Raw genomic sequence first — 140558 nt, 5'->3', positions numbered from 1 at the left:
GGAGGTGAGTACGGTGACGCCGTGGCCGGTCCCGGGCTTCAGGGCGGGGTAGAGTCGCAGATGCTGAGGTACGGAGAGGGGCTTAAGCTCGGGCGCCGCAGGCGGCGCTGTTCTGCCGGCCTGGGGGCCACTCCGTGCGCGGCGAAAATAACTTCCTGGGTCGCTCTTTCGGAAGTTACTTGGGAGGGGAGTTTGAGTCCCAGGGGGGCGGAGAGCCTGTCTTGCTGTCCCTCAGTGCTTTAGTTCTGAGCAGGGCCAGAACCCGGTGCTCCTCACAGTTGTGACTTGGCCTTTCTTCCCACTGACGGAGCTTTAGGAGGAGCCAGAATCTTGGAGTCAGTCTGGCTGGGGTTTGACCCCTGAGTGTACCCCTATTGCTATGTAACCGTGGGCGAGCTCTGGTTGCCTGTCTGGTACTCAGTTTCCTCCTCTGTAAAATGGGCGCATATGGTTAATCTGAGGATTAAATGAGTTGGTGAATGCAAGGCGCTTAGTAAATGCACAGTGCGTGTTCGCTGATTTATTGCTTTTTAAGGGAAGTGGGAAATGAGTATGTGAAACCTCACTTTTTAAGTGGTGGCAACAAATTCGGATTTAATAATTACATTTTGTAGGACATCTGCCCACCAGCTTCAGCCTACTGGCTGCCAGTTTTGACTGCTCTAGGAGATGGCTTGTCTTTTCATAGGACAAAATTCTAACCCAGTTTTGAGCAGTTTTGGGGAATTTGTTGTAATGGGGCGGGTCTGGGTATACAGCCCATGGCTGTAAGGCAGTAATTCCTGACACTGATTTTCTGTACCCCAGTCTGTTTCCTTTGAATTCTCAGGACAGAATTTTCTTTTTTTTTTTGTGGTACGCGGGCCTCTTACTATTGTGGCCTCTCCTGTTGCGGAGCACAGGCTCCGGACGCACAGGCTCAGCGGCCATGGCTCACGGGCCCAGCCGCTCCACGGCATGTGGGATCTTCCTGGACCGGGGCACGAACCCGTGTCCCCTGCATCGGCAGGCGGACTCTCAACCACTGCGCCACCAGGGAAGCCCCAGGACAGAATTTTTGAATCACTTCATTAGAAGCCAGTGATCCCCTACCAACATCCTTGGAATCTGTTTCTTTAAATCTAAGAGAAGACTTAGTTTCTATTTGCTAAGTCTGGACAGCTATACATGTCTCAGGGGTTATTTATTTATTTTGAAATAGTGACTGTTTTTTCTAATAAACTTTTTATTTGAGAACTATTTTATTTATTTATTATTTATTTATTTTTAATTTTTGGGGGGGCTGTGTTGAGGGTACGTGTGGGCTTTCTCTAGTTGCAGCGAGTGGGGGCTACTCTTCTTTGTGGTGCGCGGGCATCTCATTGCGGTGGCTTCTCTTGTTGTGGAGCTCGGGCTCTAGGCCCGCGGGCTTAGTTGCTCCGCGGCATGTGGGATCTTCCCGGACCAGGGCTCGAACCTATGTTCCCTGCGTTGGCAGGCGGATTCTTAACCTCTGTGCCACCAGGGAAGTCCCGAGAACAATTTTAGATTTACAAAATTATTGTGAAGATGCTGCAGTGAGTTCCCATATATCTCCCACACAGTTTTCCCTATTATTAACATTTTACATTAGTATAATACTTTTGTCACAATTAATGAACTGATATCAGTAAATTATTATTAACTAAAGTCAATGGGCTCTTCAGATTTGCTCAGTTTTCTCCTAATGTCCTTTGTCTGTTCCAGGATCCCACATTACATTTAGTCGTGTCTCCTTGGGCTTCTAGGACTGTGATAGTTCCTCAGACTTATCTCGTTTAGATAAACTTGACAGTTTTGAGTATTACTGGTCAGATACCTTGTAAAATGACCCTCAGCTGGGATTTGTTTGGTGTTTTTCTTATGATGAGATTGGAGTTACAGGTTTGGGGGAGGAAGACCACAGAGGTAAAGTGCCATTCTCATCATATCACATCAAGGGTATATACTTTCAATATAAGTTACCACAGTTGATGTTAACCCAGATCACTAGCTTGAGGTAGTCAAGTTCTTCCACTGTAAAGTTACTCCCCTTCCCCCACTTTTCCATATTGTACTCTTGGAAGGAAGTCATTATGCACAGCCCATGCTTAAGGAGTGTGGAATTATACGTCATACTTTAAGACAGATTATCTACATAAATTGTTTGAAATTCTCCATGGGAAATTTGTGTATTTATTAAATCATTTATATCAGTATAGTCTTGGATATTTCTTTTCATACTTTGGGTTATAATCCAGCACTACTTAATTTATTTTGTTGTCCAAATTGTTCTGGCTTTGGCGATTGGGAGCTCTTTGAAGTGGCTTCTATATCCCTTTGACATACCCCGATCAATGTGTTTTGGGTTTTTTTGAACACTTTCTTACTTTCTGTTACAGGTTTATCTTGTGTATTTCCTGCTTCAGTCCTAGAGTTAACCATTTCTCCCAGGAGCCCTGGTTCCTTTTATTGGAGAATGGTATCAGACACCAAGATCTGGGTGCTAGGTGTGCTCATTGCTACTGGTATGCCCTGTTTCTGGGCTCTGTCAGCAAAAGAGCAAGAGATGTATGTGTGTAGACTAATCTCCCTCTTCTTCTCCTCTCCCTCTCTACATACATATATATATATATATATACACACACACACACACACACACACACACACACACACACACTTATATATATAAATATGTAGCCTTCTGTATCTATATTAATCTAAATATGAGTTTATACTGATGTCTGCAACACTCTTCCATTTCACATGGATCATTCTAGCCTCCTTTGTCTTAACTGTAACCTTCTACTCCAACTGTAACAAACCTAGCTCCCACCATCTACCATCCATTTACTTAATTGTTCAATTCCAGTGTACATGTATAGTTGTTTTAGAATTGGTAACCTATATCCCATGTGGGAAACAACTTTATTAACTAGAGTACAGTGACGTATACAGTTCCTTTTGCCTTTAGTCTTACAAACTCCATCCATTTCCAAAGTTACTGAGGTCAGCACCTGATTCCCCCTACCCCTTCAGTGAAATCGCTTCATCCATTTCTAATACATTTAGATTCAGAATGTCACATTCTGCATTCCATCCTGGATACCTAAATGATTTTTTTTTTAATTCATGTACATTAAAGTTTACTCTTTGTGCTGTAAAGTTTGCTGGGTCTTAGTTGCAGCACACAGGCTGTTCGTTGTGGTGTACAGGCTTCTCTAGTTGAGGGCGCAGGCTTCTCTAGTTGTGGCGCGCAGGCTTAGTTGCCCTGCGACATGTGGGATCTTAGTTCCCCGACCAGGGATCGAACCCGCGTCCCCTGCATTGGAAGGCAGATTCTTAACCACTGGACCCCAGGGAAGTCCAGTTCTATGGGTTTTGACAAATGCTTAATGTCTTGTATTCACCATTACAGTAGCATACAGAATAGTTTCACCTTCAGGTCTTATTTTTAATTTCTCTCTTTCAGATTTCATCTCAGAAATCTTGTTGGCCCTCTCTTCAAAATATATCTACAACCTGAGAATTTACCGCCTCTACTGCTACCTGGTGCAAGTGTGTCTTTTTGACTATTATATAGTAGCCTCTTAACTGGTTTCCCTATTTCCACTCTTGCCCCTCTACATTCTGTTCTCAACACAGCAGCCGCAGGGACCATTTAAAAATGAGTCAGATCGTGTCATTTCTTTGCCAGGAACCTTCCAGTGGCTCCCCTTTGACCCAGTGTTCTACTGATCCTACACAGCTGCTCACTCTACTCTCTTCTCCTTGGTCATAAAGTTCATTCCTGCCTCAGGACCTTATCCTTTGCTGTTTCTTCACCTTGGGGTACCTAACAGGAATTGAATTGACTTGTTCTTTCACTTTTTTCTTGCCTCTGCTGAAATGACACCTTCTCAGAGAGGCCTTTCCCTGACTGCCTCATATAAAATAGCACCCCTTATCTCCCTATTTATATTTCTGATAATACTGCTGCCATTACATATCTATATGTGTGTGTTTGAGTGCCTCCGATTGGATGAAAACTCCATGGCAGGACCTAGAATGATGCTCAGTAAATATGTGTCCAGTGAATGAATGCTTCAGACCACTGGTATCTGGCATTCACAGATGAGCCTCAAGGGGTCTGATAACCTTATGAAATTATTTGCCATGTTTGAGAATAAATGGCTCTGTACTTTTTATGAAATTCTGGTGAGGGTATGAGTTTCCCCCCATGTGTAAAAACCTTTGCTCTTAAGCAAGTCTGGAGCATCACAGGGTTAGAGACCTAGCGGGATGTTCAGCGTTGCCCTGACTCACTGGTAGAGCCTAAGCAAGCAGCGTGCCTCTCTGCTCCCCCTCCTCCTTGTTAAATGAGGCTGTTGGTTGGGGCATCTGCTCTTACTTTAAAGGTGGGAAACAACCATAGGTTTCATCAGTTACCAAATATCTGAGTCAGGCCCTGGAAGAAACTCAAGATGGACCCTGGGTCCCTGCTGTCCAGGAGCTTATAGTGGAGCAAGTAAAAACATTAGACTGTGTCGTATTTCTCAAACAATAAGAAATACATTTTGAATTTTGACCCAGAACATCCTTGCTTGGATGTAGATGGATATAACTAGTTAAAAAAAAAAAAGCTTCAGGACACAATACTCACCCTTACTGATATGATATTTTCTATTGTCATTTACTTAATTAATTAAAGTACTGGTTAATAAAATTAAAGAGGAAAAAATGTCAGCTGCAGCCCCCTTAATGGTTTCCATGGCTCACAAATTGGCCACAGCCTGCAGTTTGAAAACCATTGACCACCAGCTAAGTTTCAGTCGTACCCACCAGCCAGTTTGAATCCTAACTTTGCCACTTCTCAGCCAAGTAATCCCAGGGTAGGCCATGTAACCTCTCCCAAGCCTCGGTTTCCTCATCCTCATTAGTAATACCCACCTCCCAGAGTGGTTGTGAAATGAATGAGATGCTGACTGTAAAGTGCCGTGCACATCTGGCAAATGATTTGCTTACCGCTACTGCTGTGACAGTGTCGGGGGTGGGGTGGGAGGAGCAAAGCCTGTCAAGGAGTCTGAGGGATAAGAGCCTCCTTGTTGGGAGCTGAAGGATGAGTAGGACTCTTGTGACTTCAGTATTCAGGAAAGGAAAACCCAGAAATCCTGGCAGGCAGACTGGGAAGTAAAGCATAGGGGTACAGAGAAAATTAGACAGGAGTTCTAAAGCAGACACAAGATGTATAGAGCATTTTATGTTTTCCAGAACTTTATTACAACCACCCTCTGGTTGTACCTGTGCTGTCCAATGTGGGAGTCTTCTAGCCACATGCAACTATTTATAAATAAAGTAAAATGAAAATGAAAAATTCAGTTCCTTAAGCCTCATTTAAGTGCTTAATAGCCACATGGGGCTGGTGGCTACCATATTGGAGAACATTTCCATCATTGCGGAAAGTTCTTTGGGCAGCATTTCATTAGACCCTATAAAAGCCTTGTGAGAGGAGTAGATAGGCATGGATTTTTCTTTTAGATTGTATTCAGTTTTTTCAATGATATTCCCCCCACAATTAAAACTTATGAGCCCTTCACTTTAACAGCAGCTATTTACATTTTCTTATGGCCTCTTCTGATCTTTAGCCAGTGAGATCATAGTTTATACATGGCTGCAAGTCAGTGTTTATGTAATTATTTTCTTTTTTCATTTAATATAATTTTGCAAAGATTTTTCTGCTGACCTGATACACCACATATGTACTTGCCATTTTAGCCAACAGGGAATATCCCGTGATGTATCATAATTGGGTTAACTGCTTCTTTATTGTTGGACACTTTAGTTCCTTCCTGCTTTTCAGTATTATGAATAGCACTGCCATGAACTTTTTTTGTACCTGAAGCCTTTTTCTTCTTTTGAATTGTTTCCTTACTGTAGATTCTAGGAAGTGAGTTATTCAGTCAAAGGATATAATCACTTTTATGGCTCTTGTTATATTGCCTAATTGCCATTAAAAAAAAAAAGCCTAAATGCATTATAGCTTTGAATAGATATTATTGTTGTTGTTTGGCTCCTGAGAACATCAAGTCTGTAGGAGGTCAAGAGATTGGCCCAAAGTGTAGCTAATTGCTGATAGAAGCAGGGTTTGTGCCCCCCCCCCCCACTGTTGGTCCCATGTTTTTATTGTACTACAAATATTCTTAACAATGTTGCTGTGAGTAACACTAATAAATCTAAGTATTGATAAGCCCACTCGGCTTGTTACAGCCTTAAATGTAAAGTTTAGGGCCAAGGGCATTTTAAAAAAGTATGTATTTATGAGGTGCAACTGTGAAGAAATGAGAGAACTCTTTTATACCTTGCTATTCACATGGTGTAAGGATATAGTGTCCTGTCTGGGCTGTACGTTTCCTCCAGTAAAGCTGTTCTTGCAACAGCCTTGGAATTCACTTCAGGGCCAGTTTCTGAGCCACCGCAAACAATCTGCCTAGGGTCTGAGCGTCATAACCTTGTATTTGACCAAAAATGGTATTCCTGGGCTTGAGGCTCCACCTGATTCACCACACTTGGATCCAGATGCTGTTGGGTTCCTTCCAGAAATCACATCCTTCCTGGGAGGATGAAGATCTGCCAGCTCTGAGGATTTTGGGGGGGGGGGGGGGAAAGTGAGCCTCAGGCTTTGAAAGCCATTCACAAAGGAGACAGAAGTGGTGGGAAACAGTGGCCACCTTGTCAGCTCGGGCACATCACCTTCCTAAGTGACTAGGTTGAAAGGTAGACAAATGCGCATTTGCACAAACCCCAGTCTGTTCACTTGGAAGGTTGTTTCTGTCATCCTTTAGTCACTCCTCTGTCATGTTGGGAAAATGTTGCAAAGCAGTGAAGCCGCAGAGCCAAAGTGAAGGAAGGTTTTAGGATAGTCTCTTAACCCAGAGCCATCCATAGGAATATAACGCAGGCCGTGTGTGTAATTTAAAACTTTCTAGTAGCCACATTTAGAAAGTAAAAAGAAACAGGTACAATTTGTGTGTGTGCGTGGTAAAATATCCATAACATAAAATTTACCATTTTAACCATTTTTAAGTGTACAGTGTGTGTAACCATCACCACTGTTTCCAGAACTTTTTCATTATTCCAGACTGAAACTCTGTACTCATTAAACAATGACTCCCTATTGCCCCTCCTCCATCCCCTGTAACCTATATTCTAGTTTCTGTCTCTACGAATTTACCAATTCTAGGTACCTAATGAGTGGGATCATACAATACTTGTCCTTTTCTGTCAGGCTTATTTCATTTAGCATGTTTTCAAGGTTCATCCATATAGCATGTATCAGAATTTCATTCATTTTAGTAGCTGAATGTCCTTTGTCCTTTGTCTATACCACATTTTGTTTATCCATTCATCTGTTGATAGACTCTTGGTTGTTTCCATCTTCTGGCTATTGTGAATAGTGTAGCTGTGAACATTGGTGTACAAGTATATGAGTCCATGCTTTCAGTTCTGTTGGGTATATACCTAGGGGTGGAATTGCTGGATCATATGGTAATTCTACGTTTAACTTTTTTAGAAATTGCCAAACTGTTTTCCAGTATGTCTTTTCACTCTCTTGATAGTGCCCTTTGATGCACAAAAGTTTTTAATTCTGACGAAGTCCAATTTATTTTTTCTTTTGTTGCCTGTGGTTTGGTGTCACATCTAAGAAGTCATTGCCAAATTCAATGTCGTGAAGACTTCTCCTATATTTTCTTCTATAAGTTTAATAGTTTTAGCTCTTTAGTTCTTTGATCCATTTTGAGTTAATTTTTGTATACGGTGTAAGATAAGGGTTCAGTTCATTCTTTTGCATGTGGATATCCAATTTTCCCAGCACTATTTCTTGACAAGACTATCCTTCCCCATTGGATGGTCTTGGCACCCTTGTTCAGAAATCAGTTGACTATATATGTGGGGATTTACTTCTGGGCTCTTCATTCCGTTCCATTGGCCTAGATCCTTATGCCAGTATCACACTGTTTTGATTATTGTAGCTTTATACTAAGTTTTGAAATCAGAAAATGAATCCTCCAGCTTAGTTCTTTTTCAGCATCAGATGAAATTAATAATTTATTTAACCCAGTATATTATTTCAACATGCAGTTAGTATAAAACACTGTTAATGAGATATTTTATTGATATGTTCTTTTTTAAAAAATTAATTTATTTTTATTTTTATTTATTTTTGGCTGCATTGGGTCTTTGTTGCCATGCACGGGCTTTCTGTATTTGCGGCGAGCAGGGGCTACTCTTCATTGCACTGCACAGGCTTCTCATTGCGATGGCTTCTCTTTTTGCAGAGCATGGGCTCTAGGCGTGTGGGCTTCAGTAGTTGTGGCATGCGGCTCTAGAGTGCAGGCTCAGTAGTTGTGGCACACGGGCTTAGTTGCTCCATGGCATGTGGGATCTTCCCGGTCCAGGGCTCGAATCCGTTCCCTTGCATTGTCAGGCGGCTTCTTAACCACTGTGCCACCAGGGAAGCCCTATTGATACATTCTTATGTTTATACTACCTTCTAAATTGAGTGTGGACCTAACTGAGCAGCCATCTCAGTTTGGACTAGCTGTGTTTCAACTCTCCATAGCCACATGGGGCTCAGGGCCACCATACTGGACAGCTCAGATTTAGTGGAAAGTTGCCTTGTGGCACAGATCTCTGAAAACACAAAGGGCTTTGGAGTCAGGTGGGCCTGGTGCCCAAGTAAGTTTTCCCCTTTCTCATTGGGCTGGGCCAAAGGAAGCCACTCGTGGGTGCTGTGGTAGAGGGGGAGCAGTTCAGTCCTACCAGGGTAGGAGGAGGGCAGTAAGAAAGACATGCTGGGGAGCGGGGGCACGAGCTCAGCCTTGGAGGTAGAGTAGGGGCTTCGCCAAGCAGTCGTAATGGGAAAGGGCATTCTTGGCAGAGTGTGCCACTTGGGTAGAGGCCCAGGATTTGAAAGAGCTCAGTGCTCTTGGAGAATTACAGGCAGGCCTTTCAGCTCGACCAGGGTATTAGGAGTGGGAGACTGTGGTGAAGTGAGAGACTAGACAGGTGGGTTGAGACCGGACCTGCTACCACTGCCCCTGTCGTCCATGTCCCGAGCATCTCTTATTTGGGTTACTGGTAGTAGCTCCCTCACTGGTCTCCCTATGTCCACTCTGTACCCCCCCACCCCGTTTAAAATGTAAATCAGGGAATTCCCTGGTGGTCCAGTGGTTAGGACTCTGCTTCCACTGCCAGGGGCCTGGGTTCAGTCCCTGGTCGGGGAACTAAGATCCCACAAGCCATGTGGTGTGGCCAAAAAAAAAAGTGTAAATCAGATTATGTCACTTTTTTGCCCAAAACCCTTCTGTGGCTTTACATTTTGCTCAATCAAATCAGGAGTGTTAGGGTCCTACAAGGTCAGTCGCCCCTCCTTCTGATTTCACCTTCTTCTCTCCCTCCTGTACGCCCCTCTGACCATTTTGGACTCATATCCCTGCCCTGAGGCCTCTACACTTGCTTTTCTCTCTGCCTGGAATATGCTTCCCTGAGATTCTCCACTGGCTCAGTCTCATACTTCCTATCTCTGTCACTTCATTCCTGTCTCTTCTTCAGAGAGGCCCTTCCTGTCACCCTATACAAAGTAAAATGATGCCCTTCTGAAGCTTTTTTCAAAACAGTTATCACTAGATGGCATGTCCTATCTGGATGTGTTCTTTGTCCGCCTCTGCCCCGAGAGAGCAGGGATTTGTCTGTTTTACTCTTCAGTGCTTGGTGTTCAATAAGTATTTGTTGAATGAATGACTGGATGTATAAATGAACAAATAAATAAAACCTGAAACAGAGCAGGCCTTCAGCAAATGTATGTTGATTTGAGATTTTTGTTGAAATGTTTGCATTTATTTATTTATCTCCTGTAACTTCATTTTTGGAAAAATTTCAAACATACAAAAAAGTTGAAAGAATGGTCCAATGACTCTCCATGTTAACATTTCATCGCAGTTGCTTTATATATTCTTGCATGTATGTGGGTGTGTTGGTGGAAGTGAAACCATTTAAACGTCAGTTGTAGAAACATGACATTAACTCTTTGCATTTAGAAGTTGGCTCTGGAGAGCGGTGAATCGGAGGGGACCTCAGGCAGCAGGCAGCTGGGGCCATGGCCTCCGACCTGGACTTCTCCCCTCCCGAGGTGCCTGAACCCACATTCCTGGAGAACCTGCTGCGATATGGACTCTTCCTGGGGGCCATCTTCCAGCTCATCTGTGTACTGGCCATCATTGTACCCATTCCCAAGTCCCACGAGGCGGTGAGTCCTTCCCTGTGAGCCTCCTCTCCTCAGACTGGGTTCTAGGTACTGAAAATAGATATCACAGCAATGAAGGCTAGCAGGGATTATGCGGGGTTTTATTGATTTAGAGTGTCCCTAAATTCCCACCTGGTAGCATTGGGCCATATGGTTCATACCTTATTTGTTCACATGTGCGTTAAGCAGATTTTTATTTAGCACATACTTACTGTGTGTCAGACTCTGCTGAAAGATGTGGTGTGTGCCCTCAAGGAACTTCTAGTCTTTGGGAGAAGGGCAGATATGAAACAAATACACATGTTTCCCTGAGAAGTACAGAGTACTGTGAGGGTGTATAACAAGGGGGGAGGACCTAATCTTACACTGGGGCAGGGGCTGGGTTGTCCGCCCTCCCCCAAGGAGAGGGAACTGCATGTGTAAGGACCCGAGGAGTGAAGGAATGGTCTAGGAACTGAATGCAGGTGACTGTGGCCAGAGCACAGAAAGGACACGATGAGAACAGCCAGAGGAGTGGCGGGTCCCCAGGGGTTTTAAGGAAGAGGGTGACACGATCAGATTGGCTTTCTTCTTGTTTTGACTCTTGTTCTATAGGTCTCTGTATTCTGTAGCTCTGTACCCTCCTTCCACCACCCCACTCCCAATTTTCTCATGACCTTGGTTTGCTGGAGAAAGCAGGTCATTGTCGTGTGCCACATCCACATCCAGGATTTGGCTGATTGCTTCTCTGTGGTGTCATTTGACATGTTCCCTTGTTCCGCATATCTCCTGTCAACAAGAAATTCAGTTTAGAGGCTTGATTCGATTCAGATCAAGTTATTTAGTGAGAGCACCTCATAGCTAGTGCTGTGTACTTCTTATTCCATGTCATCAATCAGCACTTGGTGTCTGGTTGTCACACAGAGATTCTAAGATACCTGGGTTCAGGTGATAATAGCTGATCCCTCTGTTATAAAATCTTCATTTTATAACTCTTTCACCTAAATGGTTTTAGCATCCACTGATCGTTGCTTAGATCCATTATTTCCTTTGGCCTTTATTAGCTGGAATTCTTCAGTGAAGAAGACCTTTTCCTCATCCCTATATGGTTACTCTGAAATGCTGTTCGTAGTAAAAGGCAGGATAAATGCTTGGTTCTTTCCCTTTATTAGTGTTCAGAATAGTGAGTTTGGGCTCTAGCAACCTCCAATCTTGACCAATAAAGCTTTGATTTTCAGTGGGAACCCCATCAAGTTGTATGAAATATTGTCTACCAAGGAAACCCATTAGAGACTCATTGCCTAGGGTTTTATTGGGGACAGGTCACATAAGCACCCTCTGCCTAGCACAAACCAAAACTCAAGACTTCCAGCAAGAAAGCAGGATTTAGCATAAACCATATTGTTTCCACAAACAGGTTAGGCATAGTGAGCCATTCTTTTTTTTTAGATTTTTTTTTTTTGATGTGGACCATTTTTAAAGTCTTTATTGAATTTGTTACAGTTTTGCTTCTGTTTTATGTTTTGGTTTTTTGGCCACAAGGCATGTGGGATCTTAGCTCCCTGACCAGGGATCGAACCCACACCCCCTGCATTGGAAGGGGAAGTCTTAACCACTGGACTGCCGGGGAAGTCCCATAGTGAACCATTCTTATCAGTTCTGGGAATTGTGGGAACCACCCAAAATCCAGTTTCCCAGATGCCAGCCAAAGACCACCCTTGCAAGCTGGCTTTTCTACGGATAGCCGTTTTCTTTTCTTTCTTTCTTTTTTTTTTAATGTAAACTCTATTCTGCACATCTACAGCATACTTATTATAGTTTTCAAATAATTATGTGTTTTTTTCTCTACTAACAATAAGACTCAGAGTGAAATTTATGATTTCTTTGTGGTTCTTTTTGGGCCCCAAAATATGTCCCATAATTCAGGGTACTATGTTTAGTAAAGTCTTTTCTTCACATAAGTATACTCCCACCATCACATACATTAATTTGCCTCAATTTGTTTTTAATTTTTAGAGGTTTTTCTTTTTGATTTAATTTAAAAATTATATAAAACTTTTATATACAACATTTCCCAAAGTTAAAACTACATAACAGGATAGAGTCACAGAGGTTTCCTTTAATCTCAATATCTTCCACCCTTTTCCCTTTCTCCCTTGATAAGCAACCATTTTTATTTTGATTTATCCCTCCTTTGTTTCTTTTTTATTTATTTATTTATTTATTTATTTATTTATTTATTTATGGCTGTGTTGGGTCTTCGTTTCTGTGTGAGGGCTTTCTCTAGTTGAGGCAAGTGGGGGCCACTCCTTATAATGGTGGGCGGGCCTCTCACTATTGCGGCCTCTCTTGTTGAGGAGCACAGGCTCCAGACGCGCAGGCTCAGTAATTGTGGCTCATGGGGCCAGTTGCTCCGCGGCATGTGGGATCCTCCCAGACCAGGGCTCGAACCCGTGTCCCCTGCATTGGCAGGCAGACTCCCAACCACTGCGCCACCAGGGAAGCCCCCTCCTTTGTTTCTTTTTGAAGAAGTATGCAAATGGATATGTGTGCCTGATATTTATTTATTCATTTATTTTCTCCCTTTGATGCACAAAAGATAGCATCCTACTAAACACAGTTTTACATGTTTCTTTTTTTACTTAACAATATACAGTATATTCTAAAGATACCTATCTTGGAGATGACTATGGCCCAGAGATCCTGCTGGTGTAACTGGGAGGAACCCTGGCAAAGGGGCAAGCTTGGGGTGGGGATGGGGAAGGAGCATGCTGGGTTCAGTTTTAAACAGGTGCCTTTAAGATGTCCAGGTGATTCTGTCAAGTAGGTAGTTGCATCTGCCGGTCTGTATCAGGAGGAGGGTCTGTGCTGAGTGTTGATCAACATTTGAGAGTCAATAAGCTGTAATTAAAGCCATGAGAGAGGATGAGGTCTCTTAAAAGGGAATGTGGAATAAGATGGGGAGAGCCTTGAGGAGCTCCAGCATTCAGGGAACCAGCAGGGAGGAACAGCCAGCAAAGGTGGGGAAAACCTTGGTGAACATAGATAGGCACGTGGGCTCTGGATTGTTCTGTTCATCTGCATTTCTTATTTTGGGGTTTTGAGAAGGAGGTCGTGATTGGAGTTTTTCTGCCCACAATTGTATCACACTCTAAAGACGTAATCCTTGTGCCCTGTGGCTCTGTCCTCACAGATGCAGCGTGCTGCTGGGCATTATAAATAACAAACATTTTTATCGTCATTGGCCACTGATGAAGCCTGCCAAGAGTCCCGAGGGAGGGAGGTGGTGAATGTTCTTGTTTTACAGGCAGAGATGTAGTCAGAGGTGTGTGGCCTTACGGAGAGCCACAGCTCACCTCCTGTTGTATTCTTAACCCTTTGAGGCTAGCCATAGAGGCCCAGGTCCACTTATCAAACTTTCAGAAAAAGGGGTGCCCTTTACTGATCTCTGAGGATTTTAGTGACATCTTAGGTCAAGGTCTTTCAAGGCAGGGGGTTGACAAAGGGCTCCACAGTATGCTTCCCCCCCTCCCCCCCCCCCAGCCAACCCTGCCGTTTAGACATTTAGAGGTTAATTTTGGACAACAACCTCATCTTTTATAATTTTTTTATTATTACTTTTTTATTGAAGTATAGTTGATGTACAATATTATATAAGTTACAAGGGTACAACATAGTGATTCACAGTGTTTAGAGGTTATACTCCATTTATAGTTATTATAAAATATTGGCTATATTCCCTGTGTTGTACAATATATCCTTGTAGCTTATTTATTTTATACATAATAGTTTGTACTTCTTAATCCGCTACCCCTAACTTGCCCCTCCCTTCTTCCCTCTTCCTACTGGTAACTGCTAGTTTGTTCTCTATATCTGTGGGTCTGCTTCTTTTCTGTTATATTCACTAGTTTGTTTTATTTTTTAGATTCCATATATAAGTGATATCATATAGTATTTGCCTTTCTCTGTCTGACGTATTTCATTTAGCGAAATACCCTCCAGGTCTGTGCATGTTGTTGTGAATGGCAAAATTTCATTCTTTCTCATGGCTGAGTAGTATTCCATCATATATATTTTATATACCACATCGTTATCCATTCATCTATTGATGGACAGTTAGGTTGCTTCCATATGTTGGCAATTGTAAATAATACTGCTTTGAATACTGGAGTGCATGTATCTTTTCAAATTAATGTTTTTTTGGTTGGTTTTTTTTTGGATATATACCCAGGAGTGGCATTGCTGGGTTGTACGGTAGTACTGTTTTCATTTTCTTGAGAAAACCTCCATACTGTTTTCCACAGTGGCCAATTTACATTTCCATAAAGAGTGTACAAGTGTTCCCATTTTTCCATATCCTTGCCAACATTTGTCATTTGTGTCCTTTTTTTTTCTTCTTTGTGTGTGTGTTCTTTTTGATGATAGCCATTCTGACAGGTGTGAGGTGATATCTCATTGCAGTTTTTTTTTTTTTTTTTGCGGTACGCGGGCCTCTCACTGTTTTTGGCCTCTCCCGTTGCGGAGCACAGGCTCTGGACACGCAGGCTCAGCGGCCATGGCTCATGGGCCCAGCCGCTCCGCGGCATGTGTGATCTTCCCGGACCAGGGCACAAACCCGTATCCCCTGCATCGGCAGGCGGACTCTCAACCACTGCGCCACCAGGAAAGCCCCTCATTGCGGTTTTGATTTGCATTTCTGTGATTAGTGATGTTGAACATCTTTTAATGTGTCTGTTAGCCATCTGCATGTCCTCTTTGGAAAAACGTGCCCATTTTTTAATCGGGTTCTTTATTTTGTTGATGTTGAGTTGTATGAGCTGTTTATATATTTTGGATATTAACCCCTTATTGGTTATATCATTTGCAAATATTTTCTCCCATTCAGTAGGTTGTCTTTTCATTTTGTTGATGGTTTCCTTTGCTGTGCAAAAGCTTTTAAGTTTAATTAGGTCTCATTTGTTTATTTTTGCTTTTATTTCCTTTGCTTTAGGAGACAGATGTAAAAAAATATTGCTATAATTTATGTCAAAGAATGTTCTGTCTGTGTTTTCCTCTAGAAGTTTTACGGTTTCCAATGTTACATTTAGGTCTTTCAGCCATTTTTAGTTTATTTTTGTATATGGAGTTAGAGAATGCTCTAATTTCATTCTTTTACATGTAGCTGCCCAGTTTTCCCAGCAGCATTTATTGAAGAAATTGTCTTGTCTCCTGTATATATTCTTGCCTCCTTTGTCGTAAATTAATTGACCATAAGAGTGTGGGTATATTTCTAGGCTGTCTGTTCTGTTCCATTGATCTATGTGGCTCTTTTTGTGCCATTACCATACTGTGTTTTGTTGGGGTTTTTTTTGCGGTATGTGGGCCTCTCACTGTTGTGGCCTCTCCCATTGTGGAGCACAGGCTCTGGACGCGCAGGCTCAGCGGCCATGGCTCACGGGCCTAGCCGCTCCGCGGCATGTGGGATCTTCCCGGACCAGGGCATGAACCCATGTCCCCTGCATTGGCAGGCAGACTCTCAACCACTGCGCCACCAGGGAAGCCCCCATACTGTTTTGATTACTGCAATTTTGTAGTATAGTCTGAAGTCAGGGAGTGTGATTCCTCCAGCTCTGTTCTTTTTTCTCAAGATTGTTTTGGCTATTTGGGGTCTTTTGTGTTGCCATGCAAGTTTTAAAATTATTTGTTCTAGTTCTGTGAAAAATGCCCTTGGTAGTTTGATTTCATTGATTCTGTAGATTGCCTTGGGTAATATGATCATTTTAACAATATTAATTCTTCCAATCCAAGAGCATGGGATATCTTTCCATCAGTTTCAGTCATCTTCCATCTCTTTTATCAGTGTCTTATAGTTTTCCAAGTACAGGTCTTTTACCTCCTTAGGTAGGTTTATTCTTAGATACTTTATTCTTTTTGATGTGATGGGAAATGGGATAACAATCCTTAATTTCTCTTTCTGATAGTTCATTGTTAGTGTATAGAAATACAACAGATTTCTGTGTATTAATTTTGTATCTGCAACTTTATCAGATTCATTGATGAGCTCTAGCAGTTTTCTGGTGGTGTCTTTAGGATTTTTCTATCTGTAGTATCATGTCATCTGCAAACAGTGACAGTTTTACTTCTTCTTTTCCAATGTGGATTCCTTTGATTTCTTTTTCTAGTCTGATTGCTGTGGCTAGGACTTCCAATACTGTGTTGGATAAAAGTGGCGAGAGTGGGCATCCTTGTCTTGTTCCTGATCTTAGAGGAAATGCTTTCAGCTTTTCACTGTTGAGTATGACATTAGCTGTGGGTTTGTCATATATGGCCTTTATGAGGTTGAGTTATGTTCCCTCTGTGCCTACTTTCTGGAGAGTTTTTTGTCATATATGGATGTTGAATTTTGTCAAAAGCTTTCTCTGCATCTATTGAGATGATCATATGGTTTTTCTCCTTCAATTTGTTAATATGGGTTATCACATTGATTGATTTGCAGATACTGAAAAATCCTTGCATCCCTGGGATAAATCCCACTTGATTGTGGTGTATGATGCTTTTAATGTATTGTTGGATTCGGTTTGCTAATATTTTGTTGAGGATATTTGCATCTATATTCATCAGTGATATAGGCCTGTAATTTTCTTTATTTGTGATATCTTTGTCTGGTTTTGGTATCAACAACCTCATCTTTTAAAATATAAGTGTGGTACAGACTATCTCATTTTCATTTATCTTGAAGTTCAGAGGAGTAAGGCTCACACAAGTGAATTGTCTTTGTAACTGAAGGTTACTGTATTACATTTTTTTGTTTTTGTTTCTGTTTTTGTTTGTTAGTTTTTCAATGGATCAGTAACAAAAAATATAGTACCATTAATTTAACTTTTTATTGATGCACGATGCCAGCAAATGGTTCTCAATTATTCAGAGATTCTACTGCCAGCTTTCCTCTGCATGCCCCCTTTTCTTACTCCCCGAACTATTAAATAAATGGAAAGGAAAAACAGTATTCTGTGTGTATAAACAGTCTTACAAAGAGAGAGTGAGTGCTAAGACTGTGCTTAGAGGTTGTGCTTAGCAGCAAGCTGGGATTTGGAATTTGGATGGGGAGGGAAAAAGAAAGGGATTTTAACTTGGGGCTGGGGAGCTCTTCTGGCAGAGGGGGACAGCTGTGGGGACTCTAGGCAGCCTTAGGGCAGGAGGGAGGTCCCTGAAAGTGGAAGGTGGCAAGGAGGTGGGAGGAGGTGGACCCAGAGAACAATCTTGCTCTCTGTCACTTCACTTAGGGCAAAATCACCCCTCTTGCTTAGCCTATAGAAGCAAGGTTTATTAGTGGCTTTTTGGGTCAGAAGATAATATTTTTGGCTCCAGATGATGGGAAAGGCTTTGAAAAGCAAAAGAATGTCTTTCCTGTTGTTCTAGTGAGCTGATTTTTTGCAACTAGTTTATGACTTCAGTATTTCAATACTTAGCAGATTATTTGAAAGCTCTTTTGGGGGTAATCAGGGAGGAAAAAAAGGAACACATAGAAATGCTTCCCACCCCACCCCCTTTCTTTTCCATAGTAGGAGCAAGAACTAATTCATAAAATTAAAACCAAAGTCCCTAGAATCCTAAGCCAAATGAGAACGTTTTCTCATTGACGCCTCATTAAACTAAAACCCGAGAAGAACATTTGTTTGAGCCTGATTGAGACCTGGGCCACACTTAATCCAAGCATTTTCCTGTAGGCTAGGTTCTAAAATATAAGAAGGTAGATCCTTGTACTGTTTCTGTCTATTCCAGGATGCAGCTGTGTTTCATCTCTCATGCCCAGTCTGATTGTTTGTATGGTGGCCATGGTGGAAAGGATTCTGGGGCTGCTTCTAGGCTCCAGAGTAAAGAAATTATTCATTGATGTCTGCCTTGAGCAAGGGACTGGGGAGTGGTAGCGTGAATTGCCTGTCCTTGGGCTGGTGCATGTTGCTCTATCTGGCTGCATCCACCTGGTGAATTTTCAAAGGCCTGGGCTGTACCTATAGAGATTCTGATTCAGTTGTTCCCTGAAGCCTTGGATCAGTGTTTTCTTAAAGTGCCCAGGTGATTCTGTTATATAGCCGCTGTTCTGGTCCTTAGACCGTTTCCCTGAAGCACAAACCAATTTGGGGAGGACAGGAGGTGTTCAGTTCTACATGTGTTAAGTTTGTAATAATAGCATGACATCCAAATGGGAAAGAAAGAGCCAGTGAGAACTTAGGGAGGGAGACCTGGGAATTATTTTAACCAACATAGTATTATTTCTTGAAACCCTAAGAATGAGTTGCTAAGCTTTTCAAGGGAAATGAAGATTCAGGGAAGGCCTGAACTTGGGGCATGCCCAACCTTGAGGTAGTTTCTGTGCAATGTAGAGGTACTGAAAAGTTGTGGGTGCTCTCCCAGAGCAGGGATGCAACTGGGCCTCTGGAAGGAGTGGGCACCAGGGGCCCCATCACTCACTGTCTGCATCCCCTCTGCCTCCCCTTCTGTTCATCTCCTGTCTCTCACTTCTCTTGCCCTGCTTCCTCTGCTCACTGTCCCTGGGGTAAGATGAAACATGGCCACTAACAGCTCCCAAAGTTTCCATCTTTCAGCTGCAGCATCTGGAGGCTGCCTTTCTGCTTGGTCCCAGTTCCAAATTCCCTAGAGAAGGAACTGTAGCTGACCCAGCTTGGGACTGCTCTGGCCAGTGTGAGGGAGGGGAGCATCCTGTGGTGTGACCTCTAGGGGTGGAGGAGAAGGTCATTTCCCAAAGGAACAGGAGTGCTGTGCAGACAAAGCTGGGGGTCTCCATTCCTTTAGCTCTCTTGGAGGTGGGCAGACTAGTGGGCAGAGAGCTAGGAGACCGTGGTCTCCCTGAAAACCCCCGAGTGGTTCAAGGAGGGCACAGAGATTGGGCAGCAACGGCTGAGTGATGGAGGAAAGGCTGCTCAATGTGACAGTGATGCTGTATTCAGGCTGCTCTTCTTCAAAGTTTGGTTTCAGGAGAACTAAATTCTTACTAGGGAGTTCCCAGATCCCTAGGGCATCCCTAGGGCATCATCCCTAGATAAAGACTGCAGAAGTCTGTGAGCTCCCTGCAGTTGTGTGCAAAAATGTGATGTTTTCATGCTTAGGCATGTTTTCTGGGAGGATAGTCTATTGCTTTTCTCAAAGTGGACAGCAGCAATTTTAATGAGGTGGGAGCCAAATTCCAGGAGTGAAAGAAAGTAGTGAGGAAGTAAAGGTCGAGAGCCCTTCTACCCCTTCCCCACAGCCTGCCTGAGCTTCCTCCCAAGCCTCTTTTGTATCTTTTTCTGCCCAGAATGTTGATCCAGTCAACGCTAAGCAAGCGGGTGTTGACTTTTAGTGCAGTGACTCACGTAGCAGGTAGTATTAGTTCATCGGGCAATTAGTCGTTCCTAGTAGTTTAAATGCTGACTATTCTCATGTCTTCATATGTTTATGTCACATCTGCCCAGCCAGATGCCAGCCCCTGGGCAGGAACCTTCACTTCCACCCTGCCGTCTTTGCGTGATTGCCTCAGTCTCTTCTGTTGAAAGCTCAGAAACTGGGTTCCATCAGTTTCCTTAGAAAGAGACTGTTTTGGCTCTTAGAACTGGGAATTTCAAGGCACACCTGGGTTCAGAAGGTCGCAAGGTCTTCAGAGCTCGGTCTCTCCATCTCCTGGCTCTCTAGGAGTGTCGGGTTCATTCTGAGGCCCTTGCCACGTGTCAGGAGGATACAGCAGCCCCAGTCTGTGTCCTTATCGCTCATGATTTACAAGCAAGAGAAGCCATTTCTCTGCCTATGCTCACTTTCCAGATCTCATGGAAAGCCTCTGCTTGGCTCTGGCTTGGCCACATGTCTGTACTTTGCCCCATAGGTGGGAAGGGGCATTGGGTCCATTTCTGGCCAGACCACATTAAACTGGCCACTCCTGTGGTCACAGTGACTCAGAGTCCCCCAGAACCACATGGGACAGGGCATGGCCCCGATGGAGAGTGGGTGCTGGACAGACAAAGACAGCTGATGCCCAGCACTGTGGCCCGGCAGAGGAGAGCTCACCAGAATTGATGGCAGGAGTGGTGGCTTTCTATGTGATGCCCACGTAGACTTCACTGTCAACCAGAAAGCCCTGCAGTGTTTGGAGCCCTGAAAGGGATGGAGCCTTCCCGGGGGCAGCGGGGCAGTGACCTAGATGTTCAGGGGGTCTTGATTTTAAACTAGACCCGATTGCCAGCGAAGGCTGCCGTAGTAAATAATTAACTTGGGCAGGTGTACACCCATTCTCAACACCTCAGGAGACAGTCTCGCGGAACCAACTTTTCAGTTCTGCCCTGTTTTTTTTTTTTTTTAAGCTTGGGAGGCGCTTGCAGTTCCATTGGGCGGCAGGGTGTTTTTTGCTTAACAAGCAGTTCTTGAGAGACTGCTGTGCGGTGGGCAGGGCAAAGGTCTAAACATGGTCTCGAGATGTGTACCGGCTCATGGGAGAGACGGCGGAATACACATGGAGCCGCAGACCAGCCGGTGGGCAGGGCCTGCGGTAGTGCTGAATCGTGTCTGGAATGAGCTCCCTGGGCTGTTCTCTCTAATCACAGTTCTCCTCGCCTGCCAAGCGCATCCTGGACTCTGTCTCCGTTCGCCTTGTGGAACCCACATGGACGGCCTCCCCCGCTTGGTTTCAGCTAGTCCTGTCCTCCTCTCAAGGCCAGTGCTATTCCCAGCCCCGCAAGGTCCCCCAGCCCCCACCCTGCCCAGGGCCTCGGGCAAGAGCGTGCAGCAGGAGGAGCCAGAGCTTCAGCACTGGGCGCCTCCCCCTCCCTGAGCCCGTGTCCCAAGCTGGAATAGGAGGGCATTCATGCCGAGCCCACGCCATTCTTGAGGATCAAGTGAGGCAAGGTGTGTGAGGCTACCTGAGCATAGCACAGTCGTCTTCTTTCCCTGGACCATTTTAGAGGAAAGAAGAGTTTCAGTCTGTGTAGAATGACATTTTGTCCTGATTTATTAGACTAAATACACACTGAGCTGTATAGTGGAAATCATAAAATTCTGTGTGCTTTCCCTGCTGGAGGAGATTTGATGCATTGTGGCACATATTCGATTATTTGAATCTGATGAATAGCAGCAATTTTCTGGCCTTGTAAGTGGCTGTGGAGCTGCTTCATTATTGATGAGGCCTGTGTCACAGAGAGCACCTCCGCAGACCCAGGAACCACCTGGTGGGCTGGGGAGTGGGGGGTGGTTTCTTTTACTCCCCAAAGTGAGATTGCTGAGGGAACTGAAAATTTGCTTCAGAGGAAGCGTGACTGAAAGGTGGGGCCGTAGTGTTCAGGGTCTGCCGTCTGCCTGGCTTGTACCAGCAGCGTGCATTTGAAGAGAAATTAAGTCAGCCATTTATTGAGTCATTCTTACCAGCTAAGAATTAGGAGCTACACCTCTGTGTGGCTAGGACCTCAGCATCCGAATCACGTGTGTTACCGCTGCCTTTGCTTCCCTGTCCCTTGGGGGGAAGGCGGATGTGCCCCACCGGGTTAGTTGGGATGTCTTGGTGAACCTCAGTTTCCTTGCCTGTAAAATGGGGCTCATGGAGATGGGCTTATCAGGGTTATGGGAGGCTGAGCAGCTGATGTTTGTGAAGCACCCACGTGGTGCAGATCATGTAGTGTGCATCCTTTTCTTCATCACCCTGCACTGCCCGGCACAGAGGCTGCATGCACTGGGCACAGATAGATCGGTGACAGGTGCTGAGCACCTGTGCAGAGCATGAAAGAGAACAGAGCATCTGGGAGATACTGGCTGGCCAGTAGCCCAGAAGTGACAGGGTGGGCTGCATGAGAGGGCATGCCCGGGGACAGGGCCAAGGCTGCAGTGGAATGGCTCTCGAGGCCACTCGGGGGTTCTTGGAATCTGATTTATACAAATAGGGACACCTGGAGGCTCTTGGAATCTGTCTTATACCAAGAGGGAACCAGCAGCACGTTTAAAGGAGAAAACAGACTGGTCAGGACGGTCGTCTTAGAAGAATAGGCTCTGAAAGCAGTGTGGTGGGTGGTGAGGAAAACCTTGGGAGGGGGAGGCAGGAGACTGGGGGCTCTGAACCGGCTCAGTAGTGTGTGTCCAGAGGGGGACTGGGCAGAGTTGAGAGCCGCATGGAAAGCAGAGTGGACCGGCCACGGGGACAGATCGGATGTGGAGGCACACAGGGAATGGCGAGAACTCAGAGATGGCTCGGCGGTGTCTAGCTTGGGTAACTGGGTGGGTGACGATGCCAGAAACTGAGCTGGGGGAGAGAGGAGGAGGTCTGGGTTGAGGAGGAGACAGATAATGTGCTCAGATGACTCAGTGACTGTACTCTGTCCACGCGCCCACAGAGAGCTGCTGTCAACTGTAGGAGCAAAGCCTGACTCGAGGAGTGCTAACCCACTTCCCTGACTCCTGCCACAAGCAAGGGGGTTCTGAATGACCCATCGGCAGGATCCGGAACAAACTGTTATTGTCATTCCACAGTCACCTGTGCTTCTAGGCGCTGCTAACTAGGGAGAAAGTAGATGTCACAGTTAACTCTAATTCTTGGTTGCCATCAGCGCCGAGGTCCCTAGGAAACCCAGGAGAGGCTATACCATACAGCCACTGAGAGCTTAGGTTCATCCTGGCCCTGCCGCTCGCCAGCTGAGACCTTAGGCAGGTCACATAACCTCTCTGAGTGTCTCTTCTTTCGTCTATCAAATGGGGCTCGTTATGGCCCTTTGTGAGGCAAAAATAAGATATATCCAGGCCTCAGAACACAGGGCCTGGCATGTTGTAAATAATACTAGCAGCTGTTGTGGCTGTTATTATTAGTATTCTTATTGGTGGCTATATCTAGCCATGCTTTAGGATATGAATATTGGGTTCGAAATCTGCTTGTGTCCTCTCTACTTATGGGAAGAGTGAGGCTTAGTCTAAAGTGCTACATCTTCATGATGATGAACAGCAGTGAGGCTCCCATGCTTATGGGAGATCTTGTGTTTTCTTTCATTTCATTCGTTCATTCAGGAACAATTGAAGCTGTCCAAGGACTTGTAGGGGAGACCATCATGAGCACATGTAGCTTAGTGCTAAATGAGTGGCATTGTAAGGTTCCTGGGTGCCTGGGGCGTTGGGGTGGAGGAGGGGATGCACCTGCTGGAGGAAGAGGAGCAGAGGAGGAAGGCTAGACAGTGAGTAGCAGCCCTTGGGCTGGCCCAAACCATGGGGAAAGGTTTACTGGGTGGCCAAGGAAAGGAGGGTGCTCCTCTTGTTTAGGGGTGAGCAGCAGAAGCCCTGGGGCCTGGCCCAGTGTGAGGGGTGGAGGAGAGCTCAGGGGAGGCTGGAGAGGTGGTCTCCTTAAGCTGCCATCCCAGAAGCAGGACATGAGACTGTGGGTGATGGAAGCCACTGGAAAGTGTAAGGTGGGGGGATCTGCATTTTAGAAAAATTCTTTTGGCAGGTGCACAAGGCATGGCATAGAGAGAGCAGGGAGGCTGGTTGGCAGTGGGGGAACTGAAGTAGGGCCTTTGATGCTCAAGAGAGTGGCCAGGTCAAGGTGGAGGAGGTCTAATCAGCAGGACTTGGTGACTGATTGGACGGAGGGGAGGAGGGGGAGGGTGGGGTTGCCAGGACCCTGGTTGCTATGACCATGGGTGGGGAGGAGGGCCAGGCCAGATGGAGATGGGGCCATGCTCTGTCTGGGACAGTTGAGTTGTAGGTGCCTGGGAGGTGCCACTCCAGTCATCTGACAGACAGCTGGGTCAGGAGAGAGGTCTGGGAGGTGACAGAAAGGATGAGGTGAATGAGAGAAGATCTGTGGCGTAAGGGAAGTAAGGGAAGCACTGGGGACACAGCTGCGTGTCCTCATCTCTGGATTCTGAACTGGCCCCACTGAAACCAGAGGAGGCGCCCAGCTTGAGCTCAGAGGGGTGCTCCATCCCTGGAGATCCTGGTGGGCCTCGGCAAGTTCCCTGTGCATAAACGCTTTGTCTAATCAGGCCCTGTTTGCCCAGGGCATGCAGGGACTGACTGGTTTCCACTGGCCACACAGGTACTGCGCTGGGGATGGTTTCCAGCTCCGAAAGTCTGCAAAGGCATTGTGCCCTGTGGGGTTTGCCTTAAACAGTAGCCTTCCTGCTGGGCTCTGCAGCCATCAGCCTGTGCACTTGACACACTGGCTCCTCTGAGGTTTTGTTTTGTTTGTTTGTTTTTCTAATGGGCTAACTTTTTACTTTTCTTTCTTTCTTTTTTTTTTTTTGCCAAGTTACAAAAACAGTATCAGCACAAGGGGACAGGCTGGGGAAGTCCAGAGCGCAATCAGAGACCTGGCCAGGGGAGGGGCCGGTCCCCTGGTTATCTTGGGAAGATCCCCCATGGGTGCCTGGGACTGGGCTGGGCCTTTACACCTGGTGTCTCAGCTGGCAGGCAGGCAAAGTGGAGAGCAGACAATGATGGCCGGTAAGAGGGAGGTGACAGACCTTTGGACTGGGCCTTAGGTAGGGACCGCCCCGCCACAGCCATGGTCCTGCCTCTTCTGTCTGACGGAGACTCGAGGCTGGGGCCAGGGGCTGACGGTGAGCAGGGAAGGACAGAGGGTAAGGCAAGCTGGCAGCTCGGAGCTGGCCAGTTAAACACGAAGAAATACTTTTCTAGAAACAGCGTGCTCCCTCCTCGTATTCTTAGTGTGCTATTTGTTTTCCCATTTTTAATAAAAGAACACAAGTACCGAAAACATTTCCTTACTATTAGTGCTGGGGACAGTGGGGGTGGGGGTCAGGGCACCTGAATAAAGGGGCAGCCACTGCTCAGCCCGTTTCTTCCATGAGGGGGTTCAGGGCCAGTGTCACTGGATGTTTAAAGTTTTCAAGGAAAGCAAGGACTCCAGATCGAATGGGAAATCTCCCAGTTGGCTCAAATTCTTAAAAATAAACACTGCAGGCCAAGTGAAGTCTGCCTGTGGGCCGGACGAGGCCTATGGACTGTGGTTTGTGTTCTCTGGGCTTGATGGGACTCTGTTAACATCCTGTCTGGCTGTGGCACAGTGTGATTTATCACCCAGGGAGGAGGGGACACCCGACGGGACTGAGGCCACTCCAGAGTCTCCTGTGACATGAGCCTGTGAGACTGTGACAGGCCGAGTCCCTTCCCCAGAGTCCACTTTCTTTATCAGCTCAGTGAAGGCCAGGGCTGGCTCTGTGGTTTTGAACCTTTTTTCAGCAGCAGAACCTTTGTTTAAACCAAATCTTACAGGGAACAAATCACAATGTACATGACAGATAAAAACCAGGGCTGTCCCAGATGTAGGGAGGGTCTGGAGTTCTGCCCTGAGGCTGCCCTCTCCCCTTTCCCACAGGGCACCTCTGCCAGGCGCCGCAGAACTCTGTGTGGTGGCCGCCCTTCCACCCTTCCCTGCCCCAGCATCTGTGCTTGAATGGGCGGAGGAGAGTAGCAGGGCCAGCAGGAGAGCAAGCCACAGTAGGTCTGCCCAGAGCCGGCTCCCCGCCCGCATTCTGCCCAGTCCCTGCCCACCATGGCCCGCCGGCCGCAGGGTGCATTTGCACTTACTGGGGGCTTTCCATGCATTTTTGCCTCCTCACATCAGCCCTCCAAGTTGCGCACCACTGTTTCCACATCACAGGTGGGTAAGCCAAGACTTAGAAAGGGGAAGGGCGTTGCCCACAAGGTCACTTGACTGGAGCTGGGGGAGCCTCGATTCCCCCAGGACTGTGAGACTCCAAAGGCTGCCTCCTCCCCTCGGGCCTCCTCCCTTATCCTTCACCTGCTCCCCGGGGACAGTCCCAAAACATGTGGCTCCTGGGGCCTGGCAGTGACGGTTTCCATCCCTTGTGTCTCTGCGGCACGCTTCCGTTTGCAAAGTCCCCTCAGACATGATCTCATTTTGCTGGTGTCAGGCTTGATTTGTCTAAGCAGGACTCTCCTTTCTGTCACCACACAGGAGGCAGAACCATCTGAGCCCCGAAGTGCGGAGGTGACGAGGAAGCCCAAGGCCACTGCTCCTTCTGCAAACAAGAGACCCAAGAAGGAGGCCAAGAAGAAGCGGTAGAAGAGGCGGCCTGTGGAGCCCGGTGGGCGGGCAAGGGCCTTGGGGGCAGCCCTCCCGGGGCTCAACGTTCTGTTCCCTCAGTTTATCCCGGGCTCAGGGTCTGAGGTGGCTGGGATGCCCTCTGACCACAGAGATCTGGACAGTCACGATAGTTCCCAGGGCCCGGTGGGCAGACCACCACTTCCTCTTTCTTCTGCTTCCATGATGGTTTAGGGCCAAGGGGACTAAAACACCCTGTGAGCAGAGACTGTCTTGGAAGTCTCTTCAGAAATTGGGTCAGCTCACAGAGTTGCATTTTCCTACTGAATCCTCGTGTCCTGCCTTTAGTCACCCACGTTGTAGATCTACACTGCATTTTCGAGTCATTATCTGATGCTGACAAGCCCCGCCCATCTCCCATTATCTGTGCCCCGCAGATCAGATCTGCTAATCCGTCACCTTTGTCTCTGCTTGTGCAGATGGAGCTGGGCCAGGCCTCCCCTGTTTGTTTAGGTCAAGGCGCCAAAGCCACTGTAGTGCTAGGGGTCCCACTAGTACAACAGCCAGGCCTGAAAGATGCCTGGAGTGAGAGCCAGTGGAAGACCCAGCCAGGGTGATGCCCCATCCTCCTCCAGCGCATGGAAGGGATTTGGCTGAATGAGCGTGTTTTCTTGGGCCCAGACTTCCTGAGCATGTGAAATGGGGGAGGGCTTGTCAATCTCAGACCACCCTCTTTTCAGCCCATCATAGCACATTCAACGTGCACCTTTTGGCTTCTGTCTGTGCCCCCTCCCACACCCCCAGTTCTTTCAGGCCCTGACCGGTGAGGAAAAGTCATTTGGGGAAGTAAACGTTAATAAACGGCCCCACACGCTGAGCTGCCTGTGTGTCGCCTGTGCTGATGGGGAGCGCTGGTCCCTCCCCTGCGGGGTGCGGGAAGGGTGCACCCCCAGAGAAGCGGGACAATGGGGCCAGGGATGGCCGGAGCGGGGTCCGTCTGGTCAGAGCAGCTCCGGGACGAATTTTAGGAAGGGTCCAGCCAACTGCTTCGTGTGGCCCTTAGTCACTGGAAATGCGGTGAACGTCCGTGCGTGTGTCAGAGTTTCCACCGGGGCCGGGCCCCTCTCAGTCCCTGGTTCCCGCTGCCTGAGGAGGACGCTGCTTGTCTTCAAAGCAGCTTGAGGAAAACTGAGTTGGAGGCCTTACGTGGCATGGGGTGGGTCACACAGGTCCTGTCACGTGCCCTGAATCAGCCACCAAGGAGAAGCCTCGATCTGTGGTCCCTCTGAACGCCTGGCTGGTTTACAGTTTGCCGAACACTTTCCCAAATGTTGTCACAACTGATGAGGTGGAACTTAAGGGATGAGCATGTGTCATCTCCCTTTTAGAGACGGGAGACTGAAGTCCTGATGACTTGAGAATGCCAGAACTCGGACTTGGGCCCAGTCCTTGGGCCTTTTTTCAACATTTAACAAATATTCAGTGAGTGTCAGCAGGCTGGTGCTGTGATGGGCCAGCCTGCCACGGAGGGCCTGGCAGGATCCCAGCACCCCAGGTTTTAGGAGGAGCCCGGGGACTGGAGTGCCTGCACGACAAAGGGCCAGGCACAGCCAGATCCTAGCAGAAGGGGCTTCTGCTGAGTGTTTCTGTTCACAGACGTTTACTCAGTCTCTTAGATGTCTTATGCCACGCTAGGGCAGGGGATGCAGAAATAAGGAGGCCTCCCAGAAGCCCAGAGTGAGCCTGGACCAGTGGGAGACTGAGACGTGTACACAGCCTGGGTGTGGAGAGCTGTCCAGCGAGGGAGCAGTGGGTGCTGTGGGAGCTGGGTGGGGGCCCCAGCTTGGCCTTGAGGCAGGCAGCACAGCCGCCTGGCAGAGTAGAGTAACTGAGCTGAGTCTTATGGGCCCAGCTGGAGTTGAGACCGGAGGGGAATTATGCTGGGAGAGTAGGGGCCAGACCTCTAGAGCAGACCTGTCAAGCTAACGGGAGAGGAGACAGCTCTGGAATCACAGGAGCAGGGCCGCCTCGGTAGGTCTGACTCCCTTAAATTGTCTCCTGTAGAGGCTGTTTGCCAGAGAACAGCCCTAGGAAAGTAAAGGTGGTCACCCTCTGCTCCACCAACCCCTTACTCCATACTTGCTTTGGACAGAGCTTGCAGCATTTGGCGCTCCTGGCTTCCAGGACCCCACCCTCGCCTGGTTTTCCTTCTACATCACTGGTTCCTCCTCATCAAAGGGGGCCCAGGTCTCAGTCCTTGATCTCTGCCCACACTCCCTGGGAGATCTCATCCAGGCTCATGGCTTTAAATACCACCAACATGCCTATGTCTCCCAAAGAAATCCCACCAGACGCCTCTCCTAAACTCCAGACTCATATATATCTGACCTCCTACTAGGTATCTCCATTTGGATGCCCAACAGGCATCTCAAAGTAAAGTCCTGACACCAGCAGCCCCAAGTCTGATTTTTGTGGTCTTCCCCTTCTTTTTTAAAAAATTTATTTTATTTATTTATTTTTGGCTGCATTAGGTCTTTGTGGCTGCACGTGAGCTTTTCTCTAGTTGCAGCGAGTGGAGGCTACTCTTCGTTGTGGTGCGCAGGCTTCTCATTGCGGTGGCTTCTCTTGTTGCGGAGCATGGGCTCTAGGCATGCTAGCTTCAGTGGCTGTGGCACGTGGGCTCTAGAGTGCAGGCTCAGTAGTTGTGGTGCATGGGCTTAGTTGCTTCGCGGCATGTGAGATCTTCCCAGACCAGGGATTGAACTCATGTCCTCTGCATTGGTAGGCGGATTCTTAACCACTGTGCCACCAGGGACGTCCCAGGTCTTCCCCTTCTTAAAGGGCCTCTTAATCCTTTCAGTTGTTCAGTCCAAAAGCCTTGGAGCCATCCTTGACTCCCCTCTTTCTGTGACACTCCACTTTTGATCCTTAAGTGGTTCCTTGCAACTTGACCTTCAAAATCCAGAATGAGACCCATCTTACCACTTCTCTCTACTACCATGGTCCAGCCACCATCGTCTCAGGGATATTGCAGCAGCCTGCTCATGGTTAGTCTGTTCTAGACACAGCAGCCAGGGGCATCCATAAAACCCATAAGCTCACATCCCTCACCTGATCCCATCTCACTCAGGTAAAGGTCAGTCTTCACTGGGACCCATAAGGGCCTGTAAGAGCCATTTTACCTTCTTCACCTGTCTGATTTCGTGAGAGACCACTTCGCCCCTTGCCCACTCTACTGCATCCTCATTGATCTCCATCTTCCTCAAGCAAGTCTGGCAAGCCCTGCCTTAGGGCCTTTGAACTTGCTGTCCTTTAGATACTGTGCCTTATGTGGTGGACAGAATAATGGCTTCCTCAAAGATGTCCGCATCCTAATCCCCAGGACCTGTGACTGTGTCACCTTACATGGCAAAAGGGACTTTGCAGGTGTGATTATGGATTTTGAGATGGGGAGATTATTTTGGATTATCCAGGTGGGCCCAGCATAATCTCAAGGGTCTTTATAAGGAAAAGAGCGAGGGAGGAAAGTCAAAGAGAAGGAGATGTGATAAGGGAGGCAGAGGTTGGAATGATGTGGGTCCATGAGCCGAGGAATGTGGGCAGCGTCTAGAAGCGGCAAAGGCAAGGCATGAGCTCTCCCCTGGAGCCTCCAGAAGGACGCGGCTCCACCAACACCTTGATTTCAGCTCAGTGAGACCCATTTTGGACTCCTGACCTCAAGAAACGTGAAATACTACACTTGTGTTGTTTTAAGCCTCCACATTTGCGGTAATTCGCTACAGCAGCAAGAGGAAATGAAAACACATCACTCAGGGAAACCTTCTCTGGCCACCTAATTTGACAATCTAACCTTTCGGGACTTCCCTGGTGGTCCAGTGGTCCGCTCCCAGTGCAGGGGGCCCGGGTTCGATCCCTGGTCAGGCGACTAGATCCCACACGCGGCAACTAAGAGTTCGTATGCGACAACTAAAAAAATCCCGCATGCCACAACTAAGACCTGACACGGCCAAATAAATAAATCTTTAAAAAAATAACTAAATAAAATTCTAAACTTTCCCCCAAACTTCTTATCCCTCACCCTTTATTTTTTCTCCTTAGTATTTACCACCATTTAACACATGTATTTTACTTTATTTATTGTCTTCTACCCCAATTGGAATGTTAGCTCCAAGAAGAAAGGAATTTTATTGCTGTTCTTGCTTATAGATGAATCCCCGAGGCTAGAAAATTGCCTGGCACGTAGCAGGTGCTCAGTAACTATTTGCAGCACAGGTGATAGTAGGAGAAGCTGGCCTGCCCTGACAACACAGCTTAGAGAATAAACATTATGTGTGCCCAGACACTTTACACGTCTGATATCGGTACATCCTCACAACAACTCCACGAGGTTGTAGCATTAGCACCCACATTTTAGGATGAGGACATGGAGGTGCCTGGAATTGAACTCAGGCAGGCTGACTCCAGGGCCCACTCTCTAGCTCATGCTGCTCTTTCCTCCCTGGAATTCTCAAGCGGGGAGGGGGTTCTCTGGGAAAGAAGAGCTTGGGCCCCCGTGCTGGGGGCTTTACTAACCAGAGGACTAAATCATTCATGGTAAAATTATGCTCATTAATGAGGAAGAGACTGCAGGGTGAAGTGATTGCTTTTCTAATCTTATTGAGGTGAAATTCACATAAATAAAATCAACCACGTTAAAGTATACAATTCAGTGGCATTTAAAACATTTATTAGTGTTGTGCAAACACCATCTCCATCTAGTTCCAAACCATTTTTGTCACCCCAAGATAAAACCCCATGCCCGTTAAGCAGTTTCTCCTCGTTCCCCTCTCCCCACAGCCCCAGGCAACCACCATTCGCTACCTGTCTCTAGGGAGGTTTACCTGCTCCAGATATTTGGTATAACGCATCACACAGTACATGACCCTTTACGTCTGACTTCTTTCACTTAGCATGATGCTTCTGAGGTGCCTCCATGTTGTAGCATGTATCAGCACTTCGTTCCTTTTCATAGCTGAATCAAAGGCAACTTGAAGGAAATTTTGGATCCAGACAGTCTCATTTTGAATCTGGATCTCAAGGAGATGTAGCTGTGTGGTGTTAGGCAAAAGAATTCACATCTTTGATGTTCAGAGTCCACCACATAGAGATCATACAACAACCTTGCAGGGCTATTGTAAAAATATATATACTGTGTGTATATAAGTTACCTGGAGCATAGCAGGCAGTTTATGTAAATGGCAGCAGTGAAAATGATTATTCAATCAGGGTCAAGTTTATCATTAAAACATTCTGACCTCAAGTCAGCCATGATCTGGCCCCCCAACTCGTTCGTTGGAAGACAAAACGAGTCCTTAGCTCCCCAGTCCTGGGAAACCCAAGTCAACGGGAGGGTTCCAGGGCTGAGCTCACGTTTGGTTTTGTATTTGTAGAGCTCTTTACATTTCTAGTAGATTTTGTCATCAGTTTTTCCCTTCCTTATATGTTCAACAGTCCTTCAAATCATGGAGGTTGAAAGCTCCATGGCAACGAGGGGGAGAGGACCTTTAAAAACTTCTAAGTAAGCACATGACAGGAGTTCATTAGTCATGGGCAATGCAAATTAATACCACAGTGTGATACTAGAATGACTAAAATTGAAAAGACTGACCACACCAAATGTTGCGCAGGGTATGGAGTGACTGGAATGCTTATACATTGCTGGTGGAAGTGTAAAATGGTACCACCACTTTAGAAGACCATTTGGGAGTTTCTTTAAAAAGTACAATATATATCTACCCTATGACCCAGCATTCCACTCCTAGGTATTTACCCAAGAGAAAAGAAAATATTTGTCCTTGAAAGTCTTGACTAAATTCTAGCTAGAAGGTTCATAGCAGCTTTCCTCACAATAGGCAAAAACTGGACATAGCCCAGATGCTCATCAACAGTAGAGTGGATAAGCTGTAGTGCGTTTATACGATGAAATACCGCACACCACAAAGGACGCATCCTACTCATACACACGATAATATGAATGAATCTCAAAACTGTTGTGTTGAGGGAAAGAAGCCAGACATACCCACAAACACACAAATACAATATCTACTGTCTGGTTCTATTCATATGGAATTCTAAAACAGACAAAACTAACCTGTGGTGATAGAGATCAGATCAGTGGTTGTTTCTGGGAGAGGGATTGCCTAGGAAGGGGCATGAGAAAACTTTCTGGGGTGATTGAAGTGTCCTGTATCTTGATATGCAATCATCAAAATTGAATGCTTAAGATCTGAGCATTTCACTATGTGTAAATCACACCTTAATAAAAAATTTTCCTGCGGGCCTAGCACTAAGCTATGTGCTTTGTACACATGTTATTTAACTTGTCAGCAATTCCCATAGGTAGATGTTATTGTCTCTGCTTTACAGATGAGAAAATTGAGGCTCAGGAAGTTTAAGTAACTGCCTCAGAACACACAGCTAGAAAAATGAGATTAGAACCCAGGTAGTATGACCCCAAAGCCCATGCCTCTGGGGTCTCCTCTTCTCCCTCTACCCATTCTCTGCCCTATGATTTTACAGATGGGGAAACTGAGTCCCAGAGAGGAGACTTAGCTCTTTGGCATCAGAATCAAATGAGAACCCAAATTTCTGGAACTTTCTTAGCGCGTCACACATCCTCACTTGGGCAAAGTGGTCAAGTTCACTCCCACTTCTGCCCAGCGAGGGCTTGGGAGCGAAAAGTACAATTTTTAAAGAGTTGAGTATAACATTCATATTGTGAGACCCACACTCAGGGCATAGAGATCCTGTGACTTCAAAATGAGAGATCGAGTTCTCCATCTGTCTTTGCACTGCTGGAGTAGTTCCCGTGGTTTTCTGTGAGTGGTGGAAGCTCACCATTCACTCTCCCTGCAGTTAAACCCTGCTCCCCCCTAGGTCCCCTTACCAGACTCACCTGTTACCTCCCTCCATGTCTTCTTGGGTTGCACGATGTCCAACCTCTCCAACACATGCAGCATCCTCTGCTTAATTTAAGAGGAGCAAGCATGAGTTTCTCATCTTCCCCTTGACAGTCAGAGTTCTGGAAAGGATTAGCACCAAGAACAACAAAAACAGCCAATCGGCTGTTGTCAGGTTCAGTCCATCGCGCTGTTTATGAAGCAATGTTGTCCCTGGTGTTCGTTAAGGATACCACCTTGCATTTTGGGAGAATTTGGCTCAAACCATGATAGTTTGCTCCCCCAAAAACTTGAATCTCTGGGAGGAAAAATATATATGTCCCAGCTTGTTTTCTGTCCACTAAAGAGAAACTTCATCTTGAAATTTCTTTGTCTCCTCTTTAAAAGTTGCAGAATGTATTTCATGGTCTGCCTTTTCTCTGGACCTGGCAAATGGTGCCGTGAATGAATCACCCTGCTTCTTGGGAATGTTTTGCTCCAAGAGCTCAAGGGGGTACAACAAGACGATAAACAGCCTCTTAAGTGATCCCTCCTCCCCCCACTGTGGCGCCTGGGGCCTGTGAGTTCATAGAACTGGACCGTGGCTGAACTTTCAGAGACTGCTGCGTCCAGCCTGGTTTTGCAGACGAGGAAACCTAAGCTTTAACATTTCCGGGAGGGGAGCCGTGGAACAGGGCCAAGGCCATCTGAGTGTGATTCATCCGCTCTGATCGCCAGCCCGTGGTCTGTGCCTCCATTGCTCTGAGCTTCGGCTTCCTCCTCTGGAAAATGAGGCCGGGAAGCCTGATGTCCCTTTTGGTTTCCTATCATTCAGGGGCACTGCGCATCTGCACAGCCGCTTGGTAGAGATGCTTAACCTGAAATGTAGTTCTCTACCCGGGAGCCAGAGAAGGATCAAGGCCTGTCCAACAGTCAGTTCAGTTCAGTTCAGATGAGACCCATTCAACAAACACACCCACACCTTCGCTCTGTCCAGACCCTGAGCTGGGCACTGGGGACACCAAGATGGATCAGATGTGGCCTCTGTCTTCAATCTGCGGGGCCAGATGACACACAGACAATCCGATAGACTGTGGCAAACCTGGTGATGTTATGCCTGAGGGGCTTTGGGGATGGAGGAGAGTCAAGGAAGGCTTCCAGGGGGAGGTGACAATGCCAGAGGATTAACATCTGGTGGCACTGATGAAGGAGGAGATGATGAACGGAATAAGGCATTAGGCAAGCCCCTTCCCCACTGTGGGCCTAAGTCTCCCCAGAGCACACTCGCGCGGGATGGCTAACTCAGCTGAGGGTCGTGGTCCCCCACTCTGGACTTCTGAGGTGGGGAAAGTGTTGATGTTAGTTTCTGAGCATGGAGGGCACCTGGTCCAGCAGCCAGGAGAGACTTCTTGTTCTGGCATTTGGGGCCTTGGCCCTCCTGGTCTCCTACAGGCCCACAGCCCCCAGGGAGCATCAGGGCGCCACGCCCTACAGACCTCTCGGCTCCGACCAAGTCCCGGTTTGTGTGAGAACGGCCGGGGTTGAGAGAGGTGAAAGTGAGTCACTCTTGCCTCTCCTGACCCCATGCCCTGTCCTCAGTCCACTGGAGAATTGCTGCAGGCGGGAGAGAGCTCTCCGTGCTAACACAGGACTGAGGCACACTGCTGGCCGGACGATATCAAAAAGGAAGGTATTCTGAGGTCTCCATCTCTCTGGCAAATGGCTGGAGTCCCTGAACCCAGATGACCAGGGCAGCATCCCAGGACCCTCAGATCCCTGTTAGCTGCTCCCGTCTCTCTCTGCCCTTCCCAGCCAGGCTTAGGTGCTGGAAAGTGTGGGGACACTTGCTCTGTCCACCTCCTCCCCTCCCATTCCTTCCTGACCTCGTGATCCCACCATCCCCCACCCGACTCCTCGGCCACCGTGCTGCGCAGGGGCAGCTCTAGCCGCTCTGTGGCTCAATACCCTGGAGACTCTGTTGTCCCTGCCTTCTCTTATGTGACCCCTGGTGACATCAGGCTGATCCAGGAGAACCCCCTTCCAGGAAGCCCAGAACTCCTTTTCTGGGCCTCCTCCTGCAGTCTTTTAGATGTGAGCACTGCTTGGGGCTCTCCCTGGCTTTCTTCTCATCCTATATACAACATCCTACTCCAAGCCTCAGTTTCCTCATCAGTGAAATGAGGGCATAATAATGGCACCTATTCTGAGGGGTTGATGAAGGGATTAAATGTGTCTGATGCAGACTGTGTTAAATAAGTATTGGCTGAAGTATTAATTTTTTCAACATTACCATGGATACCTAAAAGGTTTCTCCAACATAATTCAGCCAAAACTGAACTCATGACTTTTTGCCCTCAGCGGGCTCCTACCCATCTCAGCAAATGGCAACTCCCTCCACTCAAACCAAAAGCCTGGGAATTAATCTCGATTCCGCCCTCTGTGTGCTTCCACGCTCCCGATCCAAGCAAGGACGGTGGGTGCTTCCTTCAAATGCACTTGAATCATGCTCTCTCCGCCACCTTCCCTGCCGGGGCTAAGCCTCCTTCACCCCCTCCTGGAGGTGTCCTAGCCTCCTTGCTGACCTCCCTGCTTCTACCTGCCCCCCTTTAATCCCCCTCCAGGCAGCTGCCAGAGGGATATTTCAAAAACATACATCAAATCTTGTCACCCCTCTTGTTTAACATCTACAGGCTTCCCAGTGCGTTTAAGTAAAGTTCAAGGCTCTCACAACAGCCCAGGAGGCTCCAGGCCCTGCTCCAGGCTCCAGCTTTACCTCCCACTATTCTCTCCCGCCACTGCCCCCACTGTACCACGGTTCCACCTAGACAAGCCCGTTCTCACCACAGGGCTTTTGCCTGAAAGCTCTTCCCCCCAGATCCTTGTATGGCCTCTCTTTTTATCCTTCAAACTTCAGCTAAAATTCGTCTCCTCCGAGAAGCCCTCCCTGACCTCCTGTCCTCAGTGGTCCCCACTCTTCCCCATCACATCCCGGGCTTCCTCCCATCCTAGCAGGTAGCACAGTCTGCCTTTCTGAATCAACAGGTTTGTTCTCTGGTTTATCCACCACCCCTCACACCAACCTGTGAACTTCACGAAGGTGGGAGCTGTGTGTATTTTATCAGCCAGTGTGTATCCACAAGATGGTAAATATTTCATCAACTCCCAAGACCTTAACCAGGTCTCCACCCCTGGGCTCTGTGACCTTGGGGAAGTTTCTCACCCTCTCTGGGCCTTGAGTTTCCTGTGCCTGGCAGGTAGAGGGGCCTGGCTGGTGATGGACTCCTCCCCCTCGCCCTGGCCCAAGGTGCAGGTGGGAGGGAGGCTGGCCCTATCACCTGCTGCAGACAGTGCTCCACAGTGTTTGCTGAGTTGAACTGAGTCAAATGGCCCTGCACCAAGGTCCTGGAAACACAGATGCCAGAACCTCCAGGAATGGGAAGACGGCAGGGGAGCTAGCTCAAGGGCCAGGGAGCTCGTTTACCTATTGGATGATTAAATATGTTTAATTATTAGGAGGTGGCTGTGGTGGAAGTCGAGGATAGACCACAAATCGCAAGAGGCCTGGTTCAAATTGGGGCTGGGGGGAGGTGACTTCCCCAGATCCAACCATCTGGATGGGAGAGGTCTCAGCCAGGGACCATGGTCCCAGGGGGCGCTGAGGCCTGGGCCAGCACAGGGGCTGGCTTCCTTCCTGGCTCCTGCTAGGATCCCAAACCCCCTGAGTCCCTCCCTGAGCCGGCAGGGGTGTGGGGAGATGGTGAGGCCAGACGCAGGCTGTGTCCTGGGGCAGGGTGGCTGGCTCAGTTCTTGTTCTGGAAGACTGATTGAATGTGCTCGCCTCAGGCAGGGGCTGGGACTGGCCTTGCACTGTTCCGGTGGAACTGTGGAATCCAGGCCTGAGATTCCTGTCCCAACAAGCATGGAGTTTATCCAGCGTCAAGCCCTGGTGGGGGCAGTGCTGTGGCACAAGGATGACGCAGGTCCAAACTACACCCCCTTGGAGTTCTTGGCCTGCAGTGGGGGAAATGGATGGGTAAAACTGACGTTCCTTGTGAGAAGTGCAGAGGGCGTCCATGAAGCTTTGACCCAGACTGAGGGGTGGGGGGGTCAGGGGAAGGGCCAAAGAATGTACAGGATTAACCAGGGAGGAGAGGTGGGGAGAGGTACATCCCCAGTGGAGCAAAGAGCAAAGGTGAGACAGTGCTGCTGGTGGGCAGTGACCAGGAATTCAGCCCTGGGGGAAGATGCAGACAGCAGTGGAGAGGCTGTCCCGCCCTCTGTGGCCTTCTTTATGGGCTTTGGCCTGAGGCCACAGGGGAGCCCCTGAAGGACCAGAGCTGTGTCCTGGAAAGAGGAACATGAAGGCTGTTAGCGGATGAGTCAGGGGTGGGGAGACCAGACGCCGGGAGATCAGGAGGAGGCCAGGCCGGTGTCTGGATGCACCAGGCCCCACCTGAGCATGGCGGAGGGACCCACGGAGGGGGCGGTTAAGGAGGGCGTGGCAGAGGCCATCGGTCTTGGGGGTGTGGGTGTCTGGGGAGGCTGAGGGTGCTGCGTTTCTGAGAAGGTGGAAGAGCTATTCCTAAGCTGGGGACCCAGGATGGGGGCCGGCCTCAGGGAACAGAGGGCGTGCTCTGCTTAGGGTAAGTAGAGGATGTCAGAATGGGGGTTGGGAGAGTGTCCTGGGGAAAGGTCTGGAGGATGACAGACAGATGGACCCCGAGCTCTAGAGAGAGGCCGAGCCGTGGGAGGGGGACTGGGGTGAGGCTGGGTGGGTGGTCCCTTCTCAGATCATCTCCCTCTGGCTCTGTGGGGGCAGGGAGCAGGCTTGGTTATGGAATGTGAGGGAGTCAACAGCCCTGCGGGCATCCCGAAGCCAAAGAGGGTCAGGAGTTGGGGACAAAGGCCCCGTAGGATGGGCATCTGTGGGAAGCATGTTGAAACTCATGTGAGGTTCCGGAGGAATGGAGCTCCCGTTGCCTCTGGCAGTGACCTGGATAAGCCTCCTTTATTGGCCTCTCTCCTTCCCTGTCTCTTCCTGTCCCCCCACTGCAGCTTCTAGGATCACTTCCCTAATGAGTACTGGTCTCAGGTCTCAGGTCTCTCTTTGGGAGAACCCAACTAAGATAAAGTCGAGCGGGAGCCACCAGACTGTGGGCTCCTCCTGGGCTACTACTGGCTGTGTCTTCGGCCCCAAAGCCAGGCCCCGGGCAGAGGAGCCCCCCTCCTTATTACCTGCCTCTGCCCCATCCTGGAAGGGTGTGCGGACGTAAACAGGGTGAGCCAAGGTTGAGGGAAAGGGGAAGAGCAGAGCCCCAGGATGTCATGGAAGAGAAGTGGGCACTTGCCCTGGGAGTCTCTCTCTTTCTCATCAGGCAGGGCCAGGATCCCAGGCAGAGGCACCTGGGGCAGGGGGTGGGGTGAGGGTTGGCGGCCAAGTGCATGGCCAGCTCACCCTCGTGGACTTTGGCTCCCTGGGAGCCCTGAGCTGTGGAGTCTATGACCAGGCCTTGCATTGGGCCTCCAGAGCAGTTAGGGAGCAGATCAGAGTCACAAATAATCTCTAACCCTTTCTATTGCCCCTGTATCATGACCTCATTTTCAAAAACTTAAAAAGTAAAGACAAGCACAAAAGAAAAAACTATTAAGCTCATCTGTGAGTCTCCCCCTCCCCCCATCCCCGGGGGATGCTAGAAACTGCTAGAAACATGGTAGTGTTTATTACTTTTGTTTTCCCTACTCCCACACTTTTTTAAAAACAGAAATGGGATTACACTGTTAATACTATAACATTTAAATTTACTAGTATAGCATGAACTCTTTCCAGGGCAAAACATATAGATGTACATTGTTAATTTTAAGACTGTCACAGTTTTCCGCTTTTCTAATGGAACCTTAGGTTGGCTACACCAGAAATAATAATAATAATAATAACAACAACAATATCCATTTACTGAGCGTCTAGCATGTGTGTGTCACGCTGATCACTGAGCAACCAAAGGAGATGTGTACAGTTATCCCCAGTTTACAGATAGACCAGTGAGGGTAAGAGGGGTCAAGTGCCTTGCCAAAGGCCACAGAGCTATCCAGGCAGGATTCAAAGCCCGGTCTCCATAGTTGCTCTTAACCATGATGTTTGGCCACCTGGTAAGCCCCCTTTCCCGGGCCCCCATGTTCGTTTCCACCCAGATATTCTGATGAATTGAAGTCCTGTGTATGCTTTCGCCTGTTCCACTTAGAGGGAAGCTTTGTATTGGAGTCGGCAGGGTGGGTGGGGGCGATCCTTTCCATCCCTCCTGCCTGTCCCTTAAGGCTCCCTGGACATGACATTGAACCTCTTCCCTCAGCAGCTATGGAAACAACGCTGGCCAGAGAGGGGAAGGGACTTGCCCAAGACCACACCGTGTAGAGGCTGCACCAGACTTCCGATTCCCCACCCAGGGGGCGGACAAAGCAGGCAGGATGCACAGGACGTAGAGGGTAGAGGCCCCAGCTCCAAAGGACAGGGTCCGTTTCGGTCTTGCTCGCTGCTACATCCGTCCCCGACCCTGGCACAGGGCCTGGCATGCAGGAGGCATGAATGAGTAGAGAGGATACAAGGACCAAGAGGGGTCTCTGCGGAAGGCTTCCGGGAGGAGTGGCGGATGGGCCGAGGAGGGCAAGCGGGGTTTGCACAAGCTGAGGGGAGATGGTGGGCGATACTCAAGGGCAGATGTATGGAGCGGGGAAGGAGAAAGTGTACGTTGGAGGGCAGGAATGGGACACGAGACCAAGTGTCTATGAGTCTTTGAGAGACCAGAGCAGACCCCAGGAGGCTCCAGGCCCAGCATCTGGGGCAGTCCCCCAACCAGCACGGAGCCCTGCCCGGGTAATTCCTGAACAGGAACAGAAGGAGGAAGTTGTATAAGCGACACTCAGCTGGTGAGTGGGAGGCAGGGCTGGGTTTCATTTCCAGACAGTCCTGGAGTTGTTCGGCTCCGGTGCCCACCCCCGCCCTTGCCCATCCCCTGCTGCCTCTGTCCTTGACTCAGGCAATGGTGAACCCCAAAGCCCAGGGAGGCTGGGAAGGAGGCATCAAGGCTAAGAAAATGGGGATGTCCCCTGGCGTGGGAATGCCCAGGGAGAGCGGCCCGATGCATCTCCTTCTCTGCCAGACCAGCTGGTGAACTCTGGAGGCCGGGGCTGCAGCTTCCACATCCTCTCAGCCTGGCAAACAAACGCCTTTCCATCCTTCAAGATCCAACCCAGATGTCCTTCATCTAGGAAGCCCCCCAAGAAATCCCCACCAAAGCAGATTGACAAATCGCTCCCTCTCTGAGCTCTCCAGCACTCAGACTGCCCTTAAAACTAAAAAAAAGAATCATTGTTTATTGAGTGCTTACAGTGACCAAGGCACTGTGCTGGATGCCTCACAGCCCTGACACCTTATTGGATTCTCTCAGCATCGCTGAGAGAAGGTTCCGTCACCAGCTCCTTTTCATCCAGCAGCACAGTGAGGCTTAGCGAGATCACATGGGTTGCAGATGGTGGGGCTGCATCTTCTGGACATGGAAGCTCATAGCTCTCTGGCTCTCCTGCTCAGGGTGTTTCAGCACCTGTTTCCCCTTCTGGTTTGAGAGCCCCCAGTGGGCACGGTCTGTGTCCCTGGACACCGGGCTCAGGGGGAGGTACTGACCCATGGACAAATCTTTGAACCTCTCAACCTGCCTTCACCATGATGAGGACCTAGACTGGTGTCTTGTATACAGCAGGCATTTGACAAATACTTGTGACATTGAGAACCCTTGATCCTAGTTGAGGCTGTCATAAACTTGCATATGACCTTAGGCGAATCTCTTCATTCCCCAGTCCTCAGTTTCTCAAGCTTTAAAAAGAAGTGTTTAGGGACTTTCCTGGTGGGCCAGTGGTTAAGAATCAGCTTTCCAATGCAGGGGACGCGGGTTCAATCCCTGGACGGGGAACTAAGATCCCACATGCCGTGGGGCAACTAAGCCCACGTGCCACAACTACTGAGCCCTCGCACCTCAAATAGAGAGCCCGTGTGCTGCAAACTATACAGCCCATGCGCTCTGGAGAGCTCGTGCCACAACTAGAGAAGAAAATACTCGCATGCCACAAGTAGAGAGAATCCTGAGCATCGCAACTAGACAGAAGCCCGCACACCACAACGAAAGATCCCGCGTGCTGCAACTAAGACCCGACGCAGCCAAAAAAAAAAAAATTAATTAATTAATTGAAAAAAAAGGAAATGTTTAGCAACAGCTCTCTTGGCTTCCTGTCTGCCTTAAAATTCTGTCCTTTGCTCTAGAACATGATACGGCGTATACCCCCCAACCAATTTCCCCTGTAACTAACATCTCACATCAATATGGTTCATTTGTTACAACGAATAAACCAATATCGATGTATTATTATTAACTAATGTCCATACTTTATTCAGAGTTCCTTAGTTTTCCCCTAATGTCCTTCTTTTGTTCCAGGATCCCACCCAGGATGCCACGTTACATTTAATCATCCTGTATCCTTAGGCTCCTCTTGGTTATGATAATTTCTCAGACTTTCCTTGTTTTCGATGACCTTGACAGTTTTGAGGAGAACTGTTCAGCTATTCTGTAGAGTATCTTTCTCCTGGAATGTGTCTGATGTTTTTCTCGTGATTACACTGTGATTATGGGTTCTGGGGAGGAAGACAACAGAGGTGAAATGCTACGCTCACCACATCATATTAAGGGTACATATTATCACAGTGACTTATCCCTGTTGATGTCGACCTTGACCACCTGGTGGAGGCAGTGTTTGTCAGGTCTCTCCAAGGTAAAGTTACCCCTCCACCCACCCATGCTGTCCTCTTGGGAAGGAAGAAAGTCGCTGTGAGCAGCCCACACCTAAGGAGCCGGGAGTTATGCACCCCTCCGTGACAGCGAGTATAGTATGAGCATTTTTTTCTTCTTTAGTATCTACTTTTCAAGTACTCCCACAAAACATTGCTACATTCCATCTCCCCAACAGGCCTGGGAAATGTGGGAGATGGAGACATTCCATGAGGTGGAAGCAGAGGCTCAGGGTGGGAGGGATCAGAGGTTGGGTCAGGCTCCGTGGGTCTTGCCTCTCCCTGTTGAATGTGAAAGACGTCCAAGGTCTGGGCAGGACAGGACCGCAGAGCCTGAGCTCCAGACCCAGGAAGGCTTGAAACTGAGGTCCTGCCCTCCCTTGCCGTGGCACATAGTCTTGCTGAGCCTCAGTTTTCTCCATCTGTACAATGGGGATAACAATAGCTCCTACATTGTAGTGCTGTGAAGAACAAACACCTTGCTACACATGGACCCCAGAACAGGGCCCTGCCCAGGAAGCTCTGCACACGGTGACTGGGCTGTTGTGACGATGATTATTTTTACAAGCATTCTTCGAAGACCTCCTGTTGCAGACTTGTCTCCTCTCTGCTCAGCAGGTTTCTAACCCCCTCTGATCCGTAGGGTCACAGCTCTGGCTGCAGATTTCCGCCCTGCCCTCTGCCCTCCTGCCAGGCCTGGCAGATCAAGGGCCCTGGCTCCTTTTATCCTTTCTCACAAACATTCTGAGATATGGCGGAAGGAGGCCTGGGCTGGAGGGGGGCTGGCTCTGCTTGCCGGTGACTCTCTGTGTGACCTTGGGAGAGAGTCTGTCCCTCTCTGGGCCTCTACTGTGGCCTGAGGGGAGTGATGTGATGAAGGGCTGAGTTTCTTGGGGGGCAGCCAGGTGTCTCCCCCATTTTCACGTGGACAGGGCTTTTCCTCCTGTGACAGCCCCTGCTTTGTCTCCAGACTCCCAGCTGAGAAATACGTTTGAACAGCACATTTCCCGTCTGTGAATGGGCCGTACAGCCCCAGAAGGTGAGTGTGTGTGGCGGCACTCAGAGGTCAACACTGTCATTTGTTTGTCATCACTTGGGCTCCACCTGCTCAGGCGCCCACTGTCTCCATCCTTTCCCTGGAGGTGGAAGGATGCTGGAGGAACCTGCTGGTGGCTGACCACCCCTGCCGGAGGCCGGCCTCTGAGGAAGCACATGCTCATTTGCTCCCAGCTCCTTTCGACTCTCATGGGGCTGGGGACGCTTCCCTAGCGTCCTGTGTCTTAGGCCTTCGGGCCAGTTTGGCCTCGCTCCTTGGGTCGCAGGTAGGTGCCCATGCACACACACCGATGTAAGCCGGGGGCTCGACCTCTGCTGGTCCTCAGCTGTGGTTGCCATCAGCCCAGAGGCTTCCAGACTGCTCCTCACTGCCCCTCAATCTGCCCCCCACTCAGTGACAGCACCTCTCCCCAGGCCCTTCTCTGTTCGCAACCCTCCATGGCTCCCCACTGCCTCCAGGACAGAAGCCAAGCCTGGCATTCAAGGATCTTCAGAGCTCCCCCCAGCCTCCCTTCCCTCACCCCAGCCCGCCCATCACGTGCTTCCAAACACAGCGTGTTTTTGGCCTCTGTGTCTTTGCTCATGCTGTCCCCCCGCCCAGAACACCTTCTCTTTTGTTCCATTTTCACCTGCAATTGCTTCCTCCGGCTTCTATACTCGCCATAGATGACTCCTTCTTTCAGCAGCCCCTCTTCGCCAACACACGTGCTGAGTTAGAACCCCTTCCTCCGGGCCCCACCAGCCCCCGATGCTTGTGCCTAGCACACTGTCACTCTTCCCTGCCCCTCCAGGCTGTGAGCAACTCCAAGGCAGACACCAGATCTGGTTTGTTCACTGCTGTATCCCTAGCATATAGCACAGACCCTAACACGTGGTAGATGCTCAGTAAATATTGACTGACCAGAGGAAGGAAGAGTAAGGCTTAGCCAGGGGCTGGTGGGTGGAGAGCATTCCAGACAGGGGGACCAGTGCAGAGGGCCTCAGGGCGGAATAAGCTTCTGTGATGGAGTGACAGCAGGGAAGCAGGCTTGACTAGGAGGGAAGGGGACCAGGGCTCGCAAGCGAAGCCTGAGCGGTTGGCAAGGGCCAGATCAGGCTGAGGCACTGGGCATCTCTGTGTAAACTGTAAAGTGCGGTGCCATGAGAGGTGCCAAGCCCACTCCACAGCCTCAAGCCAGAGCCTGCCCACTTTTTCACCTTATCCTGTAACCCTGAGCCCAGTTCTTCGAATAGACAACTCACAGCAAACCATCTGGGGAATGACAGGGCTGGTCTGGAATTTCCCACCGAGTGGTTGTGAAGGGTCAGCTTTCCAGCTGCTTTCCAAGGATGAGCTGGGTTCAGGGTGGGTGGGAGCCAGAGCCACCAGGGCCCTGGGTGAGGCGCAGGCGGTGCCCCTGATCCCGTGGCATGAGAAAGCTCTCGCCACAGGTTTGCTGCCAGTTGTGGCGGGCCAGGCCTCACCTCCCATGCTCCATCCTGCCCTCAGTTGTGGCTTTGACCCAGGTCGGGGGAAGGAGGGGAGAGGAGGTTTCCAGAGATACAGAACTGTATACAGCTGGTGTTCGCCATCTCTACCATGTTGACATCAATCACATCTGTCATCTGCTGGGTGTTTTGGGTTGGGAAATTATCCCTCTTGGCGTTCCAGGCCCAGCTCACACTGTGTATACCATCAGTGGTCAATAAGTGTTTGCTGTCCATTAATGATGACGAATGATTTACAGGTATTAAGCAATGAGTTTCTGTTTTACTAACTATCTTTTAAGCAAAATAGTGCACCAAGAGTCACTCACTGATCCACCAGGCCAGACTGTCAGCTCTTGCATCTACATAATCCTGGAAGGTGGTAGGATCGTTGCTCCCACTTTACTGATGAGTAAGTTGAGGCTCAGAGAGGGTGGGGTCACAGAGTCGATGAATGGAAGAGTTGGAACTCTTGTATGTGGATCCCTAGGCCGAGTACTCTCTCTGGCCAACCAGGCAGTGCCCACCCTGTGCCAGGCATGGGCCAGGCCATAGTCCCTGCCCTCTGGGTGGGGACAGATGCACCTTGAATGGCTTGGGGTGTGTCTCCATCAGAGGTTTGTCAGGAAGCATGTCCTGGAGGAAGTGGCACTTACTTAGGACCCTGATGGACAGGGAGGGCTGGGCAGCTAGAGATGTGGGGTAAGCATTCCTGGTAGGGGTTTACAGCCTGAGTGAAGGACCAGAGGGGTGGTTGAAAATAACGAACTCTTCCAACGCTCAATCATGAAACCACTGTGCCGGTCACATCCTCCTGAACGACCTCCTGAGAACCTCAGCCGCTGAGCCGAGCCAGTGGTGGCTCCAGGTGGAAGGCTGCATCTGTGCTCATAGAGCCGAGATGTGTCCCAGCTGCCCCCACTCCTCGAAGAGAGAGGGCAGGGTATGAAAAAGGCTCAGACATACTGGGTGTACATTACTTCATTTCATCCTCACGTGAGCCTTCTGAGAGGATCACTGTCTTTAGCCCATTTTGCAGGTTGGCACAGTGAGGCTCAGAGAAATGGCCTGCTCAAGGTCACATATCCACAAAGGGGCAGAGATGGGACTTGAACCCAGGTCTATGGGTCCCAAGTCTGTGCTTCTAAGCCCTCTGTCATCCCAGCTCTAGAAGAAGCTCAGAACTTTCAGTTGAACTCCTGGGGATGAATCTAGTGATATGCCAGGAAATATTTAACAACTAGCTTTCTGGAAGGGAAAAAGCCTTGATTTGTAGTGCTTGCTGATTTCCTAGGTGTTAGTACTTCCACCATGGCTATGTCAAGGTACCAACATGACATCATTGAACGTGGAGTTGGGAAGAGACGAACACAGTCTGTCGGAAGAGCCAGCTCCAGCACACCACTGGGTGAACAGCCCACCCCTAGCCCAGGCCTCCAGTAAAGGCCTCCAGGCCTGTCTGAGGAGTGAATGAAGGCTGAGAAACCTGCTCCTCCAGCTAGGGGCCCGCCCAGTATCCTGGGAAGCTGCGGTTAATCTTTAAGCCAGCCCTGCAAATATGTGGAGCCATTTCACCAGCCCAGGCTGGCTTACTGGTGCTGGCTCTGCTGCTGACCTGCTGTGGGGCTTCAAGCAGCCCTCTCCCCCTCTGGCCTCAGTTTACCAACCATAAGAGCTACGCTTCATTGAGCACAACCTCAGTCACCCTCACCTTTGTCAGTTTTAACTTTCCCAGGAGTCCTCTGTGGCCATGTTCACTCCTGTATCATAGTTGAGGGGACCTGGGCTGGGGAAGTTGATGGACTTGTACAAGGTACGGTGGGTGGGCAACTAGTCTAGATTTGAACTCAGATCAGTCTGGCTTAAGGCCTTGCTCATTCCTGGTCTCCTGGATACTATATTGTACCCTGAGGTCTTTGCCTCCCATATTCTAGGGTTCCCCTTCCAGCTCCTTTCAGGAGAAGCCCAGGCTGGTACCATTTGGCCCGGCTGGGCCTTACTTTCCCACCTGTGATACGAGAGAACTTTCAGAGAAGGCAAGTAGAGGCAGATGGTGGCATTTAACGCTGGATTCAGGCTCACCTTCCCTGTGCCGTCATTCCAGGAAGACATGTGAAGAGCCAAGGGTGGGGCACCCAGCCCCAAAAGGGCAGCCCTGAAGCCTGGGTCGGGAGATGGTGGGAGTGGGGGGAGGGGTCAGAGAGCGGTGCTGGGAGGTTTTGTGGCTAAACCAGCATTTCCTCAATGTCCCCTCCTTTCTCTGCTGCACTCCCTGCCCCCTGTGTCCAGATGTACTCAGTCTCTTTATCTACTTGGAAGTGTGATTGGCACTAAATACCTGCTTCAGCCCCCTCCTAAGCAGGAGTATCTGGAACTTGCTGACTTCGGATGGGCTGCCTTAGTTACTTTTCTTCTTTCTGATGCACATTAAAATGAATGTATATCTATTTAGACAAATGTTGCTCTTTTCCACACCGTCCTTCCTGCTTCAGTCTCCACTTTGGGAAACTCAGGTCAAGGCCAGGGTCTAAGGTCCGGTTCTTGTCAGGTGACTCCCTTCTCTGTGCCTCAGTTTCTTCATCTGTAAAATGGGGATAATCGTTGGCCCGCCCAGCCCAGTTGGTTGGTAGGAATAGATCCTAAAATTGACCTGAACCGCTTAGCCTGGCACCTGGCAAGAAGTGAGCGCTCCGTCAGTGCTGCTGTTGATTATTACTAATAATTTCGGGAGAGGTAGATTTGGGGTAAATGGGGTGGGTGGGCTGGGGGGGAGTTAGGGAGGGCATTTTGGCTTGAGGGCTGATGGGTGCCCCCAAGGGTAGGGAGCGCTCTCAGGGCGGGGTGGGGGCGGGGCTTCTGTGCCCGGTGCCTCCGCCCCCCATTCCCCGGCCCGCCGGGACCCTTGGCGTGGGGAGGTCGCGCACGAGTCTCTCCCAGGTCACTGGCGGGGAACTGTCCCGGCGCGCTTCCTCCTTCCTCCTCCTCCCGGCGGCTTGCCGGGCCCCTCCTCCCTGCTCGCGCGCTCCCTCCCTCCTCTTCCCCTCCCCAGGCCGCCGCCGCCTCCTCCTCCTCCTCCCTTTCTCTCTCGATCTGTCTCTCCCGGCCCGGAATCCATTCCGGCCTGGGAGCCGGAGCGGCCAGGCCGCCGTGTGCCCGAACCCCTGGCCGTCCGGCGGTCAGTCCTCCGGTGCGTCTGTCTGCCGGTGCGTGCGCCTGCCCGCCGGCCCAGGTGAGCGCCCCCCGGCCCTCCGCCGGCCCCCAGTCCCGGCCCGCGTGAGGGAGCCCCCGCCCGGGGACCACCCTGGCGTCGGATCGCCGGGCCGCGGGGGCTCCTGGCCCCCCCTCCAACCCCCACCCCCCCGGGCTGAGCAGCGATCCGGGAGCGCAGGGCGGGCGCACCGGGACTTGTCTGGCGCGGCCTTTTGTTGTGATGCCGCCGGGGGAGGGGGCTGGGTGGTGGGGGCGTAGAGGTCCGGTCCGCGCGGGGACCCCGTCCGGCTCACCGTCCCTCTACGGGCCCCCTGAGAGCAAGCAGCGAGCCGGGCCTGAGCCCCCGGGCCAGGTCTAGGCCAAATCTGAAATCTGAGCCAGTCGGCGCCGCCTCTGGCCGCGGCTGCCCGGCCTGGCGCCCCCAGCCCTGGATGGGGGGGTGGAGAGGGGGCGGACAGGGTGGGCCTGGGGGCGCCGGGTTGGGGGTGCCGGGCCGGGGCACCAGGATCTCCCTGTCCTCGTGGGGCCTCGGGTAGGGCCTGGTGCTGCCGGCCCGGAAGGGACTGGCCAAACTGCTTGGTCCCTGCTGCCCACAGCCCCCAGCCTCGCCTCTCGACAGGCCCAGCCGCCTGTCTGCTCAGAAGTTGGCAAAAGTTTGGGGATTTCGCCACCAGGCTGGGTCCATTTGTCCGCCTGGGCTGGGCTTGGTGGGTTTGAGTCCCGACAGGGACCACCACTTACTGGCCCTCCTGTGTGTCCTCAAACAGCTGCCTGCCCTCTCTGAGCTAGGGGTCCTCATCAGGCCCCGCTGCGGGCCTGGCTGGGCTTACTGGGCTGGTGGAAGCTTGGGGTGAACAGAAGGGGGTCACCTGTGGGGTAGCAGTTCGGCCTCTGGGGCCTTCAGGCAGACTTGAGAGTGGACGGAGCTCGTGCGTGGCCCTGGGTAAAGATTCCCGGGCTTCAGGGACTCTGTCCAATTGGGACAGTGCTCTCTGGGTCACCTGGGGTGAGTCCAGGCCCAGCCATAGTGCAGCTGAGACCAGACGATTTCAAGAATGGACCAGGCTGGTTCTGTTGCTGACCCTCATCTTGGCCTCCTGGCTGGGGAGACAAGACCTAGGCTTCTCGTCTCACTGGGTGACCTGGGCCAAGGGACTACCCCTCTGAGTCCACATGTGTGCAGTGGGGATCCTCAGGGGAAGACTGTAGGCACTTCTGCGGGGAGGGGCTTAGCATGTGGTAGGTGTTCAATAAATGAGCACTTCACTGGATGAATTGCCTAAAAAAGATGGGTGGGAGGTGAGATGGCTGGTCCTAGGGGGGTGGATTGGTGCCCCCAAAGCCACCTCCTAACCCTTGAGAAAGAAACAGCCCCGGCACAGTCTTGCCACCCAGCAGCTGTGTGACCTGAGACAACTCACTACTCCCTCTGGCCTCAGTTTTGTTAAGTATAAAATGGGCCCATGATAATGATAGCTGCTAACATCTACTGAGCACCTCCTATGAGGCAGGGACTCTTGTGTATCTCCATTTTGCTGGTGAAGAAACTGAGGCTCAGAGAGGGGAAGTGACTTGACCAAGCCACACAGTTTGAAGCTGCAGTGAGAGCCTAGACCTCAGAGTCCCTGGTCTGGCTGCCCTCGCACCCTTCCAGTGGTGGGGGAACTGGGGTTTCCCATTATGGGACCAGGCACGAGACAGTGTTGGAAAAGACTCTACTGATGAGTGAGTGAGTGGGTGGAAGCCACGAGGCCCTTTTGGTGGTGTGGTGATGTGGTCTTTCCACCCAGGGGAATGATTTACAGTGTGTCACCTCTTTCAGCTGACTGCCTGCCTAGGCCCTCCTGTGCGGCTCCCGGGCCTTTGCTGGTGTCCCTGCTGGGAGTGCCCTTTCCTCTAAGAGCTGCTTGTCTACTCTTGCTCTTTAAGGCTTAGCTTAAGGCTCACCTCTCCCAGGAAGGCCCCCCAGCTCTCTCCTCTCCTCCCCTCGCTTCTTCCCAGAGCGTGGAGTATCCCCAGCTCATAGCTAGTTCCTGCTTTGGCTTCTTCCCTGATTGTGACCTGGGGTTGGCGGGGTGGGGAGGGGGGCTTGTCTAGCTCCCCCAAAGCCCCAGGAGCCAGGGAGGAGATGGCTCAGTGGCCTGTTGACAGACCGCCCATCCCTGGTCCTCAACTGACCCCGTTTCCCCAAACCTGCCGAGATACAAGCATCCATGGCCCTGTATTGAGCGCCTACAATGTTCTAGGAGCTTTGAACTTGGGCTGAGCAGTGTGGCGATGGGTTAGCAGTGGGAGCTGTAGGAGGCCTCAGGAGGCTTCCAGGAGGTGGTGACAGGAGGGGGCAGCAGTTCCCTCAACAAAGAAGGGGCAGAGCGCTATTTCTTCCCTTCAGCTCAGACGCGCCCCAGGGCCCCTGGAGTTGTGAGGAGTGGTCAGCCTGGGTGGGTCCTTGCTGGGGAATTGTGAACAGGTCCCTGGCTGCCCAGAAATTTAAGTCTAGAGGGTGAGCCAAGTAGCAAACAGGTTGCCAAATAAATTAATATATAATCACAGATGTGATAAGGGCTCAGAGGGAGAGGCGTGGGGTGCAGAGGAATCTCGAAGGAAGCGTGGAGGAGTTGGCCAGGCGTGGAGCTAGGGGTAGGGCTTACCAGGCAGAGGGAACTCCAAATGTCCTGAGGTGGGGAAGCGTGTGCTGTTATGGAGAAACAATGAGAAAGCCTGTGAGTCTGGAGCATAGAAAATTAAGGGGAGTGGGTGAGAGGTGAGTGAGGGGGTGTTGTCAGCAGGACTGGGCCATGTGGGGCCATGTAGGCCTTGAGGAGGAGCTTGGCCTTCATCTTCCCACAGGGGGCTGATTGGTGTCCCCGGGGTTAACAGCCCCATGTTGGAGACCAGGGGTGCAGAGGTGACCAAGGCACCTGGTGGAAAATGATCTGTGGGCTGGACTCCAGGTATTCTGTGAGGGCCTAGATCAGATATCAAGAGGAGGAGGCATTTGAGGCTGGGCTTTGAAAGTAGCGTAGGAGTTCGGTAGCAGGAAGGCAGGAGAGGGTGAGAGCCAGGGGTTGGGGCAGTGCCATGCAGGGTGGCTGGAGGCTGGGAGTGAGGTGGGGAGCAGGGAGGGGTCGGCTGGGGAGATGGAGACAAAGGTAGGGTAAGGGCTCAGGACTCAGACAGGCTTGCGTTCAAGTTCTGACCGTGCCCGCCCGCTGTGTGTCTTTGGGTCATTCATTCTATCTTTCTGAGACTTAGCTTCTTTGTATTGAAAATGGGAACAGTAAATATCTTCCTATCAGGTGAGGGTTAAAGGAGGGCCGTATGCCCAGTGCCTGGAGCCAGCAGGTGCTCAGGAAATGGGACCTGCCTTGTATGGTGTGACACTGGGCGGGTCAGTTCATCCAATAGGTCTGGCCTCCCCAGCTGTCCGGTGAAGGCTTTGAGTGGATGATTCCCACTGATTCTGAAGGTGCTGGTCTAGGAAAGGATGCTGGCGGCCAAGGCCACCCGTATACTGGGTGACTTGAGTCCTGCTTTGCCCTCTGTGTGTGAGGAGGCTGAGCTGGGAGAGGTCTGCTGGTGTAGCCCATCCCAACGTCTTGAAAGCTTGCCTTTGGTGAGATTAGCCCCATTTTCCACATGTAAATTCTAAGACCCAGAGGGGAAGACACTTGTTAGGGTCTCCCAGTTGCCAAGTGACAGGGCCGCACCTAGGCTGTGGGGCTCTGGGCTCCTATTCCAGGGCTGGGCCTCCCGTGTCTCTGCAGGGCTTACAGCCCCTTCAAAGGCCTCCACCCCACTGCCCTGGGCTTTTTGACCGGAGCCTCATTTCCTGCCTGAGCTGTGTGGCCCCCGAGCCTCTATCTCCCTTTGGGTTCCCCCAGCCCTTTACTTTCCCTCCATTGCTCCTACCACCTTATCTCCATGGTAAACCACTCTGGTTTCCACTCGAGCCCCTAGAGGGGTGGGGGCCCCTTCCTTTGGGGGCATCTCAGTTTCCTCATCTATGAAGTGGGGTAGTATGAGTCATGGCTCCCAGGATGTCCCAAGGGGACTGAAGTAAAGCGTTTAGCACACATTAGCTCGATAGATAGGGGTGGGGAACAGCCAGACACCTGCTCGAGGCCATTGTTTTCTGGCAGCTGACACCCCCTTCCTGTGACTCAGTTTGTGAAGCTGTAAAATGGGCATGGAGGTTGCACTTAGTACGGCCAAAAGGAGGATGGCGTGAAGCTGTACCTTAGGCTCTCACCTGGTAGCTGGCTCTGCATCACTGTTCCTGGGGTGGATGACCCAGTAGGTACCTCCGCTGTGTTCAAGGCCCTGTTCCCAGCTGTCTGTCCAAAGGCAAATCACTCAGCCTCCCTGAACCTCAGCTTCTGCACACCTCCCTTGTGAGGATTAAATCAGAGAATGTCTCCCAGCAGCTTGAAACTATTGGATGCCCAGTAAATGTTACGTCTTTCTTTCCCCCTTCCCGTCCCTTGCGGGGACTCAGACATTACCCAGTCTAGGGATGGCCCAGGGTTAGGGTTAGGGTTAGGGTTAAGGTTAGGGCTCGGGTTAGGGTTAAGCCTAACCCAGACCAAGATTGCTGTGTTGAAAAACCTTCTGAGGTCCATTCTTGGCTTCATGGGAAAGAGTGCTGTGATAGATTAGTAATGTCTGCCCCAGACAGAGGATTAGACATCACTGTATGTGTGCCATGAGTTTGTCATTCCTGATCTATTCTGACCTTCTCTTTTCACAGATGGGGGAACTGAGGCCAGAAAGACCCAGGACATATTGTCCAAGCAGGGAGAAAAATGCAGATCTCCTATCTTTTTTTTTTTTTTGTGTGTGTGTTATGCGGGTCTCTCACTGTTGTGGCCTCTCCCGTTGCGGAGCACAGGCTCCGGACGCACAGGTTCAGCGGCCATGGCTCACGGGCCTAGTCACTCCGCGGCATGTGGGATCTTCCCGGACCGGGGCACGAACCCGCGTCCCCTGCATCGGCAGGCGGATTCTCAACCACTGCGCCACCAGGGAAGCCCCATCTCCTATCTTTTCATCCAGGGCTCGCCCCACCCAGCCAGCCTGTTCCTTCCCACAATACAATGCAGGGGATGGGGGACTGAGTCAAGGAGTAGATGATTGGGGAAGATCCCAGAGGTGGAAGCCAGAACCCTGATTTCCCCACCCCTTTCTGTGGGACCTTGAGCAAGTGACTGCCCCTCCAACCTGAACCCCAGTACCTCCCCTCCTCTTGAAACTACCCAGAGAAGTTCCAGTATAAAATGAGAAGCGAGAGAGGAGAAGAAGCTAGGTGATCTTGCCCGGGTCCTTTTCTCCTCTGGTCCTCAGTTTCTTCATCTGTCCGGCATGGGATCTTCCCTCCTGAGGCTCTGCGACAGGGATCTTAGCCGGGGTTCTCCAGGGGCTGGCCTGGCTGAGTCCTCTTCGATGCCGCGTGAGCCTGGCGATGTCAGCGGGGCTGTGGGGGGCTGTTGAGAGACTGTGGGGATGGGTCCTTGGAGTCCTCAGACCTGCTGGGCTCTGAGGCCGGCACAGGTGGTCTCCCGGCGGGGGGATGGAAGTTGGGGTTAGTGTGGTGTCGGGAAGCTCAGCCTCCCTGTCAAGGTCTGATTATCTTTTCTCCCGCTGCTTTATCCAAATTTGTGGCCTTGACTTTTACTCTGTCTGATGTCGATGTCCTCACTTGTGCCCTCTCCGGCCAGGTCATAGCAAGGTGACTTATTCCATTCTTTGTCCTATCCCTGGGGTGGATGGAATTTTTGTTTCTATTACACAGAAGAGGGAAATGAGGCTCAGAGAGGCCAAGGGCTGGGGCCGCAATCACCCAGCGGAGTGAGATGTGAGCCCAGACTTCTGGCTTCTGGTTGATGTGAGGCATCCGAGTCCCCCTGGGTGTGCGCTCAGCTTGGCTGGGCTCTTTCCCTGGGTCGAGGGTGGATGTGCTGCTGGGCGGGCAGGTGATCCTGACTTTCTGGGCTTCCAGCTCTGGCTGGTGGAGCTACACTCAGATCTGGAGGACTGGGATCTTGCTGGGATCCCCAGCTTCCAGGATTGGCCCATAATGGGCGCTCCATGGTTGCTCATGGACTTAAAGGGAGTGGAAGTAGCCAGACCTTTGGAGCGAACTGGTTCTGGTTCGAGTCCTGGCTCTGCCACTTGTTCGCTATGTGTGATTGTGGGAAAATGGTTGCTCTGAGCCTGAGTCTCCCCATCCCTGATGTGGGGACAGCAATGCCAGTACAGCTTTGACAAGGTGGCGTGAGGGTCAGGTGAGCGAATTTGTGTCTGCTCCGACGCAGGGCCCCCGCACAGTAAGTGTTTACGATTTCTGAGTGTCTGTGATTATGAAGGTAGTTCCCTGACGAGGCGGGAATTCTGGGTCTCTGCAGGTCAATTGATCCAGGAACGCTAGGGCTGAGACTGGACGCCTGTGTTCAGGCTAGTCCTATGGGGTGGGGCTGGTGGGGAGGTTAACTAGAGACAGACAAGTTTGGTGGCTGGACCTACTGGAAGCCCCCATCTCCAGCCAGCCTCCCTGAGCCCACCTCCCGCCTCAGCCCTTGCCCTCCTGTGGCTTGTCAAGGCCTCCCAGTGCCCTGAGCCCTGGCATCAAGGCCCCCTCACTGAATGGGTCCATCTCTCTGAAGGTGGCTGCCCTTTGAGCACTGGGTGCTTTGCACCTTTGCCCACGTGGCCTGGAGGCAGGGGCTGTTACTGCTCTTGTGGTTTGGGGAAGGTCCCCAGCAAAGGCCCCTGGGGGTGCTGGTGGTCTGGGCTGAGCTCTTTCCTCTGCTTCACCCTGTCACCTCCCACACTTCCCTTTCACTCAGGTGACCCTTTAGCCTTTCTGAACCATCAGCTGCCTTCCTGCTGGCCCTGGGTTTTCCAGCATCCATGCTTTACCCTGTGGGTCCTGCTGCCTGGTGTGCCCTCCCTCTCCACACCCATCATGGCTAAGATGCCTCTGCCTCCGGAAAGCTTTTGTTGACCATCCTCTCTGCCCCAGCCCAAGTCCATGCTTTCACGCTCCCCTCTTCTGCACCTGCCTTGCCCATTCTCTGCCCTCCCTCACGGCTGTAGCACATTCTGCCTTAGATGGCGAGTCATAGGATTCTTTTTGCCTCTAAGGGAGTACGGTGATAGTGATCACTCCCAAGGGTGCCACACTTTACAGTTTACAAAGCACTTTCCTCAATCACCTCTGGCCATCCCCAGCAGGGCTGGGAGGGAGACAGACCATCATAAAAATCTTCATTTGGGGAATTCCCTGGCGGTCCAGTGGTTAGGACTCTGTGCCTCCATTGCAGGGGGTGCGGGTTCGATCCCTGGTCGGGGAACTAAGATCCCGTAAGCCACGCAGCATGGCAAAAAAAACCCACTTCATTTGGCAGATGAAGAAACTGAGGCCTCAAGGCAGGGTTATGCCAGACACTACTCTCTCTGCTTGGGCAGGTGGAACTGAACCACCCTCCCCGCATAAGCCCTTAGTCCTTCCAGTGAGGAACTCCTCTTTCAGAGCCCTGTGGAAGCCTCAACTTATTATCAAAAGGAAGATCCGGAAGTTCAGAGAGGTGAAGTGATTTGTCTGAGGTCACACAGCCTGGAAAGCTGGCAGAGCTGGGAGGGTTCTGTCTAGGAATTAGAGAAGAGGCAGGTTGGGCCCCCCTTCCCACCCCTTCGGAGTGGAGAGTCAGATACCACCCGGATCCTGAAGGAACAGTGAGCCCAGTGGCCCAGCCCTGAGGATTCCTTCCATCGTCATCTGTTCCTTGAGCACATAGTTGAGCCCTTGCCCAGTGCCAGGCGAATGGCTGTGTCTGGTCCCCACAGCATCCCTGCGAGGCAGCAGTTCTGGCCCCATTTTACCAAAGAGGAAACTGAGGCTCAGAGGAGCAAAAAGGCTTGCCGAAGCCACCCAGTGCATGGATTTGGACCCAGGACCTCCTCAGCACCGTAGGCCTGCCCTGCCTCCTCTGGACTGAGCCCCACTCTGCCTCCTGCCTGACCCCTGACCTCTCCTCCAGCCCCTCCCTGCCGCTCCTCTCTGGGCAGTGTGAAGGCCAGGAGCCTCCTCTGGGAAGCCACCCCGCCCCTAGCCCCACGGGTTTCTCCTCTACCTCCATATTAGCTGTGTGACTTTGGTGAGTCAGCTCACCTCTCTCTGCCTCAGTTTCCCCATTTGAAAAACAGGCCCGATGGCAGTATCCACATCACAGACTTGTTCTAAGGATCGAGTGTGGCACTATGCGTGATGCTCTGAGCAATGCCAGCACGTAGTAAATGCTCAATAAGTGTTAACTGTTTTATAATTTGTTTCAACCTGGGGAGGAAGGGAATCACAGCCCCATTCTCCAGATAGGAAAACTGAGACCCAGAGAAAGGAAATAGCATCCACCAGACCACAGGGGGATGTCACAGCCAGAAGGTTCCTGTGGCACATCTCACTTTCCAGATGGGGAAACTGTCCCCTTCCAGGACTCAGTTTTCTCATCTGTGCAGTGGGTCTGTGCATATCTGAGGGGAGATAGTTCCATCACTTTGTACCAATGTGGCTCCTCAGTCCTCAGCCACCCTAGGGTGGGGGGTCAGAGGGATGTAGGGGCTCTTGTTCTGTCCCCTGTGCCCTGTGGGGCTGTGCCCTGTGTTCTCTGGCCCTGAGTTATGCCAAGTCCCCAAGGCTGGGCCTGCCTAGGAAGCTGAACCAGGCCCTGCCAGGCCTTCTGGGTGCCCTCTGGCTGCCGCCACCCAGGTCCCACCACATCACCTGGTCCACCTGCCTCCTCTGCTCTGTGTCCTGGGCAAATGGCTTCTCTTTTTGAGCCTCAGTTTCCTTATCTGTGAGATGGGGTCAGGAGTCTTTTCCTCACAGGACTGTTGGGAAGATGTGATAAGCTCATTCTCCCCAGATGCCTGCCCATGGCGGGCTTATAGAAAGTGCCCAGTCCGTGGCTACGGTTACAAGGATTGGCAGGATTCTGACTAGCAGCAAGGGGAGCAGCATTCCAGGCAGAGGACCCGGCTGAGCAAAGGCTGGGAGGTGGGATGGTTTAGGGAGCACCCCATGGGTGGGTGGGGGAAAGTGGGAGAGGACCCGCCACCTTCCAGGATTGGGGCCAGCCCTGAGGGAGGTGGGCAGGGTGTCAGTGCCGACTGCGGTGGTGTCGACCTCCCCACCCTCCAAGCTTCAGATCTCCTTTCACAGCTTCGGGAGCAGCCACCTGCCCTCCCCACCCCCACCCCTGCCAGGTGTTCCCGGAGGCCCTGGAACCAGATGAGCCACAGTTCTATTTGGGGACAATTCTGCTGTTCCCGTTTCTCTCCTGTGCCCTAGTTTCAGAAACGACGTGGGTTTGGTTACCAGTTGGCCGTTGGTGGAAAGCCCTCTCCCCCACTCCGCCCCTACCTTAGATCTGTGGTCAGTGTGGGCAAGATCGGACTCAGTACTGCCTCTGGGAGCTGCTCCAGGCTTCTGCCCCTGGGGTCTCCAGGCAGGGAGTCGGCAGCTGGACTTCTGATTACCTGCTGGTGAGGTCTGGGCCTTGTGCTGGGTGCTGGGGACCCCAAAGATTCACTCTGGGAGCAGCCTACAACCTGGGGGAGCCAGACACAGACCCTGATCCTTGCCCTACCATGAGGTAGGAACCATATGAACTGGGGCAGCTATTATGATAACAGAAGGGCTTTGCAGAGGAGGTGATAACCTGGCCTGAAGCTTAAAGGGTGAGCAGGAGCTCATGAGGGGAAAAGAAGGGCGAGGGCCTACCAGGAAGAAGAGAAAGCATGAGCAAAGATCTGGAGGTGGGAAAGAGCCTGATGTGTGTCCACGTAGCCTGGGGAGGTGGGGAGCGGTAGGTCAAGTACAAGGTATTTAGACGATGTCTCAGTTGATCAGGCAAGGCTTTGGCCTGGGGCTGCTGGGAGCAGGGCAGGCCTCCTGCTGAAGGTGTAAAGGGAGGACAGAGAGAAGGATCAGGCCGGGCTCAAGTGCTCAGTTACTGTTGCCAAGTGAAGGTAGCCCACAGAGGCTGGGGTTTAAGATAAGGATCAAGAACCCCTGCCTGGGACAGAGGGTAGGGGCTGGTCTGGGGTCTTGGAGGGAGTGGGTCAGGGAAGACTTCCTGGAGGAAGCGGTACATATGACATACCTGGAAGAATGGAATGGTTCTCTGGGAGCAGGTGGAGCTTGAGAAAGGCCTGAAGATGCAGTGTGAATAGTTGCTCTTGTTGGAGCTCAGAGGAGTGGTAGAGTTTGGCCCTGAGAGGTGGCTGATGCCAGTCCATGGAGGGCTGGGAGTACCTGCCTGGAGAGACTACGCACTGCCCTTGGGCAGCGAGGAGAGGCGCGGAGGAGGCGGGACAGAACTGATTTGTCTGGTGCTGTGGGTAGTGCCCAGCTGAGGGTAGGTGTCCCGTCAGCAGTGTGGCTTTGGTGAAGTGGCTCTGGTGACTGCCCTGAGAGCAGATGGGCCTGGAGAGAAGGTGGGTGGCAGCCAGGTAGGTGGCAGGTCTGGGAGCGACAGGGGAGCGGCGGGTGAGGGGTGGGGGGTGTCTGCCCCCTGGTTTGCCTGCCCGCACAGCCGTTCCCTGTGCACGCCTGCCTGGCAGGAAGCGGTGGAGACGTGTTGGGGCCGGCAGACTCCAGAGGCACCTGGGGCACGGGCTGGGCGTGGGGCGAGGGCTCCGGGGTTCAGGGCCCGACCTCCCTCCCTTGTTGGGTAAACCTCGCCAGGGTGGTAGTCTCCTGGTAGCGTGAAGGGTCAGGCATGGTTGCCCACTTGTACCTCCAAAAGGCCCCTCCACCCTGCTGAACCCAGAGGGTCTATACTCCAGACATGGTGAGTTGAGAGCTGTGGCTGAAGACTCTGGTGCCAGGTGGGCCTGGGTTTGAATCCCAGCTTTGCTCTTTACTGGCTGGGAGACCTTGGCCAGATAACATTGCCTCAGTTTCTATATCTGTAAAAATTCGGGTCGTCCTAGAACCTCCCTCCTAGGGCTCCCAGGGAGGATTAATGAGATTTTAGAAGGCTGTGCCCAATACTGTGTCAGTCCCTGGGATCTGGCTTTGGAGCTGTTGGCCCAGCTGACCGGGGGTGCCGGGACCTGTTGGGAGGCTGAGGGGCAGCTTCCGGTCTGCCCCGGGCTCTCAGCACTGAGGACAAAGCTCCTTTGTGGTGGGACAGATGGAGTCTGGGAGCCCCCCCTCTTTGGGACCAGAGGGCCATCTGCCCCGCCTTCTCACCCAGTTCCCCTGGGGGGAAGGAGCTTCCTCAGACCGAAAGGATGGGAAATGAAAGTCGGGCTGTGCGGGAGGAGAGGCTGCAGTTGCAGAGCCAGGCTGGTGAGCTTGCATGCACGCTTCCCTTCTCCGGGCCACCTTTTCAGAGCCCCGGGCATCCCTGGTAAGTCCCAGGCCCACTGTGTGTGCCCTGTTCACTTATCCATCCATCCATCTATCCATCCATCTTATCCATCTATCATCCATCCATCCGTCCCTCCATTCATCCTTTTGTTCATTCATTCAGTAATTACCAAGTACCCACTCCATGCTATAGGCCCTGTACTTTGGGCCAGTGTCTGTTCTGACCAGATGGCGCCGCAGCATCCCAGCTGTTAACTATTTTGAATATTACGCCCACTGCAGAGTATTCAGCTGTGAGTGAGACAGAAGTGGCCCCTGTCCTCATCAGACATGTAGTCATATGGTATGTTATGTCATCAGACCCATGGTCCATGCCTGGAAGGAGAAGTTGAAGGTTCTCACTTGGGCTGGGGGAGGTCAGAGAAGCCTCCCGTGAGGAAGTAGCTTTTGAAATGAGGCTCAAAGAGAGAGTGGAATTGGCTGGGTGTGTTGCTATTTAAAACGGTGGTCAGGAAAGCCCTCTCTGAGCAGGAGACGTTTGAGTAAAGCACCTGAAGGAAGTGAGGGAGTCAGGCATTTGTCTGGAGGAAGTATGCTCTGGGTGGAGGGAACAGCAAGTGCAAAGGCTCCGAGGCAGAAGTGTATTGGGTTCTTAGGGAAAGGGGAAGTGGCCAGTGTGGGTGGAGCAAGAGTGAAGGGGGTGGGGCTGGGAGTGTCCACTGCAGGACCTCGGAGGCCCCCCGCGAGGACTTTGTCTTTTGTCTTGGAGTGTGGGCTGTGAGGGGTGTAAGCAGGAGTGATGGGTTCAGATGGACATTTCAGAAAGGCTCTCTGCCTACAATTGGCCAGCCTGGAGGGCTGGACGAGGGGGTGACCGTGGTGGGAGGGAAGGAGGTGGATTCAGGATGTGTTTGGAGGTGAGACTGACAGGGCTTGGAACTGGATTACATGGGGCACAGGAAGAATCATCCTTCCTCTCTTGAGCTGCTGGTGATGAGGGGCTGAGTCTCCGCCACAGACCACTGGGCTTCTGGTTCATGTTCACTCTCCCTCCCCCTAATCCATCTCGAGGCACGTAGGCCCAGCAGCTTCTCCACCTTGTCCTGAGGGTTGGACTGAGTCTCCCAGTTCCCGTGGCTTTAAACAGCGGTATCCCTTAGGCAAAGCTGGCAGGATCCTACCCATTTTACAGATGAGAGAACTGAGGCTCTGAGTGGTACACCCATGGCCTGGGTTACACAGTGGGGGCAGGGTTGGGGCTTGGCCTCTAAGGGCTCAGGAGGATCAATGGATTTGGGGAATATGGGCCCTGCCATTTCAGGGGGTACCTGAGATTTCTTTCCTACCCTGAACTGTCTTGGGGAGATAGAGGCTGCCCAGGGGTGGGGTGGGGGGCCTGAACTACAACTTGCCTCAACTAGGCCTCAGTTTCCTCTGCTGGGAAATGGGCACAGCAACAGTCCCTACCTCACAGTGTTGTTGGGAGGACCAGGTGAAACAGTGCATGTAAAGCTGGATGCCAGGCATAGAGTTAAGTGTTCAGTGATCAGCACGTATTTTTTTAAATTTATTTTTAAAATTTATTTTATTTTTGGCTGTGTTGGGTCTTCATTGCTGCGCGTGGGCTTTCTCTAGTTGTGGAGAGTGGGGGCTACTCTTCGTTGCAGTGTGTGGGCTTCTCATTGCGGTGGCTTCTCTTGCTGCGGAGCATGGGCTCTAGGTGCTTGGGCTTCAGTAGTTGCAGCACGCAGGCTCAGTAGTTGTGGCTCGCGGGCTCTAGAGCACAGGCTCAGAAGTTGTGGTGCACGGGCTTAGTTGCTCCGCGGCATGTGGGATCTTCCCGGACCAGGGCTTGAACCCGTGTCCCCTGCACTGGCAGGCGGATTCTCAACCACTGCACCACCAGGGAAGCCCTCAGCAGGTATTTTTATCATTGTTGTTTCTGTGGGGAGTAAGGACGTGTGTGAGTCCGGGCTCTGCCCATGTCTATCCTCAGAGGTGGGCTTTGGGGGCAGGGCTGGAGTCACCGAGGTGGCCTCTTCTAGATAAATCGGCACCGTGGGATGGAGGGTCCCTGGAATCCATGCCGAGCACTGCTTTCCACCTGGGGAAACGGTCCTGAAAGGGCCACGATTGGCTCAGGGCCGTGCAGCACCGTGGGGCAGAGCCAGGCTTTACACCAGGTTCCCTGCTGCCTTGTCCTGCTCCGGCGCCGGCCACTTCCCGGCCTTGCCCTCCTATCTCGGGCTTCTAGGCTGTGGACGGATCCTAGCGGGAAGGGATCCTGCCCTTTACAGAGCAGGGCAGGGCCTGGGGTCTGGAAAGGGATCCCCTTACTGCCCAGGAAGAAACCCAAGAGCCGCTCGGGCCAGAACAGTTCTGTCTGCACGGGGTCGGGATTAGTGGGAGTGGCGCCGTCCGCTCGCTTAGCTTCTCCCTCCCCGAGCGGCGGGTCCCGGCTCGGGCAGCACCCCTTCATCTGCCCGCCATGCCAGCCTGAGCCTGCAGCGCCCGCCCCGCCCTGGCCGCACTGGCAGAGCCGGTTTGAGGCCTGCCAGCCCTGAGTGTGTTCGCGCCGGGAACACGGGACCAGACACGTTCTGGTTGCCCTGGAACACGGACAGCCCCTGGCTCACGCTTCACTCACTCCTGGCTCATGCAGCAGGCAACCCCGGTGCCCGTGCCATGCCTGCGGCCGTGCCGGGTGAGGCTCGGGGTCTACAGCTGTCTCAGACTTGCACACTGTCCCATGTAACCAGGGTGGTCAGAGGCTCTGCCACGGGGACATGCCAGGCAGTGGCAGGAGAGTGCAGTGGTCGGAGCATAGGCTGTGGGGCTGGGCAGACCTGGGGCTGAGGCCTGTATCTCTTTATTTCCTGGGGCCCTGGGTAGGACCCATTCATCCCTCCCTCCCTCCTTTCCCCCCTCCCTCTACTCCTCCCTCCCTCCCTCTATCCATCCCACCATCCTTTTCTCCCTCCCTCTCTCCTTCCATCCCTCTATCCCTCCTTCCATCCCTCCCTCCACCTACCCCTCCCTCCCACAAATATTTACTGAGCGCCACTATGTGGCAGACAATGTTCTAGAGGCTGGAGATAGAGCAAAGAACCAACCAGACAAAAATCTGTGCTCTCACAGAGCTGACATCCTGGTGGGGGAGACGAAAACACAGCAAATAAGGAAGATCTGCACGTGGTCTGTTACAACGTGATAGGTGTCACGGGTCAAACGTAAAGCTGGGAAGACTGGCTGGGTTGTACGGAATGGGTTGTAATTAGATAGGATGGTGGGCCTGGGGGTGGGGGGCGGGAGGGGAGACCTCTCCCAGAAGCTCACCTCCCAGGAGGGGAGGGAGGAGCCATGTAGCTCCCTGGGGCAAGAGAACCCAGGTAGAGGGAACAGCCAGTGCAAAGATCGGAAGCTAGTGGTAGGCTGGAGTGTTGGAGGAACAGCGAGGAGGCTAGGGGAACAGAGCAAGCACAGGGAGGATGACAGGAGGAAGGGCCATAAGATGCGGGGGTGTCCAGCGCAGGGAGAATGACAGGAGGAAGGGCCGTAAGATGCGGGGGTGTCCAGCGCAGGGAGGATGACAGGAGGAAGGGCCGTAAGATGCGGGGGTGTCCAGCGCAGGGAGGATGACAGGAGGAAGGGCCGTAAGATGCGGGGGTGTCCAGCGCAGGGAGGATGACAGGAGGAAGGGCCGTAAGATGTGGGGGTGTCCAGCGCAGGGAGGAGGACAGGAGGAAGGGCTGTAAGATGCGGGGGTGTCCAGCGCAGGGAGGATGACAGGAGGAAGGGGCCATAAGATGCAGGGGTGTCCAGCTCAGGGAGGATGACAGGAGGAAGGGCCGTAAGATGCGGGGGTGTCCAGGGAGGGCCTCTGGACCCTTCTGATGTTGGCTCTTTCCTCCCAGTGAGGCGGGGGCCGCAGGAGGCCTTCTGAGAGCACCTGGCTGCTGTGTGGCGAGCAGACTGGGGGCTGAGGGTGGAGACAGGCGGACCAGAGGGACGACTGCATTGGTCCAGCGAGGGGAAGGGGTGACAATGGTTGGCCCAGGCTAAGGCAGTTGATGGGGCCGTGGGGGGTCCAACATTGTTTTGCATTATTTTATTTCATCTTCCTTTTTAAACTCTTTATTATGGAAGCATATTAGTATAACAAACCCCATGAACCTGTCACTGAGCCCCAAGTACCGCCCATGGCCAGGCCTGGCCCCTCCAAACCTGTTCTGTGCCACCCCCTTCCTGTGTCATTTTATTTATTTATTTTTTGCAGTACGCGGGCCTCTCACTGTTGTGGCCTCTCCTATTGCGGAGCACAGGCTCCGGACGCGCAGGCTCAGCGGCCATGGCTCACGGGCCCAGCCGCTCCGCGGCATGTGGGATCTTCCCGGACTGGGGCACGAACCCGTGTGCCCTGCATCGGCAGGTGGACTCTCGCCCGCTGCGCCACCAGGGAAGCCCCCTTCCTGTGTCATTTTAAAGCAAATCCCGCACGCATGTCTTCCTTCACGTGTAAATCTTTCAGTATGTATCTCTAAAAGATAAGACTCATGTTGAGAAAGTAGCCACAAAAACCATAATCTACCTGAAAGAAATGCACAGTAGTTCCTTAATATCAGCAAAATCCCCTTCGTCCCCAGATATATTTTGAGGTGAAGCTGATGCCTCCGGGCCTCCCTGTCTTTGCCGTTTTAAAGCGAGATTCATAACGGCCCCTCCTCCCAGGCTGTTGTGAGATAATCCAGGTAAAATACTGAGCACCGGGCCTGGCATACAGTAGGTGCTCAACAGGTGCCAGCTGCTACTCTTATTGGTTAATGGCAAATACTTACGGCACATTTGCTAAGGTCTGGACTCTGTTCTAAGCCCTTTACAAATATGACTTCATTTAATCCTCACAACAATCCTTGGAGGTAATTATTATTTTTGTCCCTATTTTATAAGTGAGGAAATGTAGGCACAGAGAGGTAGAATAACTTTTCCAAGGTCACACAGCTAGGAAGGGTCAGAGCTAGGTTTTGAACCCAGACAGTACAACTTTGTTTTTTTTTTTGGCTGCACCGCACAGCTTTCGGGTCACAGTTCCCCGACCAGGGATTGAACCCAGGCTATCACAGTGAAAGCGCTGAGTCCTAACCACTGGACCGCCAGGGAAGTCCCCAAGCAGTACAACTCTTAGTCCCCATGTGATGGAGGCTATGTGAGCCCAGAAAAAGAGAAGTACCTCTCTCAGTTGGAGGGTAGGCAAGGTCAAGTATGACCTGTGGTCAGGCCCATAGGGTGCCCTGGAGTTCATGGGGGGCAGGGGGAGATGGGTGGTGAAGCCTCAGGAGAGGAAACAGCGTGTGCAAAGGGCTGGAGGCTGGAGGGTAATTACGAGTCCAGGGAGGGTTAAGTGGTGGGGAGGAGGGAGCGTACAGCAGACGCCCCTCCACCCTTGGCCTTGATCCCATGAACAGCCCATAGGAGCATTAAGGGTTTTGGCTCTCTTGCTGACCACTGTGCTCAGCTCAGGCTTGGATGCCTTCTCCCCCAGAGACCTGCCAGAGCCCCCATTTCATGGATGAATAAAGGAAGGCCTGGACCTTCCTGAGGTCACATGTCCAGGGCGGCACCTGTGAGCTTTGAGTGTGTGGGGTTGAGCACAGGGCCGACAGTGTCGAGGGGCCTGGCCGCCAGGTGCTTCTGCCCACCTGTGTCCCTGGACGGAGCTCCTGCGTGGGTGTGGGCGGGGGCGGGGACGAGGGGGCACTATGTGTTCCCAGAGCAGGGAAGCAGCCAGAGCTGCTGGCAGGAATAGCGGGCACCGTGGGCAGGGGCCGGCTGGCATCTGTCCCCCCAAGGCCTGTCGGCCATCAGCCAGCGGGGGTGGAACCACGGGGGCGAGGCCTGGGAGACATGACCTTGGAGAGGCTGGGAGAGAGCAAGACGTGTCACCTCAGTGTTCCCTGTGGTCACCACTGATGCTGGGGGTCTGTTAAGGAATCCTTGGCATGCCAGGGCCTTTGTCCAGGTGCAGATGCTGAGGCCCAAGAGGGGGCGTGACTTGACGAGGTCACATGAAGATTCTGATGGAGGCCTTCCACTTAGCCACATGGTGGCCAGCCCTCATCTGGCCGGGCCAGGTGGTGTCTGGTTGGGTCCCTGGGACTTGCCTAGCCTGTGGTCCTTTGGGGCCAGCATCTCCTCTTCTAGCTCCTCCTCAGCCCAGCGCTCCTGGGCCTGGTGCCCCAAGAATCTTATCTTCAGTCTGGGTCCCAGTCCCACACCCTCATTCAAGAGCTGGCCTCCGCCTTGCTGTGTGACCTGAGGCTGACTGCTCTCCTCTCTGAGCCTCCACTTCCACATCTGTGAAGGGGGAGATCTCCCAAAGCTCTCTGAGATCAGGGCTGTGGCCTCCTGGCCTGTGAGCTGCCCTCCCCATCCACCTGCCAGGCTGCCTGGCCTGGATTCTGGGGTAGAGGGTGTCAGGGGGGTGGGGTGTCAGTGAAACCTCCCAACCCTGCCAACCTCACCAGCCCCAAAGATGCTCCATGGCAGGAGGAAGTGCCCTTCCTCTTGGGTGGGGGCCTTGGAGAAGGAAGACAGTGGGTGTGGGGAAGATGGAGGTACCCACTGTGTGCCTGTCTTTCCCCCCATTTTGCTGCTGGAGAAACTGAGACTACATGACTTAAACTGACATGGCTCTTTGCCTTTCTTTAAATGGTCCCACCTCTGGGCCTTTGGCCAAGTAATCCCTTCTGCCTGGATCATGCTTCCCCTTCCTCTTTTCACAAACTGCTCAGCCTTTGGACCTTAGCTGAGATGTCCCCTCCTCTGGGAAGTCCACCATGGTTTAGGTGTCTCCTCTGAAGCTGATCACTGCGCTCTGATAGGATCACTGTGGGATGAAGCCTCAGTAACCTCCCCCCCCCCCCCGCCCCCATCCCTCCCAGCACACTCAGGGGCCTGAGAAATTCTTCATGGGCTTCTCTCTCAAATTTTCAGGTCTTTCTGACCTAAATTGCTGGACGGGTCCCTCTCGGGGCCTCCCTCCGACCTCCTCGTGCCTGGACCAAAAGCCTGCAGCGACCCAGTTAAGCTGGAACCCACTCAGTCCAGACCTGCACATCTGACCTTCCTGCCTCAGGGCCTTTGCACTCCACTTCCTGGCTGGGGCAGTTTCCTGGAGCCCTGTGTGCTCATGTGTAAAATGACTGTGGCCATAGCTTGTTCCAAGGCTGTTGGGAGCATGGAACGGGTAGTGTGAACCCCAGGTGGGAGGGCATGAGGGGGAAAGGTGTGGTCTCCACACCGCCATCAGCATGCCCCATTCCACCCCACCAGCCTGCACTGGAGCAGCCAATGGTGTTGAGTTCTGGGGAGGGGGCTGAGCTGGCCGTGGCCCTGGCTTCTTCCTTGGGTCCTTCCCAAGTGACCCAAGGGGTGGCAGCCCCCCTTCAGGGAGAAGCTCAGAGAGGGAGGAACTTGTCACTTAGCTGCTAAGAGGCGGGATTTTAATCACATCATTTAACCTGTCTGTGTTTCCGTTTCCTCTTCTGTAAAATGGGGTGATAAGAATGGCACATAGGAAAAAAAAAAAAAAAAGAATGGCACATAGGGACTTCCCTGGTGGTCCAGTGGTTAAGACTCTGCGCTTCCCTTGCAGGGGGTGCGGGTTTGATCCTTGGTCGGGGAACTAAGATCCTGCATGCCACACGGTGCGGCCAAAAAGAAAAAAAAAAAGCGCTAAACGAATATTAGCTGTTGCTACTGCCCTTATTCTTATTACTGTCATTATTGATGTTCCCCTGCTCTGAAGCAGGACTCCCTTCTATATTCCGAAACCACTTGTAGAAAAACACGTCAGTTGAGCACGTCATTCTTTTGAGAGTCTGAAGGAAGAAAGGGAATCAGAAGATTCCTGCCTACGTGTGGGAGGCTCCAGGGGAGGCAGGAAAGGGTCACAGCCCCCACTTTTGGGATGGGCATGATGGGCCGGCACCCTCTCCCACGCTCCTCCAGCCTCAACTTCCTCCCCTGTGGACACGGGCCAGTGCTGGTGGTACCTGCCCCCTAGGGCTGTTGCGAGGAGGGTGGGGCATCAGCTGGGGACCTAGCTTTGGAGGTTCAGAAGGGTGACAGTTTCATTCCGTAAGTGGTCCTTCTTGGACTGTGTGGCCTTGGGCCAGCCACTCCCCCTATCTTGGCCTCCATTACCCTAGTAGAAAAAGGACTGACTGAGGGCCCTGCTTAGTCCCTGGTGTAATAACTCCCTTCGAGAGCCCAGCTGGGACTGGTGCCCTTGGGGAGAGGGGCCAAAGTGGCCTGGCGCCAGGAGAGCCAGGATCCCCAGCTGGTCCTCTGCTGTCTTGGATGGTGGCCTGGGCAGCTGACTTGGCTTTTCTGAGCCTCTCTCTGTTGCCTTCTCTGGGAGATGGGGGCTGATCGTCCCTGTGAAGCAGGGTCCTGGTGGGAACTGGAGAGCTAAACAATAACAATGGAAATAATAAGGTAGCAGTGGTGGTCGCGCCCCCCCCCCCCCGCCCCTTTATCCAGCATGGCCTGCGTGCCCAGGGCACACGTGGTTAGCTCATTTGCTCTTGCAACTGTCTGGGGTGATTATGGATGTCTCCATGGTACTGAAGGAGGCTTTGGTTGACTTGCCCAGAGTTCTCCCAGGGCCACAGCAGGAGCCCCCTTAACCAGGATGCTGCAACCCGCCTGACTCTGATGGGTGCCTGATGGGACCTTTTTGCTTCCTCCTCTCCAGAGGCAGGACAGATGGACTCAAATGGGCTGTGTCCCTCCTGCCGCCCCTCCCCCCCATTCCCCACACAACCACCACCACCCACTCCTCCCACCCCCGGTTGGGCCACTGTTATCAGGAGACATTCCTGGACTGGCTGAGAACAGCTTCACCTTGGGTGCTTTTGAGAAGGGATGTGACTGCTGATACAGGCCCTGGCAGTGGCTCCCTTGGGCGATGGGCCCTGGGACCTGAGGCTACGGAGCCCAGACAATCCGAGTCTGCCTGCCAATGCTGTCTCTTATGAGCCGTGTGACCTTAGGCAAGTAACTTGACCTCTCTGGACCTCAGTTCCCTCATCTGCAAAATGGGGCTGACCACATAGGACTGCAGAGGGTTCACCTGGGCTCGTAGATGTAGTGCACTTCTCAGCATGGTGCCTGGCACACAGGAGTCTCTCTACCCATCAGCCAGGTGCTGTTATCATCTGAGAACCAGTTGTCCCTCCTCTTTGTTGGGGACCCCAATTTAGATGGCATCTTTATGCACCTTCTGATGCGTGCACATTGGGATGGCCCTTGTGGGCTTTCTCTTCTCCAGGCTCGTGGGACATGGGAAGGGTGGAGCTGGGAGAGGACCTTTCCAGAAGTTGAGAAGGTGCTGTGTGACCTTAGGTAGCCTCTCTCCCTCTCTGAGCCTCCTTTTCCTGGTCTGCTCTATGAACACTTGGACCTGGGTGAGGCTCTGCCCCAGCCCCTTGTTGTCTTCACACTCTCTGTAATTCCTCCCTTCGATGGTCCAGCTACTTGGCTTTGTCTGTCTTTCCTATGAGAGTGTCTGGCACATAGTCGGTGCTCAGCTGAGCTCTGTTGAAGGAGCCAGTGAATGAACGACTGAGCGAATACCCAGGACTTTCCTACCCCCAGGCCTTTGCCTGCACAGCTCCCTCTGCCAGAGGCACGGCCCCCAGTTATCTCTATTTGTGGACCTCCTTCTCGACCTTGAAGCCCTTCTCAAATGCTGCCTCCCCCAGGAATCCTTTCCCAGTTCCTCCCAGTTGGAGGGGATTGCTGATGCTCTGAACACTTGGTCCCAAGTCTCCCTGGTGGCACTTGTTAACAATCCACCTCGGTGTACGTAGTAACGTATTAATAACCAGCATGAACCATGCACCTACTGCTAGGAGCCAGACACAGACACGGTGGGGAGCCCTGTGCGTGTGTGCGTGCGGGGCCTTGTCTTATTTAATCCTTCACAACAACTTTGCAAGGCAGATACTATTATTATCCCTCTCTTTGCAGAGCACAGAGGCTCAGAGAAGTGGAGTGACTTCCCAGCTATGAGAGAGAGCACCAGGATCTGATACCAGGTAAACCTGTCTTTTTTCTTTCCTTTTAAATTAGTTTTTATTGGAGTATAGTTGATTTACAATGTTGTTTTAGTTTCTGCTGTACAGCAAAGTGAATCAGTTTTATATATATATATATATATATATATATATATATATATATATATATACACTCTTTTTTAGATTCTTTTCCCATACAGGTCATTACGGAGTATTGGGTAGAGTTCCCTGTGCTATACAGTAGATTCTTATTAGTTATCTATTTTATATATAGTAGTGTGTATATGTCAACTTTTGTCTTAAAAAGGAAAGAAAAAGCATTAACACACACAGTAAACAATAATTCAAACAGTACAGAAGAAGGCAGGGAAAAGTAAACCTCTCTGGCACCCAGGTCTCCTTGCTGGAGGCAGCCATGGGAGGAGTTTCTGGTGTGTTCTTCCAGGCAGTCCAGGCATATGTAAGCATGGATATTAGAAAAAATAGTTTAAAAACCTCAAGTGATCATGCATGGTATCCTCAGCTCTACATGTGACTGTTTGCTCTTGACAGTGTGCCTTGGAGATCATATAGTGCCGCTTCTTTCTTTTTCCTGATTGCGTAGTATTCATTGTGTGGATGGAGACCATGCTTTATTTAATTAGAGAAGACTACTTTTGGTTGTTTCCAGCCTTTTGCTTATTGCAGACCGTTCTGCAATGCATATCTTCCATCGTGTGCTTAGTGTTCACGTGTGAAGATACCTCTAGGATTAATCCCAAATTGCAGTGTCCGAGAATGTGTGCAGTTGTAGTTTTGTTAGATATGGCCAGAGGGTCCTTCACGGAGGTGGCACTGATGTACCTTCACACCGCATCCTCTTCTTCCCCTCGCTCTCACCAACACAGGTTGATCTAGAATTTGGGGATCTGCCAATCTAATAGATGAACAGTGGCCTCTGGTGTAGTGTTTTTTTTTTTTTTAAACACAGCTTTATTGAGATAGAATTCACATACCAGACAATTCACCCATTTAAAGTGTCCAGTTTATTTATTTTGTATGTATCTATGTATGTATGTGTTTATTTATTTGAATTTTTGTTGGAGTACAGTTGATTAACAATGTTGTGTTAGTTTCTGCTGTACAGCAAAATGAATCAGTTATACATATGTAAATTTTTTTTTTAGCTTCTCTTCCCATATAGCTCATTACAGAGTATTGAATAGAGTTCCCTGTGCTACACAGTAGGTCCTTATTAGTTATCTCTTTTATATATAGTAGTGTGTATATGTCAATCCCAACCTCCCAATTTATCCCTCCCCCAAAGGGTACAATTTAATGGTTTTTAGTGTAGTCACAGAGTTGTACAATCATCACCACAATTTTAGAACAATTTCATCACCCCCCAAAAGAAATTGCGTAACCCATTTAGTCAGTCTCCACTGCCCCTCAAACCTTCCTCCCCCCAGCCCCAGGTGACAACTAGTTTACTTTATGTTTCTGTAGATTTGCTTATTCTGGAACTTTCATGTAAATGGAATCATACAGTACCTAGTCTTTTGTGTCTGGCTTCTTTCACTTAGCATGTTTTCGAGGTTCACCCATGTTGTAGCATGTATCAGTACTCCATTCCTTTTTCTTGCCAAATAATATTCTGTTATATGGATATACCACATTTATTTACCCATTCATCAATTGATGGACATATGGTTGTTTCCACTTTTTGGCTATTATGAATAATGCTTCTGTGAACACTCACGTTCAAGTTTTTATGTGGATATGTTTTCTTTTCTCTTGGGTCTATATCTAGGAGTGGGACTTCTGGGTCATATGGTCACTCTATATTTAACCTTTTGAGGGACTGCCAGACTGTTTTTTCAAAACAGCTATACCATTTCACATTCCCACCAGTAATGTATGAAGTTTCCAATTTCTCTACATCCTTGCCAACAACTTGTTGTTTTCTATCTTTTTAATTACAGCCATCCTAGTGGGTGTGAAGTGGTATCACATTGCGGTTTTGATTTGCATTTTCCTGATGACTAATAATGTTGAACATCTTTTCATGCAGTTACTAGCCATATATTTTCTTTGGAGAAACGTCTATTCAGATCTTCTGTCCATTTTTAAGTTGGGTCATTTCTCTTTTTGTTTGTTGAGTTGTAAAAGATCTTTATATATTCTAGATACAAGTCCCTTATCAGATATATGGTTTGCAAATATTTTCTCCCATTTGGTGGATTCTTTTTACCTTCTTGATGGTGTCCTTTGACACACAAACGTTTTTAATTTTTTTTTTGTAAATTTATTTATTTTATTGATTTATTTTTGGCTGCATTGAGTCTTCGTTGTTGTGCATGGGCTTTTTCTAGTTGTGGCAAGCGGGGGCTACTCTTTGTTGCAGTGTGTGGGCTTCTCATTGCAGTGGCTTCTCTTGTTGCAGAGCACGGGCTCTAAGTGTGTGGGATTCAGTAGTTTTGGCACACGGGCTCAGTAGTTGTGGTGTACGGGCTTAGTTGCTCCGTGCCATGTGGGATCTTCCCGGACCAGGGCTCAAACTCGTGCCCTCTGCATTGGCAGGTGGATTCTTAACCACTGTGCCACCAGGCAAGTCCAAACGTTTTTAATTTTCATGAAGTTCAGTTTATCTATTTTTTCTTTTGTTGCTTGTGTCATGACTAAGAAACTATTTTGATCCAAAGTGGGGAAATTTATGCCTGTATTTTCTTATAAGATTTTTAAAGTTTTATCTTGTACATTTAGATTTGTGATCCACTGTGAGTTAATTTTTGTGTAGGGTTTGAGGAAGGTGCCCAACTTCCTTCTTCTGCCTGAGTGTATCCAGTTGTTCCCGCAGCATTCATTGAAAAGATTCTTCTTTCTCCATTTAATTATATTGGCACCCTTGTCAAAAGTCAATTGACCATAAATGTGAGTGTTTATTGCTGGATTGATTTATAAGTCTATCCTCATACCAGCACCACACTGTCCTGATTTCCAGAGCTTTGCAGCAAGTTTTGAAATTGAGAAGTGTGAGCCCTCAGGCTTTGTTTCTGTTTTTCAAGATTGTTTTTTCTATTCTGGGTCCCTTGACTGTCCATATGAATTTTAGGGTCAGTTTGTCAATTTTTGCAAAGAAGCTAGCTGGAATTTTGTTTGGGATTGTGTTGACTCTAGATTAGTTTGGGGACTATTGCCATCTTAATAATGCATAGTCTTCCAATCCATGAACATGGGATGTCTTTCCATTTATTTAGTTCTTTAATTTCTTTCAGCAATTTTTGTTGTTTTCAGAGTATATGTTTTGCACTTCTTTTGTTAATCTTATTCCTAAGTCTTCTTTTGATATTGTAATTTATTTTCTTAATTTTATTTTTGGATTGTTTATTGCTAGTGTATACAAATACAATTTATTTTTATATACTAATCTTGTACCTTGCAAGTTGCTGAACTTGTTTATTCTCATAATTTTTTTAGTGGAATCCTTAGGAATTTTTATATACAAGGTTATGTCATCTACAAATAAAGAAAATTTTACTTCTTCCTTTCCAATCTGGATGTCTTTTATTTCATCTTCTTCCTTTATTGCCCTGGTTGGAACCTCCAGTACAATGTTGAATAGAACTGGTGAGAGCAGACATCCTTGTTTTGTTTCTGAGGGGGAAAGCATTCAGTCTTTCCCCATTAAGTATGTTGTTAGATATGGCTTTTTCATAGATGCCCTTGTCAGGTTGAAGAAATTCCCTTCTATTCCTAGTTTGGTGGGTGTTTTTATCATGAAAGTGTGTTGGATTTTGCCAAATACTTTTTCTTTATCTACTGTGATTATTATATAGTTTTTGTCCTTTATTTTATTGGTATGGTATATTACATTGATTGATTTTCAGAATTTAAACCAACCTTGTATGCTTGGGGAAAATCTCACTTGGTCATGATGTATAATTCTTTTTATATGTTGCTGGATCCAGTTTACTAGTATTTTGTTGAAGATTTTTACATCTTATAGTCATAAGAGATAATGGTCTGTAGTTTTCTTTTCTTATGATGTCTTTGTTTGGCTTTGGTGTTAGGGTAATACTGGCTTCATAGAATGAGTTGGGAAGTGTTCCCAAGAGAAGAATTGGTATTAATTCTTATTTATCTGTTTGGTAGAATTCACCAGTGAAGCCACCTGGGCTTGAGTTTTTCTTTGTGACATGTTTTAAAATTACTAATTCAATCTCTTTACTTGTTTTAGCTTTATTTAAAATTTCTATTTCTTCTTAGTTTCAGTACTTTGTGTTTTCTTAGGTATTTGTCCATTTTATCCAAGATATCTAATTTGTTGGCATGGCATGGCATTGTTCATAGCATTTCCTTAAAATCTTCTTTATTTCTGTAAGATTTGTAGTTGTCCTCTCTTTCATTCCTGGGCTTAGTAATTTGAGTCTTCTCCCTTTTTTTCTTGCTCAGAACAATTTTCTTGTTTGTCAATTTTGTTAAGCTTTTCAAAGAACAAACTTTTGGTTTTGTTGATTTTTCTCTATTGTTTTTTATTTTCTATTTCACTAATTTCTGCTGTAATCTTTATTTCCTTCCTTTCACTTGCCTTAGGATTAGTTTGCTCTTCTTTTTCTTCTTCTTCTTTTTTTTTTGTTTTTTTGCTAGTGTCTTAAGGTGGAAGTTTAGGTTACTGATTCAAGATCTTTCTTCTCTTTTAATATAGGCATTTACAGCTATACATTTCCCTTTAAGTTCTACTTTACTGCATCCCATACATTTTGATAAGTTGTGTCTTCATTTTCATTAATCTCAAAGTATTTTCTACTTTTTTGGGTGGTTTCTTCTTTGGCTCATTGGTTATTAGGTGTATTAATTTTCACATATTTGTAATTTCCCAAATTTATTTCTGTTACTGATTTCTTTCTTTTTTTTTTTTTGCGGTACGCGGGCCTCTCACTGTTGTGACCTCTCCCGTTGTGGAGCACAGGCTCCGGACGCGCAGGCTCAGCGGCCATGGCTCACGGGCCCAGCCGCTCCACGGCATGTGGGATCTTCCCGGACTGGGGCACGAACCCATGTCCCCTGCATCGGCAGGCAGACTCTCAACCATTGCGCCACCAGGGAAGCCCTGTTACTGATTTCTTAATTCATTTCATTGTGATCAGAAACATACTTTGTATGATTTCACTCCTTTTAAATTTATTGAGGCTTGTTTTATGGCTTAGCATATGGTCTATCCTGGAGAATATTCCATGTGCACTTGAGAAGAATGTGTATTCTGCTGTTGCTGGGTGGCTTGTGTAGTTTTAATGTGATTTATTTTCTAAGTGAGATTGAGCATCTTCTCATATGTTTAAGTACCATTTCATTTGCTGTAAACTATCTGTGGTTATATTTCTTATTTTATGGGAGCTCATTATATATTAAGGGAAAAAAAACTTTGCCTATCTATGAGTTACAAATGTTTTCCTAGTTTTTGGTTTGTCTTGTGAACTTACGATGTTTATCAAGCCATGCAGACGTTTTAGATTTTTATGTAGATTGATGTATTATTTCAAAAATGATTTTTAGGTTTTTTGGTCATGTTTAGAAATGCTTTTCCCATTCTGGGATTAGAAAACTTATTCTCCCACCTTATTTTAGAGCTTTATGGTTTTATTTTTGTGTGGTTTAAATATGATTGATCTGGAATTTATAGGCATGTGGAGTGAGATTGAGATACAGCTTTGTTTCCTGGTGGCAGATCATTGGTCCCAACTCTGTCTTAAAAATAGTCTACCTTTTTCTCACTGTTATGAAATGCTACTTTCATAATATATTAAATTTCCATATGTTTGGGGACAATTTTTGGACCCTCTTTTCTGCTCCATTAATTTATATATTTTTGTAGTGATATCACACAGTTTTAATTATTGTGCCTCTATAGTAAGTTTTACTACCTGATTGGACTATTTTCTCTTTGTTACTCTTCTTTTTAAGGTTTTCCTGGCTATTCTTCCTTTTTTAAAAAAAAAATAATTTTTTTTTTGCTGCGTTGGGCCTTCATTGCTGTGCACGGGCTTTGGCTAGTTGCAGTGAGTGGGGGCTACTCTTTGTTGCAGTGCACCAGCTTCTCATTGTGGTGGCTTCTCTTGTTGCGGAGCACAGGCTCTAGGAATGTGGGCTTCAGTAGTTGTGGCACACGGGCTCAGTAGTTGTGGCTTGCGGGCTCTATCTAGAGCGCAGGCTCAGCAGTTGTGACGCGTGGGCTTAGTTGCTCTGCGGCATGTGGGATCTTCCTGGGCCAGGGCTTGAACCCGTGTCCCCTGCATTGGCAGGCGGATTCAACCACTGTGCCACCAGGGAAGTCCCATTCCTGGCTATTTTTATACATTTACTCATAAACTTTAAAATTGACCTGCTTAGTTAGAAAAAAATCCTGTTGGGGTTTTATTGGGATCACATTCAATTTGTAGATTTACTTAGGAAGAATCGATATTTTTGCAATGCTTAGCTTTCTTTTTTTTTTTTTTTCTGGCCACGCCGCACAGCTTGCAGGACCCCAGTTCCCTGACCAGGGATCAAACCCGGGCCGTTGGCAGTGAGAGCTCAGAGTCTCAACCACTAGAATGCCAGGGAATTCCCATGCTAAGCTTTCTTTCATTTTATTTCCTGATTGCTGTTGGTACATAGCTACATTATTTATTTTTGGATGTTACATTTAATTTCCTTCTGCTTTACTTAATTCACTTTTTGTTCAATAGTTTTATAGAAGATTCTTTTGGACTTCTCAGATCTATATTGATAACAGCTGCAACTGATGATACTCATCTTCTGTTTTCCAATTCCATCCATTTCTTTTTCTTAGCTCATTGCACTGGCAAGCATCTTAGAGCAAGGTTAACTAGTGGACATGCTTGTCTTTTCTGGACTCTTTCCCTGTGAAGTGGCTTTTGTAGGCCTTGGTTCCAATCAACTCTACCAGACAATCTCTCCAGGGCCATGCACAGGGCTTTACACACAGTTGGAATTTTGGAAGCCTTTGCCTAATTGTAAGAGTGGTTAGAAAAGAGAGCAAGGATCTGAAGAGAGGTCTTCCACAGTGGTGATAATAATAGCTAGTATTTCTTGAGCACTTGCTATGTTCCAGGCACTTTATCAGTATTACCTCATGTTTTCCCCTCAAGCCCAATCATATAGGAGCAATTACACAGATTCCCATTTTTGATAAGGGGTAAACTGAGGCCCCTTGGAGGCTGCATGACCAGGAAATGGCAAGTTGGCATCTGAACCTGGCATTCTGGCTCCAGGCTTTCCATGATGCTTCTTCTTCCTTGGAGGGTCCAGAGATATGGATGGTGATGTCGGAGGTTGACCTCTGACCTGTGTTGCCTCTGTGTTAGGGAGGTGGAGATGGTGGAATGGTGGGGGTACCTGGGGCAGGGAGGGTATCAGCACAGTGGGCGGGGCACCAGAGGTGCCTTCTGACTGTACTCTCCTGACCCTCGAGCATCCCAACTCTGCTGCACTCGCTTGCTGTATGGTCTTAGGCAAGGTTTTGGCTTCCATGAACTTTGGTCCCATCTGTAAAGTGGATGTAGTTATAGTCCCTACTTCACTGTGCTGTGGGGACAATTGAGTATCAACTGCATGCAATGTGCTCAGTTCTGTGCTTGGCATTCAAGGCCCTGCCACTAACTCTTGCTTCCTCTTGCGTTGCTCCTCTTGTCACCTGTAACGGTAATAACAGCAAACAACAGTGAGCACTGTTTATCAAGCACTTATTCTCTGCCTGGCACATGGACTCTCACTTAATTCTCAGATGTTAAGTTTATTATTACCCCCATTTTATTTTTTTATCTGTTTATTATCTGTCATTTTTTATACATCTTTATTGGAGTATAATTGCTTTAGAATGTTGCGTTAGTTTCTGCTGTATAACAAAGTGAATCAGCTATACATATATCCCCATATCCCCTCCCTCTTGAGCCTCCCTCCCACCCACCCTATCCCACCCCTCTAGGTGGTCACAAAGCACCGAGCTGATCTCCCTGTGCTATGCAGCTGCTTCCCACTAGCCATCTATTTTACACTCGGTAGTGTATATATGTCAATGCTTCTCTCTCACTACGTCCCAGCCTCCCCTTCCCCCACCCTGTGTCCTCAAGTCCATTCTCTACGTCTGCGTCTTTATTCCTGTCCTGCCCCTAGGTTCTTCAGAACCTTTTTTTTTTTTTTTTAGATTCCATATATATGCGTTAGCATACGGTATTTGTTTTTCTCTTTTTGACTTACTTCACTCTGTATGACAGACTCTAGGTCCATCCACCTCACTACAAATAACTCAATTTCGTTCCTTTTTATTATGCCCATTTTAAAGATAAGGAAACTGAGAGGTGAAGTGACTTGCCCAAGAAGATTTAGCTAGTAAGTAGTGGAGCCAGGATTTGAACCCAGGTCTGACTGGAGTCCTCACTCTCAACTCCTAAGCTCCTGGCCTCCCCTCCACTCTTAGAAGAGGTGGAGGTGACCTTCTTCAGAGTCAGGAAGGAAGGAGCGGGTATGACCTGACTGCACTACAGTTTTTTCTGGACTCTTCTGGATGTTGTAAGCAGCTGTGCCTAGGGGCATAGCCTAGGCAAAGGCCAGGAGGTGAGAGGGTAGGGGGCCCACGGGAGGAGGCCACAGCCCCAGCTCCACAGGGCCACGTGGACCCAGCTGAAGGGTTTAGGCCTCACCCAGAGGGGGATGATGGGGAGCTTTTGGATTAAATATTGTGAAGAATTTGGACTCCTTCCAGAACGTTCTCTAAACCTTACGGCACATGTGTGTGCACGTCTGCACATACACACACATACACATTCACATGCTAATTTTCTTTACAAAAATAATTGTAGTTCATGTGTACTACGTTCCAGGCACCCCACTCAGGCCTTGTCTGCATTCTCTTTAATCCTCTCACCAACCCTTTGACATAGGTAGCACTATTGCCCCCATTTTCTAGATGAGGAAACTGTGGCCCCGAGTGGCCCAGAGGACGTTCTACGCTGCCATCTTCCTCTTCACTTAATAGTGTGTTGTGAGCATCTTCCCGGGCCACACCGAGCTCTCATTCTCTTTGTTTATCTGCACAGCTGTCCACTTGATGAACAGACCAGCATTTATTTGTCCAGTCCCCCTCTGATAAACACTTAGGTCTTTTCCAGTTTTCCGTGAACAGTGTTGAGCAGGGGCCCTATTTGTTTGTGTGCGTTACAGAGATGCCTCTGGTTGCTGGACGAGGGCGCCCTGGAGGGGCCCCCACTGCTGTCCCAGGTCAGGACGACAGGGGCCTGGCCTGAGGGAGTGGAGATGGGGTGTGGGGAGGGATGCATTTGAGGAAGATTGGCGGGGAGGACGGGCGAACCAGCCCTGAGATGGAGACATGGGGTGAGGGGAAGTCATAGAGGGAGATGCCAAGTTAGTTTGGGACCCGCTGAGCACGAAGCGCTGGGGACACTGATGGGGAGGTGCTATAGAGCATCCCAGTACCTCTCACGGTAGCGATAGCTCAGGCCTTCTGTCCGGAGCCTGTGGTCAGCAGCAGCTCCCCAGAGGAAAGGGGCTACCTTCCTCTGGGAGCCTCAGACACCCCGAGTATGGAGCCCCCCCACTTCCTCTTGGACCCCAAGGATATATCTCTGCCTTGGAGTGAGCAAGTGGCGGAAAAGATGTGGGGAGTTGTCCCTTCTCAAATGGGCAGCTCATGGTGACTTAGCGTTTGGGCTCTGAGACAGGGTCCTGCCTCAAGAAAGGAGACCACGGTCTGGAAGGGCGGTCTCTCTCAAGGTCACACAGCACAGCGGCAGCCCTGCAGGGACTAGATCCCACCCTAAATGTGCTGTCCCTCCTCTAGCACGCTCTGCTATGTCAAAGCTTGAAATCTTGGGCTTTCTGTAGGAATGGGGCTAGGCTGCCTTATCCACTCACACCCCATCTTGCTGTTCATGTGAAAGAGAGGTCCGGAGGGCAGGAGGTCCGGAGGGCAGGAGGTGGACCCTGTGAGCAGCTCCTGATTCCTGCCACCCAGTGTGGTTTCATGTCCCCACTTTTTTTCATTCTCACCCTCACTGTGTTATCTCAGGCAGGTGCCTCAACCTTTCTGTGCTTCTGCTTCTTCGTCAGTAAAATAGGGACACTATTAGTATCTACTTCCTAGATTATCATGGGGATTTGATGAGTCAATATTTGCAGAGTGCTCAGAGCAGGGCCCAGTACAAGGTCCAGGCTCTGGGAGTGTTTGAATATTGCAGAATGATACTTGGTCTCTACAACATGGCATTGCGGGAGCAAAGCAGGATGCGAATCATGTCTGTGCTCATTTAGTCTTTTGTCTATTCTGCAAATATTTCAGAGCACCTAGTAGGGATATGGAGATGGGTCCGACCCGGTCCTTCCCGCAGGGAGCTTAGAGTCAAGGGCACTAGATGGATCCCAATATACAGTCCTATGTTCATATGATGCCGGAAGGAAATGCACCGCCATGCCCAGGGGCTTGTCCACTGGAGGCAGGTTGCCAGCGTGCCACAGCATCTCAAGCATGTTCCGTGTACTTCCTCATGGATTCTCCCAGCAGCCCTATGACATGGGTACTGTTGTTATCCTCAGTTGACAGAGAAGGAAACTGAGGCACAGGGTCCCACACTGGGCTTGTAGGGCTGGGATTCACACACAGGTAGTCTGCTCCAGTACTCTGGCCCTTAACCTCGACCTGCCCACCTCTCCACAAACAGGTGGTACTTATATAATCAGGATCAACCACAAGGACAAAAACCACCCCCAAAACCCAAAACAAAAACCCAAACCCCACAAACCAACAAACATTGCAAGCAGAGGCCCTGGGCCACCTTAGTCTGGTCTTGAAGGACCTCTTATGTTTTTCTGAGTGTCTCAGTGGGGAGTGGTCTTCTGGGTTAGTGTAAGAGCTTAGGGGTCAAGAGCTTTTTTCTTTGCCCCCTCCCAAGTGGGCAAATGCATCCTCTTTGTGCTGGAAGGGCCTTCAATTTCCAGCCCTGGCTTTCCTTCCCCCTCCTCGGCACATTAGCCAAGTATACTTTCTCCTGTCCTTGATCACCTCCAGTGACAGGGGGCTCACTCTTCATCATTTAGTTCATTCTAAAGAAAGTTTGGGCTCTTAGAAAGTTCTTCATTAAAATTTAAAAAATATTTTTAATGTGTTTTTGTAACTATTATTTCCTCTCAAAGTCCCACAAACAAGTCCCCTGTTAGAGCATGCACCGTCTGAGGCAGGACCTGGCCAGTTCATCTCTGTGTCTCCCTGTGGTGACTGGCAGAGGGCTTGCTGTACAGCTGGTGCTGTGAATACTATACCAGGGAGCAGGTGGGTGGGGATGCGGTGGTTGGGGCTCAGCCTCCATCGAGCCTGGGGCTGTGGGTAACCGGGTTAGTAGATCCCACAGGACACCAACTGTATGAGCGCTGATGGGCATCGTGACCTCAACGGATTGGGTTGCCGTAGAAATTGGCCTTCCTAGGCTTGTTGGCATATCCCTTGAGCAGGTCTCCCCAGGGCCTCCCCAGCCCCACATTCTCTGAGCTGGATGGCCCCCAGGGAGCATGCAGGCCACGCCCCCATTGTGCAGGCGGGCAGCCTGAGGCCCAGAGGGTTACAGGGACTGGCTAATGTTCACATAGGGAGGGGTGTCACAGAGCTGGGCTTGGCGCTCAGGGCAAACCGTCTTGCCTGAGGCCCCAGCCAGTCAAGGGGACTTTTGCCCATTCACGGGTTCCCAGAGGAAGTTCTGGACTGATTTCAGGGCCTGCAGCATCCCCTGGAGAGTAATCGGAGCTCATATCGCCAGTGTGTCCAGAATCACAGTATCGGTAATAGCTGATGTGGCCGGGTGACCTACTGTGTTCCCAGCACTCTGCCTTGCCTCCTTCAGTTGTCACAGGCATTTCCAGCTGAAGAAGTGGGGCAGAGGGAAGTTAAGTCACTTGCCTGAGGTCACACAGCCGATTAGGAGCAAAGCCAAGATCTGAGTCTGGGGAGTCTGGCTTCAGACTATGCCATGCCATACACGGCCTCACTCTCACTCTTGCTTTTGGGGGAGTGAAGGATATTTCAGGGCTGGGAAGCTCTTAGTATCGGGCCTGCCAGAGTCAGAGCCTGATAAATCATGACCCAAGAGACAGAACCTTGATGATTTCTCTTTCTAGTCATATCCTCCCAACAGTTCTGAGAAATCTGTTTTATCCCTACTTTGCAGATGAGGACGCTGAGGCCCAGAGAGGGGAAGTGACTTGCCTAGGGTCACACAGCGGGGAGAGGTAGAGCAGGGCCTCTAGTCCGAGACCGCCGACTCTACACCTGGTGTTCGTGCTGAGACCTCAGGCTGCTTCCCAGGTCCTCTGGGATAGCCCCTGCCTTGCACCAGGTGAGGTGATGACCCATCAGGGCTGCCAAGATGAGGGAGCTGGGAGGGGCGGCCATGGTGTGTGGGGAGACCCTGGCTAGGCTCCATGAGGACCTGCAGATGGCAACATGGGGAGCAAAGGGGGGGTGGCAGGGCTATGGGCGTCACTGGGGAGTTTGCAACTTGGGTTTCTCTGTGTTTCCCGATCTCTAGCCCTCCCAGGTTTCTGGCTCAGAACTCTCTTAACTATTGAATAGTCACACATTCACACTCATTCATTCAGCTGTTTATTGAGCACCTACTGTGTGCCATACCCTGTGCTGGGTACTGGGAGCACAGCAGTGAACTAGACAGACAAAAGCCCATGATGATAATCATGTAATCACACACACACACACACACACACACACACACACACACACACACACACACACAAAACTGGGCCACATATTATCAAGGAGAGGCACAAAAGGCAAGGGGACTTAAACCAATGAAAGAAGTTGGGAAACACTTTCCAGGGAAGTGACTTTTTTTTCCTTAAGAGCTTTATTGAGGTATAATTGACATACCATAAACTGCACATGTTTAAGGTGTGCAGTTGATAAGTTTTGACACGTGGATGCACTCATGAAACCATCAGCACAGTCAAGATAATCCATCACCCCTAAACATCTCCTCCCACCTGCCACATGCTGCCTCCAAGGAGGCAACGTTTGGGCTGAGAACTGAAGGAGGCATGAGTTACTCTGCTCAAGTGGTCAGGGAAAAGCATTCAGGCAGAGGGAACAGCATGTGCAAAGGCCCTGGGCCTGGAGTGAGCTCCCAGCCATCTCTCCTTAGTTGCCCTAGTTGCAACTTTTAGCACCTTTCCCCCTGGTGTTAGACAATTTCAGTCAGTCATGTATTTACTCAACAAACCCTCAGCCTTCTCCTATATGCCTGGGACATAAACATGACTCAAGATACTATCCCTACCCATGAGAGACAGAAACAGTGACTCAGAGGAAGGTGGGGAAGGTTAGGGCTTCTGATTATGATGTGTTTCTTCTGTGCTTGGCCCTGTACCCAGGAAGCCCTTTATGGTTGCCATCACTATTCCCATTTTACAGATGGAGAAACTGAGGTTCTGAAAGGTAACTTACCCAAAGAGGCCTCTTTGGGCCTCAGTTTCCCCATCTGTAGAATGGATGGGAGTGCAGGCTAAGGGGCCTAGGCAACCCTGCCGGCTCCCAGAGCCCTTCACCCAGGGTCCTCTCTCGTCTCCAGCAGGACCATGGGCAGCAACAAGAGCAAGCCCAAGGATGCCAGCCAGCGGCGCCGCAGCCTGGAACCTGCTGATAACACCCATGGCGGCTGTGGCGGCGGCGGCGGCGGTGGCGGCGGCGGCGGCGGCGGCGGGGGTGCCTTCCCCACCTCACAGACCCCCAGCAAGCCGGCCTCCGCTGATGGCCACCGGGGCCCCAGCACGGCCTTCGCCCCTGCAGCCGCCGAGCCCAAGCTGTTCGGAGGTTTCAATTCCTCCGACACAGTCACCTCCCCGCAGAGGGCGGGGCCCCTGGCTGGTCAGTGCGCCTGGGAGTGTGGGAGCCGGGTGGCCCTGGCGCCTCCCCCAGGAGGGCTGTGTGCCCTGGGGGGGCAACGCCCCCTCTCTGGGCTGCTGTTTCTTTCGCTCAGTGACGGGGAGGAGTCTGGGGGTTACTTGGCTTTAGGGACCATTGGGAGTTTCCTGGAGGCTTTATAAACTGGAAAGTGTGGTGCACACTCCATTGCCTTTAGGGGTGAATCCGATGTGGCGTATAAAGGGCCCTAGAGATATAGGACTATAGGCGGAAACAGGCCAGAGAGCCGGGGGGTTTCTCGGAAGCACGGGGACGGGTCTGAGGCATTGCTTTTTGCTCTGGTCAGCCCAGAGATGGATCAGGACAGGAGGCGGTGAGTGGCCAAGGGGGCGGGGCGGGTTAGAACGGAGAAAGAGAACTGGGGTCTTCAGAGGCCAGGCCCAATGCCGAGATGCGCCCCTGCACCCTCTGCTGGCGCTTTGTGGGTATAGCAGCGCCAGGCAAAGGATGCTTACAGATGCAGATGTGGTCCTGGAGACACACAGACATAAGACCCTCACACAAACATGTGCATTCTTACCCGGACACCCTCACACAGAGCCCCCCCCCCCCATACACACACTCACACACAGTCAGCAACTCATTCAGGACACCCATACAAGACGTTTACACGTGCTGAGCTAGAGACGCTTTCGTAAACAGACACACCATGCACATAGAGACACACTCAGGGACACATGGATGTGCACCCTCCAGGCACAGACACACACCCAAGGCAAATGTACACAGATACAAACACACATATGCAAAAAACCTCATACTCCCAGATGGAGACAGACACATGTGGTCAGAAGCCCTTCAAGAGCACACACGTGCCCAGCTAGAAATGCCATCCCAGAGACCCACAGACTCACACATGCACAGATGCACGTATGTGCAGTGAGAACACACAGGCACAGACACACACCCAAGTGAGACAGACCCACAAACATACCCATTCGTTTGTTCAAGAGACAGTTGTGGCGCCCCTTCTGTGCGCCAGGTCTCTTCTGGTGCTGGGGTCACAGCAACGTGTAAAACAGACAAAACCCCTGTGGGGGAGAGAAGCAAAGGGCAAGGTGTGTAAACCGTGCAGGGTGTTAGTGGGTGGTAACTGCTGTGAAAGAGCAAAACGGGCAGGGAGTAGTGTTGGTGGATGTATGGCTGGAGGTTGTAACTTCACACGGGGGGACAGAGAAGGCTTCGGAGGGGACAGTTACCTGCAGCCAAGATCTTCCCTGACACGCAGAAGCATCCAGAGTCATACCTCCCCAGAACAGAGCCACGTCCCCAGGCGCAGTTTCCTTCATTCACTGCTTCATTCATCTAATGGTTGTTTCTTGAGCACGTACTATACACCAGGCTCGAGGAACAAAACAAAGATGTCTGTTATTGGGGACTTCTGGGGCTGTGGGGAAGACAGATAGCAAACAGAGAAGCCAACACCCAGCATCCCCTCAAGCCCAGTGGGCGCACTCAGAGGTGGAGAGACGCACGTGCTTCCTACACGCGTGCGGGACACACAGGCACAGGGGGACATGCGTAGAGGCCCACCCCCAGTGAATGGGACCAGGCCTCTGGGCTGGCGGTGGGAGACCAGCCCCATCCCCGCCCAGGGTGCAGGGCTCTCTTGTCCACCTCTCCCCCCAGCCATGGCTCTGGCCGTTCTGACATGCCCCACCTTCTGTGCAGGCGGAGTGACCACCTTTGTGGCCCTCTATGACTATGAGTCGCGGACAGAGACTGACCTGTCTTTCAAGAAAGGGGAGCGGCTCCAAATTGTCAACAACACGTGAGTGCCTCCCTACCCCACTGCCCCTCAGGACCCCAACCCTGGGCCTGGTCTTGGGATAGAGCCACTTCTGAGCGTCCAGGGCCAGCTTCATGGGCGGCAGGCAGAGCTGGGTGTCCAGGCAGCTGAGGTGCAGGGAACTGTCCTGGGGCCTCTGGGGGTGATGAGGCAGGCGCCGGTGGTCGGGGTCTGGGACGGCTCCAGGGACAGCGATCTGGGTCCGTAACTGGACAGCAGGGCACAGCACTCCAGATCCCAGAACCCGTACAGGGGCATGTGATCAGCGCAGGACTGGGCCGGGGACCCAGGACTACAAAAAGCAGGGCCTGTGGAGCTGGAGGCTGTGCCCACAGAGAGGCTGGAGAGCCTGGGCAACCAGTAAAGCCAGAGTCTGCAGCTGTAGAGGGAGGGCCCTCATTGGGAGGGTTGGGGGACCCATCCTGGGGACCCAGTGTGAGAGGAGTCAGGATAGGGCAAGGGGGTGAGATGGTGCGATAGGGTGTGGAGGGCGGGGCACCCTGGTGGGCATCTCTGCTTCACCTCCAGGGACTCCAGCCTTGGGATGGGGCATCCTAGGGCCAAGTTGGCGTATGGGGGGGATGGGGGCCCCTGTCAGGCTTGGGGGCCCCTGTGAGCAGGGATAGTGAACTGGCGAGGGGTGGGTGAGGCTCTGGCCATGGGGTGGCGTCCTTCCCCTCCTCCCCACTCCCCTCCTTTCCTTGCCTAGAGTGCAGTGAGGTGGGGTGCAACGCCTGTCATGGCGGGTGGGGGGGGTGCAGGCTTTGGGTCATGTGCCCTGGGGTGGTCACAGCTGGGGTGATCACACTGGGGGCGGAGCTGCCGACAGAGGGCGGAGCTGCCGACAGAGGGTGGGCTACAGCTCCACGCCTGCTGCATTCCTGCCTTCGGAGGGCCTGCGTCCCCTCTCCGCCACCTCCCATCCCCCCAACAGCCTCGGGGAACCCCCTCCCCATTCCTGGCCCGTGCTTCCTCCCTCCAGCTCTCTCTCAGCTTCTCCCTCTCTGCTTCTCTCTCGCTGGCCCTAGGAGGAAGGTGGATGTCAGGTGTGTACACACTCCGTGGGCGGCGGGCTGGGTAGGGGCGCTTCACTGGTGGGGGTGGGCTGCCGCCGGCATGTGCTTCACATGGTCTCTGGCTCCCTTGGTTGCGCTTCCCCAGCTTCTGTCCTCACCCCCAATAGTTTGACCAGATCCCTACCTTAATCCCAGGCTGCGAATGGGGAGGGTCCTCCCATCACCCCTGTCACTCCCCGTCCACCTCATGCTAACCCATCCCCTCCCTGTTCAGCCCACACTGAGTGCCAGCTGCATGCAGGGTCCAGTGCTGGGCCCAGTGAGGTCTGGGTGGAGAAGGCCATGCCCTCCTGGAGCCAGAGTGTGGCCGGGATGCAGCCCCAGTCCAGGCCAAGTGGCAGGCAGTGGGCGGGGCCGGGGTCAGCTCAGGCCTTAGGGCCCCTGCTGTGTGCCCCACCTCTGATGGCGACCACAGGGCCTGGGAGTTTCAAGCAGGACCCTGCAGGAAGCACAGTGAAGTCGAGGGGATGGAGGAAGCGGAAGAAGGCGGTTCCCCTCGCAGAAAGGCAGCTTGTGGGAGGGTGCAGCGCTGGAGGGGGCTGGTGGCCTTCAGGGCTGCAGAAGGGCGAGAAGGTTCTAGAGGGTAGAGTAGAATCGATCCATGAGCATCCTCGAAGGCCTGGCTAAGGGGGTTGGACGTCTCCACCGTCTCCAAGCATTTCTTCCTTCTTCATGCCTCCCTGCCCTTTGTGCATGTCGTTCTCGCTGCCTAAAGCACCCTTTCTCCCATCTCTGTCTGGCAAACTCCTATTCATCCCTCAAGATCCAGTTCAGAACTGCCCCCTTTGTGAGGCAAAGGGGAAAAGAGGTAGCAGGCATTTTTACCCATGTCCTTGTATTTGCTCTGCTGCCCTCCCACCAGGGCTGTAGTGATGGGGGAGGGGCCATCTCCATTTTGCAAATGAGGAAACTGAGGCTCAGAGATGTGAAGGCCTTTGTCCAAGGTCACACAGCTACCAAGTAGCAAAGCCAGGATTGGAACTTGGGCAGCAGCTCTCTCCCTTCCTTAAGCTGCTGTCCCGGAGGGAGGGGGCTTTCCCAGCTCCCCCCACCCGCTTCTGTCTGAGTTCCAATGCCGCTCTAGTTCTCTTATGGTTCCGGCTGTTTGTATCTCCCTCTCCTTAAACTGGGAACTCCTTGAAGGCTGCTCTTGGGCCTGCCACATTTCTGGGTCCCCCATCACCTGTTGCTCAGCACACTGTGGGTGCCCGGGTGGTGATTTTGCACGAGATGAGTGAACAGTCATAAAATAGCCACCGTCTCTCGTGCCTCGAGCGTGGGCCTGTTCTCGTGCGGAGCAGTTGCGTCGTTTTATTTATACAGCGCCACAGCCCTGGAAAGTGGAAATGCTTACTTGCTCCATTTTACAGATGAGGAAACTGAGGCCCAGAGAGGTGAAGTGACTTGCTCAAGGTCACACAGCTAGTAGTGGCAGAGCTGGGAGGGGTAGGCATGACCCCGAGCCCTTGGAAGAGGAGCTCTGTGGAGGTGCCGAGGAGCTGGGAGGAGGGAAGGGCCCGAGCTGGGGAGGATGCCTCAGGTTAGAGGCTTTGAAGTACTGGAGGATCTCAACCAGCAACAATGGGAAGAGTGTCTCAGGGGGTCACAGCTTGAGCAAAGCTCTCAAAACTTTGATTCTGCCTCTTTCACTCAGAGTCAGAGGGCAGCCCTCACGTCTTCCTTTGTCCAGCCCCTTGCCTTCCTCCTTCCTGCCTTCCATGATGGGCTGGGGGCTGCCAGGAAGTGATGGAGTCCCATCCGTGGGAAGCCCTTGGGTGGCAGTGAGGCACCCCGATTGGAGGGTGAGGGAGGGTGGGAGTGGATGGGGAGCCCTTCCTCACATCACAAAGCTCAGCTGCTCCTCTGAGAGAGTTGGGGGGCTGGCATTAGAGGAAGAAGAGGGATGATGGGATGGTGGGGAGAGGCTTAGTGGAAGACGGGCCACCCACATTTGAGGTGCTCATGTCTCATACCTCACCCAGGGACCACCCTGCATGTCCTTCCACTGTTGTTGCTTAAGGTCTATTATTGTGAACCCCCTGCTCCAACCCCTCTCCCTGCAGGAATGAGGGACTTTCTGAGTCTAACCTGTGACTGGGCTGGGAGTCGGGGAGGGAGAGCTTAAGGCTGAGCCTGTCTGTTGGGGTTTGGCCAGGGCTGGCTGGGTTGGGGTCCTCACAGTAGCAGCCTGGAGCCCGCACGCCCTGGATCTCCATGCCAAACGGTTCTGCTCCTAGAATCCTGGGTACTGTGTGGTCTTGGGTCCGAGGAAGCCACTGGGGTCTGAGGTGTGACTGGCCTGAGCCCCTGCCCCGGTGTCTAAGTCTTCAGGAGTCAGAGCCCCTCTGGGTCTGACTCTGGGATGCTTCCTAAATTGCCCTTTCCTCCCACCCAGATGATTCCAGCAGCTTCTCTGGGGCAGTGCTCCAGCAGGCACTGGCTTCTGTCCCCTTGCCCTGGGCACTCCAGTTCTACTTCCCACCATGGGGTGAGGGACCCCTTCTGGCCCTCCTCACACGACTTGCCTTGGCCTCACCCTGCTCTCTCCCCACCAACCATGGGTCCAGGCCTCAGGGCTCGGAAACTTGACTGCCTGGGCCATACCCAGCTGCCCTGGCTTGCCTGTAATCCCCAAACGGCTCCTCTGGCCAGTCCCAACAGCCCAAATGAGTTAAACAGAAGGACCCACCTGGCATAACGCCCCAGGTTCCAAAGCTGCCACACTCCCAATGCACACGCCAGCCTGAGTTGCCCACAAGGTTTAGGCTCCAAAAAGAGGATCCTGAGGCTCAGAGAGGTGAGGTCAGTAGCGTGAAGTCACACAGCTAGTGACAGCAGTTGGGATGTAAAATTGTTGCTTGGGGACTCCTGGTCCAGTGCTTTCTCCTCTTGCCATATGTGGGAGGGTGAGGAGTCAGGCAGGGAATGTGTGATTCCCTTCCTTCCCTCTTCCTGCCTATCTGATAGGAACCAGGCCCTAGGGAAGGCGCCAGATGCAGTGCCTCTGCTCAACCTGTTAGGTTTACACCGCTGTTACTTCTGAGCCGGGCGCAGATCGGTATCCCCACCAGACTGGACTGATCTGGGAAGCTATGGGGCCCCTCATCGTGAGGGCAGTCCCTGGTCCTTGGCTGAGACAGCTCACAGCCACCTGAGGCAGGTTTGAGCCTCCCAGACTGTTGGCATGGGAAGATGGGGCTTGATATCTCCATTTCACAGGTGGGCAAACTGAGGCTCAGATGATAATCACAGTAATCAGCTTACCCAAAGCCTGGCTTGAAGCTGACTGATTTACACACTTTGCCTGCACGGGAGATTTTGTGAATATTATCTCCTTTTTACAGATGAGGAAACTAAGACCCAGAGAGGATAGGGTACTTGCCCAAGGTCACACAGCAAATCCTTATCGGAGACTGGAACTGAGCTGCTTTGGTTTTTAAAAACATTTTGGAGAGTGGGGAGGAGTACCACAGAGTTGCAGATTTAATTGCTTTTCTTTTTTTAGCCAAATCAAGATACTAAGAGCTCATGCATGCTGAGCACCTACTACGTGCCAGGCCCTGTGCCAGCATTTTACATCCTCAGAGGGAGGCATGAGTATCCCCTTCCTGCAGATGAGGACCAAGGTCCTGCAGGGCCAAGGTAACGCAGCCTGCAAGTGGTGAGCTGGGCTGGCGCCAGGACGCCCTGATTCTGGCGCTCAGGCTCTGAGGTACCTCTCAAGCTGGGGCCAGGCTGAAGGTGGACCTTGGATCCTGTGAGATTGCAGCGCACCTCCATCCCTGCCCTTGTGAAATAAAACCCCCAACCTGGACTGTGAGCCCAAACTCACACATGGGCTGATGTTAGGCGGTGGAGGCTCTGCTGGCAGAAGGCTGGGTAGTGTCAGCAGAGCTGAACCCTCACCCTTGCTTCTGGGGCCCTGCTTGGTTGGCCCCTGGGCACAAGCTCCTGCCGGCCTTCCCCTGTGAGTGGGTGGCTGGGGGCTTCCCAGAGGCCAGCCAGCTTGCACACTCTGGCTTTGTCAATCTGCCTCATTTTGTAGTCTCTGACCTAGACCTCGGCCCAGTCCTGCTGCCTCCTCCTCCATCTTCCCCTGGTTTCTCTGAGGGTCTCTGAGCCTCTGAGAGGCCTGGGGAGGGTGCAGGGGTCCAGGAGGCCTGCTGTGTCTGGCTGTGGGCACACAGGGGCCCTGGTTCTCACCCTTGCTCTGCTGTTGATTCGCTGTGTGGCTTTGGGCAAATCGCCCTTCTCTATGCCTTATTTTCCCCCTTGGTGACATGAAGACTTGGGACTGGAAGATCTCAGCTCTTCCCTGTGATTTGAGTCCTTGCTGTGTAGCCTTGGGAAGTCTCTGCCCCACTCTGTGCCTCAGTTTCCCCAACTCTACAAAGAAAGTGCTGGGTTACTCCAGCCTGGGTGCTGTGTGTCCTTGGGCTGGTCCCTAGACATCTCTGAGCCATAGTTTCAGCATCTGGGGGGCTGAGGCCTGCCTTCCTTCTTAGCAGGTTGGCCTTGAGGGTCAAATGGGACAGACAAGTGTGGATCCCCCACCCTATGTGGGGGCACACAGAGAGGTAGATGGAGGGCCTGGGCATCTTTAGGCTCTTTCCTTGAGGCGGGCCTCGCCCTCTTACTCCAGGGCCCTCCCTCTCCCGCAGAGACCCCCATGTGAGCTTGTGCCCCCGCCTGAGCATGCGTGCGGTGATCTCCCAGCCAAGTCAGACCGCACAGCCCCAATCTCTCTCTCTTCACCTCACTCCATCCAGAAGGGACCCACACTCTCTGGTTGAGCCTCGGCCCACCTGGCTGGGCCCCTGGCTCTGGGATGCTCACCTGTACTCACCTGTTCTCAGAGAGCTCCCCCAGCCCCACTCTCTCCCGGCCTCAACTTCTCCATCTTCAAAATGGGCTGAAGAATATGGGTCAGAGGCAGCTCAGAAAAACCAGGAGCCAGGGATCCAGGTTCAAGTCCAGACTGTGGCTGTGGGCAAGGGCCTTTCTCTCTTTGTGTCCCGGTGATAGGGAGTGGGGGAGGGCATCCTGCTTGCTGTGTGTCTTCTCAGGGTTGTGATGAGGTCAAAGGCAGCCTTGGATTGAGAAGCTCAGCAAGGTATCAAGCCCTGCTGCACCCTGTAGGGAAGGCTTCCTTCTCATCTGGGAGTTAGGAACCTGGGCCTGGCTGCGTGACGTGACCTTGAGCAGAGGCCTCTGCTTCTCTAGCCTCAGTCTTCCCATCTGCACAGTGGGAATGGGAGGGGGCTGGACCCTATTTCCCAGGCAGCCCTTCCCATTGGCCTCTCCTCCCTCCCCATAGACCCTCTCCCTGTCCCCTTGGATTGCTTTGGATGCGAGGCCCTAGTGGCTGCCCCGCCTTGTCCCCCCTCCCCCGTCCCCAGCACCGCCTGGCGCTCAGCTCTCTCCCTCGCTCTTTCTGCCTCTCTCTCTCTCACCACCCCCATTTCTGCCTCTTCTTTCCTGTTGGGCTCTCGCTTTCTCCTCCCTCCTCTGTGTCTCTGGACCCCCGCTCCAGCCAGACCTGGTTCACATTCAGATGGCTGCAAAGGTACTTCTGCCCCCTCCCCACTCCCACCCAGACCCAGGGGACCCGCCCTGCCGGGGGCTCTTCCCGCCCATCACCCTGTCCCCATCACCTCCTCCTCATGGGGCAATTAGTGTAGAGGGCCCTGGGTACTGGGGCTCTGCCACCTCAGCTCCCTCTGACACGACTCGCTGTGTGACTTTGGGCAAGTCCCAGCCCCCTCTGGCCTCAGTTTCCCCCATAGATGGGTAGGCTGCAGGAGGAGGCCTGTAGTTTTCAGTCAAGGAGCCCTGTGGGTGTGACCCATGATCTGTGACAAAGGCAAGCATTGCTCCAGTTTGCAGGGTTGGCGCCTGGATTGTCACCAAGCCCCCAAAGAGCCACCCCTCGCCTCCACTCAGGTCTTACCAGCTCCCAGGCTTGGGCTTCCAAATCTCAGGACTTGGGGAGGCTTTGAAGGTCTGATTTGACATCCATCTCAGGAGGAATCTTCTCCTGTTACAACTTGCTTGCTCCCCAAAGACAGGGAACTCCCTCCCTCAATCCCAAGGCGGCTCTTGGCATCTTGAGACTGCTTGTTCTATCTGAAGGAAAGCAGATCACTTCCTGTCCCAGGACTCTGCCCCGTGAATTCGGGCCTTGTCATCTGAGTCAGCTTTGGCCAAGAGGCATCTGGGGTAGGGAGGGGAAGAGTCCCAGGCCGCCTCGGCCTGGCAGCTGTGAGAGGCCTGATCTCACTGTTCCCTGCACCTCACTCAGCCTCAAGAGCCCCCAGCACAGCACCTATAAAGACTGCAGGCATCGGGCTCCATTGCTGATGGTTCCCTTCTCCTTTGCTCCCTCCCTCTCCCCCTGCTCAGAGAGGGAGACTGGTGGCTGGCCCACTCACTCAGCACAGGACAGACGGGCTATATCCCCAGCAACTACGTCGCGCCCTCCGACTCCATCCAGGCCGAGGAGTGAGTATCGACTCTGGCCTCCTGCTTGCTTACCATCGCTGCCAGTTCAGAGCTTCTCTCCTGGGCTAGAGTGGGAGGTCTGGCTGCCCAGGGCCCCAGCCACAACCCAGGAAGAGGCACTGTGGGTGGGCGGAAGCCTGGACCACCAGCACCATCCTTCCACCTCCCTCCCCAGGTGGTACTTTGGCAAGATCACCAGACGGGAGTCAGAGCGGTTACTGCTCAATGCGGAGAACCCAAGAGGGACCTTCCTAGTGCGAGAAAGTGAGACCACGAAAGGTATGAGTGCTTCTGCTGACCAGTGGGAACTGAGCCTTTTGTGGGTTATTTGAGCCGGGTATTGTGGAATGAATAGGAGTTTGGTATATGGAGTGGGGTGGGAAGAGCCCTCTAGCTAGAGAAAAAGACAGGATCAAAGGCAGGGAGGTCCATTTGAGGAACACTGAGTCACTCTGGGTTGACCAGAGATGCAGCAAAAGATGATGCAACAGGTGCAGCAAAAGAGGCCAGCCTCTCTGGCCTCAGGTTCCTCAGGTGAGGAATGGGCACAGGTTGTCAGGGAGTCTGAGGGTCACAGAGCAAAAGGCTATTCCCAGGGAGGGTGTTGATGCAATGGGCCCCTCTCCTTCCCCTTCTCTAGGGGCCTCAGGGGCTGGACTGGGTGCTGGGACCTGGCTTTGCCCTTCCCCCAACAGTCCTGGCCTCTTTTCCTCTCCTGTTCTTCCTCCCCACCAGAGAATGATCACCCCTTTCTCTCCAGCCCCTCCGCACGTGGGTTGCAGACTCCATCACCATAGCTACGGAGCTCCCGCTTCCTGTGGGCCTGGGGCTCGGTGGGAGATGGGAAGGCAGAGCATCTGTGTCATGTGTGTGCATTTCTGAGAGGTCATGTGGCTGTGCATGCCGTGTGTGGGTCCAGGCATGTGTGTACACACGTGGGGGTGCAGTTGTCTGTGGGTTGCTGTGTGGGAGTGAATTGTTACGGGTTTGTCCTTGTGCCCAAGGGCCTAGGGAGTGTGGACCTGTGTGATCATACAGCCACTGGACACAGGCATGCCTGTGTGTGTGCACATGTGGTCAGGGCTTGGCCTTAGACTCAGGCCTGTGGCTTCTCTACGCACACGGCCTGGCCATCTGTGGAAAGTCATGGCTGTCCAATGCAGGCTTTAGAGACCCAGGTATGGGTTCAAGTCCCAGCTCTGTGCCTGACTTGCTGGGTGACCTGAGGCTCGCTGCTTTCCCTCTCTGGGCCTCATTTTCCCTTCTTTACACTGGAGATTGTAACCCCCACCTGAGGATTGTCCAGAGGTTTTGTGGGCTGTGCGGACTGGGCTTCTAGCATGAGGCCTGTGTGCTGCTTCCCGAGAAAGGCTTTCTCTGGCCCCTGGAGCCTCCTCCCCTACCCCTGGGGCTCAGCCTTGTTCCCTGATGCCACCCCAGGCATCTCTTAGGCTCAGGCTTAGCCAGGCCTGTTGGGCAGAAGGAAACTTTTCCAGCCCAGAGCTCTTCCAGGCTCAAGGGAAACAGGGAGGGGCCATCGGGATTGGCCCAGCTTAGCTCTGGCAGCCTTCAGGCCACACCCAGTACGTGGTCTTCTGCCCAGGATCGCTCCTGCCCGAGCCTGGAGTCTTCAGGAAGGGGCAGGGCCCGGCCGGACAGTGTGCCCGTGGGCAGACCCACAGAGGGAAGGCAGTTAGGCCAGGGACACACAGCCACTCGGGACCATTCCTGTTAGGCTCCCTGCCAGCATTTATCGAGCACCTACTGTGTGTCAGGCCCTCTTATATGTAGGCTCATTGAGTCTCCCCAGCAGCCCGGGAAGTAGCCCCATTGTGCAGCGGAGGAAACCGAGGCCCAGAGAGGGCTAGCCACTCGCTCAGGTCACACAGTTGGGATGCACACCTGGGCTTCAGAGGTCTTGCTAGGGCCAAGCGTTCATGGAAAGGCTCTCCGGTCAGGTGCCCCTTTGTCCTTTAGCTCTGCCCCAGTGGCCGCCCCAGAACTGGGTGCTCAGAGACAGGCTGGACCAGACCTGGCTCTGCCTGTGCCTCCCTTCCGTCCCGTGCTGGGTCGGTGTGCTCGGTGCCGTGGCCCATCGGTGGGCTGGCATGGTGGTCACGGCTCCTCTTTGGCCTGCCCTGCAGGCGCCTACTGCCTCTCAGTGTCTGACTTCGACAACGCCAAGGGCCTCAACGTGAAGCACTACAAGATCCGCAAGCTGGACAGCGGCGGCTTCTACATCACCTCCCGCACCCAGTTCAACAGCCTGCAGCAGCTGGTCGCCTACTACTCTAGTGAGTGCCGGCCAGGCCTCCCGGGCGGCCAGCTGGGCGCAGGGGAGTGTAGGCCCTCGGAGAGCATGCGGGGGTCTCCGCCTATCCTATGAGCTGCAGACCCTGAGGAGGGGGGCTTTGGGGCCAAGAAGGGCCAGGACTTCTGTCACCCTGGGGGTGTGCGCTCCCGTTCCCCTCCCCCCATCTTCCTCTCCCCTTTCTCCCTCCTCCCACCCCCTCTTTTTTCCTTCTCTCCTCCCTGTGCCCTCTCTTCCCTGTTTCCCCTCTTCCCTCCCCCCACCCCAACCTGCCCCTCTATCCTCTCTCCTCCTCCACAGCTGCCTGGTGAGGAGGGGGCTGCCTGGAGGAGTGAGCTGGGAAGGAGGGGGCATAGGCCGGTGTCATTTGCCCCTGCAGCCTTAGGACCAGTTAGAACTGGTTACCGGGAGACAAGGAGGGGGCGGCTCTATTGATTGGATTGTAGCAGAGAGCGGGAGAGAGAGCGCGCGCAGGCGGGGAGCTCACGTGCGCAGGTCGTGAGCGTGATACGCGGGCCAGGCCGAGTGTGCGGGAGTGTGGCCGATCCGTCTGGATGTTCAGGGCTGCCCGGCTGGACTGAGGCGTCATGGCCTGGGTGCTCCCACGTGGACAGCTCTCTGTGGGTGTCTGTGGGCCTGTGGCACGTGGCCGTGGCCTGCGCGTGCAGGCGTGGCCTTTCCTGAGAGCGCACGCTACTCCTCCTCTGTTGGCTAGGCCTCCCGAATCCCTCTAGGATCTGCCATCCCGCTCTGTCCCCTTGGCCACCACTGTAGGTTTCATTCTGAACCCCGTTCCCCCAGATCAAAACCCTCCAGGGATTACCTTGGAATTTTAGGATAAAGACGCCCATGTGGCCTCTGAGGCCTTGGGTAGTCTAAACCTGGCTGGCCTCCCTGCCTTACCTGGTGCTCTCCTTCCCCCAGTCACTCTCCAGCAGCCCCCTGGCCTCCTTTCAGTTCCTCCAACCCAGGGGCTTATTTCTCCCTCAGGGCCTTTGCACATGCATGAGGCAGCGTGCACTCTGCCTGGAGGGCTATTTTCCTGAGTCAACCACTCACTTTCCTGTGGATCCAAGCTCAGGTGCCGCTTCCTCTGGGAAGCCTTCCAGGATGCCACCCAGCCCACCTGCTATTGCATGCACAGCTCTCCTCTGTCACACTCGTGGTCCTCGGAGGTGATTAAGGGAAGTTGGGTGTCGTCCTGGACTATGCACTTCCTGAGGGCAGGTTTCCACTGGGTCCCTGGCACCTGCCTAGGTAGCCCCCACTTAAAGTCTGATGAATGAATGAATGAATGACTCAGGGAGCAGATGCACGAGGTGGTGTGGGCCTGTGTTGGGGACGGTTGTGTACACATAGGGTATGGATGCCTGGCCTTGGGGGTGTCCTGTGCCTCCCCGAAGCCTGTGTGTATACAGTGTGTAAGTCTGCGGGACACGGAGACCCCAGCACGGACGCCGGGCCTGAACTCCACCTCCCTGCCTCTGTCTTCAGAACATGCTGACGGCCTGTGCCACCGCCTCACCACTGTGTGCCCCATGTCCAAGCCACAGACTCAGGGCCTGGCCAAGGACGCCTGGGAGATCCCCCGGGAGTCGCTGCGGCTGGAGGTCAAGCTGGGCCAGGGCTGCTTCGGAGAGGTGTGGATGGGTAAGGCCTTGCCCCGGCCCCGCACACCCCGCCATGTGCCCACCTGCGAACCAGGCAGATGTCTGTCCAAAGTGGCAGCTCAAGGCCCCATGGGTCCCCCAGCCTTCGCCTCCACGAGCTCCATCACCTCTGCTGAACAGTGGGTCCTACTTTCAACATGGAGCTCCCCCAGTGGTGGCTGACAGCAAGTTGAGGTGTAGACCGCCACACCTCCGCACACCGTGGTACCTGTTTACCCAGAACTGCTCAGGGCTGGGCATCGTGACGCCCCAGTGACGTGCCGTGTGGCCTGGGCTGGGTGGCTTCACTCTGGAGGGCTATTTTTCCGAGTCAACCACTCACCCTCCTGCGGATCCAAGCTCAGGTGCCACTTCCTCTGGGAAGCCTTCCAGGATGCCACCCAGCCCACCTGCTATTGCATGCACAGCTCTCCTTTGTCACACTCATGGACAGAGCCTCGATCTTCCCAACTGTAAAATGGGACTGGTGATAATAGGACACCCTGGTGGGGTTGAGAGAACGCTGGCCCCGTGTGGGTCCACACGTTAGCTTCAGCTGTGGGAAGAGAAGCCCCCGCTCACAGAAGGAGTACAGGGTCTGGCGTGTTCCAGGCCTGTTAATGATCTCCTGTCTAACTCTGGAGAGACGGCCAAACCGTCCTTGAAAACAAATGCCACGCAGCCCTGACAAAACCCAGGCCCCCTTCTGCTTTGGTTTCTGCTGACACAGGAGTTGCAGAGGCAGCGGTGAGGCAGGCCTGGCTGTTGTGAGCCTGCGCGTCCAGCGAGGGGGTGTGTACGTTGTGGGGGGGGTGGTGGATGGCCGTGTGCTGTTTTCAAGGTTGTTTCATCTGAGCCGCAGTATTCACTTGGCGTCACCACCACCACTTCCCTCCCTTCAGAGGAAGAGATGATGGAGGAGAGCAGAGGGGGTTCCTGGGTGGCAGCACTGCAGGGACAGAGGCCTGCAGGCTGGAGGTCAGGCCAAGTCAGGGAAGGGGAGGCTTTGAGCTGGGGAGAGGGGAGGGGGATGAGAAGCCAGCTCCCAGGCACAGGCACAAAAAGAGGACGTGAGCAAAACCTGAAAAATCCATGGCGTCAGCCATTCCTGTGGCTGCAAAACTCGTTCCTGGCTTGGGCGTGCGGTGAACAGTCAGTGGGGGAGGCGCCCGTTCCTCCCTGGGTGATCCAGGTAGACTCGCGAAGCGCCTCGTACGCATGCCCAGAGGGCCTGTGCCGGGAAGGCCACAGACAGGGGCCCGAGCCCCAGCTCGCACCTGGAGGCCCAGAGACGGGCAGGAATGGGCCCAAGGCGCCTCAGGCCCGGCTGGAACAAAACTCAGATTAAACACACTGGTTTAGAGCACAGCTTCCCCTAAGGCCTCACAATGTAAAAACCAGATAATAATAAAATGACAGCTGCCGCTATTATTAACTGTGTCCTTACAGTGGGCTTGGCCCAGTGGCTAAAATCTCATTTAATCCTCAAACAGCCCACAGGTGGATACTATAGCATCCCCATTTTCCGGATGAGAAAATCGAGGCTCAGAGAGGGGAACTGGCTCGCCTACGGTCTCACTGCTGGGAGGAGGCAGAGGTGGGAGCCAAACTCCTGCCAGACTGACGTCCGAGCCCTTCTACTTAGTGTGCTGCCTTACTGTTCGGGGAGTGTGGCTTGAGACAGCTCTTGTTCTGGTGGCCTTCTTCTGAGGCCGGCTCTGCCTCACCCCCCGCCCCCACGAGTACATGCTCCATCTGCTAACACCCGGGCCACCCGAAGGAACACGCCTCCCCAGGAGAGGGCGGTTGAGTTGGAACCACGGTCCCCCAACTCTCAGATGAGTGTGCTGCCTTGGGGGACATCTCTGATAATCAGCATCCGAACAACAGCTCCTGTTTCTTGAGCGGGCCCTGTGTGCAGGTGGGACACTGAGGTCCAGAAAGGGGCTGGGCCTTGGCCGGGCTTGTCACGTGGCCTGGGAGGCCAGAGCTGAAGTTGGTACCCAGGCCGGCGGATCCTGGTCCCTGTGGGGTGGGAATGGGGGTCCTCCCCTGAGGCTGCCTGCACCCCTTTCCATGCAGGGACCTGGAATGGCGCCACCAGGGTGGCCATCAAAACTCTGAAGCCCGGCACAATGTCTCCGGAGGCCTTCCTTCAGGAGGCCCAGGTCATGAAGAAACTGAGGCATGAGAAGCTGGTGCAGCTGTACGCGGTGGTGTCTGAGGAGCCCATCTACATCGTCACGGAGTACATGAGCAAGGGTGAGGCCTGCGTGATGGCGCGGACACGTGGGTGAGCCCTGGCTGGGGTCCTCACAAAAGGGCAGGTGGGACGTGCTTCACCTCCCACCACATCTAGAGCATACGCCTTTAAAGGCGGAATGAATGGAAAGAACCAACTTCCCAGGTCAATGGAAAGTTAAACCAAAGGTTGCCTTTCTCCGTTCATTTCGTTTTTAATGATTTCCCACGATGCATCTATGTCCCCCCATTTGCTGGTTTTGGAAAGCCATTTGCCATTCTGGGGCTGGAAGGAGAGCTCCCTGAATCCTCCAAGCTGAGCCACAGCACATCTGGGTCAAGTTCCTGGCTTGACTTTTACTTGGTTTTGAAATTAATTATTTTTCAAAATTCCACTTTTTGGAGGTATAATTTACATGGGATAAAATACACCCATTTTAAGCATCCAGTTCGGTGAGGTTTAACGAATGGCTATGCTGTGTATCTCCTACCACAACCGAGATATAGATGGCCGTCACCCCAGGAAGCACCCTTGTACCCCTTTGCAGATAGTGCTCTCCAGCCCCAAACCCACAGAGCCGCTGATGGGCTTAATGTCTTCGCAGAGTTGTTTCTTCTAGAATTTCGTATAGCTAAATCTTTTACATCCGAGGGTTTTCCTTCTTGTCGTGTGTATCAGTAGTTTGTTCCTTTTTGTTGCTGAGTAGTATTCCGTAGTATAGCCGTACCACAGTTCTGTTTGCCTAGAGGCGGACATTTGGTTGTTTCCCATCCTGCTTGCCTTTTAAGTGACAAACACAGACTTCATTCAGAGATGGGTTTGCACAAAATCTGCTGTGTGCTTAAAGTGAGGCCGGCCTGCCCCGGTGGACGAGATCTGGGAGTCACTGCTTCCTGGCTCAGGGAGGACAGGGTGGGGGCTAGAGCTGCTTTCTCTCTCTCCAGGGAGTTTGCTGGACTTTCTCAAGGGGGAGACGGGCAAGTACCTGCGGCTGCCTCAGCTGGTGGACATGGCTGCTCAGGTGAGCCAGCCCCTCCCCGCTCCCACGCCTGGCCTTGAGCTCTCTGACCCACCTGGTTCAACCATGTCTGGCCTCTTGAGCGCCCCCTCCAAGGACCTTGTCTTGGTTGCCCCACACTCACTGATCTCATCCCATGTATTACTGGGACCACTTACAGGTGCTGTGAGTGGTGGTTCGGGCAGAAGAAAGAGCCCTTACCTGGGCATCAGGAGTCACTGACTTGCTATGGGACCTCAGACCTCAGTTTTCTTCTCTGTCAATGTCAGTCACTCATCAAACATGTATTAGTACTTGCTTGCTGTAGGCAGTGCTCAACAGCTACTTTTTTTTTTTTTTTGGTGGGGGGTACGTGGGCCTCTCACTGTTGTGGCCTCTCCTGTTGCGGAGCACAGACTCCAGACGCGCAGGCTCAGCGGCCATGGCACGGGCCTAGCCGCTCTGCGGCATGTGGGATCTTCCCGGACCGGGGCACGAACCCGTGTCCTCTGCATCGGCAGGCAGACTCTCAACCACTGCGCCACCAGGGAAGCCCCAACAACTACTTTTTAATTTAATCCTTAATACAATCAGGTGGTAGAGATGGCTATTATTCCATTTGACAGGTGAGAAAACTGAGGTTCAGGGAGGGGACTTGGGACAACAGGCAGGACCTGACGCTCCTCTGTGTCTCTGGGAGCATCTGGGCCTCTTTTGCACGGTCGCCCCACTTCCCTGGCTGCATCTTGTCTTGTGCCTCCCCTTTGTCCTTTGCCCTATGCAACCTCCTCCTGCTGGGCACTGGTCCTGCTTTTTGTGCCAACAGTATTTATTGTAAATTGACGTCATTGCCTGAAGAACTGGGAAGGGTGGGGCATTTGGTTGGCTATCCACTCCTGGGGATAACACCACCCCTGGGCATGTGCCATGTGATCCGGGAAGGGCAAGGGGTGGCCCCTGATCCAGGCTCCTGGGTTCTGCCTACAGATCGCTTCAGGCATGGCGTACGTGGAGCGGATGAACTATGTCCACCGAGACCTCCGTGCTGCCAACATCCTGGTTGGAGAAAGCCTCGTGTGCAAAGTGGCTGACTTTGGGCTGGCTCGGCTCATCGAAGACAATGAGTACACAGCCCGGCAAGGTGGGCAGAGGCTCCCGGCAGATGCCGTGTGGCCGTGGGCAGTCACACCCCTTCTCTGAGCCTCAGTTTCCTCCTCTGTCAAGTGGGGATAAGAATGGGGCCTATCTGGCAGAGCGGTCATGATGTTCTCCTGAGCTCCCCCGACCCTTCTTGGTCCTGCAGGTGCCAAGTTCCCCATCAAGTGGACGGCTCCAGAAGCTGCCCTCTATGGCCGGTTCACCATCAAGTCAGACGTGTGGTCCTTCGGGATCCTGCTGACAGAGCTCACGACAAAGGGACGGGTGCCCTACCCCGGTAAGAGGGCTCCCCACAGCCCATCTCTGGTCCTTCTGCCCCTGCCCTGGTGACCCCTCTGCTCAGGTGACCTTGGGCAAGTCAAACCCCGTCCAGGGCCTCCGTTTCCCCATCTGTATAACAAAGAGGTTGACCATCTGATCTTAGGCTCTGTCTTTGGTGAGGGCTCCCAGCCTTGGGGGGGGCCTTACCCACGGTCACAGCCACCCTCTCCTAGGCAGGAAGCCCTCTCTGTTGTTCCCATCAACTTCCCTCTGCCCCAATTTCCTCAGTGGGGCCAGCCTACTCATGCTTCCCTCTGCCCACAGGGATGGTGAACCGCGAGGTGCTGGACCAGGTGGAGAGGGGCTACCGGATGCCCTGCCCGCCCGAGTGTCCCGAGTCTCTGCATGACCTCATGTGCCAGTGCTGGCGGAAGGACCCAGAGGAGCGGCCCACCTTCGAGTACCTGCAGGCCTTCCTGGAGGACTACTTCACGTCCACCGAGCCCCAGTACCAGCCCGGAGAGAACCTATAGGGCGTGGGCTGCAGGGCCAGACTGCCTTCTTGGCTTGATCCTGAGCTGGGTGGCCCCTGACGTGGGGTCTTGCCTGCCTCTGCCTGTCCGCCCCCCGTTGATCCTCTCTGTGGGGCTGAATTGCCAGTGACGAGGCCCCTCCCTCTTTTGTGGCATGGAAGGGCTTGGGGCCTGGGGCCGCCCTGGGGGCGGGGTCCAAGGCTGGCGCAGTGACTGTGCCCCGGCCCCTGGCCAGCCGCACACCTCCTCCCTGCGTTCCCTCCTGGAGCTCTGTGCGTCTCAGCAGGAGGAACTGGGAAGAAGGGCCGGGCTGAGGGCACCCTTTTCTTAGCCTCAACCTACTGCACGCACTGGCCCTTTCCCACTTCCACACCACCCCAGGTCTGTCTGCAGAGATAGCCAAAGAGCCTTTCCAAAGAGGAGTGATGGGCCACTGGCCCTCGGCCTGCCTGCCACCCTGCTCCTTGCCACCCATTTCTGAAACGCCTGTTGGTGGAGGCTGCTCGGTCCAGCCCCCTCTGCTGTGGCTCCCAGGCTGGTGAGGCCTAGCTTGACTTGTTGCTGGTGGGTGGGGTGGACACCTCCCTCAAACCCTGCCCTTCTTAGACCTGAGGGATCCTTAGAGATCTTCAATTCCTTGTCCCCATACTACCCATGGGGAAACTGAGTCCAGAGAGGGGATGTGACTTGCCCAAGGCCACAGAGCAGTTCAGGGTTGAGGTGGGATTGGAACCTGGTGCTCCCTCTGTCTTCCTCAGGAACCAACAGGATTGTCCTTGGAGGCACTGTGGACAGACTGGGGCAGCCCAGGGGACAAGGGGCCTGAGGACGGGTTAGAGATAGCAGAGAGAGTCCTGCTGCCTCTGTTTGCTCAGTGGGCTATTGTGGGGGGAGAGAGTGGAGGTAGATGTGGGGCTGAGCTAGAAATGAAAGGTACAAGGGTAGGGAGGCAGGTTTCAATCAGAAGGTGGGAGGTATTTGACCTTTGGAGCTAGCCAATCATGAAAGGGAGTGAGCTCACCGGCTCTGGAGGCAATCAAGCAGAAATAGAAGATCCAAATGATTGGGAGGCCCTGGCCTCAGGAAGGAACCCCAGGTCCTCCTTCGCCCAGTTTGTCCTGTGTCATTTCAACGCCTGGCCCCTGCTCTTCTCCCCAAGTTGGCACCTTTAACTCACGAGTACGGAAAGGAGTGCCTAGACTGGGGTGAGGAGGGAGGACTGGGGTGTCTATTGCCACACACCAGGACTGGCTGTGTGCCCTCGGGCAGCCCCTGCTTCCTTCTCTGGGCTGCAGTGTCTGCCTCCATTTGTGGCCATGGCCTCTGCAACTGCTCCACTCCTGTCCAGACCCTGTGGCCTGGCATCACGTGGTGAGCTCAGCCCATGGCATCAGGAGACCGTGTTTTGGCCCTTGGGCTATGTGGTGGCTTCTCCCTGGACCTCAGTGTGTCCTTCTTAAATGGGGCAGCCAACAGTTTGTAGGCATCTTGCCAAGGGCCCCTGTGTGCGTGCGTGTGTGTGTGTGTGTGTGTGTGTGTGTGCACGTGTATGTTCCTCCATGTGTGTTCATATTTAACATGTAAAAACGCCCTCTGCTCTGTCCCCCAGACCTGTTGTACATTTCACCCACAGCCCCCCATCACAGCAATAACGTTCCTGCTGCCAGGGGTTCTCGAGCCAGCCAGGCCCTGCCAGTGGGGAGGGAGGCCAAGTGGTACCTGCCTGTGAAATTTCAACTCTTCCTTTCATACATGTTTATTACCCAAGTCTTCTCCTGTCCCGTCTCCGTCCCAGTCGAATCTGGACTCACTTACCCCAGCGCGCTCCCAAATCCCCTTCTGACTGCCCAGTGTCCTTTGTATAAGGTGTCCTAATACTGTCTTTTTTTTTTTTTTAAACAAACAGTGTTTTGTAGATTTCAGATGACTATGCAGAGGCCTAGGGGACCCCCGGCTCTGGGCAGGGCCTAGGGTTCCTGCGTTCCACGGCCGAGGCCTGTGGGGGGAGGGGGGATTTGGAATTGGTTGTAAATACTTTGCATATTGTCTGATTAAACACAAACAGACCTCAGAGTTTGGTCAGCGGTTTCTTGAGTATCTGTTGTGTGCTGGAGAGTGAGAGGGGGTGGGATGTGAGGACAGACTGTGTCAGAGGGGCCTTTGTGCAGGCAGCATTGGTGGCTGGAGGGCTTGAGGCCAGAGCGGGACATGATCAGATTGGAGATCTCTGGAATGCGGCTGTGTGCACATCCATCCCTGAGTTTGGGGAGTGACTGTGCCTGGCAGAAACCTTGCTTATGTCTGAGATGCACCAGGCGAAGCCCAGGGCTCGTGAGCAGGAAGTGTGAGCAGTTGAAGACTCTTTGCCCTGGGTGGGTGGTGGCAGTTGACACCCTGGGGGCCCCGCAGGGCTGTCAGGCCCTTGTGGAGTTGTGGATGTCCTCACAGCGAGATGTGGCTGTGTGCGTGCTGTGTGTTTCCCGGGAGTGCTGGGCTGGGTGGGTGGGGGGTTGGTGAGACTGGGTTAGCAAAAGCCCTGGGCACCCTGGAGAAAAATCCAAAGACCCTTCCTCTCCTCCCTTCTCCCCTCCACCAAGGCACACAATCTGGGAAGTTCATTTGCAACAGTCTATAGGAAGAAATGTCTTTTATATCAGATCACACACCGATCCATGTAAGTTACCTCTGGTCGTAGTAACACTGTTTAATCTGTATAATTAAAAACAGATTTCAAAATCAGGATGTTTCTCTGTTCACTGTCATTTTCACAAGCCAAATACCACAATGTCCGGTCAGAATGGACACCTGGAGACCCCATGGGTGTACATGTGTCTTGGGAGCAGAGGTAGGAGCATGGGTGTGAGTGTGCGCTTGTGGGTGTGTGCCTTTGTGTTCACTGGGGTATGCGTGTGGCCCTGTTTGCTCATGGGTGTCTGTGTTGGTGTGTGGACACGTGTCCAGGTGGCCTGGGAGTCTGGATGTCCAGATGTGTGAACCTGTTTTTCCTGGCCCTGTGTGCAGAGATTTGTGTGTACTGCGGGGACGCCACTCTAGGTGGTTCTGCCTGAATCTGTGGGCTCCCCCGGGGGCGCGGGCCCCGATGTGTGTGGCGGGGCTCTGCTTGTCTGCGCGGGGCAGTGTGTGTGTCCGCGTGGATGCTTGTGGGCTCAGGGCGTGCACGGGGCGCCGGCCGCTCCGCCAGGGCCCCCATGCACCGGGGGGCGCAAGGACACCTGCGAGCAGCCCAGCCCGGGGACGCGCCCCAGCCCCGGCGGGGACAAAGCGCTCGTCCGCGCTACGCGGCGGGTCGGGAGTGCGCCTGCGCGCTGGTGAGCCGCGGGTCGAGCCGGGGAAGAAGCCCCGAGACCCCTTTATCTCCGTCTCTCGCTGGTCTCACCAAGTGATTCAATGCGTGTGTGTCTCTCTCTGCCTCCTCCGTCTTTGTCTCTCTTTGTCTGTCTGTGCCTCTTCAGCTCTCTCTCAGGCTCTCTGGCCCTGGCTCTCTTGTCTTCACAATTTTTTGTGTTTCTTTCCTCTTCCCTAAACCCCCTCCCCCCGCACTAATTGGTCTTTCTCTGTGTGCTTCTGATTTTCTGTCTCCGTTTCTGTATGTGTCTGTTTCTCACTGTTGCTAGTTTCTCTTTTTCTCTGTGCCTCGTGGCCGTCTCTATTTCTCTAGTCTCTCTCTCTCTGTGTCTCCGTCTCAGATTTTATTTCCTTATCAATCTCTGTACGGCTCTGGTTCTCCTCCAGACCCTCTCACACCTCCGTGCCTTTGCCCAGGCTGTTTCCACGACTTAGAGTGCCCTTTCTTTCCTCTCTGCAACCTGGCAAACTCCTCTTCATCCTTCAAAACATCTCAAAGGCCACAGACCACCTCTGGGCGCTTTCCCTGACCCCCTGGAACTTGCAAGGGTGGTCACGGCCATTCACACAGCTCCCCCCCTAGAATGAGAGCTTGAGGGGCTGGGGCAATTCTGGCTGAAGCACCCAGATCTAGCACAGCGGGGTGCTGTCTGATCAGAGAAGGGAGGCAGGAGTTTGCTCTGTCTCTCCCACCTATTGTCTCTGGCTCCACTGGTTTTGACTTCCCCTCTCTGGGCCTCTGCTTTTTTTTTTTTAATTTAGATGTTGGGGGTAGGAATTAATTAATTAATTTATTTATTCTTGACTGTGTTGGGTCTTCGTTTCTGTGCGAGGACTTTCTCTAGTTGCGGCGAGCGGGGGCCACTCTTCATCGCAGCGCGTGGGCCTCTCACTATCGCGGCCTCTCCAGACGCGCAGGCTCAGGATTGTGGCTCACGGGCTTAGTTGCTCTGCGGCATGTGGGATCTTCCCAGACCGGGGCTTGAACCCGTGTGCCCTGCATTGGCAGGCAGATTCTCAACCACTGCGCCACCAGGGAAGCCCTGTTCAGTTTGCTTTTGCTCGACTCTTCAAGAGAAAGAGCGAAAAGGCGAGTGACGTCTACTCTGCTGGGACCATCATCTCACTGCCCCCTCTGCCTGCTCCTGCTTCTGCTGCCCTGTTCAGTTTCCAGCCCACTTCAGGCGACTGGAGACCCTGGGACCCCCTCGTCCCCTCCGCCTTCCCTTTCTGGTTTCAGTGGTTTTTCTCATTCTACATGCATTTTTTTTTTCTTTTTGAGAAAAGTAAGATGATGTTTGCCCCCACGGGAAAAAAAATTCCTTATATAGTAGGGCAGGAAAGATACAGAAAAGCACATACAAGAAGACGGTAATTTGTGCTCTCTACCCCCTCCCTCCCACCTAGAAAGGATGGGGCATGTTTCTGGGTGTGTGTCCATCTGGGCCTGTCGCCTGTGCTCTGCACAGTGGCTTCAGTGTCTCCTTGTCTCTCTCTCTGTCTCTCCATCCTCTGGCCCATGGTTACTGGCTGCCACTCTGGGCTGCTGGCCTATCGATTCTTTCAGATGTTCATATGTAAAACTTACATTAAAGGTGAACCTTGGGCCCCATCCTGCTGCAGCCCTGCTCGCCCGTGTGGGTGCACGTGCTCGCCTGTGGGTCTGTGTCAGGCCCCCTGTGCCGGCTCTTTCTCAGCCCCCCCCCCGTCTTCCTTTCTCCGTGGTTTCATTGACCTCCCTTCCACCAGTTGCACTTCTAGTGTGTGCAATGGGTGTGTGATGTGTGCAGTGTTCGGGGCACGTGCGTGTTGCTGGTCCTTCCAGGCTGCGGCTCCGTGCTGCTGTGGGTCTCTTTGCTCATCCTCTGCTCCTTTCATCTCCTCCCTCCCTCCTAAAATTCCAACTAGACCTTGTGCTGGACACACACACACACGCACACACATGGTCCCTCGTCTTTTTCTCTCATCTCTGTCTTCTTTTCCCATTTTTCTCTTGGGGGCTCCAAAAAGCTGTGGTTTGCAGAGAGAAAAAGAGAGACTGACAGAGACAGAAACACGGAGATAGAGATGGAGATGGGGGGGTGGCATGGGGGTGGGGGAATCAGGCTGGGAGATGGAGCTCTGTCCGTCTGTCTGTCCATCCCAGTCTCCCCAGCCCTCCCTCCCTGGGGCTTTTCCCACCCAGTGCTGGGCTGTGCTTCCCTCAGGGTATGTCCCGTGGGATCCAGGGCTCTGCCTTCTGTCCATCTGTCCAAATATCTGTGTGTCTGCCTCTGCCGCCACGCCTCCCCCTTGCTGTGGTCTCATTAAATGCCCTTCTCTTTCTCTGATTGTCCTGTGTGTGTGTGTGTGTGTGTGTGGGTGTGTGTGTGTGTGTGTGTGGGTGCGTGTGTCTGCGGCTGGATCTCTGTGCCAGTGGGTGTCTCTACCTCCCACCTCCAACTTCCTGCAATTTTATTAAATATCCTTCTCTTCTTCCGTTTCTTGCCGCCCTCTCGGTGTGTGTGCATCTGTGTACATGCATGTCTGCGAATGAACCTCTCGGCCACCCCTTTCCCCTTCCCCGGGATTCCTGGGACTTGGCTTCTGGGGTCACTTTCTACTCACTCCCCATCCTGGCCCCAGACTCAGCCCCATGCTCCCTCCAGCCTCTGCCTCAAGGCCTCCCTCCTGGACAGTCTCCCTGGCGACTATCCCCTGGGCACCTCACCTTTGACCCTCAACTCAACTCCTGTCCGCTCCTGCCCACTCTGGGGAGGGCTCCACCATTCAGCCTCCAGCCCTGGGCCGCACTCACCATCACTCACCCTCACTCTGCCGTGGCCTTCCTTTTTTTCTTCCCACCTCTGGCCCTGCTCAGAATCCTTTGTCTCCGGTGGAGGAAGCCCCATCTCCCTCACCTGCCATTCCAGGCCTTGCCAGGCTGGCTCCAGTTGCCAGTGGCACGCTGACTGCCTGACACGTCTTTCCTTCCTTCAGCCTGGACATCCACCTCCTCCGGGAAGGCCTCCTGATTGCCCCTTCCCTGGCTTCCCTTGGCTCCAGCACTCCCTGCAGTAGCGTCCTTCCTAACCTTGGCCTCGTGTTATGCAGTCCCAGGCTGGGCACCCAACCAGGGCCCCGTTATGACTTTCATGGGCCCTAGTCAGCTTTGCCTTCATGGACCCCTTTCTCCATAAAAAATATTTTTAAAAATTCTATTTTATGACAACATTGATATAAAGTTGAATATATTAACATTATATATGAAAACATTTTCTTTGAGTTAAAGTTCATTTTTCTTCCGATTTTAAAAGAAATTAAAACATTTTTCATGGGCACCTAAAGGTATGGTGGGCTGTAGGTTTACTGAGTGCCTTCTCTGTGCTGACCATGGGCAATGGCTGTTGGGGGCAGGCTGTGTGTCCTTTGCACATTCCACCCTCTCTGAATCTCTCTTCGTCTAGACTCTGCCCCCTGCGGACTGCCCTTGACTTCCGTTTGAGTGCATCGAAGCCACCTGTTGTGTGTACCACCCGGCCTCCTGAGTCTCTCTCCTCTCTGTCCATTTCTCTCACCCTAACAGGTTTGTCCCTTGCTCTGGGGTCCCCTGTTCATTCATTCATTCCCCCAACAAACACGCGGGGCCCTGGTGTCTACATGTCTGCCGGGGAGCAGGGGTCTGGCTCCCTGTGTCTCTCTCAGGCCTTCTGCCCTCCCAGATCTTCGGGCTTGTTGAATTTCCAATGTGGGCTCTCTCCCTGTAGCCCCCTCTCCTTGCCATGAGCTGGGGGCAGGTGTTTCTTTTCATTCCCTAGGCTCTTCATAAAGCACTCATCATGGAGCAGCTGCCCCTGCCCGGCCATGTGCGCGTGTACGTGTGTGTTTGCCTGTATCCGCGAAGTGCATCACCGCCCCCCCGCGCCCCGACTACCCACCAGCTCCCAGGAATCTGCCCCACCCCCATACCTCCATCTAGATTATTCCAGCTGTGCCTGCCCCATCTTGCCGTTGCCCTCCAGGGCTCCCCCTCCCTCCGCCCTCCTCAGCCTTTTCCTTCCACATTCATCCTAAATGCCTTCCAGCTTTGCTCTCACTCAGGTGTGTAAGCATTCACTGAACACGTTTCCGGTGGGCACCTACTGTATGCCTGACCCCGGTTGGGGTTTAGGGGGTCGGGGGGAGAAAAATCTGCTGGGGAGCAGCCGTGGACAAGGCACTTAGTGTCCAGAAGGACAGATGAGCAGAACAGATGCAGAAAGGCCCACGGTCCCAGTAGAGTAGAGACGGGGTCCTGGGCTTGAACAGAGCGTCCGGGCTGGCTCCCCTGAGGAGTGGGCTGAGTGAGGCCCGAGGGCAACAGGTGGAGAAGCGGGGCGGGGAGGGGGGGTTGTGGCCGGGCGGGAAGCACTCCAGGCAGCAGGACAGCCATGCGAAGGCCAGGAGGTGGGAGCCAGCGGGCTGGGGTGGGACAGCCACCGAGTCATCACATCCCCTCGTTTCTCTGCCCACCCCCCATTCTCCCCTTTTCTAGGGGGTGTGATTGTGTGCGGGGGAGTGAGCGAGAGGGAGACAGACAGACTTACAGACCAGCACCGGGAGAGGGCGAGAGAGGTGCGCGGAACTCCACTCTCCCTGCTCTCCAGCTTCCTCCTTCCCCCTTCTCTCGGGGGCTCCTGAAACCTTGTCTTTTCTCTGGGCTTCCTGCAACTGTTTATGTATGCACACACCTGTGTGGTGTATACATGGCGTCCATGGTCCATGTGTATGTTGTTCATGTAGTATAGTGTGTGTGGTGTGTGTATGTGTGGTGTGTGGTGTGTGTGTTGTGCGTGTTGTGTGTGGTGTGTGTGTGTCGTGTTTTGTGCGTGGTGTGTGTGTGTTGTGCGTGCTGTGTGTGTTGTGTGTGTGGTGTGCGGTGTGCGTGGTATGTGTGTGTGGTGTGTGTGTAGTGTGGGGTGTGGTGTGATGTGTGTGTAGCGTGTGTGGTGTCTGTAGTGCGTATGCGTGGTGTGTGCGTGGTGTGTGTGGCGTGTGTGGTGTGGTGTGTGTGGTGTGCATGGTGTGTGTGTGGTGTGTGTATAGTGTGTGTAGTGTGCGTGTGTGGCGTCTGTGGTGTGAGTGTGGTGTGTGTGGTGTGCGTGGTGTGCGTGGTGTGTGTGGCGTGTGTGGTGTGAGTGTGGTGTGTGTGGTGTGTGTGGTGTGCATGGTGTGTGTGTGGTGTGTAGTGTGCGTGCGTGGTGTGTGTGGTGTGTGTAGTGTGTGCTGTGTGGTGTGGTGTGCGTGGTGTGTGTGTGTTGTGTTGTGTGTGGTATGCATGGCGTGTGTGTGGTGTGTGTGCAGTGTGTGCGGTGTGCGTGGTGTGTGTGGTGTGTGCGTGGTATGTGTGGTGTGCATGGTGTGTGTGTAGTGTGTGTGGTGTGTGTGTGGTGTGTGTGCGCGTGGTGTGTGTGTGGTGTGTGTGGTGTGGTGTATGTGTGTAGTGTGTGTGTAATGTGTGTGGTGTGGTGTGTGCGGTGTGTGCGGTGTGTGCGTGTGGTGTGCGTGTGATGTATGTGTGCGGTGTGTGTGGTGTGGTGTGTGTGTGTGGTGTGGTGTGTGTATGGTGTGTGGTGTGGGGTGTGTGTGGTGTGGTGTTGTGTGTGTGTAGTGTGTGTGGTGTGTGTGTGTGGTGTGTGCGTGCATGGTGTGTGTGTGCCTGGTCTGCGTGGTGTGTGTGTGTTGTGTGTGTGTTGTGTGTGTAGTGTGTGGGGGGTGTGTGTGCGGTGTGCATGGTGTGTGTGTGTTGTGCGTGTAGTGTGTGTGGGGTGTGCGTGGTGTGTGTGGGGTGTGTGGTGGGTGTGTAGTGTGTGTGGGGTGTGTGTGCGGTGTGCATGGTGTGTGTGTGTTGTGCGTGTAGTGTGTGTGGGGTGTGCGTGGTGTGTGTGGGGTGTGTGGTGGGTGTGTGGTGTGCATGGTATGTGTGTTAGTGTGTGTGGCGGGTGTGTGTAGTGTGTGTGTAGTGTGTGTGGTGTGGGGTGCGGGGTGTGTGTGGGGTGTGTGTGTGCGTGGTGTGTGTGTGGTGTGCTTGTGGTGTGTGTGTGTAATGTGTGTGGTGTGTGTGTGGTATGGTGTGTGGTGTGGTGTGTTTGTGTGGTGTGTGTGTGTGTGGTGTGAGTGGTGTGTGGTGTGTGTGTGGTGTGTGTGGTGTGCATGGTGTGCATGGTGTGTGTGGTGTGTGTGGTGTGCGTGGTGTGCATGGTGTGTGTGTGTGGTGTGTGCGTGGTGTGTGTGGTGTGTGTGTGTAGTGTGGTGTGTGGTGGGGTGTGTGGGGTGTGTGTGTGTGCGTGGTGTGAGTGGTGTGTGTGGTGTGCGTGTGGTGTGTGTGGTGTGTGCGTGGTGTGTGTGGTGTGTGTGTGTAGTGTGGTGTGTGGTGGGGTGTGTGTGGTGTGTGTGTGTGCGTGGTGTGCGTGGTGTGTGGTGTGGTGTGTGTGTGTGGTGTGGTGTGGTGTGTGTGGTGTGCATGGTGTGCATGGTGTGTGTTTGGTGTGTGCATGCATGGTGTGTGTGTTGTGGGTGTGCGTGGTGTGCGTGTGTAGTGTGTATAGTGTGTGTGGTGTGCGTGGTGTGTGTGTGTTGTGTGTGTTGTGTGTGTGGTGTGGTGTGTGCGTGTGGTGTGTGTGTGGTGCATGTGGTGTGGGGTGTATGGCATGTGGTCCCTTGCTGACCCCCTGGCTGCTCCCTGAATCCAGCACGGGCTGTGCTGAGGGTCCCTCCCATCCATTCAGTCATCTTTCTTTCTTTCATTCATTCCTTTGCTTGCTGTGTCTTAAAACCCCAATCTAGCCAGTCCTCAGAGGCAGCCCTGGGTGGCCTGGGTGCCTCTCTCTCTTCCTCTGCTGATCTTTCTCTCCCTCTGTCATTTGGCCTCCATTTCTGTTTTCTCCTTCCAAACTCCCTTCTCAGGGTCGCTCCTTTGGTTGTAGACGTCTGTGTCCTTCTTGCATTCGTGTCTGTTGGTCATCTCTCCATCCCCGCTGCCTTTCTCCTTTTCTCTCTCTTTGTTTTCCTGTCTTTCTTTGTCTCTGTGTCTGTGTCTCTGGCTTTCTTTTTGTTCTGTTCTTTGTCTCTTTCCGTCTCTGCCTCTCAATTTTAGCTTGACTCTACGTGTTACCTGCATTAATTCGTTTCTTCTGCCAAGATGTGACTGCACAGTCGTCTGTGTGCGTGTGTGTCTGTGTCCCACAACATGTCCCCCCATTCGCTTACCCACCCCCCCAACACTTGTGCAGTGTCCTCAGGCTTGTGCGTGTGTCCGTGTGGCCAAGCCAGGGTCTGGCTCATGTGACCCCTGAGGCTCCGGCTCTCCTGTCCCTGTGGCTTGTCGAATTCCCAGTGTGGGCAGCCGCCGCCACCCTCGCTCCAGGCTGGGGGGTGCCTGCCATCGGCTGGGGGCTTTGTTCCCTTTCACGCCCCCGGCTCTTCCTAGATCACTCATCATGAAGCAGCTGCTCCTTCCCCGGCTGGTGTGTGTGTGTGTGTGTGACACAGAGTGACTAACAGGGACACAGTTGCCCCCTGCCCGGACCCCCTCTCTTTGGGGTCCTTGGCTGTAGTGCTCATTCCCTGAGTCGTTTGCATTTGTCCCTATGTTCAGTCAACTCCCTGAGCCTCTCCTGTGCTGGGGGTGATTGTGTGTGGCCACCCTGTCTCCAAGGCAGTTCTGAAAGCTGCCTTGGCCCTGTGTGCCTGGATTCACAGAGAAAGGTTGTGTGTGCATGTGTGTGTGTATCTGTGTGTGACAAGCTGTCTGTCACTGTGTCAACTCGACTACTCTACCTAAATCCTCTGCTCGAACTCTGGCAGGCAGTTCCTTTGTATTTTCTTTCGGTCAGCACACATTGAACACCCCCTGTGAGTGTGTCCGTGTGTGAGTGTGTGTGTGTGACAAATCTCCTCTCACCCCTTGCTCTCTGCTCGCCCTCCTTTTCTCCGGCTCCATTTTGATTTTTCCACACACAGTGGAATCTGTCTCTCTCCCCACCTCCCCTTAAGGCTCTCTTTCTACTTCCACATCCATCTCCAAGGCTCTGTCCAGCGTTTGCTTTCGCTCTGCAGACGAGCATCCTTCCATCCATCTAGCCATCCGCTTGTCTGTCCGAGAGTTATTTCTGGGCCCTTTTCCTACCGCCTTTCCTGGGTCCACTGTCATCCTTGCCCTCTGGGCTGTCTCGGCGCCCACGCCCGCCTCTCTCGCCCCCTGCCCCTGGGTTATGAGCTCCGGACCAGAGCACGCAGCTGCTCCCGGGCCCCTCACCAAGCCCGGCCCCTGCACCTCTGAAGTCCACCCCAGCCTCAACTCCTTCCCAGCTCCCTTCTCCCCTTCTGCTTCATGACCATCTCCAACGGGTCACCCTGGCCAGGCCGTTCCACGACTGGTGGTGGACGCCTTCTCCAGGAGCCCCCATCCTCGGTGCCTCCGGCTCACGGGGCCAATGTTGGCGACGTCCTTCCTGCCCTGTGGAACCCCTTCCAATTCAGGTCTCTCTGGGGTCGCTCTCTCTTTCCATGTGAGGGTCTAGGCATCAGGCTTTCTCTCTTGGTCGCATTAGCTTTTGACTACTTTTCTTGTCAGACTTTCTCGGGGTTTGTTCTGACCTGGACACTGTTACATCATTTGTGTGTGTGTGTGTGCATGTGTATGTGTGTGTGTGCATCTGTTTCTCTCTCGCCACCTGACATTCATCTTTCCTTCCCTTTCTTATCCTCTTTCTCTCATTAAAAAAAATTGAGGTATAACTTACATACCATAACATGCACACATCTTCAGGGAAAAACCTCGATGAATTTTACCCGTGTCTACACCTGTGGGTCCACATCTCGGAGCAAGAAACAGACCCTCAGCAGCCTCCTTCTCGCTCAGGACCACCCCCACCCCTCAAGGGAACAATTATTCTGACTCTAGTACTGTTTATTATCATTGTTTTAAATTCAAAAGTTGATGGGGATTTTTTTTTTCTCACTGTATATATGCGTGACATTCTGTCTATTCGTCTTGGAACTTTCTTAGGCGCGGCTTCCCTTCTGAGAGTCCCTCGTGTTTGTTCCTCCATTCGATCAACAATTACTGAATACCTCCTGAGACGGGGCTGTGTGTGTCTGGCTCGCTCCCTCCGCCCCCTCCTGCCCCCCGCTGCTCCACTCTGCTCTCTCCGCTCTGCGCCCCGTCTCCCAGTCATTATTGAATTCTGCTTCCATTCTGTGCGTCACTGCAGGGGTGTATGTGTGCAGGAGAGTGTGTTTGTGTGTGTCCTGCTCGCCCACTACCTCCCCCTCGCTCCTGCTTCCCCCACCTCTGCCTTTCTCTTCTCCTCTCCCGCTCCTGGGGGCTCTATCTAGAATTTTCCAGGTGAGCCTGGCTCTATTTCTCTCTCTCTCTCTCTCTCCTCCTTTCTTCCCTTGCTGTCTCTGAGGGTGGGTGGGTGCTGGCTGGCAGTGTGTGTGTGTGTGTGTGTGTGTGTGTGTGTGTGTGCCGGCCTGGCCCTCCCCTTCCTGCCCCTCGCAGCTCCCCAGCCCCCTTTGCAAACTCTATGTGGTCCACAGGCACCCCGCTGCCATCGGGGTCTCTAGCCAAGCTGAGCCCCAGACGTGTGCACCCACCGCGGTCCGTCTCCCCACCTGTCTTCCCATCCCATCCTAGGGCTGTCTTCATGTCGGCCCCTCCCTCTCCCTACCTGTCTGGTGGCGTTTTGTTCCTGACTCCCTGAAATGGCTCTCACCGTGGCCTCTCCCACCTTCCAGCAAACCGGGGTCTGATGCTGCACCTCGGGGACACGGTCCCCTTGACACTCCCCCTACTTCCCTGCCGGCTCCTTTTCCATGTCTTGCCCCGCACCAGCTTCCCTGTCATCTGTCACCTGTTGCGGTGCTCCGGCCTGCACTTGGCCCCCCAGAGTGACCCTATGACATCAGGCAAATTTGGTCGTGCCTTCAGTCAACAAACATAGTTGCTGCCCCATCGCAGGGTGGGAGGCCGTGATGGGGACAAACAGCCCCTGCTGTGCGGCAGGCCTCAGAGTCAGAAGCATATCCGTGACTGGGCACCCTGGTGTGGAGGGGAGACCCCGAGCCTGGTGGGCGGCGGGTGGGGGGGCAGGCATCTGGCCTCACACCGTCTCCTCATCTTCATCTACTCACTTCTATCAACTTCCCTGTCCTTCCGTCTTGCCCTTGTGGGTGTCCTGCCCATCTCTCCCCCAACATCAGTGTGTGTGTTTCTGTCTTACTCAGGGTGAGGGGCTGTGTGTCTCTGTCCATGTGAGGTCTGTCTGTTTGTCCCTGTGCACCAGTGCATGTGAGTATCTGGTCCTAGTCTGTGTGTGTCCGTGGATGTGTTTGTGTGTGTGTTTGACTGTCTGTTGTCTGTATTTGTGTGTATGTATCTGTTTCTCTGTGTTGATATGTTTGTGTGTTTATCCGACGGTCTGTGTGTCCTAACCTGGGTTTCTGATTGTTTCTGCCTGTGTGAATGGGAGTGTCTGCTGGTCTCTGTGTGTGTTCTGCTGTGCGGCAGCTGTCTGTCTGTGTCTGTGTGTGCGTGTGTCTGTCTCCTGTCTGTGTATCTCAGGGAAGGGCCCTCCTGGCTGTGTCTCCATGTGTTGTGAGGGTCACTGTGTCTCTGGCTGTGTCTCTCTGAGTGGAGGGATCTGTCTGGGTGATTTTGTCTGTGTGTCCTTCCCTCTCTCTCTGGGGGCTCCTTGTCTGTCTGTCTGGCCACAGATTCCCCCACCGCCCGCCCATCTGGCTCACGTGTCTCCCTCCCCATCCTCTTCCTTCTCTGCATCCCCCTCCTGGGGGCTTTGTCGGGGTTGCACGTCACCATCTGCCCCTGGCAGCCTCGCCAGCCTGAGAGCCGGCGGTGTGTCACACCCCGCGAGCCCTGCGTGGGTCGGGTGTGTGCGTCATCCCTGGCGCCTGGCAGCATGGGGGCCTCGCCTCGCCGCTCCCGCTCTCCCTCGGAGGCTCTCTCAAGCTTTCTTCTCCTTTCTTCAGGGGTCAGGCCTGCCTCTGTGTAAGTCTGTCCAAAGCTCCTCACTCTTTTGCCCCTCCTGTTGCTTTTCGGTTGCTGAGTGAGTTTGTTGGGGAAACTTTCAGGGTTTAATCAAATCTCCATCAACCAACCCTGCGGGGGGCAGAGTGGGCAGCGCTTGGGCCTGACAGGTCCTCCTTGTCCTTCTGTTAGTCCCACTGTCCTTATTAGGGTCCATCTCCCTGAGGGGCGCCCCCTGCAGAACCCAGGCACTCACCATCACCCAAACGGAAGGCCCTTGGCTCCAGGCAGGGCTCTGCTGCTCCCTCCTCACCACCAGCCCCCACCTGCCACCCCTTCTGCTCCAGCCACCCCGCCCTTGCCTCTCCTTGAATGAGAGGTGCTGCTCCCACCCCAGGGCCTTTGCACGTGCAGTCCCCTCTGCCTGGAGCTCTCTCCTGAGATCTGTGTGCCCGCCCACCTCCTCAGGTCTCCGCTCCACAGTCCCCTCTTCAGAGAGGCCTCTCTGGTGACTTAGTCTAACGCAGCATCCTCCGTTTTAGCTCTCCTTACCCCTATCCTGCTCCTGCTGTCTTTGTCTTCAAAGCACTTTTCCCTGCCAGCTGTCATCTTATTTTTTTTAATAAATTTATTATTTATTTTATTTATGGCTGCGTTGGGTCTTCGTTGCTGCGCATGGGCTTTCCCTAGTTGCAGCGAGCGGGGGCTACTCTTCATTGCAGTGTGCAGGCTTCTTATTGCGGTGGCTTATCTTGTTGCGGAGCACGGGCTCTAGGCACATGGGCTTCAGTAGTTGCGGCTCGCGGGCTCTAGAGCACAGACTCAGTAGTTGTGGCGCACGGGCCCAGGTACCCCGCGGCATGTGGGATCTCCCCGGACCAGGGCTTGAACCCGTGTCCCCTGCATTGGCAGGCGGATTCTTAACCACTGCGCCACCAGGGAAGTCCCCCAGCTATCATCTTATGTGTGGATTTCTTGGTTTATTTTCCATCTCTCACACTATCCTCTCTGCCACTGTGCTGTAGGCCCCAGGAGGGCATGGAGTGTCTGTTCAGTGCTGTGTTTCCAGCTCCAAGAACACTGCCCGGCCCGTGGAAGTCACTCAGTACATGTTCTCTGACTGACTGAACAACCTAATTTCTAAACCCTGCCTGGCCAGGATGCAGGGACGTGCCTCTTCTTGTCCACCCAGTCCCCAGGGAGGCAATCCCTAGCTCCCACCTCGCTACCCAATCTGCTCTCACCTGCGCCTAACTGGTTCCGAAGTCCCTTGGCTGAATCACCCCTCAACCCCAGCGCCCGCTGCTCGCACCTCACCAGCCCCCACTTGAGTGGCTGATACCTGCCTCCTCTGTGGTCTCCGGTCTCTGATCTCACCCTAGGGGGGACCAGTCACAGCTCTCCCACCTCATAGGTCGCCGAGGCTCCCACCTCCAAGAAGTATTCAAGCACCCCCCTCCCATCTCCTCTCCTCCTGCTTCCAAGCCCCTCCCCCTGCCACACCCCCTCCCACCCGCCCACGCACCTGCACCCCGCTACCCCCTCTGCAGGTGCTGGTCCCTCCACCTGGAAATCCCTTTCCTCACGTGCCTGCTTGGTGAACTAGTTTTTATTTTTTAATAAAACAAAAATTTTTTATTGAGGTGAAATTTATATAAAATTAACCGTTTCAAAGTGAACAATTTAGTGGCATTTAGTTGCATTTCCCCATTTCCCCTCCCCCCTTCCTGTCCCCGGCAACCACCAATCTGCTTTCTGTCTCCGTGGATTTGTCTATTCCAGACATTTCAGATAAACAGAGTCCTACCATATGTGACCTTTTGAGTCTGATTTCTTGCACTTAGTGTAATGTTTTTGAGGTTTATCCACGTAGTCGCGTGTGTCAGGACTTTGTTCCTTTCTATGGCTGAATAATATTTAATTGTAAGGAGAGACCACACTTTGTCCACTTTGCCTCTTTTTGAGTCTCAAAAGCCCTCCTGTCTTGGGACACTGGGCCCTCCCCTTCCTGGCCCTCCCGTTCCTGGGATGATCTGGGCCACCCCTGGCTGACTGCACACCCTGGACTCCCAAGGCTGCATCTCCCTCCTTCCTGAGCCACCTACCATGACCACCTCTTCAATCTCACGGCCATTCCCCTTTGCCAGCCTGCTTCCTGCTGCCCCTTGGCTGGCCGGCCATCCCCGCTTCCCCCAGATCAAACTCCCCAGACACCAGCACCTTCTCAAACATGCCTCTGACCACGTCTGTCTACCCACTGCGTCACTCCCTGGCTCCCCACCCCTACCCCAAACGAAGCCCAGGCCTCAGCCACCACTGCCCGCCTCTCAAGCGTCCTCCCTCCTCCATCACCCCCAAGCCCGCCGCCCAGACCCGTCCCCTGGCATTCTCACCAGGTGGCTTTGTGCTCCCTTTAAGCATCAAATGCTTTGTCGTGTGTGTGTGTGTGTGTGTGTGTGTGTGTGTGTGTGTGTGTGTGTGTGTGAGTGTGTGTACTGTTCTGTCTGTCCACCACACTGGACTCCTCGCTTTCTCTCTGCTCCAGCCTTGGGGGTCATTGTCATTCTTTGAACGTGTTCTAAACACACACACACACACACACACACACACACACACACACACATATACACACAATGAGACAGGGAGAGGGAGACAGAGACAGAGGAGCCCCCTCCTTGGCCCCGTCTCTGCGGGGTTCTTGCTTTTGTGCTCACTCTGTGAGCCTCCTGTGCGCTGGGCTGTGTGTGAGTGTGTGTGTGTGTGTGACTCTCTTCTCTTCTCCTCCCTCCAGCCCGTTCCCTCTCTGTCTCTAAGGCGTTACAGAAGCCTGCCCTTGCTCTGGGAGAGGGAGGAGGAAGAAGGGAGAGGGGCGCCCCCTCCCCACTTCCCTTCCCTCTCTGGGCTTTCTGTCAGACTCTCCGCCTCTCAGCCTCCGTGTGTGTGTGTGTGTGTGTGTGTGTGTGTGTGTGTGTGTGTGTGTGTCCAGCTCTGTCTCTGCCTCTGGGTCTCTCCTTCTCTCTCCCCATCACAGCTCTTTATCCCTCTCTCCCTCTCTGCCCCGCACTGTCTCCATCTCTGTCTCTCCGCTCCCGCCACGCTCGCCCTTTTTCTTTGTCTCTTGGCCTCCCTATCCTTCCTCCTCGATTTTTCCAGATGTGTCCATGTCTGACTGTCTCATGCCACGTATTTCCCTCAGTCCCTCCTCCTCTCTCGGGCTCCGCTTCCTCCCGACCTCTGTGTCTCTGTGTGTGTCTCTGTGTGTGTCCGTGAGTGTGTCTGTGTGTGTCTGTGAGTGTACCTTCACATCCGGGTCTCCTTCCACTCCCTTCACCTGCCCCTGACCTGCTGGAACTCCCAGAGGCACCCTGCCTGGGGAGGCTTGTCTTCCCAATGGCACCCCCAGCTCTGACTCCATCCCCTTTTGGGGCATCATACTTGAGGGGTCCTCACACCCCTGCCACACATCTGGCAGGAGCTGCAAATCTAACCCCACCCTCTCTTCCTGAGACCCTGTTGAGTTGGGGATCCCTGTCATTCCTCTAGTTGCTCAGGTCAGCCTGACCCTCCCCCACCCCCATGGTAACCTGTCCTGCAGATGCTGTTCCCTACGCATCCACCCACCTCTCCCTCAACCCTGGTCAGGGCACCCCATCTCTCCCTGGAAGGCTCCACTGGTTTCCTCTCTGGCCTTCCTGCTTCTCCTCCCTCCTCCCAGGGATCACAAACAACACCAAACCCCCAGGCCCTAAATCCCTTAACTCTCTTTGTACAGCGAACAAAGCCAACTTCTGAGCTCTTCCAGGCCCGCAGCCTCCTTCGCTTGTCTCTGCCTCTGTCTGTGCCTCTGTCTCTCTGCTCCTCTCTCTCTCTCACGCCCTCTGCTCCTCCAAGCCTTTGTCCTTGTGCTCAAGCTTCCCCCTTTGCCCCATACCTTCTTCCCCATCTCCCCCACCCCGGGCCCTGCTTTGAGGTTTTGAGCTCCGGGACCCTCCTCTGGGAGACCGTCCCCTGCCCGGGCCTCTGGGTCAGCCCAGACTTGCCACCCATGATTGCAGTAGGCAACCTAACCCTAGGCTCCCGTGCACACTAGGTGATCCACAAATGTGCCCGCAGTCTCCTCCAGGAGCTCGTCCTCTCTGTGTGAGTGCGGGTATGTTTGGAAGTCTGGGGCTCGGAGCCTCAGTTTGCCTACTTCCTCGGCCCCCCACTGCTCCCTGCTCCCCCTCCTCGGGTCTGCCCTCAGTCCCGGAGGGTGGCGCACGTGGGCGTGTCTGATCGCTCCCCTGCTTGTTCTCTGTAGCTTCATCTCCATTCAATCTCTGTACCAGTTTTCTTTCTCTTTCAAGGCACATGTTTTCTCCTGATCCAAAAAATAATGCATCCATCTTCATTAATAATCTTTTAGAAAATACAGAAAAGCACAGAGAAAACAATAGAAGTGCCCTATTGATCCCATTTCCTGGAGGAGGGGCCCCTGGGAGCGTGCTGGGGAGCGGACCCTGAGCTGGACTATGACCAGGGCCCCACCTCGCAGTGCCCCTCATGCCCCCTCCACCGCCCTTCCTCCTGTCTCGCACTCTCTGCCCCTCTCAGTCTCTGTCACTGTCTCCGGTCTGACTCGGAGCCCCGCTCTGCGTCTCTCTCAGCCTGTGCCTCTGTCTCTGGGTGCCTGTCTCTGTCTGCATGGGCTCTCTCTCCCCCTGGGGGGTCTCACGGATATCCACATTCATTCATTCATAAAGCCCGTCCTGAGGATGCCCAGACCAGGAGTGTGTGTCTGTGGGATGGCGGGTCTCCCTCCCGCCACTCAGGCCTCCCTGAAATTTGCCCCCCACTCTGTGTGAGCTTCGAGGGGTGCATGTTGGGCTTGTGTCCATGTGTCTGGCTCCCTGGACACCCATCTGCTTGACTGTCTGCTGGCCACCTCCCTCTCTCTGCAGCCTTTCAAAATCGCCATCTTGCTCTTGTCCCATTGTGTGCGCCTGTGTGCATATGTATGTGCGTGTGTGCATGTGTGTGTGTGTGTGTGTGTGTGTGTCCCTCCACAGGCCTTTGCCTCTCTCAGCCTCTCTCACTTCCTCTCTGTGGTTTCCTCACAGTTTGCTCTCCCTCTGTCTCCGTAGGTCACTCCCATTCATAAGTTCTTTTGCTCATTCAAAAAACAGAGCATCATTTTTTCTAAATTGTCTGCCAGGAACACAAGTTGCATTATTACCTTTGTAATAAGAAAAACCCAAGAACCACAACCACCATCAGAAAAACGAGGGCATTAGGGGGCCGTTGTCAGCCGCTGTGCTGAGTCATGCCCTGGGCTAGAGGGTCGTGCGTGTGTCTGTCCATCCTTCTCCAGGCTTTCCTGTCTGCCTCTCCTTCCTCCTCCTCTCCATCCTTTTCCTTCCTTGGAGATTTCTGGAATTTCACTCTAGCTGTTCATGCTGTGCGCCTAAAGAATGGGCCTGTGTGTGTGCGGGAGTACTGCGATCGTGGAGGAGTGTGTGAACGTGTGAGCCCGTGAGTGTGCAAGCGTCTGTGGAGGAGTGTGTGTGTGTGTGTGTGTGTGTGTGTGCGCGTGTGGTCTACGCTCTCGCTGCTTCTTTGGCAGGCTGTATCCGCCACCCTGCCTCGGATGTTTTCTTTCTCTCAGAAATGACATTTATTGTTTTCCTTTGGTTTCAGGAGTAATACGTGTTCACCACAAAGAAGGTGGAAAATACCAGAAAGAACGTGCAGAAGAATATGAAATAAAAATCCCCTGTAATCCCACCTCCCAGAGAGAAAGGAACCACTATTAATATTTGGAGATCTTTTTGCAATGTTCTTTGTATCTGTGAACCTTTTCTCTCGGCGTGAGTTTTTCTCTGCAAATTTGATTTCACTGTTTTTACTTCTCTGTTCCTTCAGGAGCATTTGGGCGTCTCCACTCGGGACACCCCTGTGTGTCTGTCTTTGTCAGCCTGTCTGAATGGTCTGAATGTCTTTGTCTGGGAAGTTCTGTCTGTCTGACAGTCTCCTCCATCCCTCCCTTCCTCCTTCTGGGGCTTTATCTGATGTGTGTGTGTGTGTGTGTGTGTGTGTGTGTGTGTGTGTGTGTGTGTTGAGAGAGAGAGAGAGAGAGAGGAGAGGAAGCTAGACAGAGAAATCCAGAGAAAAAAATAGCGGAGGGGTGTTGGTTAGAGATAGAGAGACAGAGAGCCCATCCTCCCTCCCCTCCCTTCCCTCTCTCTCTTCTGCTGCTTCCCTCAGGTTGCTGGGTGCCTTCCATGTCCCACCATCCCTTTTTCTGCCCTTGTCACTTTGTTCTTGGGTTGCTTAAGAATGAAGAAGAGCTGGTGGCTGCGGGTGGGGCTTTCGTGGGTAACGCAGTGGAGCCAGGACATGGGACAGAGGTTCTGGGAGCTTTTCCTCGTGCAGCCTGGGAGACGAGGGCGGCAGAGGACCAGGTGCCGGGGCAGGGAGGGGCTTCACTCTTGTTTCAGTCTCGTGAGGGCTGGGGGCCGGGAAGTGGGACGTGGTTCACGGGCAGCAGGAGTGGGGTGGTCTGAGCCCTCCCAGCCTCTACCCATGGCCCAGGGCGCCTCCTGCTGAGAACTCAGCCGTCTCCTCTCCATTTGGTTCTTCCTATGCCTCCTGCCTCTCACCGAGACACAGTAGATAAACAAGCCTCTGGACTTTGGTGCCCAGCACCTGTTCGCCTCTGATGCTGGTCCTCAGAGCAACGTGAGGACAACAAGAGTTCTGAGGCTCCGTGGGACGGCTCACGTCAAGGATGCTCAGTGCAGTGCGGTCCTGCAGCAGCGCCCAGTGCATGCTGGTTAGTGCTGCTGCCTCTGTGTTGGCATCCTCTCTCCTCTCCGGCTGAATCACAGCTCACCCTACCCCACAGGTCCCTTCCTTCCTTCCTCCCTCCCACCCAGGTGTGGCTCCTCTGAGGTGTCCGATAGATACTCAAGGAATTAGGGAGCGAGGGAAATCAGGGAGGCCTGCGGGCAGTGGGGATGGGGGAGGGAAGGCTGGTTGGGAAGCCTGGGGACCTTCACAACACGGAGTGCCCGCCTTGAAGGCTTTGGCTATGGCCGTGCCTGGCCTGGGATGCAGTTCTCCTTCCTTTGTCATTCTCTTTACGTGGCTCCCTCCTCTGCTTCTTTATGGTGCCCCTCCTGTCACCCCCAAGGGGGCATCCTTCCTTGAAGCTCCCATAGCTTCCTGGGCATATCCCTGTTGCTGCTGTTACCATGTTCACCTATAACAATCTATTTCTCCCATGTCTGTCTCCCCCACGAGACTGGGAGTGACACAAGGAGGAGCCAGTCTGGTGCTCAGTTCCTCTCTGGAGCTCTGGCCTCCCCCACCCAGCACAGGGCCAGGCATGAGCGAGGCACTCGGGGGATGCTGGAGAGAGGCTGGAAGAATGAATAAACCTTTCTCCTCCACCTGCTAACTCGTATGCATCCTTCAAGGCCCAGCTCAAATGACCCTTCCTCACGAGCGTCTTTCCTGACCCCGTATTAGTAAATGGCTTCCTCCTGGGCTCTCTCATAAATGTGGCTGTTAAAACAAATCTCAGGTCACATCACTGTTCCCTTTTTGTATATCTGCCTTCCTAAAGGCTGTGGGTATTCAGGGGCAGAGTGAGACAGAATATAACCACAGGGCTTCCCTGGTGGCGCAGTGGTTGAGAGTCCGCCTGCCAATGCAGGGGACACAGGTTCGTGCCCCGGTCCGGGAAGATCCCACATGCCGCGGAGCGGCTGGGCCCGTGAGCAGTGGCCGCTGAGGCTGCGTGTCTGGAGCCTGTGCTCCGCAACGGGAGAGGCCACAACAGTGAGAGGCCCGCGTACTGCAAAAAAAAAAAAAAAAAAAAAAAAAAAAAAAAAAAAAAAAAGAATATAACCACAGCAGCAAGAACAACAGCTAATCTCACATAGGCTTACTACACGTCTGAAACTGTCCTAAGTGCCTTGCCTGTATGTTTCATTTAACCCTTACAATATGATTCTTGATACTATTACTATCCCCATTTTACAGATGGGGAAACCAAGGCTCAGAGAGGTTAAGTGACTTGTCCCAGCTCACACAACAAGTAAGTAGTAGAGGTGGGTTTTGGACAAAGATGTCTGTCTCTAGAGTCACCCTCTAAATGATATGAGGTGATATTAAGCATTTTTCTCTCAAAGTGTCAAGGGCCCTGAAGTCTTTCTGTTTTCGGCGTCTCCTGTCCTACCCTGAGCCTGCTGTCTCCTCACTCTGCCCCTTCTCCCTGGGCAGTGCATCCCCTGCTCCTGCAGTCCACAAGGATAAAGACATGATGCCAGCCTGTGTCTCCATCTGGGCCTCTCCACGGATGCCTGAAACCCACCATCTTGTCTCTGTAGCCCCCAAACATGTGTTTCTCCTGTTCTCATTAGCGCCTACTGGGGGCAGCAGCCAGGAGCCCAGAGTCATCTCTGATTCCTCAGCTCCCGCAGCCCACAGCCATCTGTCTGGCTTCCTGCTGACGCTCCCTCCGGGAGCCCCTCAGCAGCCCCTGCGCAGCCCCTCCTGCAGCGTAGCCCCCTCCCGGCCCCCCACCTCTGCACTCATCCCTCCACTTCTTACTCCAACACCTGTCACCTTCCCAAGTCCCCTCGTCTGTAAATGAAGCCACAGACAGCACGTTCCTCATGGGGTATCACAAGGATTAGATGAATTTTGAAAAGCTGTTATGGAAGGGCCAGCCTCACCATCCGCAGTTGTTATTAAGGATTACATGGATAGCTGTTATTAGAGATTTTCTGAGTGAATGAATGAATGACCCAGTGGGTGCGCCTTTCTTCTCTTCCTCGTCCTCCTCTCAGTACCCGCTTCCATCTCCTTGTCTTACATGCTGTACTTTTGGAAGGATGGCTACCCTCTGAAAAAAAAATTGCATCCCTCCAGCCAGCGTGCAAATCTCTCCCATCCTAGAAAAAAGATCCTCCCCGTGACCCCACCTCTTCCCTAACTACAGCTCCTTCTTTTCTCCCTTCTCAGAAGAGCTTGCGGGAAGAGTTGCCCTCCACCCCAAATAGCCCTACCTCCCCACACTGTGATCAGCGGCCCCCCATCAAGGTCATCGGTGTGGCCTCCATGCTTCCAGATTTAACAGACATTTTAATTTTAGTCTTTGCAGCATTTCAGCGCTGTTCTCTGTTTCCAGCACATTCATCCCCATCTCTCTCCTGTCTTTCATGACTGGCCACTGAAGAAAAGCTGGGGAACCCCTTGTAAGTGCTGATGAAATATTGGTAAGCCAATGGCTCAGTCTTTGGATATCCTTTCTCTGTGTCCCTCTGGTCTCTCTCTCCTTACTTCCTTGGGAATCTTGATTCATCCAGTCCTATGACTTGAAAACCCAGCAAGCCTCATGCGGTTGACTCCCAGCCTGAACCCTAGACTCTTACACCCACATCTCCACGTGGGAGTCTACAGGCAACTCAACTCTAACATGCTCCAAATGAGCCCTTGACGTCCACTCCCCAAGCCTGACCCCCACCTCGCCTCCCTCACTTCAGTACCTGGTACAACCACCATCGGAACCTAAAACAATGTATCGTTGCCCTCCCTCAGCCCTAGACTGTGTCCCCAGCCCTTCTCATTTCTCTTCCCACCTGTTTCCCTGCCCCCTGTCTCAATAACCACTCAAATACCATGACTCCTGAGGTTTCATTTCCTGCCTAATCATTATTTTGAGCCTCAGATCTGTATGATCAGTCATTTCCTAGATGCTTCCACCTGGCTATCCCTCCAGGCACCTGCCACTCCACGTGTCCCAAAGTGGACTCAGCATCTTCCCTACAGGTGCTCCTGCTGCCGGGCTCCCTGGGTCGGTAAACAAGGCCACGCTGTGCCCTATCGTGAGGGTGGTACCTCCGCATCCCTCGTGACTCTGCATTGTTCACGCCACCTGCTTGTTGGGATGGTCATTTTCCGGTCTCCCATTGTGTCCCCTCAGTCACTGAGGATGGTATTTCCTGGTTCTCCTCTCTGTTCCTAGTCCTGTGGCCTTCCTTGATGACTTCACCACCCACATGGATGGTGTAGCCAGCGCCATGCTCTTGACCTCCCAAGTGCTAACAATCTCGTTCTCTACTCGAGCTCAACCATGATCGTATCTTTGACCTTGCAACAGCAGCTCCAATTCCAAAGTCCCAGCTTCCAGCTATCCTACTCGCAAGCCATCGCTTGTCGTCATTCCACCTCATTTACTAGAGCATGTCTTGGATCTCAGCAAGACCTTGGAAGTCAGCCCCCACCATTCTTTCCCTAACCCCTCTATTAGCCTTTCACCCTGACCTCACTATTGACACTACTGTTGGCAAGGTCACCCGTGACCTCCATCTCGTCAGATCCAATGCTCAGTGCTCAGTCCTCATCTTCCTGTCCCATCAGTAATGTTGGATGTGATTGAACACTCCCTCAGTCTTGAAACCTTCACTCTTCTTGGTTCTCAGACATTTCTCTGATTTTACCTCTTGGTCTCTCTATTTCTTTTGCTGGATCCTCCCACTTCCCCCAATCTCTAAATGGCCCCCTTCTCTTCTTCAGTTACACAACCCCTCCAATTCAACAGTTCGGCGTACTCTCTGTTTTCTGACCACTCCCAAACTCTACCTTTCCCTGAACTCCAGACTCTACTGCTCATTCACTTCTCTGCAGGGATACCCAACACGCATTTCAAACTCACTACACCGAAAGCTGAAATCATCCCATCTTCCTTGAAAACCTGTTCCTTCCTCATTCTTCCCCAGATCAATAAATTACACCACCCTGAAACCCTGGAAGTTATCCAGGAGTCCCTTTTTACCCTCATCATTTCATACATACTCGTGGTCAGTTCATTGACTGAACTTCCAAATCATTCTGTTTTCTTCACGCCACCTGTTCCATCCTAACTCAAGCCCCCATCATTTCTCTGGGACAATAACCCAGCCTCCTCCCTGGGCTCCCTGCTTCTATTCCTGTGTTCAGAACCAGAGGGATCTTATAAATCAGATCGGGCCACTGCCTGCTTAAACCCCTCCAATGGTTTCCCACTGCATTGACTGTAAAACCCAAGCTTTGTGCCAAAGTCTAACAGGATCTGGCCCTGACCATGTTGCCAGCTTCATCTCTTGCATTCTTCTCTCACTCACTCAGTCTGGCTCCGCCCACCTCCTTGCTACTCTTCAAACATGGCAAGCTCATTCTTGTCTTAGGGCTCTAGCCGTTTTCATTCTTTCAGCCTGAGAAGACTCTTCTCCCAGAAATTCACAAGGCTGCCACCTCCACCCTTTCTGTCATTCAGTTCTCAGCTCAGATGCCACCTCCTCAGGGAAGCCTCCCTTGATCATGCCTCCCCTCCCCCTGGGCTCTGTCTCACCACCCTGCACTAACCTCCTTTTCATTCTTATCAGTATCAGAAATTATCTTTCTAACTTACGTGGCCTTTTTCTGTCTCCTGTACTAGAAGATCAGTCCTGGGAGAGGAGGAGCTGAATCTCCTACAACAGAAGCTCCCTGTCGTAATCTGCTCATTACAGTGTCTGGCACATAGTAGGTGCTCTATAAATGCTCATGAATTACGTGCACGTATCTGAACGGTGACCACATCCTATCAAGTCTGTTCCTTCATAGCTCTCCTCCTGTACCCTCCACTCCAGCTCACCCCTCTGCCTCCCTACCTTGCTCTGCTGTGCTCGTCATTCGCTCCTAGCTTCCGACTTCTCTCTCTGAGCCCTCACAGATTTGGCCCTCCCTTTGTGAGTGGATCATCCTGTGTGTGAGTGTGAACTCACACCCATGCTTGGGTGTGTGCATCTGTGTCTGTCTCACTGTGGGTTATACTTCTGTCTCTCTCATTTATTGGGTTTTGACCTAATTTCTAGTTTGCTTCATTCCTTCCTTCCTTTGTTAATTTATTAGTTTATTCAGTTATTCCATTTTTAAGTACCTTGTGGTGGATGCTATGCTAGGCAGTGTATGTGTGTGACGTGTGTACGTGGACATATGTGAATCACTCCTATTCTGGGCCTTTTATCAAATTTTATTCTCATCTCTGGATTACCCTTCCAACCATCCATCTGTCCATCCATCCATCCATCCATCCATCCATTTACCTGTCCATCCACCTATTGATCCCATCCATCCCTCCAGCCAGCCAGCCAGCCAGCCAGCCAGCCATCATCTAACGAGTGCCAGATTCTGTGCCAGTCAGTGAGACTGAGTGTGTGTGCGTGTACAGTGTGCCTATACCTGTGTCCTGCTGTCTGAGGGCCTCTTCCCCCTCCCTCACTGCCTCTCTTTTTATTTCACTCCAAAGCCACATTCCATTTCTTTCTACAGAAGAGCTTTGTTGAATTTTTGCTCTGCGTCTGTGAGCCATTCGTGGTGTGTTTGTGTGTGTGTGTGTGTGTGTGTGTGTGTGTGTGTATGTGTGTGAACATCTGTCAGTCTCTCACGTCATTCCCTCTAGGGCTTGGGCTGAGGTAGTTCCCAGTCTCTGGGTCACTGTCATTCACGCTTTGTCCAACTATTTGTTAATTCAGCCACAAGAAGTTTATTAAACACCTGCTTCCTGCCAGGACTTGGGTTGGCCCGGGCTGTGAGGGTGTGTGGTGTGAGCTCACGGCTGTCTGCTGTCCACCACCCTGCCTCCCCCTCTCCTGTCCCTCCACTTGCCTTCACAGCCCGGGCCCCCAGTGTGTGTACTGGACGCTACCCCTCCTCTGTGCGTGTTCCTCCTGCAGCCTGCAGGCCAGACTCCCATTTCGCTCACGAGCTGAAAACTCAAAGCCAATTCGCAGCTGACTCTGGTACCTCAAACCCAGCATATGACAAGCTCACAGCATCATTTCCGCACCTCTGATGGGTTTCTCTCCCTGTTCTCATTAGCGCAGAGTGTCATTGCCTGCCTGGGTCCGCAGCCAGGAGCCCCGAGTCATCTCTGAGTCCTCACTCTCCTGCCACCCACAGCCCATCTGTTCTCTTTCCTGTAGAATCTTCCTCCAAAAGCTGCTCAGCACCCAGCCCCCACTGTCTTATCAGCCCCTCCCTCAGCCGGCCCAGAAAACTGAAGCCTGGACCACTGCATCCATCCATTCACCCATCCAAGCAGCAAACTTGCCCCAAGCACCCACTGGATCTCTGCTGAGGACACAGGCCCCAAAGCTCTGGCCCACGTCGTGCAGGACCTCATCAGAGTCCAGGGGAAAGACAGACCAGTCATCACTGCTCTACAAGACGTGTGATGGAGCTTCCCAAGATTTTCTGTCACTTTGGTCACTACATTGTGCGTGTTTTGGGGGGTGACATCTGTCTTATTTGCCTTGGCCACTTTTTCAGACCTTCTATTTCCTTCCAATCCTCCAGAATCGGTGCTCCCCAAGGCTGCGTCCTCCTGCTTCTCTCCTGTCCTTCCACGAGCTGTCTGTGCCCAGGGTTTCAGAGATCCTTCTCTGTGCAGAAACTCCCTCGTGCACATCCCCTGTCCCTTCCTCAGCACCATTTGGATGCCCCAGCAACATCACAGACTCACCAAGATAGGATCAAACTCCCCATCATCCCCACCCTCCTCCCAGATGGGAGGTTCCTACCTCCCATCTCCAAGACCAGAAACCCAGACATCACCTTCTCTTCTCCTTTGCCCTCCATTTCCAATTCAGTTCCAATTTTTTGCCGATTCTTCCTCCAACATCTCTCTCGAGTCTTCCCCCTTGTTCCTGCCCATCCTCATGGCCAATATGGTTGCCCTGGCAACGGCCATGCTCTCCCTTCTCTCCAGGCTCCTCTCAGCAGGGGAAAGTGCTCACTTTCCTCTAACTTGGAAAGAAGCACTCCATCTTGCCCTATCTCACTCCTGTCCACTCTCTCCATCCATCTGCAGAAGCCTTGGCTTTAGCAGAGCCGCCCCCATTTCCTCTGGGCCCGCCATGATGCTCGGCAAATCCCCCTACCGACTTCCTGTTCGCCAGATCAGCGGTCTCTATCCCATTGTGAAAAGAAAATCCATCTGCCCAATGGAGAGGTCCCTGCGGATGTCCCCTCCTCTCTGTCAGCAAGGCTGCAATGGCCTCTTTCCCTTCCCCTTCCAAACCCACCTTTCAAGAATAAGGCACCATATCCTCTTTGATGAAGCCCCTGATAGCCTCTATATCCCCATCATATCCCAGGAACAACCAGGTATGCCTTTGTTTGGGTGCCTTTCTGCCCACCAGACTGAACCTTGTGTCTGATTTCTTCTCCGATGTCAGCACAGAGGAGGGGCTAGGGGATATTTGGGTCTGGGGCAGGAGGAAGGAAGGACAGACAGATGGAATTTGTACCTGTGGGTTTCCTCTTTCTCCTTGTTCTTTGTCAGTTTCCTTCTCCCCTCTCTGCCACCCTAAACTCTTTTTTTTTTTTTTTTTTTGCGGTACGCTGGCCTCTCCCCGCTGCGGCCCCTCCCGCCGCGGAGCCCAGGCTCCGGACGCGCAGGCTCAGCAGCCATGACTCACAGGCCCAGCCGCTCCGCGGCATGTGGGATCCTCCCGGACCAGGGCACGAACCCATGTCCCCCGCATCGGCAGGCGGACTCTCAACCACTGCGCCACCAGGGAAGCCCCTAAACTCTTTTTTAATAAAGATTACTTTTTGGTCTCACCTGTGATATACAAATATATTATCTTAAAATATTAAAACATTACATATGAGACTAAAGTCCCTTCCCCTGTCCCCCTCAGCCTACATCCTGTTCCTCAATTCCTTTCCCAAGAAGAAACTAGCATTATCAAATTAGTGCAAAAAAATTCATCTCTCTCTCTCTCACACACCGCCCCCCGCAAATAACACCCAGTGGTGAAAGACTGCTTTCCCCCTAAGATCGGAACAAGGCAAGGGTATCCACTTTCATCACTCTTATTCAACGTCACATTGGAGGTCCTAGCCAGTGCAATACAGCAAGAAAAAGAAGCAAAAGAACATACAGATGGGAAAGGAAGAAACAAAACCTTCTCTCTTAGCAGATGACGCTATTGTCTACATAGGAACTTCTAAAGAAACTACCAAAAAGACTAGAACTATTAAGTGAGTTTAGCAAGGCCACAAGATACAAAGTCAATCTACAAAAATCAATGAGCAATTGGAAATGGAAGCGTATATATTCCCCTGGAAAATGCAGAATGTGGTTTGGTAAACAGTATTCAAAATACTGTTGTTGTTCTTGTTTTTAAAAGAAATCCCCTCATACTATGTATATTATTCTCGCGTGAGCTTTTGCACTCAACAGTTCTCTGAGGGCTCCTTTTCCTTATTAGAACATATACTGCAGTCAATTCTTTTCCTCTGCTCACGGGATTCCAGAGAAGGGCTGAACTGGAGTTTATTTAGCTCTTCCCCGCCAAGGATGGACATGTTGGTTGTTTTCACTTTCTCGTCGTTACAGATAAGGCTGTACCAAACACATGCTGTCTCCTTCTGGCTCCCTTTTCTTCGGGTCCTGGGGGTACTCCAAACCTTGTCTGTGCTTTCATCCGTCTCCTGGCTCCCTGAGGGCTCTGTGTATCTCCTTCCCTGCCTCATTCTCTCTTAGTTTGTCCCTCATCTTTCCCAGTTCTTTTTGGACTTGGCCCTAGTCATCGAGTGTGTGTGTGTGTGTGTGTGTGTGTGTGTGTGTGTGTGTATGTGTGTGTGTGTGTGTGTGTTTCTGTGTTGCCTGTTCCCCACCCTGTATGTGGATCAGTAAAGGTCCCATCAGGAAATCGATGTCACAATCAAATTCGGGGAATCTGAGGAGCTTTCCTCTCTCTGGGGACTTTCTCAGGTTTTATTCTCACTCCCGGGCTACTCCATCCTCTCACCTACCAACAAAGACATATGGAGCCTGTTCCAGGAGAAGAGCTTACAGTGTGTGTGTGTGTGTGTGTGTGTGTGTGTGTGTGTGTGTGTTAGGGGGTGTGTGCCTGTGCATGTGCCTATGTCTCTACCTGCCTGCCTGTGGGTCCCCTGAAGGCCCCACCTCCCTTCCTGTTTTTCTTTTCTAGCTTTTTAATCTACACCTCGTCTTGCTCCTCTTGCCTCTGTCTTGATCTCTCTGGCTCAGCCGTGTTCTCTCCTACTTTCCTGAGAAAGTGTTATTCATTTTGCTCTGGTTTGTGCGTCATTCCTGCTGCGAGTGTGTGTGTGTTCATGCGTGCGTGTGTGCGCACAGCTCGCCCCCTCAGCTCTGTCTCTGTTTTTCTCAAGCTTGTAGCTTTTTACTTTCTCCGTGTCTTACTGTGGGTGTGCAACACGCACAAGTGTACACGTGTTTAGATAATGCTTCTCTCTGTGAGGCAGGGTCGCGATCGGGTCCCACCCTCTCTGTCATCCTTCATGACTCTATGTCCCTATGCCTTTCTGTCTATCCACAACACTGTTGCTGATCCCCTTACTAGGGTCTGTCTGTCCTGACCATCATTCCTCCCCGAGTCCTCCTGCTTCATACATCCTCACATCACGGGGCCCCTAGTTCTTTGTCCTGGATCTTTCCCTCTCCTACTTTTTTTTTTTGCGGTATGTGGGTCTCTCACTGCTGTGGCCTCTCCCGTTGCGGAGCACAGGCTCCGGACGCGCAGGCCCAGCGGCCATGGCTCACGGGCCTAGCCGCTCCGCGGCATGTGGGATCTTCCCGGACCGGGGCACGAACCCGCGTCCCCTGCATCGGCAGGCGGACTCTCAACCACTGCGCCACCAGGGAAGCCCCCCTCTCCTACTTTTCACCTACTTCCTGGATGAGTTCACAGAGTACTTCTTGGCACTGACCCCCCAGCATCCTCCTTCAGCCCCGACCCTACTCATTCTCTCCCACTCCTGCCACTGACTCTGGGCTCGCACGCAAACCCAGGGCATCATCTCTCAGGTCTCCAACGCAAACCCAGGGCATCATCTCTCAGGTCTCCAACGCAAACCCAGGACATCATCTCTCAGGTCTCCAACGCAAACCCAGGGCATCATCTCTCAGGTGTCCAACGCAAACCCAGGGCATCATCTCTCAGGTCTCCAACGCAAACCCAGGGCATCATCTCTCAGGTCTCCAACGCAAACCCAGGGCATCATCTCTCAGGTCTCCAAATGTGTTTCTCTCCCAGCTCTCATTAGTGCTGAGCATCACCGCCACCTGGGGCTTCGCAGCCGGGAGGCAGTCATCTCTGACTCCGCTCACTCCTGCCGTCCGCCCCCAGCTCTCCCCTCTTCCTGTCAAGACTCCCTCTGAGGGGCTGCTTGGCACTTCCTTCCCCACCCCAATCCCTTCAGCCTCTCAGAGCTCGGTCATCAGCTCTTTGATGCCTGGACCATCCGTCCATCCATCCATCCAATAAACTTGCCCCAAGCACCCACGGGGTCTCTGCTGAGGACCCAGGCCCACATCCTGCAGGAGCTCAGAGACCAGTTATCACTGCACTACAGGATGGATAACAGGGGCTTCTCACAGCTCTATGTCACTCTTAACGTCAGTATGTGTGTCTGTCTTGGTCACTTTTCCAGACGCTTCTCCCTCTTCCTGGTGTTGGCCCAGCAATGATGCTCCTCGAAGCTGCACCTTCCTCCTTCTCTCCCTCCTAGACTTCCTTGTGGTTCACTCCTGGGGTTTCAGGGGCCCACTCCACAAGATGCTGCCCCACCTCATGTCCCCCCCCTTACCCCCAACCCAGGCCCTCTGTTCGGCGTAAGCTCCAAAGCCCTCCTTGGCTGCACTTGATGGTCCCACCAGCATCACAGACTCCCCAAACCAGGACCAAATTCTTCATCCCCCGACCAGGGCCATCCCCCATTTCCAGAGCCAGAAATCTGACCACCCTTCCCCTCTTCCTGCCCCCAGCATTAATCAGCCCCCAGTTCTTCACGATTCTTTCCCCCAAAGGCTTTCTCCCACCTCCTCCTTGCTTTTCCCCATCCTCACGGCCAGTGTCGTCGCCCTGGCAACAGCTGTCCTCTCTCCCTCCTCCCGGGTCCTCTCGGTTGGTGGGTTTGCTCGCCTCCCTTGCACCTGAGGAGAGATGTTCCCGTCTCCCTCCTGTCTTCCCTCACCTTCCGTCCACAGACGAGCTGGGGTGGGGGAACATTAGGCACTTTTCATTTCTCTCCCATCCTCTGCAGTGAGGCCCCCTGCCTCGGCCCCCATAGCTCTCCAGCAAGGCCTCCTCCACCTGCTCAGTGATGACCAGCCGGCCCATTTCTCTCCTCACTCCCTCTGCCCCCCAGGGGCCCCTGATGCTGGGGGCCAGCACTGCGCACACGGAGGATGTCTGGTTTCCCCCCAGCTCTCAGGCCGTGCCTCCTCTGTTTCCTTTGGAGGGTTCCCCCCCGACCCTGCCAGTCTCCGTGGGGTCTCAGGGCTCCCCAGAGCTCTGTCCTGGCTCCCACCTCTCCCCAGCCATGCTGAGCCCCACCTGGCTCAGGCTCAGGCTCTGCCCAGCCTGCACCCCAAGTGTTGGCATGAGGGAGGCTCCCTTTGGGCTGGGTGCCACTGGCCCCTCTCCTTCTCCAGACCCACACCTCGGGCAGAGAAAAAGGCCTTGGGTCCAGGGTCGCTGACCCCTCCCTTGGGGCCCTGTGGGACCCAGCAAGCGCTCCCCGGGCAGCACGAAGCAGCACGCGGGTGGTCATCTTTCTCCCTCTGGGCGGGCCTTCTCTTGGGGTCTGCCCTGGAGGGAGGCTGGACAAGTGTCTGTGAGTCTCTTCACTTGCACTCTTGTTCTTTCTCCCCTCTGGCTTCATCTCTCCTTTTGGAAAATAATTTTTAAATTCCACAGGAGATATAAGAACCGATTATATTTGTTAAAAAAATATTAAGGCTTTCTATATAAGACTGAGGTCTCCGTTGACCCCTGTTCCCATCCTAGCCTCAGTCAGGCCCCAGCAGGACTCTCCACAATGCAGGGACTTTGAGGAGGGTCTGTGGACGTAGGTACCGAGGTGGGGGTTAGGGGCCACCGGAAGCCATGGATGGTGGCCGTGAATTGTTACCACCACTGGGAGAAGTTTCCAGAATCGTGTAGAGGGGGTCGCCTCGAGAGGAGGAGGACACAGCAGCCTGAGGTCCAGGGGACCGAACATACTGACCTTCCCCATCCCTCCCTCCCTCTCACCATCCCACTGGCCAAGCTCGGCGGGAAGATGGGGGGCTCGGGCTGGGGGTCTGCACAGCCCAACCTCTTGAGGGTTGAGAGCTGGGAGGCGGCAGAGGGTGGAGCGTGGAGCTGCGGGGAGTTGTCTGGGGCGCCCCAGGGTCTATCTGTCTCTGGGGCCCTCCTCGGGCTTAGTTCTTGGCCCTTTGGTTACATCTATCCCCTTGCAAACTCACGTGAGCGTCTCCTCGGAGCCCGGGCCCGGGCCGGGTGGCGTCTATGCTGAACTGTGGACGCTCCGCATCTCCACCCCGTGGCCTCCCTTGGGGTCCTGCTCCCCTTCTTCGAATTTTGAAACTTTGACCTGCTGCTCCCTCGCTTGCTGCCTCTAACTTCATCTCCTTCAGCTCTCCAGGGGAGCCTGATTGAATTTTGCTCTGTTTGTGCGTCATTTCTGCTCTGTGTGTTTGTGTGTGTGTAGCTGCTGCTTCCCCCACAGCTTTCCCTCTCTCGTTTCTGAGGCTTGTGGAGTTTTTCTTTCTCTGTATCTCACTGTGTGTGTGTGTGTGTGTGTGTGTGTGTGTGTGTGTGTGTGTGTGTATGTGTACAGGTGTGTTCATGGTCAAAGTTGATTCCCACCTTTTCTATCCTGCTTCATCTGTCTCCCTGTCTGTCCATCGTCCTTCCATCCATCCATTCACCCACCCACTCATTTATGGGGTCCTTGGAGAGCTCTGGGCCAGGATCTATGTGTCTGTCCTGCGTCTCTGCATGTTCTTCCCTAACTACTGCCCCTCGTCCACTCTCACACCTGGGGACGCCTTGGGTCCCCTCCCGTGCCCACTCTCTCTACTCCGTACATATTCCATGGACCCTCTTGCCCATGCCCTCCATGTGTGTGTCCCCCACCGTGCTCCTGGAGATGTGACTCTCTCTGTGCCAACACTGGCTGGGACCCCCCTCAGGTGTTTAAATCCAGAGCATCACGTCACCCCCCCCCCCGCCTCTCCACACCGCTTGTGGGCACCGCCTTATGTTCTTAACAGCCTGAATAGCATTCTGCTGTTTGAAGCCCTGAGTCACTTCTGTCTCTCTCCCCTACCACTCACGGCCCACACGGCCTTGCTTCCTGTCAAGTGACCCTCGAAGAAACTGCTCAAGACCTCTGCCTGATTTTTCAGCCCTGCCTCAGCAAGGACCCAGAAATTTGTACCTGGACGACATTCATCCACCCACTTACCCATCCACTCACCCACCCGTCCACTTGCCCATCCATCCACCTATACACCCACCTGTCCACCCATCCATCTGTCCACCCACCCGTCACCCACCCACCCACCCACCCATCCAGGAGACATTCAACAAATGCCGTGGAACACCTACCACGTGCTCTGCTGAGGGGCAAGAGCCCAAAGTCCCAAGCTGTGTCCTGAGGAAACTCAGAGTCCAGGGGAAGACAGACCACTCATTACGTCATGAGAAGACGAGGAGAGGCATAAAGGCTCCCTAGGTTGTGGTCTCTGAGCCTCACGCTCATGCTGTGCGTGGGGTCTTCCTGTATGTCCACTTCTCCGGACGGTCTCCCTCCTCACCCTTCCAGCATCAGTGTCTGTCAGGCTGTGTTTTCCTTTCTGCTCATCTCCACTCACCAATGCTCCCTGGGCCATGCCATCCACACTGGGGGTTACTGACACCCCCCTCATTCTTGCCTGTGTTTACCCAGGCCCATGTATCTAAACATCTTTCCATCCCCACTTAGGTGTCCCTAGCATTGCAAACTCACCAAGTCTGGGAGGAAATCCTTGACTTTCCTCGTCCCTGTTTCCCCATCTCCGGGAACAGAAATCGAGGCCCCTTGCTCCTATCCTGCCTTTCGCCTTTGAGTCTGGCTGATTCTTCCTCTGAACCCCCATCCCCATCTTCCCCTTCACTCCTCTCCATCACCCTTGGTCAGCGTGGTTGCCTTGGCAACGCCATGTTTCCCCTCTCCTGGGTTTTTCCGAGACAAAAGCGCTCACCTCCCTCCATGACCTTTTGTTCCCAGTACCTCCTGTCTGCTCTCTCCTTCAGTCCACAGAAGAGCTTGGGAGAAAACATTAGGCTCAGACTTTCTCCCCCTCCTCCCCAAGCCCCCTGCAACCACCTGCAGCTGAACTGAGCCCATCGTGGTGCTCGACTGAGGCCTCCTCCACTGACCTTCAAACAGAATCAGGTCTTTAGTCTCCCCCTCCCCCCTGGTCCATAGGGACCCTGCCTCTGGAGACAGGTTCTGCCATTTGGAGCCCTGCTCCTCCCTTAGCTCCGGGGACGCTGAGGGTCCTGGCTTTCCTCCCACCTCTTGAGCTGTCTCTCTTCAGTTTCCTTTGGAGGCTTCTCTTCCTCCCGGGGCTGCGGCATCTCTGCTCTCCACAACCTTTCCCTACCTCCCTCACCTGCCCTGCCTGCTTCCTCCAGGTCAGTTCCACCCCTCCCAGGGCCTGGGGACTATTCGCACTTTGGCCACATCTGACTGTGTCTGTGGTCCAGCCTCTTCCTGCGGAGCCGGGACCTCCACATCCATTGGCCGGAGGGGATGCCTCTCCTTGGCATGGCCATCATGGGTCTCTCCCTCCCCCTCCCACTGTCTATCCAGAGGAAGGCCTGTGTCCTCCCAAGAAATGCTGATTGACCCTTCCCGGAGGGAAGCACTCCCAGGGGTGTCCGGAGCGCCCAGACACGTGTGGGTTTGTATGTCTTGGGACAGGGTCTTCGTGTCTCAGCACAGAGGAGGCGCTGACCAATAGCCGTGGCTGGAGGGGAGGACGGGCGGATAAATGGATGGAAGCTGTGTCTGTCTAGAGGATCTCTTATTTCAACTTTCTTGTTCTCTTTCTCCCCTGTTGCCTCCTCTCCTGTTAAAATCAGTATTTAATTACCTAAGTGACACACGAACACATCATCTTTGTATGAAAAAGAAAGTATCACAGATAAGACTAAGGGGTCCCTCACCAAGGGGGGAAAGTGGCGGGGGGTGGTGGTGGTGGGATGAATTGGGAGATGATTGACATATACACACTAATATGTATAAAATTGGTAACTAATAAGAACCTGCTGTATAAAAAAATAAGTAAAATAAAATTCCAAAAAGAAAAAAAAAAAGGCTAAGGGGTCCCTTTGACCTTCCTCCCATCCTGTTTTCCATCCACTTCCTCTGGGGAGACCACAGTCGTTACTTTAGCAGGAATCATTCCATACTAGATGCCTATACACACACACATTCATAGACCCTTACACATGCATATATACAGATATACGTACATGTACGCTTTATTCCTATGGAAATAGAAAATGTTTTCGGTAGGTTTTGGTTTAGGGTGTTTTTCTCCATAAAAATTCTATTGACCTGTGACTATTGCTCAGCAAGATTTTTTTTTTGGCCGCACCGTGTGGCTTGTGGGATCTTAGTTCCCCAACCAGGGATCCAACCCGGGCCCACAGCAGTAGAAGCGCTGAGTCCTGACCGCTGGACCGCCAGGGAATTCCCAGTGAGATTTTTTTTTTTTTTTTCAGTACCAGGCCTCTCACTGTTGTTGCCTCTCCCGTTGCGGAGCACAGGCTCCGGACGCGCAGGCTCAGCGGCCATGGCTCACGGGCTCAGCCGCACTGCGGCATGTGGGATCTTCCCGGACTGGGGCGCGAACCCGTGTCCCCTGCATCAGCAGGCGGACTCTCAACCACTGCGCCACCAGGGAAGCCCCCCAGAGAGATTTTTGACTGAACAATTTTTGGGGATCTCTTTTCCTGTCAATACGTAAGGGTGTACACCTGCCTTTTTATCAGCTGAATGGTATTCCAGAGAGCAGACACATCATGATTTATTCAGCCTTTCTTCTGGTAATGGACATTTAGATGATTTCTACTTCTTTGCCGTTAAAACAATATTGCCATTGACATTTGTGTCCCCGCTTCCCTACTCTGCCTGTGCATTCTCGTGCTGCCTTCCGGGTCTCTGAGTCACTCTGTCTCTCCTTGCTTTCCTCATTCGCTCAGCTTCTCCAATGTCCCTGTTCTTTCTGGGTGTGGTCGTCACTGTGTCCCCGTGTGTGCGTGTGTGTGTTCATGTAGGCACAAGTATGTGTTGTCTGTTCTTCTCACGGTGGGTTTGTGTCAGTCAGGATCCCAACAGGAAAGAGATGGAACATTCGAATTTAGGAACATTTGAGGAGTTTATTTACAAAGGCACTGTGCTGTCAAGTGCGGTAATAGAAGAACGCTGAGGGATTTTGCAGAAACCTGGGGATGATGGTGGTAAGGCTGTGACCACCTCTGCTACGTAGGGGATGAGGGGTGGGTGTAATGACCAGAACTTGGAGGCAATAGTTGTGGAGGAGGGCTGCCCCGAGAGGAGCAGTGACCTTCAGTCAAGGGACCAGCCAGCCGGAGGTGACCCACGGAATCTCTCTCCTCCCCCACCTGTCTCCTGCTAGGGCATCCCATGGGCCAAACCCAACTGGAAGCCAGAGGGCAGGGAGCCCACGGATGGTAGTCAGTGCAGTCAGCCTCCTGGAGCAGAGGAGAAACGTGGAGGTGGGAACTGGAGGAGCCAGTAATAGACATCTAGAACTTTCTCTGTCTGGGCCCTTTATCAGGTTTTGTTTCCAGTCTCTGGGTTGCTTCATCCATCGATCCATCCATCCATCCATCCATCACCCTCCATTCATCTGCCCATCCCTCTCCACTCATCCATCCAGCCCCCTCCAGACATCCATCCGTCCATTCATCCATCCAGCATTTCACCCGGAGCCTCTCCCCGTGCCCTGAGCAGGGTGGGGTGTCTCGTGAGGTGCGTGTGAGCACACATGAGCCTGTGCCTCAGTGTCTGCCTGCCGCCCATCTATCTGCCTGCGTGGCTTGCCGCCCCCGCTTCTTTTCAACTCTCTTATTGACGTCTAATCCCCCTTCTCTTCCTGTATCTCACTGTGTCTTGCTCATCTCTGCTCTTTCCCTCTCAGAGGAGAATTATTGAATTTTGCTCTGAGGCTGTGCGTCACTCCTGCTGCGTATATGTGTGTGCGTGTTGGGCTGGCTGCCCTTCCCCCGCAGCTCTCTTTCTTTTCTGGGGGCTTGTGGAGTTTTGTTCTAAAGCCTTGAAATTCTCTTTGATTCCCTTGATCCTGGTTACCATCCCCTTTCCTCACAGGAAATCTGTTATCAGGAAGGTGACCAGCAGAGTGGTCACACATGAATCTTTCTCTTTCGGGTCCCATTATCTGATTTTATTCTTACTCCCTGAATTTCTCCATCCATCCATCCACCCATCATCCACAAACACACAGCAGCAGGTGCCAGGACCCACGTCCTTTCTTTGCTCTGTCTCTCCATGTGTGAGCACGTGTGTGTCTCATCTTTTCGGCTGAGA

At 52.5% G+C, this 140558-nt stretch overlaps 2 protein-coding genes across 5 annotated transcripts in view; both read left to right on the top strand.

Annotated features, from left to right (window-relative positions):
• MANBAL (mannosidase beta like) overlaps positions 1-27714 on the top strand; it is a 27735-nt gene extending 21 nt beyond the window's left edge. The window contains exons 1-3 of one of the 3 annotated variants that reach the window (XM_079945897.1): positions 1-4; positions 10074-10282; positions 26196-27714. The exon at positions 1-4 is cut by the window's left edge and continues 21 nt beyond it. In XM_079945897.1, the coding sequence (XP_079802023.1) occupies positions 10133-10282; positions 26196-26303 (258 nt within the window). In that variant the 5' untranslated portion in view covers positions 1-4; positions 10074-10132 and the 3' untranslated portion in view covers positions 26304-27714. Of the gene's footprint in view, positions 69-3467; positions 3556-10073; positions 10283-26195 lie in introns of those variants that run through there. The other 2 variants (XM_079945896.1, XM_079945895.1) reach the window with 2 other exon arrangements.
• A 19765-nt stretch (positions 27715-47479) lies between these two features.
• Positions 47480-103619, top strand: SRC (SRC proto-oncogene, non-receptor tyrosine kinase). 2 transcript variants are annotated; one of them, XM_079945891.1, is made up of 14 exons: positions 47480-47781; positions 69169-69236; positions 81425-81592; positions 82841-83133; positions 84862-84961; positions 92458-92556; positions 92732-92835; positions 94701-94850; positions 96362-96517; positions 98599-98778; positions 99703-99779; positions 100743-100896; positions 101059-101190; positions 101499-103619. In XM_079945891.1, the coding sequence occupies exons 4-14, from the start codon at positions 82845-82847 to the stop codon at positions 101705-101707; spliced, it is 1650 nt and encodes a 549-aa protein (XP_079802017.1). In that variant the 5' UTR covers positions 47480-47781; positions 69169-69236; positions 81425-81592; positions 82841-82844; the 3' UTR covers positions 101708-103619. The 2 variants fall into 2 exon arrangements, with proteins under 2 accessions (XP_079802017.1, XP_079802016.1); XM_079945890.1 differs by having other exon boundaries at positions 47481-47781; positions 82838-83133.
• The last annotated feature ends 36939 nt before the right edge of the window (positions 103620-140558 follow it).

This window comes from Stenella coeruleoalba (genome assembly GCF_951394435.1).
Source record: "Stenella coeruleoalba genome assembly, chromosome: 15".
NCBI classification, from domain to species: domain Eukaryota; kingdom Metazoa; phylum Chordata; class Mammalia; order Artiodactyla; family Delphinidae; genus Stenella; species Stenella coeruleoalba.
Note: the sequence above shows the minus strand (reverse complement) of the source record. Positions and strands in the feature narration are given on the sequence as shown.

Excerpts from the sequence above, each read along its gene's own strand:
- SRC (XM_079945891.1), top strand. The coding sequence starts at position 82,845 with ATGGGCAGCAACAAGAGCAAGCCCAAGGATGCCAGCCAGCGGCGCCGC. Across the intron at positions 84,962-92,457 it reads CTCCAAATTGTCAACAACAC|AGAGGGAGACTGGTGGCTGG; the intron begins GTGAGTGCCTCC and ends CCCCCTGCTCAG. Across the intron at positions 96,518-98,598 it reads CTTCGGAGAGGTGTGGATGG|GGACCTGGAATGGCGCCACC; the intron begins GTAAGGCCTTGC and ends CTTTCCATGCAG.